Raw genomic sequence first — 144,179 nt, forward strand, 5'->3', positions numbered from 1 at the left:
GACTGGTGAGAAGCACGGGACAGCAACATCATTGTTTTTAAAAAGCAATTAGAATAGTAGTTTTAGAAGAGAGGCAAAAAATAATAATCACCTAGATAATTATTTTCCATTCACCTGTTAAAATTGGCTTCACTGCCTAATAAAATCACAGAACAAATATTAAAAGAAAAAAAATATCAATAAGCACACAGAGGGGAACAAAATATTGACTCAAAGGCAGGTGTTGAACAGAAAAGAAAAGGAATGTGATGGCTCCAGTGAATCATGAACTCTGTGGAGATTTTATATAATAGGGCCCCAGGGATTATTAATATTAATGTAGAGTGGCTTTGGTGTGAGCTGAAAACAAGAGGCTCCATATACATGGCCAGATATCACCATGCAACTTCCAGTGGTGTTTGGCCATGTAAAGACACCCTTAACGATGGAGGGAATATCATGGATAATATGTTCGCAGAGGCACACATAGGTAGCTTCGTAAGTAGAATGTCTGGTGGATTTAACACTTAGTGACCCCTATGTAGAGCACTTTGGCTGCAAGAACAGATGGAATGGAGGATTTCCAATATTACGATTGCTTGGCAGTTTATACCCTAAAAACCCTGCGTTAGCTGTTCATAGATGCCTTTCTTGCTGAAGGATATTTACTCGTCAGTTGAAGCAAAACCAATAAAGGGCTGTTTTTGATCATTAAGAAAACAAAGAAGGCTTTTGTCTCATTTAAAAACCCAGTTATTGCTTTTGAACAAGACAGCAGGAGATGCATAGATATAGTCTGACAAGAAAATAGCCCAAGTGAAATAAAAGCAGCTATGATTATTTTGTGAAATGAGGTTATTTGCTTGACCTAGTTAAACCAATACACACATGCGCACCCAAGGACTCCAAATACATATGCGTAGTTCTTTTTAAAAGAAGCATGGAGAGGTTTCCACAAAAACTTCTGGTCATGTTCTGGAAGACACACCTTGTTGACTCTCTTTCTGGTTGCTTTCCCACCCAGACTTTAACTGTAGCTTCAGCATCTCCTTATTACTGCAACTGGTGGCTTAGAGCAGGGATGGGCAGAAAGTCGATCTCCAGATGTTTAGGACCTCAACTCCCAGCATTCCTGACCATTGGCCATGCTGGCAGGGGCTTCTGGGAGCTAACATCCAAACTATGTGGAGATCAACCTTCTGCCCACCCATGGCTTAGAGGCCTAAGAACTGAACAGCATAACCAAGCCCACAACTGCACTGCAGGAATTCCTGAGAAAACACAGAGCCCCGATTCAGACCATCAGCAGGGGAAACAATGCAGAGTTGGTTGTTTCCACGCCCCTCTGCATGCTGGTCATGTGACCAGGATTACCAAGTGAACCCTCCCTTGGTACTCATTCTTCATTCTGCCCATGGGGTTGTAGGGTGGGTGAAAATTCACTATGCCCACACCGTGTGCTGGCTTCAGATGACGTGGCAACTCACAACACAGAGTGGGTAATTAGGGGTAATCCTGGTTGCATGACCAGCACACGCGGGGCTGAGGGAAACAACTGACGGTGCATTGTTTCCCCTGCTAATCTGATGAACAACCTCAGTGAGAAAGGAGACAATGTACTACTGGTGACACTCCTGCAACATGTGATACAAGACTCTCCCTGTTCCATTTTGTGAGTTGTAAATGCCCTTTCATTTTTCTTCTCCTTCAGGGGTTGTGCTCTCCCCTTTTCCAGTGCAGTGGTGTATACCCCACCTGTAAAACAACCTGTCCATTCTCCCATCCCAAAACAAGGCTATCCAAGGCGGAAGATTATTTATTTTATTATTATTTATTATTAAATTTATTAATCGCCCATCTGGCTGGTCACCCAGCCACTTTGGGCGATGTACAGCGTACAATAAAACAGTTTTAAACAATAAAATTCTACAGTAAAAACATTTTCTAAAATACCCTAACCCACCCCAAATGCCTGCCTGAACAATCACGTTTTTAATGCACGACGGAAGCTCATTAAAGAGGGGGCATGGCGGAGTTCCCTAGGGAGGGAGTTCCACAGAGTGGGGGCCACCACAGAAAAGGCCCTCTCCCTCGTCCCCACCAGTCTAGCTGTCCTGGCTGATGGGACAGAGAGAAGGCCATCCGAGGCTGATCTTGTTAAGCAGCCTGTCTGGTGTTGCTGGAGGCGCTCCTTAAGATAGGCTGGGCCAGAACCATATAGGGTTTTAAAGGTCAAAACCAACACCTTGAATTTGGCCCGGAAAACAACTGGAAAATTATCCCCACTCCTTCCATTAAATGGGCAGCGGAGGTATCAGGCTCCTTCACACTGAGTTTTATCCTGCGATTGAGATTGCTCCTTCACGGATGTTTGATGCCTTTACATGATGCTGTGACTCTGAGGGTCACTCCAGGATGTCTCCTGCACTAACTGACCTTTGTTCTGTTTTTAAATAGATCGCAGATAATGAGCTATCAAATTTCCCCCTTGTGTTCTGCTTCAGTTTCCTCCTTGAAAAGAGTTGAAGTGGCAAGAAGAGGAGCGAGATCAATGAAAGGTAATGGAAGACTCAGATATGGGGAGAAGGAGGGGGGAAGGGGAGGGGGGAAAGGAAGAGCATGTAAAGGGAGTCAGTTGTGATCCTGCATTTAAAATGGAAGCAGAAAGCCCCATTTTAAATGCAGGATTTTTGGCAGGGGTAGAGATGCCCATAGTACACATGGCTGGAGAATGAGAGAGATAAATTTTAGGGGGGTTCCAGATTATACTTTTAGAAGTGCTTGGGACTAAGGGAGATTGACAGGATTTGTGATGGGGCAGAATGAAGAATGAGTACTGAGGGAGGGTTCACAGGTAGCAAACAGTGGGGGAAAAGACAAGGATCTGGTAGGAAAATAACACATATTACGTATTCCATGGATAAGCAAGCACACTTGTGAACAAGGGCAGTATATTTATCTGGAAAGGCCATTAACATTTATCTGAACTGCTTTTAGAACAATTCTTTCTTTTACATCACTTTCTGAACCACTGCAGCCATGCTATTGCTGCACTCTTCATATGATTGTCATGTGCATCGATTATAACTGTAGCACTTTTATCTCGTGAAATAACAGACACTTCACCTCCTGAAGACATTTTCTGCCACTTGCTGGCGTCAGCTACTTTTCCTCTAAGCAACAGAAGCTGGGCCAGGCCTGGCCATATGACGGTGGTTTGGCCCTCTACTTAACAGGCCTCTCAAAGCAAGTACTGTTTGAAAGTTACACTTCCTGAAAAAAGAGTGCAGAAAGAAGTAGACAGAAAGGAAGAAAGGAAGGCCAACCAAGCTATTGAAATGATGTGTGGCTCAATATTGCCCACCTGCTACCTGGTTCATTCTCCAATTACAGATACTGGCCGGGTTCACTCGTTACATTAAGCTGCCCTGCGAATAAGTCATGGTGGGTTGCTTGTTCACTGAACAACTCACAGCATGCCTGACAGACGATCCAGCTTGCTGTGGCTTCTTCTCCCCCTTCTTCCTCCTCCGTCCTCCAGCCAGCTCTTCAGCTGGAGTTCCTCCTGTTGCCCAGTACTGTTTTCCCCACAGTCCTTGTCAACTGTGTGCCAGTTAACCTATCTGCACTGAAATTGGAGCCACCAGCCTCCACCGCTTGTTTCCCCAAAGAATCGTGGGCGGGACCATGATTCTGTGGAGAAACAGGGCATACAATTGTCACGCGTCTTGTTTTCTGGCAGAATCATGGGAATCCAGTGGCGGTGGTGGGAGCTGTGCTACAGAGGCAGGGAACCCAGTGGGGGCTGCGAAACCTTCCCTGGGAGCCACCTGTGGCCCAGCCCTGCAGTAGAGGAAGACGCTGGTGAAGGTAAACGGGGGGAAATATCTGGTCAGTTCAGTTACATGCAATTACAAAGGTTCGGTAAGGGATGTGGACTGAGGGATTGTGCGAAAGGCTTCACAGAAAAGGTGGGTTTTGAGGATGAAGGAAGAGGAAGTGGCAGCATCACATTGATTTCCTGGAAGAGAGTCCCAGACATAAGGGGCAGAAAGGGAGACAGGGCAGAATCACTTGAGGGAGCAGAAAACCTTTGCAGCTGAAGGAGCAAAAGTCATGTGAAGAAATATATTAGAATATGAAAGCAGAGAGATGGAGGGGACAAAGCCATGGAGAGCTTTCAAAGTAAGGATGAGGAATTTGTGTGGGGTCTGGAAGCAGGCAGGATGCCGGGAGGTAAGTATTTAAGGAGAGGCATTGCATGGTCAAAGTGATGGGTGGTTTTGGTGGCCGAATTCTAGATAGATGTAAGGCAGGGGTGGGCAGAAGGTAAGTTGGCATCTCCTGGTAGATCTCTGTGATTTCTAGTAGACTGCCAAGGGTTACTGACTTCCAACTGTTTAACAACCGTAGCAACAAAATGACTTTATCAATCTGAATAGGGCAGCTGAACTGAAGAAAGTGTATGTGGGGGGGGGGGGGCACCAGGCGGGGATTTTTATGTGAAAGGACTGCAAGGTCACTTTTAATATTTAAAACAAATTCTTGGTCTAAGCCAGGCTCTCAGAGGCACCACCGAGAAGACAATCTCCCTTGTTGCCATCCTCCAAACCTCCCTTGGGATGGGTGATGTTGATTGTAATGTACGGGTAGGTTCACATTGGGAGAGGTATTGTGACCCAAAGCTGTGTAAGGCTTTCTAGGTCAAAACCAGAACCTGGAATTGGGCTCAGAAACATACAGGTAGCCCCTGCAAAGGAGGCAGAATCAGTATTATCTCTTCAGAGCTTGTGCTCCCTGCTACCAATCAGGCTGCTGCGTTTTATACAAGCTGCAGTTTCCAAGGCCTCTTCAAAGATGGCCTCATGTAGAGCACATTGCAGTAATCTAACCTGGTGTTTATCAGAACATAGACTATTGAAACCAGGTTATCCATGTCCACATATGGGTGTAGCTGGGCCACCAGTTGAAACTGGTAGAAGGCACACCATCCATTGCAATCAATATCATGCATCCTTCATCAACCCCATGAAAAGCTACTGGACACACTGTTTGTTCAGCGCCTTCGTTATTGGCTGAGAGGTTCACATAACGTAGACATGACGAACGGTTGGTGGCAGCCTGAGCTATCTGTGGAGGCCTTTGTGGTGATGAAATGGACCATCTTCCTCTGACATTTGTCCAACTAATAAGCCAGGAAGGACCATTATCCCATGCCCAGAAGTACTTGGGAGGCATGGCTGGCACCTGCCAAAGGCCAATGTGAGCCCTTGCACCCTTGGACAACTGCTGGGCCCCCAGCACCTTGGCAGAACCCACCACTAACATCTACCTTAGGACCCCCTTTGCATTCCCCCACCCTTGAGCCCAGGTCTCTAAGATGCTGCGACTAGCTGCCATTGACATTTACTCCACCACCACCTGCCCCCCAGTGCACACATCGGTATTTCCATGTTATCAGTGGATGACCTACCAACCTCAGTCATAGACTTCTCTAACCATGGATCTAGGGTTAACACAGAAGCGAGGCTGCCTCATTTCTCAGATTGTACACAAGATGATCTACTATCAAACAGCCAGTCTTCCCTAAAAGTGTTTTTATATTTAACAAGGCCACAGGAAGTTTGACTCTGAACTCTGAGATTCTCAGTGATGTAACTTGAAAAGAAATCCCAATAAAGAAGACAGTTGCTCTCCAAGACTGTGGCGAATCACATGTGCAGAGCAGGAAGCATGACCTACAACCACAGTATACAGTTATGCTTACAGTATTTCAGCAATTCAAGGACTTGTAGTTCTTGAATTGCTGATGTCCACTATACATTGTCTTCTATTATCACCATAGTACAGGGGTAAGCAACCTGGTACCCTCCAGATGTTTTCGAATATAACTCCCATCAGCCCCAGACACCATGGCCTATAGTCAGGGAGTATAGGAGTTGTATTCCAAACCATCTGGAGGGCTATAGTCAGGGTTTCATTAAAAGCACAACATTTCTGGGTTGTATCCAGTGATGTCCTTCTACCAGTGAAATGGAATTCCCCCTCCCTTCTGCAGCCCCCTGTGCCCCCAAATCTGTTCCAGAGGGTTGGGGGACCCTCTGAAGCAGGTTTGGGGGATGTGCAGGGGAGCTGCAGGGGAGAGGAGGGGAAGGGAAACTCCCATTGCACGAGCAGAAGTCGCTTAACATTGGATTTAGCCCTGTACTTCCAGAGTTGTGAGTTTTGAAGCTGACTTAACTGTTGTTCTGAATTGAAATAAGTGTTTCTGATTTAACAACTGACATCCAAGAAGAGTTCATTTTGTGGAGTTCACATAGAAGATCAAAGGAATTATGTTCAGTGTCTTCATGCAATATTAACATATGGGAAAATGTAATGGGTCTGAGAGAAGACGTTTTTGCTATATAAAAATGAGTGTTGGGGATAACTGAACTTGAAGATGACCATAGGTTTGTTCCATAGACCTTCAAATCCTGTTATGTGTCCAAGTTTAGATTAAGTAAAAACCCATGTTCAGCAATAGATGGGGTACAGAGGGGATGAAAATAAGAAATAAAAAAAATGAAACAGAAATGGTGCGATGTAGAAGTAATTGTGTGTATCGTTTCTTAGATTCTCCTCCCAGTCCTGTTTAGCCTGTCTCAGTGCTACTAATCTTCTAATTTAATGTCTTCTGTCTCCTCCACCAATATATTTTAAAGGCTGGTTGTCTTAGTCTTTCCCCTTTTCACCCTAAAAATGACATATAGCTGACATATTCTGTTAAATGGCTTGACCTAATTCTAGCAGATTACGATTAAGTAAGTTAATGGTAATAATTGATTGCTTGCAATAGTCACCAATGAGAGTGGGATATTAATTGGCATCTGCATTAGTAGAGTGGCAGCTTTTGTCCCTGGATTTTCAGTATTTCCATTTGCAAAACTGTCTCTTTAAAACTCAGGGTGAGAGATCCCAGTTAAGCTGGGGAATTAGCCTAAGATGCTTTCTGAGCTATGGTGTTTTCCTCCATCAAAACTGATCTGAAGTTCTTCTCCTTCTGTTGGTATACAATCCAAACCACGGTGAGAGTAATTTTATGTATTTAATGAGAGGTGCACTTAGTTTTAATTTAAAGCTGAACCGAATAAGCTGCAACATTAAATATTAAAAATGATGGCAATTGAGACAGAAGAACACACCAGGCGATAGTGACCTCCAGCTCAGTTCCCATTCTCTTAATCCTCAGGGGCTCATACAGCTCACAGGAGAGAAAGAAAACACTAGTAGGGGCACATCCAAAGTTGAACAGCAGAGTAAAGGAAAAAGAAAATGGACACCAGTGTCGGTGCACTCTGTATGATTGTAGACAATCTTCCCCACTGATACCAGCTAGGGAACAAGAATGGAGCCCACCTGGCTCTGCTGAACCTGGGCTCTGTGGGGAACTTTCATGCCATGAGGGCAGGGTTGCATTCAGGGTAAACACCTGCCCAGGTAGCTTCCCCCCCCAAGCGGGGGCTGGCTACATGATGTCACCCCCTCCCACTGAATTACAGCTGGGCTACATCTGTCCCTTTTCAGCAAGACTACACAAATACAATTCTCCCCATGTCAGAAATGCATGAACTCATCATGGATTGCTAATGAATGGCTAATGGTGCCAGAACTTAATTCTAAATTGTAAAGTTCAAGTTGTCTTGTGTATGTATAATCCATAAATATGTATGTATAATCCATACATACTTAGCCAGAATACCAGAATACCATAGAACAGGGGTGGTCAACTTGTGGCCCTCCCTATGTTTTGGCCTACAGCTCCCATCAGCCTTAGCCAGAATACCTAATGGTGGGGGATGATGGGTGCTGTAGTCCAAAACATCTGAAGGGCCCCAAGTTGCCCAGCTTTGCCCTAGAATGACAGTTTCTTATAGGAGTGCACATGCACAATTTTACTCTTGAAGGACCTTACAATCATTCAGACTTCTTAAACAATTGAACAAGCACACTATTCCAAGGCTTTTTCTCTCTTTTTCCTCACAGATCTTCAATAGAAGTCACAGGTTTATCAAGCACATGGCTATAATATATGGCACTGCCAGCTGTATGTGGTTGGAGCTGTATGTTATGCTCTAGTCAATAGTCAGGTTCAAATGTAACAGGAAACTTTGGTTTGTCATTACATGGATGAGCTGCACTCAGCCGCAGATGCTTCTCTGTCCTTTCTCCTCTTTTGTGTGTCAAAGGAGACTGGAAGCTTTTGCTTCTGATTTTAACCAAACCTGTTTCCAAGAGTTGTTTAAACATGTAAGCAAGAACAAACCAGGATCAATTTGTGGTTTCAGATCCTGGTTTCTTTGATACCTAGAGTTTAAACAAACCATAGTTCCCTGAGTTTGGATGTAATTGGCAACTGTGGTTTAAAATCAGAAGCAAAAACCTCTCTAGTATCTTCCTCTGGCATGTGAAAAGGGGGGGGGGGAGCATGCAAGCTCAAGTCTCACTGCAGCTAGTTCATTTAAACAAGGCCATTACTTGACATTTTTCTTTTCCAATAATATCTCCCTACCCCCAACCTTATGTGTTCACACATTCTCCAATGCCTGTATATGTGTACGATAATAGTTTTGCCATACCCATACATTTAATGAACAGTATCAGAATAAAAATCTTTGTATACCAGATCCTCAAAGATATTGACCTGGTTTGCACATAACACTAACCCATAATGCATTACCCAGGGTTTGGTTCTTTGTCTTCAGTTTATTTTCTTAATCCCTAGGTTTGTTTCTCTCCTTCTTCGTCCACTCCCTCCCTGTCTTTGCAGTGCTGTAGTAGTGGCATGTACAGAGACTGATTTGTTTAATCACTCTTGCCTGCCGACTCTAGCCTGGTGAAACAACACATGAGCAGCCCACAGTTCTGGGTTCACGTGTAACAACAACCCATAATTTAAACAACCTAGAGTTCACAGCCTACCAACAAACCATGGGTTCTCTTTCTGGGTTGTTCATGGTTTGTTTACACAGCTGTGTTCACACATCATGACAACCCTGAATTCTACAACCCATGGGTTAAATAAACCATGCATGGGTTAGTGTTATGTGTGAACCAAGTCAATGAGTCCCACCAACATGAAACCCGCCCACTGTTAACCAAAAAATTGCTTTATAATTTCACTTTCTGCTGTCCCATTCAGCCTTTGAATTAGTAATGTTTTCATTTAACCAGACTATGGGCATGATCTGGACAAAGTTAAGCACAATTAGAACCCATGATTTACAATGTGACAGTTACGCATGTATTGACATTTATCCTATTGGAATTAATGGGACTTCAAAGGGTTTAACTTGGGTGAGATTGTGCAAGATCTTTAAGGAGCTGGAAGACTAGGTTTAAGAGTCATGTGTTTATCTCTGTGAAGGGAAAAGGCAGAAGACATCTGTGGTCCAAGATACATCAGGTGGTGGCTGTGATTAAGCAACTGACTTTCATACAACTGACATTTAACATGGCAATCCTATTTATGTTGGGACAGGGTGCTCTACAAAAATGGTTAAGTCACAAGGAGCTCTCTGTTCAAAGTTGATGTTATCTGAGTGATGGAGGGCATGTTGCTTATGATGTTGTCCTACCACACCAACTGAGTGCTGTTCCCAGGGAATATATGACTTAAGACTTTGATTTTATCAAATATGCTCCTAGTAAAGTACATCATAGCAAGATCTACAAATTAATTAATGTATATTATTTACACTTTTATTTAAACTCTTCAACAATACATCTTTCAAACATTCACATATTTATACATACAGTCGCTGTGCATATATATATATATATGTATATATTTATATAAAAATATTTTTAAGACTCAAGAACCTAAAGGATTTGAGAAGACATTATTGCTACATTTCAGCATTTACATGAAACAATTTGAATAAAACAAAGCTGCTGCATAACTATGTTCTCAACAAAAACAAAATTATAAAAATATAACTTTTGAGAATATTAAAGGAAAAAAAATCTTCCATCCAAGTGCCAATGAAGTACCGCAGTCTCTACAATTATTATGAGTTTGCCTACAGCAGCTATGGAAGCCAAAAAGTTTTTTGAAATTATCAGACTTGTAGCCAAACTACACATCGTGCTAATTGTGTAAAATGTAACTGAGTCTTGCATTACTTTTTACTCTTGTGTAGGTATGCATGGCTCTGATTCAGATTTGGACCACGCCACTCTGTGAGGGAAGGGTTACCCCTCCCATTTTCCCATGGAAAATGGGGGGGAGGAGATTCAGGGAAAAACTGGGGGGAAGGTTTAAACCCACCCCCCAGGAGCGTCATGGTCCTGATCTGAATTGAAGCTGTGCGCACTTACACAAGAATAAAAAGTAAGAAAAGTCTCAGCTATGTGATTAGTGTAATGTGTCATTTGGCCCTAAGAAGTGGAGGGAGAGGGTAATGTATGATACAAGCCCTCACCTTCAGTGCATGCATATACTGAATGTGTGGAGTGGGTAGAGGGATTGGTCCCCCCTCCATCTCCTGCTCCATACTGTGAATTCAGTGGAAGGTGTGAAGTGGCTCAGTGTGTATACAGCTGCATGCACATAAGCTCTTCTACACAACTGGGAACCCTAACTGTTCAGGGTTCTCAACTGCATGTGTACAGTCTGCACAAGAAGAGCTGTATATACATAGAGCCCCTTTCACACCTTCTGCTGAATGCATGGAGGTCCAGGACCACACAATCTTATTCCCCCCTCTATGTTTTTGTTATATGCTACATACTGGATAAACTGAAGGTGAAAACAGGGCCATCGAGTGACCACTGTCCAGTGGCTCTAGCTCACATGCAGGATTTTGATGTATATACAATGCTCTGGGTATGCAGAGGCTTCCCCATTCTCAGAAGAGGGAGATCACCTGCATGTGCAATGAGAAAATCTGGAGCACGTATGGAGCATTTCCCTTCACAGAAGAGAATGGGAAGCCACTGCATATGTGGAGCTTGGATCAAGCCATTCTCCCCACAAACCCTGGCAAACTTTGGAAAGGTGCAACAACGTAAATAACTCCAGTGCAAGTGTCTATTTTTTAAAGACCAGCTAACAAATTATTGTAACTATAAGCCCACGTAACATGGAAGAAAACATAACTATAGATCAGATATACAGCAAAAGCTAGTGGTATTCAGTGTAACTTGAGGAGGACTCCAACAGTGCATTTTTAATTAATTTGCATGTGGGCAAATAGTTACTTAATAATAATGCATCTGAGCAACTCGTTACTTTGAACAAGAACAAAACAAGAAAATGTAAACCCAACAAGAAAGGCTGGTATATTAAGGGTGTATAACAAGGTGCTGAAAGGCTGATGTACTGTAATTAAGTAGGTACTTCAGAACTGGTCTAACACCTAAATGCTTTTTTCCTAGATTTTTGTGGATTTGTGGAAAACAGGACTTTTTAGAAAACCAAAGGGTCTTTACACTTTTAAGCATTTTTTGGTGGTCAGAACCAGTAAGGATGTCTTTTGCAACCAATGGAAATATAGATAGATCATTCCTAAATCCACCTGCCTACTATACTCCATTTCACTCTAACATGAAAATTCACAAATCTCAAGTAAGTTACTTTTCTTATAAATGTTGCCATCCCACACACAACATTACAGAGGAATAAGCCCTTCCCAGGATGTGATTATGCAGGCTATTTCTGTAGTAAACATTAACAGGTGTAGGAAAATACACCCAAGTGATGCTTTGGGGAGAATAAGAAAACTATTTAACTGTTTTACATACACAAAGAATGTGTGAAAAATTAATCTCTCTCCTTTAGGAGGTACATGTCTACTCTTTGATCAAACTACAAGAGCTATATAAAGAACACACGATTGTCTGTTTTGAAATACAAATAGACATATATATTTCACCAAACCTGGAAGCTAATTAGATGTTGTATTTTCTTATACTCAGGGATGCAACCATTTTGTTAATTTGTAAATGGCCATCCAGAAGTGTACGTTTTCTTCCCAATACATGCTGTGGGAAATGGATGCACAGATTTGTCTTCCAATGTGGGTAATGGGAGAAGTTCTTTTTAAAACACTGGGCAGCCGTTGCCACAATACAAAATACTGCTGTGTGTGTACGAATACAAATCTATGCCTACAAAAAAGGAAGCATGGAAATTGTCTTTTGTTTACCCACACCCCACCCCTTTAGATATGTTCAGACTAGAATGGAAGATGCAGGAACAAGAACTAAGAGGTTGGCAAGATGGGAACTGCCACCATCTCCAATCCCCTAGAGCAGGGGTGGGGAACCTGTGGCCCTCCAGATGTTGCCAGACTACAAATTCCATCATCTTTGGCCATGCTGTCTAGCGCTGATGGGAGCTGGCCCCAAAACATCTGGAGGGTCACAGTTTCCCTATCCTTGTCCTAGAAGATGGCCTATAACTTCTGTTGCTCATGCTGAGCTACTATTCAGTGTCCTTCTGTATCCTTCCAGCAAAGTGTACCTTCTGTGCTTGGATTTGGAATGTCACTTTTTGTTTGCATTTCTAACATTTCAAAGTTTGGGAAGTAATTGAAATTGGCTTAGATATTTGCATTTATTAGTTTCCAAACATGAACATCAACTTTCTAGAGACAGAGCTCTCAATATTTGGTGGGTTTTTTAAAAGGATTCCATACGCAATTTTTTAAATGTTCTTTCCCACTCCCAAATCTTCTTCTACACTACCAAATGCATATAACACAGCAACTATACACAGATTCTAGCAAAGAGTGTAACAATGTTGTAACTGTGATGGGCAATCTACTTTTGCTTCTAACAGTACGTGATTTTTTTAAGAGCGAGAAAACTACTGCAGTATTCCTACTATCCTTGGTGTAGTACTGAATAAAATGAAAATAACCAGTAGTCAAAACAACAGTAGATTCTCCATCAAGGCTGGCCGAGTCTGTTGTTAAGCATCTTCATGTGTGAGTAGGGGCTGGGTAGATGAAGCACTGCTGCCCACGGAGTTAATTCTCACAGAGTGATCTGTAGCATTTCCTTGACTGCAAATGCCACTTTGAGTAACATTTGAGTAAATCTGGAAAAGATGTAAGAAGTACTGAATGACTGAACGTGCTGCCAAACCACCTATCAATTCCTTTCTATTTATCCCAGGGAAGTTAATACACTAGTTTGTGCTTCAACCATTTGATCAAGTAGGCTCTTGATTACAAAAGCTCATGCCACAATTAATTCTTAACAAGCTCTCTCCCCCCCCCCCCCGTGTGTGTGTGTTTGTGCATGCTTAGATGTGTTAATCTGTTGCAGCAAAAACAACCAACAGTCTTGTGGCAGCTTAAAGACCATGGGTTGGATCCAGATTAATGCTGGATCAATTGTACTGGCGGAAGTGGACTTCCTCCCTCCCTCCTTCCCATAGCAGCCCTGCCAGTACCCTGAAAATGCTACACAGAGTCAGGAAACCCTGCTGAATGGGATGAGTTGTGATGTGTGGGGAAGGGGGGATCCCCAAAAATCAGGTGGAGGGACCTTCCAGGACAAGAGCCCTTCCTCTTGATGAAAGTACCTTCTTTTTGAGGGAGGCAGATCCTGGATCCAACCCTAATAAATTGATTATAGCATAAACTTTTATGGACTGGAAAAGAATAAAAAATGAACAAGTCTGAGTTCTGTCCACAGCTTTCAACTCTAGTTAACACATCCTTTGGTTGGTAAGACTGAAGTTTACCATGTCCTGGAGAATGTTTGGACAGCACAATCCTATGTCTACTCAGAAGTCCCTTTGAGTTCAGAAAGGCTTAATCCCATGTAAATTGGCATAGGATCGACTTGGTGGATGCCTACATGTAAAAAAAAGTGCAGTAAAGAGTAAAGGCCCCCCTCCAGTACCCAGGGCTGTATGCTCAGTGATTTCTGCTGGATCAGGTCCACCTGTATCAGATGGCTAGCATGCTGATCACCAGCTTACAGGAGTGCAAGGACTGAATACAAGCCCCCTTTCTGTCTTTGCTCCCAAAAAGTGATTGGAGATATCAAAGCTGATAACACCAACCTTTTGGTGAGTGTATGTACAGAGATCCTTTCACACTGTAGCGCACACAAAGAGGTCTAATATTTTGTTGGATGTTGAAAATTACCATGTTGGAACACTTCTATAAAATCATTCGCAATACAAACATAGAAGGCAAATGTCACCTTTGGTGACTTCTGTACCTCAAAAATGATTCTGTGAATCAATGCTAAAACAGGAGATTTTGTCTTTTAAATTTGTATGGAGCTTATACTTAATAATAGACTTAGAAACTAACACTGATCCCCAAACACTGTTTACATTTTTAGTAACCTTTGAACTTTGCCAAAATGCATACGAAAAGTCACTGGACACCAGCAATTTGCTTTTTGCTTCTCAGATCACCATTTCAGTCCAGAATTTTTATTTGATTTCTACCCTGCCTTTTGATTAATAAGGATTCCCAATGTAACTTCCATAAAATTAAAAAAATACTGTTATGTTGGGAGTGCTTCCATGCCATCTAACACATAGGATCACTCTGGGATGGTCACCTCTAATCTCATTAAGCCACTTTGGCTGTTCTCATCCCCTTTCATCCCTTCCCTGATTTCCTAGCAAATGGATGATCAGCTGCGTACTATTATGATTGCTTACACTGTTTTCAGAAAAGCTGCCAATTTGGGGCCACAATTCACTAAGTGTTGACTGCAGCAAGATCTACGGAAATGGGTTGAAGGTATGCAGGAACAGTGTTTACAGATTACTTCCTTCATTAAAAACCTTCACAGAGCCAAGAAAGGTGTGTAAAGATGAAATTAGAAAGGAAACATTTACAGTGCTTAGCTACATTAAACAGGACACTCAGCAGTTGTCTCCATCAGGAAGCCAAGCTGAAAGGTTCAATGCTTACATGGTTTGTGGTATCTGAAATCTGCTGTTCAATCAGTTGTACAATTTGCTTAAAGGTTGGCCTCTTTACAGGATCAGCATCCCAGCAGCTCCTCATTATCTCATACCTGCAGATACGGTTAGAATTTATCAATTGAGATTTTGGCAGCAGATAAAATATTAATCATAAACATTTGAAAAATCAATTGCATGCTATTTTACTGCATTCTGTTTGTTTTTTAAAAGAAACCACTAGTTTGCTGGTTAATAAAAAGAAAAGCTGAGGCAGTGGAGTGGCTAACGTCCCCTATTCAAATCTTGCTTTTGCCATGAACTCACTACATGATGGTTAATTCTCAGCAGCAGCTCCACATCTGCAATATGGGGATAATACAGACTGTTATCGAGAACATGCATCTGGAATCCCCCAAAGTGCTCTATGAATGCTGCATATTATGATTGTTTTAAGGGTGTCTGTACTCACACGGGAGAGCCGTAAATACAGCCAGAGGTTTCTTTTAAGTTTCTACTATAGCTGCTGACATGGCTGAACAGGCAAACAATTTTAAACCAAGGCACAGTTTGCTTGTTCAGTCAAAGACACCTTCAACTGGGCCCACAATTCTTAACGGAGTGCACACGAAGTTTTGCTAGATAGCAGCCACTGCAATCAATTCTCACAATCAATTCTCCAGGTGTTATGAGCTAGTCTGTCTTTGTCATAAAGGGAAATTCCATTTCTGGAACATTTTTTTTACCCTCTATATAACTCTTGAAGAATGTCATTGCTCAATTTTTCTGCTCTCAGTCTGCCTGCTATTGCTTTATTCCAATCCTCATTGCTTTATCTGGCACACTAGATGGGCAGAGACTGTGCCCATCTGTTTATACAGAGCCTAGTACACTGTTGGTGGAAAATAAAAAATAGGACCTATGAGAACATCTTGGAGACCCAATTATCAAGATCAGTTGAGTGTCATGGCCTACTACAACATCCCCCAAACCTCGTGCCTTCCAGGTATTTTGGACTACAACTCCCATCATCCCAAACTCCCCTCACCATAGACCATTAGCCACACCTGGCTAGGGCTGATGGGGGTTGTAGTCCAAAACAACTGGAGGGTACATGTTGAGGAAGGCTGGCCTGCTAGTTATCTACATCAATCAATCAAGGATTAAACTGGAACAGGCTAGCTTTGAAATCTAAAATTGCCCTTTATTCATTATTATAATTCATTTAATGCAAGAACAGGTGTGCATATTCCATACTTCTGTGATCACACTGCACCAGCTCCAACTCTGGCGCTAGATACAAGTTTCAAGACAGGCTTGAAAGTTTGTGGGCAGTGCCTGCTGAAATTTCAAAAGTTGATCAGGAGCCTACTGGCTGTCTACTGGCTGGAATGGAGTGAAGGTGAGGCTTAAGTGCCACGCCCAAGTAATTCCACCTCTCCAATATCAGCCAAAGCTGATTTGTGCAGAATAAGCAAATACATGTAGATGTGGGAAGGGGCCACATCTCAGTGCTAGAGCATGTAAAATATCCAAGACATCTTCAGTTAAAAGGATCTCATGAAGAAGGCTAGGAAAGACCTCCACCCCAGACCTTGGGGAGCCACTGCCAGTCAATTCTGGGCTAGCAGGACCATTGTGCATATGTTATGTGTTTAATTTACATGATTCACTTGGATTGCCAAAGGCAGACTTTCTTGTTTCAGGGTTTGGTTCACCTTGTTGGTTGATTTTGTTTGTCAGGGGTTTCTTGCTTTAAAAAAAAAACAACAGAGTGCACACAACTGTGAGTACAAATTATTAAAGAAAATAACACCGGAATCTTACATGTATGTACTTGGGACATCAACCTCACAGATTTCACTGGGGCTTACTTGCAGGCAAATTACCTTAGGACCAGCTGTAAGGCAGTGTTAGGGGATCAAGTGAATATTCAGTAAACAATTAAGGCTTATGCCACTATTACAACTTTGGAAAGGAAAAAACACACACACTGCAAAACCAAAACGTTATTTAGATCAAAATCTTGACATTTGTTATTTTTCATTTCAAAACTGTTCTAAGTTTGTTCTCTCACATTTCAGCAGGTGCAAATTCTGGGCTAAACATTCTGTATCCTTCCTTAATCCTTTTATAGAACTTGGAATCCACAGGCATTCCAGGATAAGGACTGCTTCCTGTTAACACAGAAGTGGCCTTTTAATATATCATATCACGTTTTTAAAATGAGAGAAAGATAAGATCCAAGTAATAATCTTGCTGATTTGTACAAAGTGCAGACTTGATAGTTAAATGCAATTTACCTAGAGAAAAGAGTTCCCAAAGCAAAATTCCATATGACCAGACATCGCTCTCAAATGTGTACACACATTCAAAAATACTTTCAGGTGCCATCCACTTCACAGGAAGTCGCGCCTTTGCAGACAAAAGAAGGGAAGATGAAAAATTAGCAGGAAATAAAATGTGAAATGTGCCAATTATTTGTAGAGCTATCAACAGATTAAATAATTTTAGATTAACCATCTGCCTTTGATTTATTAAATCATTAGTTAATGGATGATATTTGAATTAATTTGTAGATTACCAACATGAAGAAACTGAAAGGTCACTTACAATGGAATAAACAAGAGCTACCATCCCTTGTTAGAAGGAATGACCATAATTAATACTTCCTTTTCCACTCTGTATTACAGTAACACACAAGAACCAAAATTGCTCTCTGGCTCTATCCATTGAGCAAGGGACCGAGGAACACTGGGAGGTGGTACCCCATGCCTCCCAGGAAGAACACCAAGGAGAAGACCAACCTAGCCCCATCCACTGGTTGAAGGAAGAGCAGGGGGCTTTGCTACCCGCTGCTCCCCCCGGCCAGGAATAACACTCTGCTGCTGGGACTGCACAGTAGAAGCGGAGCACTGTTTGGCCCCATCAAATGAGCAGGGGAGTAAGAGCTGTAGTGCTGGGAGTGTGTCTGTGTATTGTTGCAATCTACTGTACGCCGCCTTGAGGACGGTTCAATGAAAAGGCGGGGTATAAAACTTCTAAATAAATAAATAATACTCACTGTGGGCTCTTAACTTGATGCCCCACCAATTAAAATTGGTCTTCACTGATTTATCAACTGAAGCTTTTGTTGGTGAATCTACCAATTAAGTCTCACAGCTCTAATTATTATACAGCCCACTGAGAAAGTGATTTCTATCCGAGTGCCAGGAGGTATAGAGATTGGTATTCATTTCCATATGATACCACACTAAGGCACTGGAAGGGGTGTTATTTCAAAGCCCTTTATGAACTTTATCTGGGTATCTTAGCGTGCTTCTAGGCAAGACTTTTATTGTGCAAGAAGTACCTTGCCTTGTTCATGGAATTTGGGAGTGGGGGTGAAATCCAAATGATGTTGCTGGCCATTTGTTGCCATCCCATGCTTTCCCACCTCTTCTTCCATCTTTTCCCTTACCCTGCCCCCCCACCTCCCAAATAATTGAGGAAAAGATGGAATAGCTGTACAATACCTTTTGATTGGTAGCTCAAGGAGCCCTCTGTCTGGAAACACCCTTAGATGGAAGTGAATGAAAATTTTCCACACTATTTACTGTTCTGCCCTTATTTTAGAAACTTTTAGAGCCTATTTGGGGAAGAAATTCCTCTCTGGCCTGTTCCTGCAAAAATGGTTCATCTGATGTCTGGTAAAAATTCTCGAATTACTAAGGTAATGACATCTTTTGCATTTAGCTGCAGAGCAACTAAACTCGGTTAAAACATCTGGCAACCCTGATAGCCAAAATAATTTAGTAATATCTATAGAAAGTTAGTCATACTATGAAGTTAGTCATACTATGCTGTGACAAACCACAAAAAATCAAAGCAAACTGACACCAGTTTCCAAAGAACTGTGCAGCAAGTTTTATATGTTTGGGGGTTGGGTTTGTCTTTCTTGAACAGCAGTGCCCAGTGCCATATGGCAACCCATTTTTAAAACTGAAGAGACTTGTCAAAAACAGTCTGTGATATAGCATGGAGTTTCCTGTTCAAAGAAAGTAAGTCAAATGTCCCAGTAGGTTCTCCTTTGGGCTTCCCTAACGTAGCTCCATGGAGCTTCCTCTGGCTTCAGTCTCTGTGCTGCTAATGATACTGTGGCCTGTATAGTTACTAAATGACCAGTTTTAAGTTTCTAGTTCTCATATCACTACTATACTGTTCATTTTCTGTAACTACGTGGTGACCCTTTTAGTTGGTTTTGGGTGTCTATAGTACAATCTTACTTCAAAGGATCACATAATCCATTTTATCAAACAGCTACCACTGTACCGTACAACAAGAACTCACTGTTTCAGTTAAGGAAAACAACCTGCATTTCTGCCTCATCTAATTACAAGAAGCAAAAGCCTTGAATCAGAATGATACATTTTAAAGCCATTGTATCTTTGATCACCCAAGGATGATCAAATCATTCTTGCTACAGACTGAGGGAGTTGCTGGCTGCTGTTGCTTTCCAGAGCAATCAGGGTTCTCTTAGCATCTGCTCTGAGATTATGCCAGACACAAGTAAGGGACATCTTCTGTTCCCAGTTCATAGCAGCTGTAGCTGGCCCCTCGCTTCTAACTCTTTCACACCATGAAACATTAGGCAACTGAGGACACTGAAACTCCCTAATCTAGACAAATGGAATGCAATTACTTACTGCCCACCTGCAAGCTGTTGTCCCACACTTTAAAAAAAGGAAAAAAAGAAGCCTTGCTGCAGATAATTAGCCTGAGGATAGAAATTAAATCTGGTCTCTCACTTTAGTTTTTCTGTTATTAAGGGGTTTTCAGTCGCTAGTTTGCTTGCATGCGCTGCTCATATTCCTTCATTCCTCTCAACTGCCTGCATCCCACACTGAATTTTGCAGGGACATGCAGTGGCGGTAAAAACTGACAGAAGAGGAAGGGAGGCAGTCTTCTTTGCGGTAAAAACTGACAGAAGAGGAAGGGAGGCAGTCTTCTTTGCTCGAGCCTTGGATGAGCCAGATCCTCATTATCCCAGGAGATCATTCTGACTGCACCCCAGGTACAGAGGAAGAGATTACAGGCTTAACAAAGAGATTTGGCCGAGAGGAAGTTTGTTTGAGGGGAGGTCATTTGCAGTGAACTAACTGATGGCAGAAAGGAGCTTCTTCTTACTTTCTGATTGGAGCCCAATCTCTTCTCACTGCCCACCTCCATTCCTGTTCGAAGTTGTGACTTCTAGGCAGAAATTATTTGGTGCCTAGAAGGTTACTAGTGTGACCTCCAGCATTACGAATCCAGTGGAGTTCTACGATACACTTCATAGAGTTGTAGCTTGCATCCAAAGCATACTCACATTTCCCTTCACCACATAATTTGAATCATTCCGGATATCTCTCGCAAGGCCAAAGTCACAGATTTTTGTTATCCGACCATGAGTTAGTAAGATGTTCCTTGCTGCCAGGTCTCTATGAATGCACTGAAAGGGTTGAATGAAAATAAAACATATATGCAACATAAGTAAACAAAAATGATGGCTTAGCTACACTACTACTGTGCAGAACTGCTGATCTATCACCTAAGGGTAACCTAGTCTTAATATACTTGTCCAAGTCCAATCGATATAGCAGAATGACTTTTTGAGGATTACAGAACCAGGATCCTAATGCATACAGAGTGGATTGTGCCAGGATAGCTAAAAGAAGGGTCCTATGGTTAGTAAGCTCACTTTGCTTTACCTTGTGTCAGTCTCTATTCTGAGTCAGTTCTACTAAGATGGCAGCAGGGCTGCTTCCCCCACCCTGGTGCTCTCCAGATGTTTTGGATTACAACTCCCAGGATTCCTGACTATTCATCATGCTGGCTGGGGCTGATGGTAGTTGAAGTTCGAAACATGTGGCGGACAGCAGGTTGGGGGAGGCTGTAGAAGGGCGTTGTTTTCCTTCCCTGTCCATCTACCAGCTCAGAATGCGATTCATGGCATGTTCACTTGGAAGAGAGTTCCACAGAACCAATGGAATATGCTTCCAAGTAATGTCTTCAGGACTTGAATGTTTTTATTGAAATTTTTGGCACTTAATTATCTTGCCCCTCATGACCAAACAACCCAGAGAAGGGTCTCCCCCACCCAAAGTCGTGGGTGGTTCTACTGCATAGTTGAGTCCAAACGTTCTATATGAAGTGGATAAAGTTAGGCAAAGGAAATATTTTTTTAAGTTGTATAAAAATGCTGACTGTACATATCAGTGTCTACAGGTGCCAACAGTATCAACTCAATTTAAAATGGTTGCTTCATAATAACGATGGCCAATTTTGTTAGCTTGCAGGACTAGACTCTCCCTGACCAAGCTGTTGGGGGCCAGAGGACCCTCCCAAGCCATGATGACGTCAGAACTTCCTTTCTCCTCGAGCAGCCTGGATGGGGAAGAATCTGACTCTTTGCCTTGGCTGGTTCCCTGCCCATCTGTTACCACCTCTTATTTCCCAATGGGAAGTGCACCTAATGGTTAAGAATTGGTGCCATAAACTCCTAATCTGACATAGGCAGGTGTGTTAAGAAATAAGAGCAGAAGGCTGAATGCAGCCCACAGGACAGCAGTAGGCATTCCCTCCTCTAAAAGACTCAACAGTGAAAATATGCCCCATTTAATGTCACTCTACGATGAGTCTACATAAAGGAATCATTATTTCCCCGAGTTTCCGACATACGTTTTTAGAGGAAAGGAAGCTCATCCCTTTTGCCACTTGATAAGAAAAACTTAATAGGTCTTCAATATCCAGAGCCAGTTCATCATCTTCTAAGATGGCAACGGTGACATCCTGATTAGCAAATGATCCTAAGCAACACATGGGGGAACAATACATAAATGGATTAATTATGGCCGCTTGGAAAGATCGCAGGCTTTCTATTAACAGAGCATAGCACTGAATTAACACAGAAATGCTACTCAAACACATAATTTGCTATCAAGACATGAAGTAATTCTCAACATCCTATCTAAACGTGCCCACCCAATGGAAAATTGCAAAATCATTTTCAGCTTCAATGTAGATTGTTAACATTCTATTAATGCTGAATTAGTTTTTTTAATTGGACATGTTTTGATAGGTATGGATAATTTCAAAGCAGAAATCTTTCCTTCCTGCCAACTTACCTGATCTCCCTGGACTTCTGCTAGTGGCTTTGGCATGGATGACCTGAGAAACCCCTGGTTTCATGTCCATATATTCATTGGTGGCATCACTGCATAGAAAGCAGAGGAAATATGAGGTTACCTAATGTATAGGTCACCTTTGCAACACAAACGAAAACTGACTGTTGCAAAGGAGGCTCCTGGAAAGAAAGGAAGTCTCCAATAGTGGTGATTTTGAAGTCCAGGTGCTGATCATGACAGTCCCCATAACTATACCTCAAAAGAGAGTCCAAAAATGCAGGCAGTTGCGTGGATCCATATAAAAAGAACAATTCTCACAGTTTTCATCTCCACCAGGAGCAGGTCTTTCAAAAAGCTAATGGGTCTTAATTGTCCACTCAAGACCAAGCCACCCCAAAATACTTTGCACTGCAACAGTTATTGCTCACAGCAAGAGATTGTTGTTGGGGAGATTGCAGCTAAGCTCAGTGGGCCATCTGAGGGGGTGGCAGATGACTCCATCATCCCTGTTAATCAAAAAGTTCTGCCGCTTTGACCCTGAGAGCCCTGTTTCCACTATATCACTGGTCTCCGAATACTAAATAATTTTAATTTTTTAAAAAAACGAAACAGATGTCTCTACAGAATGTGAAGAAATTCATTTAATGAACACTAAGATTGTTGCAGAGGGTAGATAGCTCAGTGATTGCGAGTGCCTAGGTTTGATTTCTGGAAGTTCTAATGACGGGACCTTAGGTGACATCTATTGGAATTACTCCTGAGCTAACGCCAGTTTTATATTCCAGTTACCACACCTGTCTTTTCATTTGTGTTCACGGTACACCTGCCATCAATCAGGATTTACAGTTCTTCAGACCTGTAGCCTGGCTCAATTTAAGTGGTGTTTTCATACAAAGACCTAATCTAAGACTAAAGTCCTATACACAGTTACCTGGGAGTAGGTTCCATTAAATTTCATGGGACTTGCTTCCCAGTAGATGTGCTGTTAACTCTTAACAGAGTAGTGTTAACAGAGTAGTGCTAATTAAATTAGCCTGAGGATAGAAATTAAATCTTAACAGCAATGTTAAAGACCCAGTCAAAGGCCAGTATGGAATAACTTGAGCTCTCTCTTAAAAGAAAGTCAGAGCAGCGTGGTAGATAGGTGTGCTAGACTTCAACCATGAAGTAGAGGATTTATATCCCTGCACAGAATAGTGCTTAACTGGGTGGCCTTGGGCAACAGCCCACCTTTCAGCTCAGCATACCTCACAAGATAGCTGTGAAGGTAAAACAGAATAGTTGTTATGTACACCACCCTAAACTCCTCAGAGGAATAGTGAAATAAGAATGTGATGGAGAAAAAGTTCCCCACCCCCGCCTCACAAAATGGGTACAAAACTGTAAAAAGCAACCCCCCCCCCCCCACAAAAGATGCCCTGTGATTTCCTGGCAATGACTGCAAATATTGGCACCACGTCCTTACTACATGTGTTGCTTTTGATGGAGAAGATTCTTGTAAACAGCGGTTTCTTCATGCTTTGGGCAAATAAAGGAATCACGTTTCCTCCTCAGAAAATTCAAAAGGTCCCCATAGCAGCAATACTCCGTGATGACCAGAGTAGGACCTGCAGATGCAGAGGAAGTACGAAGCAGTGGGTGAGTCTCGCGTTCTGGCTCACACATAAAAAAATGATTATTTGGCTACATGTACAAAAATGAGCCATTTCAAATCACACTACAGGGTAGTGTTTCAGCTTGAAAAGTCAGGGTGAAATTACATCAGCCGTGTTTCTATTCAGAAGCTGGGCCTCATTTCCAATTAAAATGATGTCATTCCCAATTAATTATTTCCACACATCAATAGTACTGCAGTGTTAAACACACACACACACACACACACACACACACGAATTAAATAAGTCTTGTGATAATGGTGCAAACCAGACACATCTGTTTCATTTTGGAGCCCTTCCTGGAGGAAGTTATCTGTTCCAAATGTAAGCTTCCAACATTAATCCCTTTGATTCACTCCTGTTTACAGTAGGACTTCTCGGCCTTACAGTAATGTTTTGGAAATGATATAAAATATTATAGTCTTCAGCATAATAGAAAAAAACTATTCAAACAGAACAGCCTACTGATAGAAAGCTGGATGTTCCAGACTTTTTAAACTATTAAAATTGAAATTTGGAGGGAGAATCAAAGTTCCTGATGGTATGAATGTTTTTATATCAAAGATGTGTTTTCTGAATGCCTGGCTGCCTCTGAGTCTTCTGAATAACTAATAACACCATCTAGGATTTCAGTTATCGGATTCTGCAGTAGTACTTAATCTGGATAGTCCCCCCCAACATACACACAGTTCAGTAAGTAGAGTTTTTATGATAGCAAAATATATACTTGTTTTTTATGTCAAGGAGGAGGTTTTATAACAAGAGCTTCAGACCATCTGGGGCAAGGAGGCATGGACTGCTTAATCAGTATTACAATTGGGATATGTAACAAAATATTGCAGCGTGGAATGCACCTGTGCAGTTTTCCAGGTAGGCAGCCATGCCTTCTTGGGGGATACTCCATTCTTTTGACTTTCCTCTCACATTTTCCATCTCCTCACAAATGCCACTGTTTTGGTTGCTCTCTCCCCCTGCTCCAGTAGGTTTTTTTTTTTAACTGAACTGTTTTGGTACTTCTGTAAACCTTGAGTTTCCTGGAGCCAGATGATACCTCCCTCTTGTGTATGGATGGTGCCCTTTTGGCTACGCAAGAATCCAGTCAGATAATTAGTTCACTATTAGTATATAATTTATCAGGTTCAAAATGAGAGGATTATTCCTTTACTTTGGGGCCCACAAATCCTCCCAATTCCCTGCCCTTTTCAAAGTGTCCTCTGGGAAATAGGCCCTGCCTTTTCCGTGTACACTTGAAACCAAATGCATGGCCATGCCCTTATTCCTAGAGACTCTTGTGAGTGAAAATCACTAGCTTTCTTCTGAAGCTATTCAAACTGAGGGATTTTTGAAACCCATACCTCCAACAGTGCAGGCCCCAAGTAGATTCACAATGTTTATGTGGTTGCCAAGGTAACTCAGCACTTTCAGTTCCGACATCAGGGCTTCCTTCTCGGTGAAATGGGCACTGGCTAGAGAGAGACACGTGAGGCTCAGCAAATGAAGGAGGGAGTGGAAAGGAGTTGCAAATGAGCATAGAGAAAGGAACTTTCAGATTGCTTCCGCCCATATATATATCCTTCAATGGGAAGTCCTGCTCAAACTAGGCTTGTGGCCTTTTCCTCATTTCAATCAATAGTTCCTTATTTAGGTGCACCACAACTGCAAAAAGCAACTTTTATCAAATTAAAATGGCAGCCTTTCCCAAACTGGTATCCTCCAGATGTGCACCTACAACTTCTAGAATCATACAATAATAGGGTTGGAAGGGGCCTTTAAGACCATCGAGTCCAACCCCCTGCTCAATGCAGGAATCTAAGCCAAAGCATCCCTGACAGATGGCTGTCAGTTTCATCTTGAATGCCTCCAGTGCGGGAGAGCCCACCACCTCCCTAGGGAATTGGTTCCATTATTGCATTGCTGTAACAGTCAGGAAGTTTTTCCTGATGTTCAGCCAGAATCTGGCTTCCTGTAACTTGAGCCCATTATTCCATGATGGGATGATTGAGAAGAGATTCTGGCCTTCTTCTCTGTGACAACCTTTCAAGTACTTGAGCGCTATCATCTCTCCCCTCAGTCTTCTCTTCTCAAGGCTAAACATGCCCAGTTCTTTCAGTCTCTCTTCCTAGGGTTTTGTTTCTAGTCCCCTGATCATCTTCACTGCTCTCCTGTGAACCCTCTCCAGTTTGTCTGCATTCTTCTTAAAGTGTGGTTCTAGTCTAACACATCTGGAAAGCACCAGAGTGAGGACGGCTGGCAGCATTATGGCATAATCTAATGAAGTGCTGTAAATGTTCTGACACACATAATATCATTTTATAATAGTCTCGCAAAGTGCTCCTTACTTTGGAGCCCTTTGGGTGGCGAACCTAGCTTAAACTGCCCCCTAAAATTAGACAAATGGCTCTGAGAAAAAAGGCCTTCCTGGTGGTTGTAACTTGAGTGTGCAATGCACTCCTCAAGGAGGCCCTCCAGGCCTACTCTTTGCTGCCTTGCAAAAAACTAGTCAAGACCTGGCTGTTCAGACAGGGATTTCCACTCACGCTGAGCTGCACAGAAGAGGTTCTCATTAATCTGTGTTTTAGATGGTTGAGACAGCAGCTTGCCCTTTATCATATTTATTGTTGTTTTAAGGCGTGATTTCATATTTTGGTCCATATGGACACTTTGGGAGCCCTCTGAGTGGCAAAGCAACAGAGACATTTTAAAATAAATAAAACGAAATGAAATGAAATGAAATGAAGATCAGGAACTTACGCTTGAGCATTTTTACAGCTACTCTCATTGCCCCGTCAGGTTTGAATAGACCATAGGCAGTCGCTTCAACGACTTTCCCAAAAGCTCCAGCTCCTAGAATTTTGCCTAAAGGATTTCCAGAGAGTGTGAAAATTAAGCGCAAAGGTTCTGACAAGCAAATTAGTAATGCAGCTTACTACATAACATATAGAATTACCTGATCCATTTTGACTATTTTTGATCTAAAGGAGGGATAGGCAAATAGAAGTTCCACAGATAAGATCCCAGTCAGCTACAAGGGCCATCCCTTAATTATTCCATGAAGGAGGGGAGAAGGTAGCAAATTTGAGTCAATTTGTGAGGAGCAATCACCAGCATGATCATTGTTATTATTTGGGCCAAAAATAACATTTATTTATTTTTTGTCTACTCCTTTTCTTTTCATGTGGCCGCTAGTTTGACTTAGGGCACAAGCCTACGGTGATAGTCGGCTGCCTCTGAACTCGGAGGCAGCTGACTATCCAGTGCAGGGTGGGCGGAGTGCGGAGGGGACCTTTTCCTCTGCAGTCCAGCTGCCCTGCATTTGTGGCTAGACAGCCGATTTCAGCTGTCTAACTGGGGTACCTTGGAGCAGGGGGGGGAGCCTGAACAGCACATAGGAAGCATTGTACTGGTGCTTCCGTGGTCCCCTCCCTTCCCCCAGGAACGCCCCCTTTTTGGCTGCTCCACACTGCTCTTACAAGTGCGCCACCAGAGATGAACCAAGCCTCCTATGAGGCAGTGGGGGAGGGGGCAGGGAGTCGGATTTCTGGGAAACAAGCTTGGTTCCCATAAACCGAAAAATCCTGTGGCTGTCTAGATGCTGTCTATCAGTCACAGGATTGCACCCTTAAATATCTGCCTGTTCTACTCCATGTTTCCTCTCCCCATATGGCTACATCGGCCCCCTCTCTGTTGTCTTTCCACTGGCAGGCAAAGATGTTTTTATTCAGGCAGGCCTTTGGCATATAAGCTGGACTGTTCCTGAGGGGTTTTTTTAGTTGGTTGGTGCTGTTTATTTCTTTTGTGTGTGTGCATGCTTGCGTGTTTTTAATTGTGTTTTTACTTTATTTGTGTTTATGTTATGTGTTCATTAAGATTTTGTTTTTAATCTGGGTTTTATTGTTAGCCACCTTGAGCACCACTTTTTGGTGGAAAGGAGGACTATAAAATAAATAAATGTCTTGGTTACTTGACATCTGTTGTACTTAATAAACAGAGTTATGCATTACAGGCATTTAAAATGGTTGGTGAGGTGTCATAACTAGCATATGGGACTTTTTTTTAGTGGGGCTGTAACTAGAATAACAAATTAAGCAAAAAGGGTTAGGGCTTTTAAAACATGGCTTTGTTTATGGGCAATCTGCAAGGCATTTTCCCCAGGAATGTTTTTCCACCTTTTGCCTCAGACTGACCAACCTCTAGCAGGAATTAATACATTGGGCTGAAGATCACATGGAGAACCAGCCTGTGGACACCCTGTACATCCAAGGTGTGCGGGGCTTGTGGAATTGAGAGAACCTTTAGTTGGCCTTACACTGCCTAACCATATTTATTTATTTGTTTGTTACATTTCTATGCTGCCCAACAGCCGATGCTCCCCAGGCAGTTCACAATTAAAACCATAAAATACAATTAAAACAATAAAAAAGAGGAAACAAGCTCCTCAGAGTACGTGCACAAATATTAATATTTTGACATTTTTTGATGGACAACACAATTTTGCTGGCCCAGTCAGAGTTCTACAGGTCTGATGACTCCTAATCACCAGCAAAACCGAACACATGCAAACTAACCAAAACTTAGCCGATTTCTCGGAAACTCCCATTTGTCATCATAAGGAAGCTGTGTTGGGTCTATGTAAACATAGTTGTTTCCATTTATTTCATCAACCACTTTCCACTGAACCTCGTACTTGGGTTTCTGGAAGACAGATACCATCATTTTAAGTGCTGAAATTGTGAATGTGGGGGAAGGAAAACAGGTACAGGGTGCTCCAGCTAAACACATGATTCTTACCTGGAGATATTTGTACACAAGAACTATAACTGTAATGCACATCAGTCCTGCAGCTACTCCAAAGCCGATTAACAATGGAGTGAAAAGGGTGTGGGTACTGATTTGTTCTAGAAAGAAACACATAAAAAAGAACCTCATTTTAAATCTTGCACAGAAATTCCTAATATCACCCTGGCCCTTGACTCCCTTTCATTTGGTTCAAGCACTGAATAGAGGGTGGGAGACATTCAAGTGTAGATGCCTCAACAACCTTTGACAGGTCAAAATGTTTTTTTACAAAAGCTATCCAGCTTATTAAAATAAATTCTGGCAGGAGAAAAAAAAAACTGTACTGCTTACAAATGGATTTTAATGTGCCTTTATTGAATGCTGCTTTTCAGGTCACATTGTAGAAAAGCAGCTGAGACATGTTTACACAGTGTATCATAGGATATTTAATATAAAAGGCATCATGATGAAGAGAAGTATTTATTTATTATTACAGCACCATCAAGGAACATGGTGCTTTGTGGCATACGCCAAAAAGGACATTCCCTGTCCTTAAGAGCTTACAGTATAAATACAAGCTGCCATTTCGAAAGATCACTCTGGCTCTTACCTTTAATTGCAAAGTTGAAAAAGGCTGAGCGCTTGTCAATGGCATTGGAAGCCTCACAAGTGATTGTGCCATTGTTCTTGAACACGCTGGCATCAATGGTGCTTTCAACAACTATCTTTCCAAAAGAAGGAAAGGGTGGATCTTGATATTTGGTCTTCACATCCACTGGCAAAATATTTGATGAATCCGAACACCTGGAAGAAACAATTCACCTAGATGAAGTAACTTGGTGGACACCTGACTAGCTATAAATTATGTGTATGGTTTCTACGGTTATTTTTCTCAGTCTAACACACTGGCCTCATTCACACACAAGAAAAAGCCATAATTCCAGACTATCCTGGTTTATCGTTCATGAGCAGGAGTAGCTAAAGTAACCAGGATCAGACTCCTGGTTTGTCGCTCCCAGTTAACCCAGGAATCTTAAGCCAATTCCAAAAACTGGCTTCAGAAGTTGGCTTCTTAGGAGAGACAAACTTGGTTCAGACATAATGCTCAGCTTTTTCTTCCTTCTTCTTCAATTCTAAGTTACTGAAGAATGTGGGAGGGGCCAAGCGGGAGTGATCAGGCAGTGTGCTCCAGCATGCTCGCTCATGAACAATGAGCCAGGGTTTTCCAGAGTTCTGGCTTATAATTTTGGACAAATGTAATTACTGGGTAGGATCCAGATGTAGTATAGTCTCCCTAAAAATGAAATCAACTGATTTCAATGGGTCTACTTGAAGTATGACTAAATCTGGATCTAATCCAATATGCCCACAATTAAATAAATCTGCTACTTTTCATTTTGTATCTTGTGGAAAGTATGACTTCAGATTTCATGGACTAAAAATAGGCTTGCGAAACAGGCTATTTCTCCTTTCATTAATTTCCAAAATATGTGACAAAAACTTGTCATCGTCTGATATAACAAGTTATCAAAAACATTAAAATAATCCAAAGGTTAGTATGCTTGAGGCCAGAATCTAACATCACATAAATGATGGGTTATATTAGTTAATTGTCCTTTGTGCCATGTTATATTTTCAGCCAGGATGGCAGTAGGCACAATTTACCAGGAAATCGTCTTTTTAAGCAAGTTCCATTGACAGAGGTCAGGCAAGAGTCTGTTGAACAACTTGGATACATTTCAATGGATATTGAGCAGGACAAGATACTAATGAGTTAGAATCATAGAATAACAGAACTGGAGAGGGTCTTATAAGCCATCTAATCCAACCCCCTGCTTAATGCAGGAAATCCCAGGGCTAGAGCATCCCCAGCAGATGGCTGTCCAGCCGATCTACAGATATATCTTCTAAGTATCTCTGTGTATCCGGGAAGTACTAACTGAACTGAGGTAGAGCTGAAGCGGGGTAATGATAGTACAAGCACAATATTTCAAATGTAATATTAATGTTCATTCCTTACAAAGGAAGTTTGAAACAGTTCACCTATTTTAAAAGGGCTGCAAAGTAGCAGAACTCAATGACGCTTACTTTTGAGTTGACATGTATACCAACAGTTGTGCATCCGATATAACCACAAATAGGATTGGGCTTCCCTTAGCAACTGCTGTTCATGGTGTAGACAAAACTTTGGCCAATCTAGAAATAGTTTTTAAAAGTCTGTATGCTCTTTCTCATTATGTAATGCAATTTAAAATCCCTTTAGGACAAAGCATATATATTGATTCAAGAAATTTTGCCCTTGCTGTTGTTGATAACAAATGCATATTTCAGAAGAAAACTTAGGAAAAAATAACTTTTGAAAAATGATTCGGATAGGAAATGTATTATGTGCTAGCAATAATGTCTGGAATGCTGTCAAAATAAGCAAGTATTTTATAATCATATTTACAAATCCTCTACCTGTACTGAAAATACATACAATCTTCTTAGAAACTTGGTAATTGCCTTTGTAGTTAATTCTTTTCTTTTCCTCAAGCTTACAAGACACATTTACCACATAATCTACTGTGTGTAAATGGAAATCTAATTACCCTGTGTCCTGGAAATTGTGTTATTACATGATAAATCCAAAAAATAATAGCCATACACAGGAGCTATTCTGTAATTGTCATTCTACAGGGTTAAATAATTAGGGCCAAGAACAGCCTAGTTATAAGAGGGTGTAAGCCCTCTGAAGTCTCTGAAGTCTGATTTGGCCCTTAATGCCTAGTCATAAATTATAGTGACTCCTTTAAGAAGCAAACCACAGAAAGACCTACTACAAGTAAGGCTATTTGTAGAGTGGGAATCAGCAAGTTAGATAGGAACACAGGAAGCTGCCTTATACGGAGTCAGACCATGGACCAACGTAACCCAGTATAGTTGACACTGATTGTCTGCGGTTCTCCCGGATTTCAGGCAGAATTCTTTCTTAGCCCTACCTGGAGAATCCAGGGATTGAACCTGGGACCTTCCACATGCAAAGCCACTATGTAGCTCTACCACTGAGCTACATACAGCTCAGCTGAGCTACCACTGAGCTACATACAGCTATGTAACTCTACCTACTGAGCCCTTCTGGTCGAATTCAGCCCCATGAGGGATATTGATGGGTCCAATCTAGGGCAAAAGAGACCCGAGGGCTGTGCAAATAAGTTCTCTCCCCCAACACACATGTTCAATGAACTCATGTGGGTACCTGCTAGTTCCTGACCCATCTGCTGGTCATGCCATGTTAGCAGCCCTATATTAGCTTGAAAAGGCCCTATGTGCATAAAGTACACACATAATGGCTCTCCTTTGCAATTGGGTGTGGCTAGCAGATGTGTGAGGTTAGCAAGCATGGGCCCATTTCCCCCTCATGTGTTCACCAAATGCCTGTTTTCCTCCACCACCACCATCCCCTCAACAGCTCTAGGGAGAAAGTGATTACTGTGGCAATATAACTTGCTGGCAGGCTACTTTGGGGTGTGGTGTGGGGGAAATGTTAAGGCACTAACCCCTCACCCCTTGCTTACTTCTTAAGTGAACCTCCAAGGAAACTAGCTGCTGAGAAGAGCTATAGAGCACAAAAAGTACATAGGTTTAAATTATATTTAAAGGGATGATTTTATTAATGTATTACACCTTACATCTACCCTACAGTCAAAATAACATGTTGAAAATTATTCACCTACTCACCTTTGCTCAGTTCCTGGGCAAATATACCAGTTTATTGTAGGGGCAGGGTATCCAGCTGCCACACAATGAAGCATGCCGTTGCTAAGTCGTTCTGAAGTGACAATCTCTGGTTTGGCTGGAAAGAAATGGACAGGTGTACAGTCATTCCTTGGGTCTGTACATTACTGTACATCTCTCCATCGCTCACACGTCAACCCCAATACTAGAAGCATGTTGGAAATGTGGGCAGTAACTAGAGATGTTGGAGAAATCTGCAACAGATTCAAAGGAGTTTGGATTTCTCTGAATCTGACCGCAGATGCTGCAAGGGACCAGCTTTGTCTTGAGTCACACGGATTCTGCTAACTTATGGACCAGTTTTTCACTTTTGGGGAGGATTTGCACTAATGCGTACTAGCGTAAGCATGCACTGGTGCTAAAGTGAATCAGTGCAAGTACAATGAAATTCTAGTTTAAAAAATCAAATTCCATCAATAAGTGGAGGAGGGAATGAAAGACTCCGGATAACCTGTAAAACACAGATGGAAGAGATTTAACAAAATCTGTACATCCCTAGCCATAACTGAGGTGCCTACCTAAGTTGCAATTCTGTGTACACTTACCTACAGGTAAACCCCACTGAACACAGTGGAACTTATTCCTGCATAAACATAGGCAGAAATCTAATTTTCATCTTAACAGTGCTTAGCATTTTTCCTAATTGCTGAAAGCATTTCACACACTTTACCCCAGGAAGTCTCATTAACAGCACTTGAAAGACAGGACTTCCTGTTCCATGGGCACCTTGTCTACTAAAATCCTGGGTGCTGCTTCTCTCCAAAATGGTGTTTGGAAGGACTGAAGAGAAGCAGCAGGCAGCGGAAGAGGCTACTTAACCCTTTTCTGACCCACTGACTGCATCCCCCACGCAATAGCTGCTTTACTCCACCTAGGCTTCAAAGCATCCAGAGCCCTTGCTAGGGGAAAAGTAGCGTGCCAGAGGGAAGAGTTCTTCTCCTAACAAGCCTGAGTCATATTCCAGGGTTTGTTTTTGGCTGATGACTCTGGCTTGGGAGAGCAACAAGCCAGAGATACGGATTTTGACATCATGCCAAGCAACTTGCCAAACAAACCAAAGACAGAGTCCTTGGCTTGTTTAGTTGCTCCTGCTGGCAGGGGGAGCCAAGCAGATGCAACTGACCAGCACACTTGATCATTTGTGGTAAGCTAGAATTTTAATTTTAATTCTGGCTTACTGTGATGTGCAAACTGGGCCAGCGAGTCAATGCTCATAGTAAGATTTGAACCAGGGTTCTTGCTAACCACTGCATTAAGTTGGCTTCTTGTCTTCAGTTTCAAGACAGAAGTATTTGGGGCCAGGCTGAAGCAAAGGGCTGCTAGCTCTGCTTGCCTTAACTTTTAGCATGAGTGGAGGCAACTTAAAATAGATTTGAGGGCAGTCGTTCAACCCTCTTTTTAAAAGACATTTTCCACTAAGTGAAATGAAGATTAATGGCTTGTTATGCCATTACATAGCTAAAATATGCATCTCCACTGATTAAGGATTGTGGTATTCGGCTTCCTTTTCCAAGGCATTACACTTTCTTTTATTACATTGAAGAAATCACAGTGCTGCTGTGTTTAAAAGATTATCTGAGCCCAGGGGAAGAGAGCAGCAATAAATACGACTTACAGACATTCATGCTAGCTGTTTTTGAAAAGGCTTTTGGAAGAACAGGTATACCAAGAACAGACTTTTGATGGACTTTTCCATAACATCCTGTAAGGATTTATTTAATGGACGAGCTGGACAGCTTGAATAGGAACTGAGGCCAATATAGTCATGTATATGAATTGACATTCACAGTCATTCTAAGTCCTCATATGCTCAAGAGAACCTGGAGAGAGCTAGTGTGGAGAAGAGGGATGTGCTACCTACCTCAAAAGGGGCTGAACCTTTGTGAGCACTCAGATCGAACACTTGCGAAGGTTCAAGCTTTTTGCAAGCATTCAGTTGAACACTCCACGAGTGCTTGGGCACGGCCCTTTGCTGCCTCCTCCCTCTCAAGGCTTCAGAAACTTACCCTGGGGGAGGGCAGGGCAAAGTGGCAGTGGATGCTTCCTGAGCTCCACTAGGGTGTCCAGTTATGAATCACCAGGAAAGAAGACAAAAGAGGATGGCAATTTGCATAAAAACTGCCTGTGTTAATTTACATTTGTAAATGCACATCTGAAATAATGATTATGATGTACATAGAAATACAATACATCTCACCATAGTGTGGAAGACTGTGTCCAGGTGACCAGTGTGCCTGCCTGTTCAGTCTGCGGTTTAGGTGCTAATGGTGACTGGCAAACATTATTATAGTTGTTTGTCTCTAAACTGGAATTGGACAGGACAGCCCTTCAGATAAAGGGCACCTTCAAATGGAGGGCTGTCTTCTGTAAAAGAGGACACATAGCCACCCCAGGCCCCAGTGATGTGTTTTTTCCTGCCAGGTATGAATATGAACTTGAGCACACTCCGGGAGAGAGCGCAGGACAGGAAGGCCTGGCGTGCTATGGTCCGTAGGGTCACGAAGAGTCGGGACACAACTGAACGACCGAACAACAACAACGAGAATGACAAGTCCAAGAATCCACAGTGGGAAACACAATTTCTACCATTTCTACCACAGAGGTAATCCCAATCCCATCTCCAGTGAGAAAAGACACTCAGGCCTGGACGGTGCCCTCTGCTTTCCCCTACTCTAAGTAAGTTACTAGGCCCTTAGGGACAGGGAAAGAGGGAAGCAGTAGTAGTGCTTGCCAGCTTGAGGAAAGCAGGGCACCCCTGTTCAATTGCTTGTGCCATCTCTAGTGGAGTAATGGAAAGACAAGAGCATGAGCTACAGGCAGGAAATCTTCAGTTCTTAGTTCAGCGATGGATTCACCAGGTGGTTTTCCACAAGCCACCATGTATGTGAATCTTTTCAGCACTCAAGGGACATGTTGTTCTTGTTGTTATTCTCATCATTGTTGTTGTTGTCCCTGTGGACATTAATAATAGCTTACAAATTGATAATCGTATTTTAAACATTATTTAAATGTTTTCTGCTCTTTTCTGGATAGAGACTCCAATGATCTTTTCTGGACAGAGACTCCAAGATCTATCCTCAGATGATCTATGCTTCTTGAGATTATGGACAGAGGACACTAGATTCTGTGCGTATTCTCTTTTATCATCCACAACTGAATTATGTTACAGGAACTGAAAATGCTCTTTTCTTTCCCTTTGCATGTATATAGTGCTTCTGTCAAATATCAAGCCAACCAACCCTTTTGCAAAATTGCCAGGGCTGATTTGCAACATGACTCAATGGAGTGTTGAATGATTGTGCACATCCTGGTTGAAGAGAGTGTTAGGGAAAACAGCTTCAGGCAAGTTAAAAACTCTGTATTTATTTAACTCCCAAACAATCAGTCAGGAACTAGCCTTCCTACCCCCACCCCATAATATAATTTGACTGTCAACTGACTCTTGCTGCCTGGTCTTACGGTACTGTGGAAACAGAAGCTTATACAGGCCACAGAAAGATATGCCAGAATTCTGGAGAATTCTGACTTATTGTGAATGAGCCATGTGCTCATGCATGCAGCCTGCTTACTCCCACCTTCCTCCTTCCCATTAGCATCATCACTAGTTGCTAAACAAACCAGGAGGGGTTTTCTCAGCATCCTATCCAAACCTTGGCTCCTAGCTTGTTGCTCCAAAACAAGCCAATAACTGTTAAACCAAGAACAAACCCTGGTTTGTGATTCTGCCTTGTGAAGGGAGCAACAAGCCAGAATCCCTAGTTTGGATGACATGCTGAGAAAGCCTCCCTGATTTGTTTAGTGGTCACACTAGCAAAGTTGGAGTGAACAGGCTGCATGCACCAGCATTCAGCTCATTCACAATAAGCTAGAACTTTCCAGAATTCTAGCTTATCATCGCATGCAAAAGTGGCTGCAGTAAGCAGCTAAAATAGGCTGCTCTTGACAATGGCTCGGAAACTTCAGTTGGTGCAAAATGCTACACCGTTTGTTCTACTAACCCTTTTTCTGGTACTACAAGCATCTTAGGCAAGTTTTACCTTGTCCCCCAGTCCTGTTCCTTGTGCACACACTCTTCTGTACACAAGGATGGCCAACTGGTGGTCCATGAGCAATATATCCAGTTGACAAAGCAAGTTTGCCTGGCCCTTCATGGCTTTACCAAAGGCCCACAGTTTCACTCACAAGAAATTTGTTCACAAAGTTATGAGAGAGAGCTATCCCACACCTAAGTATTACCGCTCTTTGGTTTTTATATATAACACCCTTAGCTGTGCAACAGCACATAGTGCTTTCCACATTTACAATTTTTAAAAATATGATCAAATACCAACTTTTATCATACAGCCTGTCTTATTTATTTATTACTAATATTGGTATACTGCTTAATGCAGTAAAATCTCTCAGCAGTTTACATACAAAGGTATTTAAAATCACAGTTAAAATACATATTATTTATTTATTAATTATACCACATTAAAACATTTCAATTTTCAACAACAAGATAAACAACAAAAAGAGACAGTAAAATGGAATAGAATCATGAGGATCAATTATAAGCCAGGGAAAGCTTGCTTGAACAAGTATGTCTTCAGGAAGCATTTAAAACATACGTTTTCTGCCTCCTGAACGGCACAGTGGAGGGTGTTCCAGAGGGTGGGTGCCACTACTCAGAAGGCCCACTTTTAAGATGTCATGTGGTGACATGTGGTGACAGTGATTCATGGATCACTGCCTTGTTGTGGCGAAGGGGCTTGCGTAACTCGGGGAAGCCATAAGCTCTGCCGTGCAGGGCCACCCAAGACGGACAGGTCATGGCAGAGAGTTCTGACAAAATGTGGTCCACTGGAGAAGGAAATGGCAACCCACTCCAGTATCCTTGCCAAGAAAACCCCATGGAACGTAACACAAGGCTAAAAGAGATGACACCGGAAGATGAGCCCCTCAGCTCGGAAGGTGTCCAATATACTACTGGGGAAGAGCAGAGGGTATTTCCAAGTAGCGCCAGAAAGAGTGAAGCGGCTGGGCCAAACCCGAAAGGACACTCAGCTGTGGATGTGTCTGGTGGTGAAAAGAAAATCCGATGCTGTAAAGAACAATATTGTTTAGGAACCTGGAATGTCAGATCAATGGATCAAGGTAAGTTGGAGGTGGTCAAACATGAGATGGCAAGATCGAATATTGACATCTTGGGAATCAGCGAACTAAAATGGACAGGCATGGGCAAATTTAATTCAGGTGACCATCGTATCTACTATTGTGGGCAAGAATCCCTTAGAAGAAATGGAGTAGCACTCATAGTCAGCAAAAGGGTGGGAAAAGCAGTACTGGGGTACAATCTTAAAAACGATAAAATGATCTCAGTACGAATCCAAGGAAAACCATTCAACATCACAGTAATTAAAGTCCCCAACCACTGAGGCCGAAGAAGCTGAGGTTGATCGGTTCTATGAAGACCTACAACACCTTCTAGAACTAACACCAAAAAAAGATGTCCTCTTCATCATAGGGGATTGGAATGCTAAAGTAGGAAGTCAAGAAATCACCGTGATAACAGGCAGGCATGGCCTTGGGGTACAAAATGAAGCAGGACAAAGGCTAATAGAGTTTTGCCAAGAGAACACGCTGATCATAGCAAACACTCTTTTCGAACAGCACAAGAGACGACTCTATACATGGACATCACCAGATGGTCAATATCGAAATCAGATTATGTCCTTTGCAGCCAAAGATGGAGAAGCTCTATACAGTCAGTAAAAACAAGACCTGGAGCTGACTGTGGCTCAGATCATGAGCTTCTTGATGCAAAATTTCGGCTTAAATTGAAGAACGTCGGGAAAACCACTAAACCATTCAGGTATGACCTAAATCATATCCCTTATGAATACACAGTGGAGGTGAGGAATAGATTTCAGGGATTAGACCTGATAGACAGAGTGCCTGAGGAACTATGGACGGAGGTCCGTAACACTGTTCAGGAGGCAGCAACTCAATCCATCCCAAAGAAAAAGAAATACAAGAAAGCAAAGTGGCTGTCTGAGGAGGCTTTACAAGTAGCTGAGGAAAGAAGGGAAGTGAAAAGCAAGGGAGAAAGGGGAAGATATATCCAACTGAATGCAGAGTTCCAGAGAATAGCAAGGAGAGACAAGAAGGCCTTCTTAAAAGAACAATGCAAAGAAATCAAGGAAAACAAGAGAATGGGAAAGACTAGAGATCTCTTCAAAAAAATCGGGGATCTCAAGGGAACGTTTTGTGCAAAGACTGGCATGATAAAGGACAAAGAAGGCAGGGACCTAACAGAAGCAGATGAGATTAAGAAGAGGTGGAAAGAATACACAGAAGAACTATACAGGAAAGATCTGAATGTCCCTGATAGCCATGACAGTGCGGTCACTGAACTTGAGCCGGACATCCTAGAAAGTGAAGTCAAGTGGGCCTTAGGAAGCATTAGTAACAACAAAGCTAGTGGATATGACAGTATTCCAGCCGAGCTATTTAAAATCCTAAAAGATGATGCTGTTAAAGTGCTGCATTCAATATGCCAACAAATTTCGAACACTCAACAATGGCCGCAAGACTGGAAAAGGTCAGTTTACATTCCAATTCCAAAGAAGGGCAACGCCAAAGAGTGTTCAAACTACCGCACAATTGCTCTCATTTCACATGCCAGCACGGTGATGCTCAAAATCCTACAAGCTAGGCTTCAGCAGTATGCGAACCGAGAACTACCAGAAGTACAAGCTGGGTTTCGAAGAGGCAGAGGAACTAGAGATCAAATCGCCAACATTCGCTGCATCATGGAGAAAGCAAGAGAATTCCAGAAAAATGTCTATTTCTGCTTCATTGACTATGCTAAAGCCTTTGATTGTGCGGATCACAACAAACTGTGGCAAATTCTTAAAGTGATGGGAGTACCAGACCACCTTACCTGTCTCCTGAGAACCCTGTACGAGGGTCAAGAAGCAACAGTAAGAACCAGATATGGAACAACCGATTGGTTCAAAATTGGGAAAGGAGTACGACAAGGCTGCATATTGTCACCCTGCTTATTTAACGTATATGCAGAGTACATCATGAGAAATGCCGGGTTGGATGAATCAGAGGTCGGAATTAAGATTGCTGGGAGAATTATCAACAACCTCCGATATGCAGACGATACCACCCTCATGGCAGAAAGTGAAGAGGATCTCAAGAGCCTCTTGTTGAGGGTGAAAGAGGAGAGTGCAAAAGCTGGTTTGAAACTCAACATTAAAAAAACGAAGATCATGGCATCTGGCCCCATCACTTCCTGGCATATAGAAGGGGAAAAATTGGAAGCAGTGACAGATTTTATTTTCTTGGGCTCCAAGATCACCGCAGACGGTGACTGTAGCCATGAAATTAAAAGACGCTCCTTGGGAGGAAAGCTATGGCAAACCTAGACAGCATAGTAAGAAGCAGAGACATCACCTTGCCGACAAAGGTCCGTCTAATCAAAGCGATGGTTTTCCCAGTAGTAATGTATGGCTGTGAGAGCTGGACTATAAGGAAGGCTGAGCGCCAAAGAATTGATGCTTTCCAACTGTGGTGCTGGAGAAGACTCTTACGAGTCCCCTGGACTGCAAGGAGGTCAAATCAGTCCATCCTAAAGGAAATCAACCCTGAGTGCTCATTGGAAGGACAGATCCTGAAGCTCAAATATTTTGGCCACCTAATGCGAAGAGAAAACTCTCTGGAAAAGACCCTGATGCTGGGAAAGACTGAAGGCAAAAGGAGAAGGGGACGGCAGAGGTTGAGATGGCTAGATAGCATCACTGATGCAATGAATATGAACTTGAGCACACTCCGGGAGACAGCGCAGGACAGGAAGGCCTGGCGTGCTATGGTCCATGGGGTCACGAAGAGTCGGACACGACTGAACGACTGAACAAGTGGTGACATTCTGCTGGGTGTGGAGCGGCAAACAAGGCCTCCTCTGAAGATCTTAGAAGTTGACTGGGTGTATAAAGGAGAACACAGTCGCTAGGTTAGTGGGGGATGGGCTGTACAACAAAACAAAACTACATTCCCAGCCTCCAGATCACTGTCTGTAGAACAGAGTGGCCCTGAGATGACAGAGGTGGGCTGTCTCTGACTAATCTGCCAGATTTCTGATGTATTGCAAATGCTGCATCAATATAAATGTCTTTAGCATATACAGTGAGATCCCTACAGTGCTGAATTCTTATTTTCTTCTAGGATCTCCTTACATCTCAGAGAATAAACTATTGTAAGCCACAAGCAGAGTGAAAGGAAATAAAAAGAAATTTCACTTGTGTATTTCAGGTTGAACTGCAAGGAGCTTGCAGCTGCTGTATGATGTTATTTGACTTGGAAAGTCTTCCTGAATGAGTTGGTGGGGACATCACCACATGGAAGCTGAAGCACTGAAACAAGGTATGGCAGGAACAGCTTCTGGGGAAAAGGGCCTGACCAAGGGGTTGCATGAGGTCTGGGGAAATATTTCTCCATATGAACTGTACAATTTTAGTTTGCCATGTGGATGAGTAGAGAGCCATTTGGAAGGTATCCCAAAGAAGACACACTTGTCCCCCTATGTTCCTTGTGGAGCATTGCTCTGAAAATGACAGACAGCCTAGAGCTGTCCTTAAGTAAGAAACTTGCAAAGTTTCAGAATGATAGGTGCAGTGGTTAATGTGGAAGGGGAGTCCAAAACCCATTCCCTCCCCTGCTAGTTTTTTGGGCAATTTATATGAAAATGGCACACATCATAGAGATATCTACAGGCAAGAATCTTGAAAAGTCTCAGATGGATAGGTGCAAGGGTGAGGAGTTGATTGAAAACTAGTTTTAGGCTTTTTTCATAGTGAAGCTTGGTAGCATTGAGGGAACGGCCATCTCACAGTCTTGCCCTCCCGCAAAGCACAGTGACTGCAGCCCCTGGTAAACCATGCCCTAGGATTAGGAGGTGGATCTGTCAGTCACTCAAGTGCTCTCCCTCCCTCTTTCCACTCATCAGCACATTAGAGAAACAAAATGAAAAGATGCTATTGAGAGAGGATTCAGAATGTTTGCATCTCTGAGCACAAATCAGTAATGAAGCCTTGTTCTGGCCCAGCTTTAGTTCTGGTTGCTTTGGAAGGAAGCCTGCTTGGACTTGGGAAGCATCAGAAGTGGTCCAAAGGGGTCCAGTTCTGCTTTGTCCGAATCTGATGCATATCCCTTACCTGCAGTGGTTGCCTGACTGACTTCCTAGTTGATCAGTGCCCATCTGCACTAGCTGCCAAAACTCTAACCCAGGTAAGCAGTACATAATAGATGAAAACCCAATCCCTTTGTGCCAAAATGTTTGGCAGCCAAAAATTCTTACATGACCTTTGGGTTCCTACATGCAACCCAAAGGAGGCAGGTGCGGAGTACAGAAAAAAAAGGGCCAGTGTAGATTGGACACAATCAAGTGTCAATTCCCACCCCCCCCCCACCCCCCATGCAAATAACAGCTGCAGTGCACCTGATCTGGAGAGGGACCATGGGGGTGGGGGAAAGCTTAAAGCCCCTCTATCTCTCATGCCAGGGTCCCAATTTGGATTGGGGGGGGAACACACACTTGCTATATGTGAAAGAAAAATTCTGTACCCAAGAGCAAATCATGATACTAATGTAACGTGTCATTTGGTGCTTGAATGCTTAGCCTGCCAGCACAGCACTACAAAAGATTGGGCCGTGGGCAACAAATACCTCTCTGGCAGATGACTGCGATTACATACATACTACCACCATATTTATTTGCCTCTACTAATTAGGAGGAAAAAGAAACTGGCAATAAAAGCAATGCAAATTGATTCAATGGCTCTGAAGTGATGACTATTGAGATGCAAAAGTGGGAAAGTAACTTCTTTAAGCTATCTTTAACTGTGCTTGGAATCTGTCTTGATGGTAGCTCAATAGCACTTAATAAACTAATGAAATTAGAGATTTAAAGCACATAATGGCTGATTATTGACAAGAGGATGGAGCTATGCAAAACAGCTTAATGAAACATTCAATAATTAATTCATTGTAGCTGAAGTAGTGAGCAATATATAGGCATTAGCATCTTTTTTTCCTGATATTTGGGATAATTAAAAACAGTGGAGTGCATCAAGCCAGCCCCTGTAAAAGTTCTGGATGGGAAACACTGCCCACACCTGCTAGCACTGGTACATATTTAGATCCATTTTTATTACATCCTTTGATAAAGATGTCACCAAGAGAGGAAGAATGTCAGTATGTCTTAGCCCAGGCTTCCCCTGAGCTAGTATCCTCCATATTTTTTGGACTTCATCTCCCATCAGCATGGCCAATGGTCAGGAATGCTGAGAGTTGTAGTCTGAAACATTTAAACTGCGCTAGGTTGGGGAAAGCTGTCCTAGCCTAATCTAATCCTTGGAAGAAGCCTGGAATAGAAACCTGATAATAAATAACAAATGTGTGAAGGTGGGGTGTGTGCACTCTGAAGTTGGCTTACATATGGGGTAAGCAAACCTTCCACTTGCTATAAGTGCATTAAGTAATCCTTCTTTCATTTAAAAATTTCTTTTAAAACCCTGTTAGTAAGAGGAAACCCGACAGCTATATACTGAGCACTCAGCAGCTATGTACATACAATAGAAGTCATAGACTAAGAGTATGGTAGATATGTTTGATGGCTAAGAGCACAATCCTAACCTCCCCACCCCAGCCCCATCGTTAATGGTTGGAGTAGGTTAGGATGGTACATTGTTGCCTCTTCCCCTGCCTTCACCAGCAGAGAGAAGCACTGACAATGGGGGGTGAGGGAGGAAGCAGGTGGAAAGCCCCAGAATGGATGGAGCAGGGAGGATCCAGCTTTGGATTCACTGGGTCCAAGGCTGCTCTGTTCCCTGAGTTGGGTCTGATCTGGGCCAGTAAGCTACACCAGCCCTGGAGCTACTGTACAGCTGTAAATGGCGCAGGGAGGGGGATTTAAATACATGAATCCCACCTTCTGCCCTTGTCTGCACAACCCCAAAAGGCTAGGGGTGAGGCAGTAGACCCACTTCATCCCCACGGCCCCTACTGCTCTGCAAGTCATTTATTCTGGTAACAAAAATGGGTTAGATGATTATGCTTAACAAGATAACCTTATTAGCCCTAGTACTAGTCCACAATAAGTTTAGGGAGGGGGGACATCTGAATTTTGAAGACTATCGCCTATAGTATTAAATTTAAGGTATTGCACACAGAAAGGTATAGGGTGTCTCTACACAAGCAAGACTCTTACGAGTCCCCTGGACTGCAAGGAGGTCAAATCAGTCAATCCTAAAGGAAATCAACCCTGAGTGCTCACTGGAAGGACAGATACTGAAGCTGAAGCTCAAATATTGTGGCCACCTAATGCGAAGAGAAAACTCTCTGGAAAAGACCCTGATGCTGGGAAAGACTGAAGGCAAAAGGAGAAGGGGACGGCAGAGGATGAGATGGCTAGATAGCATCACTGATGCAATGAATATGGATTTGAGCACGCTCTGGGAGAGAGCGCAGGACAGGAAGGACTGGCGTGCTATGGTCCATGGGGTCACGAAGAGTCGGACTCGACTGAACGACTGAACAACGACAATAACATGATTGGTCATTCATAGAATTTTGCATGGCATAGTCAAGCTCCAGGACGCTTTGCGCACATTTCCCCCTTTATCATGCTTTCAAAAAGATCAGAGATAAACTAGTAATAAAAGTTAATGGCGCCATATCAGCAGTGTGTAATGCTGGCTTAATACCATGAACTTGCCACCAATCGCAGGGCTTACTCTCTAGTAAGTGTGCCTAGGGCTGTGAGGAAACAGTGCAGCACAAGCTAAGCGAAGAAAGCAAGACTCCCTCCCCCCCACTCTTTTGCACACATGCCAGGGAGGGAGGGAGGCGCTTCCTCTAAGCAAACCACGTGTCTGCTGTGCAAAGAAACCCATCCTAATCCCACAAAGAAAGAGAAAGCAGAAAGCTCTGGAAAGGATGCGGGGTTTTTTGCTTAATGTAGAGATACCCATATTTGTTCATATATGTCAAACTTGATCTTTTTACATTTATAGGGCCAGTGCAACTAAGACAGAACTCCCGGTCTGCCAACAGAAGCTGCAGCCTAAGGAGCAATGTGTGCTCTTTCTGGCTTCCCTATGATACTGTTGGAACTACAATTTCAAACCATAGTTTTGAAAGAACAGAATGTCAAACTGGACCATTGTTAATGCTGGGAAGAAAGGGGAGAACTGGCAATCATAGCTTTGAGAAAACATGGGTAATGCTAGCATACAACATGGTGAATGCCAAGAAGGGAAGGAAGAAGTGAGAAACCATCATTTTGAGAGAGCATAGTTAGCATATATAACACTAAACTATGGTTAATGCCAAGAGTAGAAGGGAGGAATTAGAAACCATTGTTCTGAGAGAATGTGGTTAGCATGTAATATGAGAAGGGAAACATGTTCACACCAAGAACGGAAGGGATATGGGGCAATGCTTGGAAGAGGGGAGAAGGAAAAGAGTGCACACACCTGGAGACAGCTCCCATTCATAGGATGCTTTTGGTTTCAGCCATTAAGTACTATGACCAGAGCTAGTGCAAGAAATCGCACTGCTTGAGGTAGGATACCACCTCTTCCCCCACCCCCGCCTTTTCTATTTCTTTTTTGCTGCTGGATTAGTGGTGGCAGCTTGGGCAATCTCACTGATTAATGCCTTGCTCTGAGGAAAGGGTCTTGCCTCAGAGTGAGGCACTGTAGGTGAGGGGGCCCTGGAAACTGCCTGCACTGGCACTGCTTTCCTGTTGAAGCAGGTGCTGCAGCAGTGAGAAGGCAGCAGTAGCAGGCCAGCGAGGAAACATGGGAGGCGGTGGGCAGCACTGTGGATGTGTGCTGAGTGAAGGCACAGGGCGGCTGCTGTAGTGGGCAGGGGCCATTCCCCCCATCAGCTACCTCAGGTGAGGGCTCACCCTGCCTCATGAGACAGTGAACCCTGACAGTGAACCCTGTTCACATGATCACTGCAGCCCATCATGGCTTATTTAAGCCACAGTGGGTTGCAGCGTGTGCCAGTGGCTACTTTGAATATTCCGCCTCTGGTGGGCGATTGCCATGGTTTGTTGTGTTGTCCAAACCCAGGTGGCAGGGGTTGTCTTAGGGTTAAACAATCCTCAAGTAACGCAACAACAGACCATGGGTTATTTGAGGATTATTTAACCCTTGGACAACCCCTGCCACCTGGGTTTGGACAACACAACAAACCATGGATTCAAAATGGCTGCCGACACGTACTGCAAGCCATTGTGGCTTAAATAAGTCATGGTGGTCTGTGGTGATCGGGAGAATCCAGTCTGTGACATCTTGCATGCTCATTTTGTTTTGTTAGGTGCAAGGATCTGTAACAAAGAAATATTGTAGACTGCTCTTTTCTACTTACTGTTCACATAGACATTAAATGATATAGAGGAGTTGGCATCTGAATTGGACACAAAAAATGTGTAAATGCCTCCTTCTGTTCCCTTCAGTCGAGTAAGGTGAAGCTCACTGGAATATCTACTGGTGGAAGAAATCCAGCTTTATTACTCATATTACTCATAGCACAAACAGAAAGGCCAGTTGCTCTCACGGGGCATCAGAGAAATTAAGCAGGCTGTTTACATATGGATCCTTAAATTTTGTTTCAGAATGTTATTCTAGTCTCTTTGTTCCTTTTGGACAACCACATTTGCAACACTGCAGCTACTACATGGAAGGCTGCTTAAAGGCTCCTGAATTAAAATATTGTTCCTCCTACAGGCTAATGCAACATTATGGTAGCACAGAGAAAATCTCAGTACCAGTCAGTTTAATGCAATGACCAGAGCACTGGGCTTGTCTGTGTGAAATTCAAACCCAACTTAGTATAGAGTTCACTGGGAGGCCTTTGAGAAGTCACTATCTCTCAGCCTAACATATCTCACCGTTGTTCGGAGGCTAAAACAACACTACAGCTGCAGTTCTAAACTCACTTACATGGGAATAAGCCATAATGAACCCAGTGACACTGACTTACATCTTGAGAGCACTCACAGAGAAAGGGTTGTGTTGCGCCCTGCTTGGATGCAGGGTAAGGCAGAAACAAATCTAGTAACCCCAACTTGCTACAAAGCAAAACTCAGTACTGCTGCGCTGGATTAATTTGCTATTTGTTGTTATTTGCTTTCAAAAGGCCCCCAACTTTAATATTGTTATCGTTTAATATCATTATCATGTTTTTCCTGATGTAAATGTAGGTTCACAACTACTGACTTGGCTAGGACAAACTATGAGGCTTCTTAATTTCTATCTCAGCTGTGGCTCACCTTATGGCTAATGGGAATTGGCAGACTGTGTCCTTTAAGTTAGACATGCCCCTTCCCCAGGAAGAGAGCGGAGGCCTGGAATTTTCAGACAAAGGTGGCAGTATCACAGCTCACTTTAGTCAGGCCTGGGCAGTTTCTGATGGACCAAGCCCTAAGGAGGGCCCACTGCCAACCCAAAATAATGGCTACAGACAGCCAGACGCAATGGTCCTCTCAGTGCTGGGCAAAGGTAAACCAGCAGCCACTCACAATACCGCCTGGGCAGCTGTGGCAGGTGCCCATTATTTTAATTCCTCCATAATGCCTCTGGGGCTCTGGTGTAGCATTGCTCCAGAGCTACGTTTTGTCAGGATGGATGGTGGGAACCGTGTGGGAAATACAATGGTGGGTACCAGCTACACTCCTCACTGTTATCTCGTCTGATCTCAGAAGCTAAGCAGGGTCAGCCCTGGTTAGTACTTGCATGGGAGACTGCCAGGGAATCAGGCTTCCTGCATGAGCAAGGGGCTGGACTCAATGGTCTTATAGGCCCCTTCCAACTCTATGATATGATATGATTCTAAGGTAAGAGGAGGAAAACGGGCCAACATTCCAGGGGAGGAAGTGAGTCCACTAGGAGGTGCGGGTGCCAAGGGCCCTGCCAAAACTGGCGGCGGCCAGGACATTAGTTATCAGGTTTGGCAATTATCTGGCGCTGGAGAAGTAGAAACCCTGGACACACCTCTGCCTTCTCCGCTCCTGCACATCATACCTAAAGGCTCCTGTGAATTTTCATGATGACTCTATGGTGCTTCCCCCCACTCTGTCCAGAAAAGGGATCCCAGTTGCCATCTCAAAGCATGTTTGGTGATACCACATTACATTACCTGTTTTTGTCTATATTCGTGACTCTCACATAATGATCTGATGAATTTTGCAATGTTTCATTCATATACATCCATACTTCTTCTTCTGGCTTGGGATATGCTTCATATGCCACTATTAAATCCAGATTTTCTCCATCGTTAACATTTACTGTTGTGTTGGTTGAAGCTGATAAATTGATATATCCTTTACCTGGTAGTAAGGGTAAAATGGAAAGTTTTTTTTTTTTTTTAAAGAACCTTCTCTGGAACCTTTCTGTATTTTTAAACACACATAATTAAATCAAGGTCAATGGAATAAGGAAACCTTACTGACAAAATACGTTATAAATTGCAACCTGTGGAAAAGCAACCCTTATCAGTTAAACATAAGACTGAGTGCCAATGACAGTTTACTGAGTGAGGTGAGCAATAACTCTTCACACTGCACAAAGAGATCTTGCTCTTCTGTATACCCAATTATTTTATAGGCCCAGATCCAGCCACTGATTTCACTGGGACATTTAAATCAATGTGACTAACAGTTGGATTTGTTTACTTATGTACCATTTAACTTGTATCCTACATAGCCTGTATCAGGGCCTAAAAGTGACTCACAACACAAACCTATCCATAAAAATACAACAAAGATAAACATAAACCAGTAAACAATCAAAACATTAAAACCATGGATAATGATACTGTCAAAGAGCTAGCAATAAAATAAGCCCTGCAATAGCACAAATTAACCAAAACCTTCTGGATTTTTTTTTTAAATTAACAGATATCTAAAACCAAATGAGTCTGATGAATCTTCATAAGGAAGGCATTCCATAGGATGGGAACCTCCACTTTGAAAGGCCCTGCCCTTTGCAGCCACCAACCTAGACTTCGAAGGTTGTGGTGCTCAGAGTAGGGTCTTCATGGAGGATATGGCTATTCATGGAGGATAAGGCTATCAACAGCTACTAGTCCTGATGGCTATATGCTACCTCCAGTATAAGAAGCAGTATGCCTACATACACCAGTAGCAGGGGAACATGGACACGAGGGTGCTGTTGCACTCATGTCCTGCTTGTGGGTTTCCCGTGGGCAGCTGGTTGGCCAATGTGTGAACAAAATGCTGGAACAGACAGAGCCTTGGTCTGGTCCAGCATGGCTCTTCTTATATTCCTATGTCTCACAGCCTGACTGAAGTATGAGGGGAGATATATGGCAGAAGATGATGGTTATCTTGATCTCAGTCAATTTAGGGTGTAATCCTATGCATGTTTACACAGAGAAAAGGCCTACAACTCCCAGGAGGCTGGCTGGGGCATGCTAGGAGCTGTAGACCTTTTCTCTGTCTAAACATGCATAGGATTCCACCCTTAGGGCTTTCAAGTTAAGAACCAGCACCCTGAGTTGCAGCCAGCAACTAGCAACCGATCAAGCTCTTTTAACACAGGTGTGATACATTCCCATTATTATTTCTGGGACTGTGATCCAATATTATTTTTGGGACTGTATTTATAGCTGAGAATGAATTTGGTCCACGGGAATATCCACATAATCAAGAAATGCTGCAATATAACAGCTAGATTTTATTCATTTTCCTATGTGAAATAATATCGTCTAAGAAGCAGAGCAACTGAGAGAAAAAAGAACCTTTTGCCAATTACGGGTAAAGACATGTTCAGAATACTCCTGCTAATTACACTACATGAATATGCTCCTAATCAGTTTAGCACTTATGGTAATTTTAATATTTAAAAAGTACTACATGTCACAGTAATCCCGCACTCTGGGGAGGCTTTTCAGGAAAGCATGTTAATAAACAGCACAATGTAAGCACCTTTGAAGGCTCTTGAGGAAGTGATCTAGAGTGCGTGTGAGAGACAATGGCTCGGGCTTTTTAGAGGAAATCCAACCTTTCACACAAAAATGTGCTCTTTGGGCTCAATCCAGCCTACCTTAGGGAACAGCTTCTTCCATATGTTCCACTGCATTCAATTACTAGGTGAGGCCTTATTTCACAAGCTTTACATTCAGAAAGTAAAAACATATTAAAATATAGAGCAGACTCTTCTCAGTTGCAGCAGCTGGTTGACAAGTCAGGCTTTCCAAAGATGCCCACTAAATCCTGTCATTGTATACAACTCTCCGTAAGGCTTTCTTTTTCTCTAAGGCTTTTCAGACTAATTGTACAATCATTGCATTTAGTGGGACATACTCCCAGATAAGTGTATACAGGATTGCAGCCTTAATATATATTTTTATATACAAGAAATAGTGCACATAGCTTAGGCCAGAGTTACCCAAGCTGGTGAACTCTAGATGTTTTGGACTTCAACTGATGTTTTGGACCATCAGCCCCAACCAGCATGGTAAAGAATGTCAAGAGTTGAAGTCCAGAACATCTAGAGAGTTCCAGCTTGGAGAAGTCTACGTTAAGCAAATATAATCAATCCATCGATCTAGCCACCCATCAATCAAGTAGTACGTTCATACTATTCTTGTTTTGGTATAATGTCTTTGCTGTGGTTGCTTTTATCACATTCTATCTATTGTTTTAAAGTTTTTACGAATTATTTTCATTTTAAACATGGTTTGTGTGTCACCAAACATTTGTTTTGTTTTGCTTTGGACAGCCCTCATTTATTTCAATGTGGGTTTGTGTTGGAGAACATCTTGATAGGTTGCACCCCATGATTACATAAGTAAAAAACTTTTAGAATTCCACAGAAAACACAGTAATTTTCAAACCTGTGTTGCTTTGTACAATATAATTAGCATGCCAATGGCTGGAACAGCAAATAAACTTCACAGTAACTCTGTGTATGTACTAATAATCATAACAAGTTTATGTATATAGTGCCCCATTCTGTATTGCCGCTCAGGGCACTTTACATAAAAATAAAATATACTTAGCAATTTAGGTACTTATACAGTCTAATGCAACAATGCACATCATATGGAATTCGAATACCAGCTTTATGGATTGCAGTGACTTAAGGACACAGCTAGGGACATCATCTACTGGCTCTTGACACTGAGCTGTCTCCAACAATATCATTCTGCAAACTCAAATAGCGCTAGTGGAACACCGCCAAATCTTCTTATCGCACAAGCAGCTGCCTATTATGCTTGTGCAACCAAATACACAAGTGGCTGCACAACAGGTTGCACTAGAGTTATGCACAACCTGTTGCACAATGGGTTGCACAAGCATAACACACAACTGCTTGCAATAACTGTGCCTGCACAAACGTAACTTTAGTTGGATTCTCCTCTTGCGCAAAGTTTGGAACCTGGTTTCCACTAACACAATGTCATTTGCACTAACAGAATGGCACAGTTGGCTACTGCCCTTAGGAGAAAACAAGACTACACAGTGACTGAGGACATCCCATTCCTACAGTACATATGCATAAAAAGTTTAGTCCTGGCCCAGCTCCCCATCAGGGGACCCACCTTTGCTCTTCCCTGCATGTGTGCATCAGGGCACCAGTATGAGCATAACAGTCTGCATAGCTGGCTTCTCCCTTGAGTGCAGGAACACCCTTGCTAAAGGGCAGAAAGATTTCCTGCACTTTCCGTCATGTCTTAGGCCCAATTCATACCTCACGTCCTGCAAATCAGGTGCCACCCAAAACACTCACACAAGGTCAGGACCTACATTGCAATGGCAATATAAATGAATGCTGTCAGCGCAGGCCTCCTCTGGGGCAACGCGCTGACCTACCTTCAGTCATCCCAGTGTGTGCACCATCCACAAGTGATAATATTCCAAATGTTGAAGAATCTGTTTTGTCTTCTTTGTGATATTGATGGGGCGCAGTCACATGCTGACATGGTTATCCCACACCAAACTGGTCATTTTATTCACCCATGTGGTCATTTTATTCACATATTGTCAACTGGGTGTGCATGTAAAGAGCATCCTAGTGGCTTCATGAAATGGGTACAGTATAAGAGGAATAGGTACTGCATTTACATTACTGGTGCCATAGAAATACTACTACTACTACTACCACCACCACCACCACCACCACGAATTCTAATACTAATAAGCCAGCCCTTGTTCAGGATCTTGTTTTTACAGTTTAATATAGGCACGTTGGCAAAACTGGTATTACATTTTTTTTAGCATAACATTAAAAATACATTATATATATTTCCTACATTCTCTCCCTCTTCTGCACTGGGGAGAGGGGGTTGAAGAATATGCATATATTATTTGCTCTCCCCATGGCATAGAACTGTTATACATCTGTTCTATTACTATTTACCTAGTACTTTCAAGGTTATCGTGTCACTGGATGTTCCAAAAGGGTTGCTTGCTTGGCATGTGAACGCTCCAGAATCGTTAACTCCCACTGAACGGATGCTCAATGTTAATTTTGTTTCAAATCCATAATCACCCACATTCCTTCTTTGGGTTGTATGAGTCTGTCGGCAAGGGGGAGGAAAAATTAACATCTAAGATACAGTGTACACAGCATCTTTCCCAGATAAATTAAAAATAGATGTAATTATAACTTCACCATATTAATATTCATAACTTAAAACCAGAATAATAAGCCATCATGGCAAACCTGTCACTGGAACCTCTCCATACAAAATAACGACGTTCTCAAAGCTCGGGGGAGGGGGGAGAGAAAAGTCCTTCCGAGAGCTGTTCTCACTCCCCCCTCTTTTTTCTTCTTATTTCCTTTCTTCAGATCCACTCCTACATTTTTGGTATTCTGCCTCCTTTTCTAGCAATAATGACAAAATTAGGAGATTTGTCCTTATTAAGACATGATTAGTCTCAGGACCCCTTCCAATAATATCTCAGCAGCGTGGAGGCCATTACAACTTGTCTGTTTGTTGTGCCACTTTGGTATGTTCCAAGACGAAGGTCAAGTGGGAGGGCAGAGGCTACAATGCAGCCCCTTCCCGGCACAAGGATGACGCTGCCCCAGTTCTCGGGAGAAATGCTGGCTTGGTAAGTAGCTGTGTCACTGCTTCATCCCATGTTACCTCAGAAAAGGAGAGACAGTGCAACAGCTTCTACACCACTGAGGTAACACTGGAAGGGAATCTAATCTTAGGGCCAAACAAAACATTTTTGTAATCACGTATAGCATAGCTGAGCTATGTGTGATTGGCTTATTTACTCCACAGTAAGCACATGCTGCCCCAGTTTGGATTGGGACCCCCTCTGGGAGGCAGGCAGATTAAGCTTCCCCATTCACCTATTTTTGTCCCAAAGTTCTACCCACCCCTCTGTAGGGGGGGGTTACAAAAAGAAAAAACACTGGAGTCAATGGAGACTTTTTTTTCTATTTTTAACCCCCACCCCTTGCAAGGGCGTGTGTGTGGAATTTGGGGACAAAACAGGTGGGTAAGCTTAAACCCTCCTTTCCCAGAGCATACCTACTCTGGAGTAAACAAACCAATCACGCATAACTGAACTTTGTGTGATAACAAGAATGTTTAGTTTGGCTCTTAGATTGGTGGAATTCCATGACAAGAAAATGCAGCCGACAAACCAAGGTCATTTTTAAAAAATATAATTTTCTCTAGTAGTCCCTGGTGAGGCTTAACCATGGCTAGATAGATAGATAGATAAAACTTTATTTTGGTCAAAGACCAGCCCAAGAACCATGGCTAAAATGTGTGCCGGATGAACGGCTTAATCAACATAACTGTTAAGGGATGGGGTGAAGGGGAAAATCCTATTCTGGGAAGGGGAAGGGCTGTGAGGAGGGAGCATCCATTTCTGAATCCAGCTCCTGATTTCCGAACCACATTTGGCAGGAAATCAGTATTACTATCCCAGTGCTAGACACGTAGCCTAACCATTTCAAGACCCATTTTTATATCTCATTACCAATTTAGCAGACTCCCGTTGAATGTTCTTTCGAAAAATAAAAATACAGGTAGAAGTGTCAGCCCCTCCCAAATCTTTTGGTAGCTTTTTAGTCATACCAACGAGCAAAAGTAGAATGCACAAACAAAACTAAAAAGGGCATTAAAAATATTGAGTTAGAAGAAGGCCACGAGTGAAAACCAGTTTTTGAATAAAAAATTCATAATGATCTTGGAACTGTCCCAGAACTCCCATCTGGAGGTCCCACCTCATGCTACCAAGGCCTGCTTCACCCTTGGAGTGGGTGAGTTGCGATTTGCCAGCAGATAAGCACTTAAGAGGCAGAACCTGTGCCAGAGCCAGTGGATTAGTAGAGAATGGCATGTAGGACCCCAGGGAGAGATTACTCAGGAATACTTTTCCAAGGCTGTGCCATTTATCTAGCCTTACAGTGCAACACAAGTCCTTTTTATATGCACAGATGAGTTGCTGATTATATATCCTAATCACTGCCATTAACAGTTGTCAATTAACAGTGGAATTGTACTCAGCAAGGTTAGAAGCACTCTTCTTGGGAGTTTGTCCTAGGCAGTTAAATTACAAGACGTGCCTGCAAATTTGCAAACTACCAGTGATTCAGAGTCAGTTCAACTGTTACCTCAGCGGAGTGGCTGCTATTAAAAAATATTTCCACATGGCTAGGACTCCCTGAAGCTGCAGTGTTGGGACCAAATCTCGTTCTATCCATCGTTCCTCTGACCCAGTTGTTGTTCACTGACAATAAATGATGGGTGAACCCCTCACCCCACCCCTGGGCTCAATTTGGAACTGGGTTTGGCTAACCAAACCATTTCCTTTAAAAATCAATTAAAAAAACAAACATAGGAATATAGGAAGCTCCCCAATACGGACTCAGACCATTGCTCCATCTAGCCCAGTATTGTCAACACTGACTGGCAGCGGCTCTCCAGAATTTCAAGCAGGATTCTTTCTTAGCCCAGCCTTGAGATGCCAGGGATTGAAGATGGGACCTTCTGCATGCAAAGCAGGTGCTCTGCCACTGAGCTACATAAGGCCCTTCCCCACAGCTGGGTTGTTTGTCAGCCCAACTACATGCCTTTTTTAGAAAGCCATCATTCTCCCAATGACCACATCAGGAGCATGACAAGGGCTGGGTTCACACAACACGCTAACCTACACTCAGACTGGGTTTGCATGACGCACTAACCAATCACGGATGACTGCCCATGATGGGTTAGCATGTCATGTGAACTGGGACCGTTCTTATCAGCGTGGGCTGTTTTTCTTCCCAAACAACCCACCCCGATAACCAACGATCTGCAATAGGGACTGTTTTACCCCTGATGTGCTGGCATGTCGTGTGACTCCAGACATGCCAACCCATCACGGATAAAGGGCATCAGGCAGTGAGCTGCTCGGCAAGACTAGCAGAAACCCATGCCGCTCCTGCCGAGCGAGCTGTGATTGCTATTTGCCATCATGGCCAAGCCACGTGCCCTTTCCCCCTTGTCAGCGACAGCCCCTCCAATGGTGCCCAAATGGCACCGTGGGGGGGTTATCACCCCCACCAATCCCCCCTTCTCGGCTCTTGATCGCAGTAGGAGCCCTTAAAAAAAAAAATGTTTCCAGCCCATCTGTGCGCAAAAATGGGCCCGGGAATTTTTTTTCACACTTCCCTGTGCCCGGGGAATGTGCCCAATTAAAATAAAAATAAAAATAAAAAATGGGCACATTGTGAACATTTTTCCCCAGTCCCGTTTCTGCACACAGATTCCAACAGAATTCCATGGAGCCAATACTCCATCATAAGTATTGTATAGGGTTGCATTGGAATTTGAAAGTGCCCCTTGCCGAAAATCGGCTGGGGGGGTGGGGGTGGAAATCCAACCCCCTACCATGGACCCTGTTGCTGCAAGGGTCCATGGCAGGAGTTAAGTTTCCACCCCCACCCAGCAGAGTTTTGGCAAGGAGTGCTTTCAAATTCCAATACAACACTATGGAGTATCGGCTCCATATGGTTGTACTGGGATCTGCGCACAAAAAAAGGACTGGGGAAAAAACTGCACTTCCCTGTGTGTGGGGAATGTGCACTATTTTTTATTATTATTATTTAAAAAAAAATTGCACCCATTCCCTGGGCACGGGGAAGGGCGAAATTTCTTTCCCAGTCCTGTTTTTGTGCACAAATGGGGCAGGGAAAATAATCTTAAAAAGGGCTCCGACTGCGATCAAGATCTCAATTTGAGCCAGGAACAGGGACTTGGTGGAAGACAAGATGGGTCAGCCACCATATCCCATGGGATGGTGGGTGGAGGACTGAGGGGAAGGGAGGGGGATGAGGGGGCAAACAAGCCACACACTGTGGGTTATTGGCCTGATAGTCTGGCGGGTGTGCTAACCACGCACTGCAGGTTATTCACAAAACAACCCACAGTGCGTGGTTAGTCACCCATCATGGGCTAGCATTTCCTGTGAACGTACTCTCAGTGGTTGAGTGTGGGTTGTTGTTGAACCATGGGTTGATTGTTGAACTGTGGGTTAGCGTGTTCTCTGAACCCCAGACATGTTCCACAGGGTGGTTTGTTAACCATGCAGTGTGGCTTCTTAACCACCCTGAACAACTCAACAACAAACTATGGATTCTCAAGGTGGCTTGTTCGAGAAAATAAACCACACTGCATGGTTAACAAGCCACCCTGGGTGAGTTCAGGCAACATGTTACCCCAATGAACTCACAGTTCAAAACAACCCACACTCAACCACTGAGTGTGCGTTAGCATGTCATATGAACAACCCTTGGGTGTTGGTTAGCTAGTTGTGTGAACCCAGCCAAGGTCTGAATCTCCCCTACCTACCCCCCATTAGCTCTAATCTCCCATACCTTCTCAGATTTGAGGCAAGCGTTATGAATGGCCGAGACATGTGTTCCAAGCCAAAGAATTATAAACCCTGACAACTTGCAGCTGGATTGGCTGTTGGGACTATTTAGCAAGCAGCCTGGGAAAATCTAGGTAATCCTTTCAGGTGGTGGAACTGCCGCTTTAGGATCCTTCTCTTGAGTGTCAGGCTTTCTAACCCTGACTTCTCCCTGGAAACTCACATTTTTGCCCGACTTACTTCTCTGCCTTGCTACTACTTTGCAACACCAGAATCACACACATCAAACAGGCAGTTGCCTGGAGTTCCAGTCTTGGTTTGCCTGTCCACAGAGTTCTTGCTAAAAAGATAGTTGGATTTGCTTGGGAGCTCCAGGGTATTCGGATTTGCCCTGGATTCCATTCCTGGGACTAGCCCCCCAAAATGTGTTTACACATGCTAATGCAAAGGTACGCAACTTGGTGCTCTCCTCACATTTTGGACTACAGCTCCTATCAGCACAGACAGCATGACCAATGGTCAGGGATTTGGGAAGTTGTAGTCCAAAACATCAGGAAGACACTATGTTGGCTACCCCTGTGCATTTAACGGATTCCCAATGCAATATTTTTAAAAAGTAAAGCAGCTTCAAGAGAGAGATGTTTAGTGAGGAGAAGTGGAGGGGAGGTGAAGGGGATACATAGTCCTTTCCCTGTGCACTCATTCTCTGCTCTGAATTGTCCCAGTTATTTCTTGCTATTAATTGTTCCTGAAACTCAAAATGAACGTTGGGAAAAGAAAAAGGTCTTCACCTGGCGCTGAAAGGAGTACAATGTAGGTGCCTGGCAAACATTGGGGGTCCTTCTCCAGGAGCCCCTGCCAAAAGAAGTGAGGTGGGTGACTACCAGGCAGAGGGCCTTTTCTGTTGTGGCACCCCGGCTGTGGAACGAGCTCCACAGAGAGGTTCGCCTGGTACCTACACTGTACCCCTTTTGGCACCAGGTGAAGACCTTTTTCTTTTCCCAGCATTTTAGCACTCCAGTCTTTTAGATCTGCTGTTTTCAAACTGTATTTTAAATCTCTGCATTGCTGCTAGGTTTTATTCTGGCTGTATTTCTATATTGTAGTTTTAAGCTTTCGTATTTTACATTGTTGTATGTTGTACTTTATGGTTTTAATTTTTGTGAACTGCCCAGACAGCTTTGGCTACTGGGCAGTATAGAAATGAATAAATAAATGTTTACCTTCCCCAACCTGATGCCATCCAGGTGTTTTAGACCACATCAGCTCCAGTCATCATGGCCAATGGCCAAGGATGATGGGAGTTGTAGTCCTAAACAACTGGAGGGAACCAGGTTGGGGAAGGTGAGGACTAACAGTTCTTTAGCAGTTCTCACTTGTGACCACAAACACAAAGGAAGACATAGTGTCAGCACAGGGTTTTTGTCAAGATTCCCCCCCCCCCCAAAAGTGTGAATGAAGGCAGGAACATAAACAAGGGCAAGCATGCTTCGAAGGATCAAGACAAAGCAAAGAGAATCAAAGCCAGGAACAGCAAAGATAAGGCAAGGAACACAACACAGAATCTAAAGCTGCAGCAAGGTAGGTGTCTGCTTAGTTACTCTGGACCAGAATGATGATTTCTAGTTGAAATGAATCACAGAAAGTAAAAAGGAAGTCATGTGGGTGGAATCCAGCAGCTGCTGTCAATCAGAGGGGAAAAGATGGTTGATGCAAATCCCAGTAGGTTGTTGCCAAGGGGTGAATGGCAGAAAGGCTAGAAATCCACTGAAAGACTGGGGCATCCATCTGAGATCCGTCAAGGCTACTGCTCTTGTTAATGACTCTTCTCAGGAATACTGTTTTGTCACAACTAATGAAGTATACACCCCCCATATGATCCTGTGATGTGTTGTTTTTTTTTAGATTGTTCTTTCGAGTACATTAGTTAAGACTGATGGGGTATAATGAACTCACCGCATTGCCTTGAAAAATCCAATTAGCTTTCAGAGTGCTATCCAGATCTGTGATTGTGCACGTAACTTCAAATTTTTCACCTTCTTTGAGAAGCTGGTTGGGTTTGGATAAGGTGATGGCTGGAAGGGATTTGTGAACTGGAAAACAATTTAGAGGTGCATTATTTTTCATTACATGCAGAGCCTCCAAGAAGTGGTGTGTGTAGGGGAGAATCAACAGTTATTAACCTCCCAAGAAAATATCAGACCTCCTAGAGGTATTTTAAATCTCTCCAATGTATTAGATTTGTGCTTTCATACCAAGTACATCTCTTAGTTAAAAGTATGAAAACATTTACCAGAACTACAGAACATGTCTAGATAAGCCTACACAGTATTTAATCCTGCAAAGATCAATGCCCGATCAGGAAACTTATTCTATGGCCATTTCTATAAGGTTACGACTTGCCATCCACTGATGGAAGCTGAGTGTACCATTAGCATGAAATAATTATCAAATTATGTTACTCTTGTTAACATAAAATCTTATATAAACCAGCTATACTGGTTGCCCAAGCCACAGGAGGAAGTTAGTATGCAAAAATGGAAGTCTTTCATATGACTTTAGTGTAACCTTCCCCAACATGGTACCCTCTAGATGTATTGAACTACAATCCCCATCATCCCCAGCCAGCATGATCATAGACATGTTGGGCAAGGCTGCTTTACTAGATATTCCAGTCCAGATGAAGTTGTGCATTACCTGGCCTTACATCAAGATAAATGTTGTCCGATTCTTTCTCCACTCCGTTTTGTCGTGCTACACACCGGTAACAACCTAGAAATGATCTCTGTACATTTTTGATGGTAATTCCTTTCTGCGGATCGGGAACTAACACCATATTCTCAGGCAGAGGTTTGGCCTGACACCTTTTCAAAGTGAAACCTGAAATATCTGGATCTGTCACTGGACACTGAATAAGAGCGTCGCTCTCTTCTGTGGCATATATGAGAGACTCATGAAAGAACAAGACCTTTGGATCTGTAATGGAAGAAATAAAAATCATTTTCCAGATGTTTATATATTAAGACATGATTGTTCACGTAATTATGTAATGGGTCACAGGCAGAACATGGCATCATGCATTGTAAAAGCTCATCTTTGTTCTGTCCAGCATATTAAATTGTATTCTACACTACAATGCCAGCATATATACATGTTAAGCAATTTGTATGTCTTTAATATATATATTCAACATTTTACCCAAGTGGAGGATCAGTGAAACCATGTGAGGATATCCCAAAATTTTCTGCTGGGTTTTCTTTTAATTCCCTGAAAGCCTTCACTGATTCTACCCTCTTACAGTAACTAAGAAAAACTGCCTTATGGAGTTGGTTCCAAGGAAGGCGTTAATAAACATCTCTTTGGTAGACAAAGGGAAACTGGGGGGTCTCTACACCAACGTTTTATTACATGCTCATGATTGGTCACTCACGGAATTTTGCGTGTCCTTTACATGACATCATCAAACCTCCAGGATGCCTCGTGCACATATTCCCCTTTATCGCACTTTCAAAAAGATCAGAGATAAATGAATAATAGAAGTTAATGGCGCCATATCAGCAGTGTGTAATGCTGGCTTAGCTCCATTAACCTGCAGGGAGAGGACTTCCCTTGATTCAAACCATGTGTCTTTTGATCATCAACTGGAGAGAGAAGAGACTAAAATGCCTCCTGCCAACGAAGGAAGACAGAACTGATCCCCCACCCCATCAAGTTCAGAAACAATATCCTCTGTTGATTCAGAGCACCCCATTAAGTTCAGTGGGGCTTACTCCCAAGTAAGTGTACTCAGGGTTGCAAACTTACAGCGTGATCTTATGTCTACTGAGAGTACATCCCATTGACTTCAATGGGGCTTACTCCCAATTAAGTGTGCCTGCAGGAAAACAGTACAGCACAAGTTAAGTGAAGAAAGCAGGACTCCCCCCCCCCCCGCTTTGCACACATGCCAGGGAGGAAGGCACTTCCTCTATGCAAATCACATGTCTGCTGTTTAAAAAAGCCCATCCTAATTCCACAAAGAAAGCAAAAGCAGATATCCCCAGAAAAGATGCAGGGTTTTTTGCTTAATGTAGAGACACCCTGGGAAAGGCTGCACACCTTGGCAAAGATGACCATTACTAACATAACAGCTTCCCACAAACAAACATCTCAGGAAGACGAATATACCAGTGAAGCACTTGGACCATTTGTCATTGATGAAGAGAAGGGAGAAGAAGGCAATCCATGCATGCTTTGTTGTTTGGTGGAATTTTGGTGCTTTTATTGCTGCCATCATGTTTTTATGATGAATTTTAATATACGAATGTTATAGTTGTACACCGCCATAGGACGGCTCCTGCCCTGAAAGGCGGCCACTAAGTATTTTAAATAAAAATGAAATAAATGCGTCATCCGTTCATCCCTTCCATCCAGCAGGTCTTGCCTTCTTGGAGATGGCTCTTACAATGACCCACCAGCACTGCTATCACCACAGCAGGCCTGTCCAACTCCACCCTGAAGGCACTTCCTTTCTTCAGCCACTGGCAGAAAACAACAAAAGGGCCAGATAGGTGCAGGGAGAGGGACTGGTGGGTGTGCTGGTTAAGAGGGGGGAAAGAAAAGGAAGTAGAAAAAGTGAAAGGAGATGAAAATGGAGGATGGTGACAGGGAAAAAGGGACTAGGAAGAGGGTGAAAAGGACAGCAACATGCAGGAAAATGAGAGAGACTAGAATGGAGAAGGATGGCAGGGGAGGACAATAACGGGGGGAATGATCATTGGGACTTGCAGTCCAAAACATCTGAGGGCACCAAGATGCAGATGGCTTCCCCAGACTACAACCCCCATCACCCCCGGTCAGCACAGCCAATGGTCAGGGATGATGATGAGTTGGACCCTAAAACACCTGGAAGGCACCAGGTTGGGGAAGGCTGCTCTAGGGCATGAAACACTAAAGATGAATTAAAGCGGTCCAATTAAAGTTACTAACCAGAGTAACCTTCCCCTCTGTAACCTTCCCCTTGAAGTTTTGAACGATTTGGAACTATCTTTCCAGCAGTGCACCTTCTCTGCTTGTGGGACACCCTGATTCACACTAAGAACATGAAGGCTGATCTCACCCAATACTGCATTTCAAATGAGCCATGGCCTGCCAGGTGCATGTGGGATGTTCAAAAGCAGAGCAGGGAAGAAACATCCATCCATGGCTGTTTGTTGCCAGCATCTGATACTCAGAAGTATATTCCCTCAGAACAGGGACCATTACTATATACGTTAAGGGCTGGTGAGTGAATAGTGCTATTTGGGGGTTGGGTTTGATTATTTATCGCCTGGTCCCTTATGATCCCACGATTCTATGAATTGTGTGTGAAAACATAGTAGAGCTAATAGAATACATACTTGCCGAGTTTGAATTTTACTGCACTATGGAAATTGTCTTGTTTTTAAAAAATCAGCAATTAAGAGCACTGCAGAAAAGAATCCTACCCATTTTTAATCATCATTGCAATCCTTTTTTGTCTAATTGAAAAACTCTGCTTGAACACATTTTGCTGTGACTGTCACCAAAATATTATGAATTCCCCTCCAAGTATACTGCAGACATTTTATGGCTTTGACAAAAGAACTGGAAGAAATGTATGGGCATACTAGCTAATGGGTCACCATTTGTAGGAATCGTTCTTCTGAGTGTCATTAAACCTTCCCCTTAATCTGTCGTATAGTCTTCTCCTCATCAGCCTTCTCCAACCTGGTGCCATCCAGATGTTTCGTACAATTCCCAGGGTTCCTAACCACTGGCCATGCTGGTTGGGGCTGATGGGTGTTTAAGTCCACAAGATCTGAAGAGCACCAGGTTGGGGAAGGCTTCTCTAACTCTTTCGTCTTGTAATGTTCTCATGAACGATGTCCCAATTATGTTTCTACAGGCTAGATGCCCATCTGTCAGGGATGCTGGAGTTGTATTTGTGCACTGAGTAGGACTAGATGATCTCCAAGGTTCCTTCCAGCTCTATGATCTCTATGTCACTGGCTGACCAGCTCTCATGTTACAGTGGCCCTCTCAAAAGTGTGTCAGGAAGTCCTAGGACCAGAAGTTCCTGATGCAAGCCTTCTGGCTCAATTTACTCAATTGTGCCCAGAGAGCTAACTCGAGGACCAGAGCACTGACTGCTTTGGGGAAATGCCACAATCTTATTTCCAAGGTCCATGAAGAACATCCACTAAATCAGCAGCCTTAACTACTATGTTTATGGCATGGGCTTTTGACTGTGAGTAGTGACTGAGTTTTTATCCAGGAACAGACTGGATGAATAGTTGCTCACTGTAACACAGAGGCCAAAGGACATACTAAAATTGTATTTTCCTCTCCTGGAAATCAGTGAGGTATTTTTAGGTTACCAGGAGAACATAACAGATTAAATGTTGTTGTTTTTTTTAGATAGAAACAGAAATGAATTAATTACTTTGCTTACACTTACCAGTTCATCGTATTATGTGTTAGCGAACTCTAACGAGGGGGGAAGAATGAGATCACGTAATGTCAGAATTCCCACCACAGTTCAATTTCCTTTTGCTTGTTTAGATCTTGTATGAAATGTAGCCTGCACTGTAAAACTCACACTCTATTTCATTACTATGAATAGCTTTTCCCATCTCATTCACAAAGGGGAATTTCTTGCAAAGTGTTATGAGATCAGATGTTTAATCCCTCTGTAACAGAACAGAACCTTAACAGAAATTCTTAATTGGTATCAAGGGCTTATTCTGTTGCTGCAACCCTCGAAATACCTTAACACCCCAAAAACACAGTCCTGCACTTACTCTGATTAGCATAAAGAGCTTGCGTGAGTGTGATTCTCCATTCCTCCCAATGACTGCATGACATATCCATTTGCATGCATAGAGCTGTGCCCCCCATAAATGAGAAAGCCATCTAACGCAGGAGGTACGTTATGCCCACACTGGAGCTCCCATAGCTTCAAGGAATCTCTGGAGCAGGAGATATCTCTGGAATAGTCTTTGCAAAATAAAGCGGACTGAGAAAAGCCTGATTCATGCACTACTCATGTGGTGTGGTTGCTGTCTCTTTGTGCATGGATGGATCATGCACCATGCTGGTCAAGTCTGGCTGACAGAATCACATGGGACAGGCAGGTCATGCGAGATGTTCCCACATCAGTGCTGCTGGTCCTCAAGGAGATGTAGCAGTGATTTAGGAACTTCCTATATTATCTAACCAGGGAAGCAGCAACCAACCTGCACTAGGAGCACAGGAAGCAGTCCTTACTCACTCCACTTGATCTCCCTGGCAACTACTCCAGGGAATCCATTTAATTCTTTGCTACACAGAAATATAGTAATCCCACCTCACCCTATAGGACGGGTGGGGAATGAATAGTCCTCCAGATGTTTCTCTACAGGGGCTTTCACCAAGCAGAGGAAATCAAAAGATTAAAGTTCAAAATTAATTCCAAGATATCACCCAATAGATGGAGCACAATGGAAGGGTACCTTCTCAGCTTCTTAATAGTCCAACTGAACACACACACCCAAGCACCACAGAAAGGGCAATCTCTGGACAGTGGTGGAAGGGGGCAGGAATGCAGTGCCAGAAAACACTGGAGTTCAAACAAAAATACCAGCTGGTTCGCACATGCATGCTCATCGCTTGATGATTTACATGTGTGAATGAAGCACCACAGATCTAAGATCATTAACAGATGTTCCCGATCCCATCTCACATCATGAAAGCAACTTTTCCCCATGCAACCAGTTGACACATTCAACTGCCAATCACCGATTGTTGAGGAATCAAGTCATGAGCATTCAAGTGATCTGCGTGCACGTATGAAACAGCCCTTAAGTGTTAGCAGCAACAGATTATGGACATTCTGGTAAAACATGTAAATTTACTTTTGGAGGTGCTTCCAAAAATCGCTTTAGTGCCGTAACGGCCCACAGAACAGCTGCCGACAGAGTCAGAGAACTCATTAGAAGCCCATACTTCACATCCTTAGCTCCCTTAATTTCATGTTTGTCTCGAGAGACTTGGGCTTCACATGGGCATCTTTCCAGTCTGCTCAGGGAGACGGCCACAGCACAAACATCAGCAACAGGAACTATTATGTCCCAGAGGGATATTTTTGGAGCCACATTGCCCAACGCAAATCCCATAGCTAATGTTTTAGAACAGAGCTGCAGGAACTCAAGTCTTGCTAGTCCTGCTTCCAATTTCAGAAACGTGGTGACAGACTGGAACTACCTAGTGACAAAAGGCAAGCATATAACTCAGATGCACTTCTGTCTAGTATTTCTTCATATATCCCTGTCTGAAACCCGTCACTCAAAGCAAGTTTCACAGTTGATCCCTGGATCAAATTAATTTTCAGAGGTATCGGGTACAGCTTATTAATTCAGTAGTTTTCAGCTGAATCTCAGTGCTTGTTTACACACGCATCTGTATCGCTTGATGGATGCAACCTTGCTTGATTACTTATATGGGTGACCCGGCCATCACCAATCTAACACTACAGTATGAACTCAGGGATCACTCAGTGTCATGTCACCTCAAATGCAATGCTTTTCAGTGGAGTCAGCACCCCGACATCTAGCTGCCAGTCAACAAGTGTAGAGAAATCAAGTGGTTCTGTGTGTGTGACACATCCTTGAAGTAGCCCCCTTAGGGAAAACCACAGAGCAAATCTTTCTTCACAGACACTATGGGATTTCTCATCAAAAGATAATGAGAAGAAACTGTGCCTGATGATCCTGAAAGAGAGGAGAGACAGCAGATGTAGCATGCTATGTAGTCACTAGATCAGGGATGAATAATGAAGACAAGTGCAAAGGACTCTTATCTTGCCCCAGCTGCAGGATCGGAGAATCTCCTTGCAGTAGACCGATACCACAAGGAAGGTCTCTGATCCCAAAGTGGGAGAGAGAGAGCTTCACTGTCCATTCCTGATCCAGGTGGTTACATGGCTAAGCTATATCTCCCCCCTTTGCCACAACTATAGAGCAGAATGGAACTGAAACTGATCCAGCAGCACCAACCCAGTGTCCAAGCCAGAGCCAGCCCTACAATGATGTAGTCTGATGAGGGCACATCAGATGGTGCAGAATGGGAACATAAGAACATAAGAAGAGCCATGCTGGATCAGACCAAGGGTCCATCTAGTCCAGAATTCTGTTCACACAGTGGCCAACCAGCTGTCAACCAGGAAGAGCAGTGAACTCCATCAGTCTCCCCACCCAAAGGGCCTGCTGCCTGCTTAGCTGGCTAGCCAACCATTCCCACCACCTCGCAGCCTCCCTCCCTCCCTGCTTGGCTGGCTGGGTGACTGGCCAGCCAGTCAACCAACAGTTTATGCTCAGGTGGTGGCTCCCTGCCCCGCTCACTGACCACTCCCACTTTCTGCTCCAGCCGCAGAGCTCCTAAGAGACTCACCAGAAATATCAAGGAGGTTCTAAGCTTTTGAGGGAGCAGCCATGACCACTCGAAGTATTTCAGACAAGTCTCCCAGGAGCCTAGTGGCTGGGGAGTACGGTGGGAGTGGCTGGCAAGCAGGGGGGAACTGCTGCTGTCACCTGGGCACATTTCTTCACACATCCCACTGTTCAATGGGGTTTACTTCTTAGTAAACAGGTTTAGGACTGTGGTCTAAAAGTCTCCTTTGGATATCCCTTTGAACTCAGAGGACATGTTCTGAGGATGTTGGCTGGCCATCCTAAGGTGCTCGCTTTCCCTGCAATTGTGTTTCCTAAAATGCAAGAGATTACCACAGAATAAATTAACAGTTGGCTCACTGATAGCTGAAGAAAGTGTTTTGTGTTCTTCCTAGGGGGTGTCACTACCAGTGATTTATTCTGAGCCGGCTGCGTGTTGAGGTTGTTAGGGATACATGACATCGGGCCATCCAGCAGCCACCCCGGAGATTATCAGGGAAAAACCAGATTTCTTGAGACCACTTAAAGTCTGATTCTTTTCCTTAAGTCAGGTTCTCCACAGTATAGCTGTTGCGTGCCCCAACCCCCGCATTTACCTCGGGTATGCTAGCCCTGCCCAGGAGTAGGCCTTGACCCCAGTCAAGGGGTGTTTCCAGTCCCATGTTTCCAAGCACAAACCAATTAGTGTCTACTCAGATGTAACTCCCATTGTGCTCAATGAGGCTTGCGCACATCAGAATTTACAGAGATCCCCCTGAATTGAACTACAGATTTTAAAGCACTGATTCCCTGAAGCCTGTAACGTTTTTGAAGCTTTACCGTATCTGCGAATTTCCGTGGCTTGGTTTATTGCCTTCAGAAGTAACTAATTCACCTCTGTTAGAGTGATCCTGCATAACATTGGGTTACAATGGGGGCTGGTTTCCCCATCCCTGTGTTTACTGTTCCCTCTCCCAGAATTAACCCATTAGTGTCTCCTCAGAAGTAACTCCCATTGTACTGAATGAGGCTTGCCCTCTGAATGCCCTCATAAGTATTTACACAGATTCCCCCTGAACTGAATACAGAACTTAAAAGCACTGATTCCCTGAAGCCTGTAAAGCACTTTACCGAACCTGGATTCTCCCTGGCTTGGTTTATTGCCTTAGGAAGTAACTACTTCACACCTTCCTTATAGAGATCCTGAGGTTAGAAAGGGGGCTCGTTTCCCATCCCTGTGTTCCCCCCGCTTTCCCAGGACAAGCATGTGTGTGTCTACTCAGAAGTAACTCTCATTGTGCTCAATGAGGTTGCTCCTGAAATGCAGGTGCATCTGGACTTTCAGGGGAAAAGAAATTGGGGAGAAGGGGGGGAAGCATCTCTTATTGGTTCAGCAGCCCCTGCCAGTCAGATGACATTCACTCCAACCACCACCCCCACCCCCACCAGGAAGTATGTTCTGCGAAGCAATTTTTACTGGTGTGGTGCACTCGTTCGTGAAGCCCTGCATGGACTAAAGTGCAGCAAAGCTGATTCCTTTTAAAAAATACAGTACTCCTCCATTTGTTTCCCCTTCTGTTGTCATGGAAACATAGTTCCAGTAAATCTGAATGTATCAGTCCTCTTCTATACTTGAAATGATGTTTCTGGGTTATCACCTGAATCTAGTATGTGAATCTCATTAAGGCAATAACATGTTTCCCTGGGAATCTCACTGTAAAGTATCTTTCAAAAGTAAAAACAAGGCTAGCCCCGATTCCTATTTGCCATCTTTTAAATCATTCTTCCACAATGATATGTTAAGCACATCATTTGATAATATGTGCCAATGGCAGTTTCTCTCCTGTGCCAAAAAGCAGCTCAGGGCACAAAGTCCTACAACTCCCAGTCTTTCCCTGCCAGTCATGCTGGCTTGGGAATGCTGGAAGTTGTAGGACTTTTTTCTATCTAAATATGCATAGGATTTCACCTTTAGTGGAGTATTTTGGGGGGACTGTGGAATCTTTCCGGGATCCTGATTGGAGGGCGGCATGAATGCTATCTAACATTTTAAAACAAGCATTCATTGCCAAACTACACATTTAACGTACCATGTAGTTTGTTCCCATATTCCCAGTAAAGGAGTTATGTCATCCTGCTTCTTGGAGCAGTTGCTTGGGAATGGTGCCATCTTAGAGCAAAATTTCACCAATCTTGAGCACTTGCTCAAGAAAGTATATACCACATTTTGGGAACCTCCTCCAGATTTTTAGTGATGAAAGGGTGTGCGCCTAAGCATTTATGCAGATATCACATCTACCTTACAGTGAACAGCAACATGGAGTGCAGTCAAGATCTGAAGGGGCATTTTGATCTGACGTGCTGGTGTCTTATGATGTGAAAAAATCATATCATAAATATAAATGTGAGAACTGTAAAATATAAGCATGAGCCAATCTCCTATTTCCAGTACATTTCAGAGAATGCCCTCTTGGGATAAGAAAGGGAGAGAAAATAATGGCAACAGTTTACCTTTGACAAAAACATAAATGGAGTTGTTCAAGCTTTCTCTGTTTTTGCACGTGTACGTTCCTGTGTCCCTGGGTCCTGCTTTATCTATGTGAAACTCCTTATGTTTTAAATTCTTTGGTCTTGCTGATGGGTCCGCGTTCTGAATAACCCAGGTCACAGGGCCATCATCACTACACAGCAGCCTTAATTGTTGCCCACTATTCACAACCAAAGGAGATTCTTCTGGAGTAATAGAAGGTCTTGTACCACCTGCCAAAAATAAAATTTAGTAATTAGTGTTTGTTCGTCACCTTTCTTTTATTCCTTTATTTATTTTAGTAAAAATATGCGGTACAGACCTATGTAAATTTAAGTTGCAATTTTCATTTGCTTTTTAAAAAGTATTACAGTTCTAGGAATTCCATGCATGCCTGCTGAATTTTCTTGGCTGCTTCAATATTTTTATCCTTCCTTTTGGGCCAAGTTTATAGAAATCCAGAAACAGAGTCACAAAATGGAGACCTAGAATACAGAGGTCTTCGATGGGAATCAGGTTTAGTCATACTTCGAGGAACCCACTGAAATCAATGGGACTAAAGATAGTCATGATTTCAATAAGTCTACTCGAAGTATGACTAAATCTGAACCTAACCCCTTATCTATACAGACACCAATCTGAGCTTTGATTATATGCCTTTATTGATAGATTCTAGTTCTACAATCACCATCCTATATGACATGGAAATTGTAGTCTCTTCATCCACAGTTTGTCTTGACGTGAATATGGAAAAGCACTACATTTACCACAAGGGTTTTCCTTCACATGATGCACAGTAACAAAAGTGGAAGGAACCTAGCTTTCCAGCCTCCTCTTCTGGCACCTGACTAGTAATTTTTGTGAATCGCCCAGACAGCTTCGACTATTGGGCAGTATAGAAATGAAATAAATAAATAATAGTATTAGAAGAAAAATTATAAGTGCGCTCTCTTGGCTGTGTGAGAACATCTTTGAGGTCTACAAGCATGTACGCTCTCACAAGGCATTCCCTTGTTTCCCTGATGGCAAATCTGCCTAACTCTACATATTTCTGTAATTAAAAGCTCATGCAGTGGCCCTGATCCAGAAAAGTCAGTCATCATAGTACACTACCATGCACCAAATAAGACCGTTGATCCATCTAGCCCAGTATTTTCAGCACTGACAGCAGCTCTCCAGGGTTTAAGGCAGGATTCCTTCCTAGCTCTCTCTACCTGGAGATGCCTTGAATTGAACCTTGCACCTTTGGCATGCAAAGTACTGTGCTCTACCTCTGACCTACAGCCATTCCCCTTTGACATCAAATGGGCTTAAAATTAATTCTGACTACCTTGAGTTCAAGTAACTGGCTTCATCTATTATGTATTTGTGTTAAGCCACGAACTGTATGTTCATTGGAAGTACCCAGCTACTGAGTGTAATGGTTTAAATCTAGCTGTTTTATGTATTATGGTTGCTTTGCATAGATGCCCAAAAGCTAGGTATTTCTCACAAGTTATGTCCATTTATCATCACAGCCTTAGTCATGTGAATCACGATCTGGTTATTTCATGCTATCTTTGTTTATAACAATTGCCACTCCAACAGAATTAGGAAAAAAGTGCAAGTACATCTCCATTTGGCTTAACAATGCGCTCACTTGATGCAGACGGTAAGAACACTTCAAGTAATCATTTCTTTAGAAGTTGGCTTTTCTCGCTATTAGGGCCAATGTCACCAGCTAAGCCTACAAATGAAGTCTGCATAGATTATTGTGCAGTCTCAAATGTATTTATCTCGCAACCTTAACAGCTCTTAGAGGCACAATGGATTTAAGAGGATGTCAGGTAAACACTCTCCAGCTAGTGTGAGAAATCCAAAGAAAGTGAAACACAATAAGGCAAAGAGGGAAGGGTCCGATTCTCTAGAGAATCTAATCAATAGAGCGTCTTTCAAATCAACAAAGACCCGGTATGGTTCATCTGAAAGCATGCCATGGGGCCCATTAATATATTCAACCCATGTGGATGTGGCCCCAACACTACAGCTGCCTGGGAGAAGGAACATATGACCTGGGTGTGCAACAGTAATGCTAGATCAGAGGGAGGGCCTGGTGTTGAAATGTCTCCCTATTATTCTAAGGGCTAAACTACACTCTATGTTAAACACGTAGCATGTAGCTGATCCTCACTATTTTATTTACCTTAATGTAAATCAGGACCACCACATGTGGGTTGGGGAGTTTTAAGCCAGCCACTTTTTCTCCAAAGTTCTCACCACCACTCCATCGTGGAGACAACGGCACCAACAGAGTCTCCCCCCACCCCCTTTTTATCACCCCCTGTGATAGTGGTGGCAAGGAGAATTGGGGGGAGTGGCTGGGTAGGAAGGTTTAACCCCCCACCCACCCACACACTGTGGCCCTGATCCAGATGGCCCCATGCACTTACACTAAGCTAAACAAAATGGTGAGGACTAGCTACATACTATGTATTTAACATGTAGTTTAGCCTTGAGAAGTGCTCAGCCTTTTCTGTATGTTATCACACAACTTCAGCAGCAGGACTGCTCTACATCAAGGCACCTTTAATGTATGAATCGGAATTAGCTACCCTTCCACTCATTTTTCAGCCTAATCCACCAATGATTTTTAAAAATGTGATTACTTAGCAGATAGATAGATATAATATCAAACCAGTGGCATCAAAGTATTTATCACTCCTGTAATTCTATTGTTCATCTGCAACTCTTCTGTTCTTCAGAGAAAGTTTAACAGAAACAAATATGCATGCAGTTTAACAGAAACAAAAGTTTAACAGAAACAAACATGCATCCATATGGATGGCCTTGCATTTGCTGCTTTGGCCATCCATATGGAACAATAGCCTTCTTTCACTCTCTAATTCCTAAGTCATACATTCAAAGGCTACTGTTCTGCTTACAATGAATCTTCTCTTCTAAGCCAGCATATGCACCTCTAACAAGGTACTTGATATACAAGTATGCCTGTCTAACAATCATGAATACCCAAGTCACAGGACCGGGCTCAGCATTTGCAACTAATCATGTGTCCATTTATGCTTTCCAAGAATGAAAAGCCAACAAAAAGACCTGATAAAGTGACATATACCACATATCAAAATGGCATAGGCCACACTTGTGCTCATAACAATGGATTTAGGCAAGATGTGGACCCACCACGCTGAACTTGATCCACCAGCAATGTACATAACCTGTTTTTGCTGTCTCAGGCAAGTACCAAAAATTAGGAAGATTACCGAGGACTTGATTGGTAATATGGACTTTTATGAATATGTTGTACATACGCTGCCCAAAATTAGCAGCACCAGCAGTCAATAGGAAGGACAGACAAGACAGCAGATAGTTTTTCTGCCGTTAACTATGTTATATTTTAAGTCAGATTTTGTTTTTAATCTGCATATTATAGTTAACCACCTTGAGTGCCTTTTTTGGGGGAAAGGCAGGATATGAAAGAAAGAAAGAAAGAAAGAAAGAGCGAGCGAGCACAGAGTGGCTATACTCCCCACACCCTCCCCCAAAGATCTTCATACAGATTGCTCTTTCCCCACCACAGATAGAAGAGAGGAAAAAGTGCTCTGTATCAGGATTGCTGGTGTGTGTGTGTGTCTATCTGTGTGCTCACATGCATGCGGCCTCCAGGCCCCAGGCCAGCATTACACAAAGCCCTTGGGGCTGAAAAGCTTGGGTGCTCCTGCCGAAGAGCAAACTGGTCCTCCATGACTCAAAAGAAGCAAACAAGGAAGACTCACATTACCATGAAGTCTAGAAAAAAGCAATACACATGAAAGCACTGATTATACTATGCATCTGTTATAGATACAATATACAGCTTTGATACATTATATTTTTGTTTTAATTTTTAAAAAATCAATATAATAATTGCATTCTAGAAATGTAATGTGATGAAAGATAAATGATAGGGCTGCGCCTCTGCATGGGGCTTAAATTCTTCCAAAGTCAACAGATCTTGAGTGCAAATAAATGCATGCAGCCTTGCAGCCTTAACAATTAATCAAAGCACGTTTAGGAGTCTTCCACTTATGAAACCCCAATATCAAAAAGAAAGAGAATGCTATGTGATTGCGTGAGAAAAGGAACCATCATCACCTACCACACTGCTACATTGGAAATTTGGTGATGGTTGTATCCCATAATTCTATGTTCGCAGGAGCCATTTACTGCCACAAACGTAATTGATGACATCTTTTCCTTTCCCTCCCAGATATCTGCATCCTTAGCCAAGAAGGAGTTAACAATACTAATGAACTATTGGCGATACTAACTCCTGCTGTATGATTCTAGCTATGACCACTGGAATAGTAACAGTGCTAACTGTGATCGTAGTGTATAGTTTATATATAAATGACTAAAAAGCACTGTCACTGTTCATCTGCAGTGGTGACTTTTGGTTGTGTTTATATGAGTCCTCACAACTTGGCAGTGTCACCTTTTGCTTTGAAATAGCAATCCACCTGTGCTGCATTTTGCACTACTAACCAAGGACAATGTTATCAGAGGTGATTATCACCTGTATTTCTCATCTGAGCCAAAGAGGAGCTTTTGAAAGATCAAGTCCTTGATATTCCTTCTTACATTCTCAGTGCCTGTTGGAAAACAACAACAAAGACCACAATACCCATTCACTGTTTACAGTGGCATATCCCTTGCAAGGTCTTCCTTCTGAACAAAGCACTCTTGTTGCCACAGTTTGACATTACAGGCTAGCAAGGCTTCGAAAAACAGGTCAATTATTCTTCACAATTACAGCTCCTGAGCTAACTATCCTAACGTTTTATAGATCAATAGTGGTTTCTTTGGGAACTTTTAAGCAGGGGGAAGATAAAGAGACAGGATTAACAAGAGCTCTGTTGTTTACCAAACGGGATGTTTGCACCATCTGCGAAGTTAAAGTGATAAGGATAATCTCTCTCCCCCTCTTTTAACATTAATCCCTTTCTTTAAAGCCCTGAAGAACAACAAGCCAAAATGCCTAGGACTGAAAATGGAGGACCGCCTGGAGGGGTCCAATTTTGAAAAATAAAACAAATAAAAACAATGGCAGCAGGAGTTAAACACATTTTGCTTGGTCATGGTTGATTAGATGTGGCAGCTTCCAAGACCAAGAGGTGGAAGTCGGCGGCAGGCAGGAAGACACTGAGTGGAGAAGTGGGACATTTTGGCTGGTGGCCAAAATGACATGAAACAGCTGTGGAAGGGTCAAGAATGGGCAGGCATGAAAGCAGTACAGAAGGCAGAGACCTGAGCTGGCAAGTGAATAGGAGAACTGACTGCTGCATTGCAGTTGAGGTAATGTGAGGTGCAGGACTGGCGTCAAAGGTAGGCATGGTTGGGCACCTGCTGAAGGCCCACACCTCAGCCCACTGACAAGTGCCCCCTGGAGTTACTCCTCATCATTGCAGCCTGCTTGTTCACCTGCCTCATGCTCTGTCCCAGACAACAGAGGTGCAGACAAGGTGGAACAATGGACGCCACTGGCTCCTTTCTCATTGGCTCTGTGCCTGACAGGCAAGCAAGTGGTAGCAATGCTAAGAAAGAAGATGAGCAGCAATAGCAGCTGATGGCAATGGCAGTGAGAAGGTAGACTCACTGAGGGAGGGGATCCATTGAGAGTGTCTTGCCCAAGGGCCCTCCAAAACCTGGAGCTGGAACTGGTGAGGTAGGTGTCTGTGGTGTTAGATCTGAAGCAGCTTGTTGGAACCTAGGTAGAATGATTTTTCAGCCACACTAGAAGGACCTGCAGCTGCAGACAGAAACAGATCCACATTGACAGCTGTGCTAGATTTAAATTTAGTGTGTACAGAAGTGGCCACAAGGCACATGAAGTTCTCAGATGTGGCTGTTTGAATTCTCACTTACTGTGTGCTTAGAATACATGTAACCCTCACACGCAAAACTGGAGGGCTAGACCAGAAGAATCTGTAGAATTCTTCAGCCAAGGCATATCATAAAAATAGAAATGAATGCAATGCAACTCTGGTTTAACAACCTCCTCCCACACTGCATGACGTAATAGATGGCTGCAGTCGAGCCATTATATTTGGCTGGAGATTCTTCTACCTGCCCCACTGAGACGTACTTCTGTGGAGGTGGGAACTGCCACACACTTATTATGGACAAGCTGCTTCTACTGCACACAACCACTTAAATATCATATAGTGTTTGTGTGTCCTGTTCTCCTGTGCTTTTTTTAATGGCATTGGTTTTTAGCTGTTTTTATCTGAATTGAAGCAAGGATACCATTTTGTTAGTGGTAGTCATGATGGCTCTGTATTGCTTCCAGTATCGGAGACAGGATGCCTTTCAATACCAATTGCTGGAGAACATGAGCAGGGGAGTGCAGCTGTACTCATGTCCTGTTTGTGGGCTTCCTATGGGTTGGCCCCTGGACTAGACAGGCCTTTGGTTTGATCTTCTTGAGTTCTTATGTCACACTAATGAATTGGTCAATACAAACTGGGCCTGCAACAAATTGTTGCCATGTATCCTTGAGTTCTCCTGCTCAGGGTTCCTGCCTGCCAGCCAGCCAGGTGATGTAAGAAGATCAAGGAGGCCATTCCACCAACCCCAGCCTGGTTTGCTTTTCCAAGTGTCTCTCAATATTCCTTGGCTACTGAGCATGCTCATTCCTAATGAGGATATTTGGGGGGGGAGGTTGACCCCTTTAGGTTGTTTTTTTTAAAGCAGGGGTGGCAAACCTCTTTCAGCTCAAGGCCCAAATTCAAATATGCTCTCAGGGCAGCAATTCCAGCAGTGGGTGGTGCCAAAGGCAAAAGGGGCAGGGCCAAAAATATAAGCATATCGTAGAATCATAGAATAGTAGGGTTGGAAGGGGCCTGTAAGACCATCGAGTCCAACCCCCATATGGTCGCTTACAGCTATTATTGCCAGTAACTAGGCCCTAGGAGAGGAATTTCAACCTCTTAGAATGGGGAAAAAACTGCAGAAAAGCCACAAAACCACCAAGCAAAGGACAGGTGGCCATCTGGGGAACCTTGGAAGGCTGGTTTGGGACCCCAGGAAGGTCAGATTTGGCCCTCAAGCCTAAGGTTCTGCACCCCTGTTTTAAAGGTTGTTTTGTACTTCTGCAAACCTCCGCATTCCCCCAAACATAGTAATACCTCCCTCTTGTTTCTCAGTGCCCCCTTTTTGGCCTGTCAGCACTCAATACCCGAGTTTGCTTTTAGGAAAAGGAAAGGAAAGGTTCCTCCTGTGCAAGCACCGAGTCATTGCTGACTCCTAGAGGGATGCCGCTTTCGCTGGCATTTTCATGGCAGACTATAGCGGGGTGGTTTGCCATTGCCTTCCCCAGTCGTGACTACCTTTCCCCCAGCAAGCTGGGTACTCATTTTACCAACCTCAGAAGGACGGAGGTCTGAGTCGACCTGAGCCAGCTACCCAAGACCCAGCTTCCGCTGGGATCGAACTCAGGTCATGGGGAGAGTTTCGGTTGCAATACTGCCACCTACCACTCTGTGCCACACGAGGTTCATAGTATATTGGTATACTATACTATGCGCCTGGTATATTACTCCTGCTTTTAGAGGGAGTAATATACCAGGCGTATTGTGATGAGCTTTTGAACAATTGCACCCCATGAATTTTGCTCAAGAAACATATTGCCTACTCGGAACACATGTCATGTTTGACTTCATATAGATCTACAAAATTAATGTTGCTTTCTAAAATGTACTCATTTTTCTTTCAGATTAATAAACTGCTCATCAACTAATTGTTCTCACTTATTTTTTTCAACCATTATAGATTTAAATATACAAAATATGAAATAATTAAGTTGGAACAAATAAAATGGATCAAAACACACACTAATGGAAAATTCATTATAAAAATGTGTTGCGTTTTTACTTTTTTCATTCATCGTAACTTTTACCGGACATTTTACTTAATGGCTTAGGATTCCCAACCAAACCCCTATTTGGAAGCACTTTTAAAAGTACATTATCTTTTTACTCTGCTTTTATTTTTGAGAAATATTTATTAGAACGTGCCATGAGGTTGTGAGATTATGTTTTCTAGATTCCTATAAGAAAGGCAAACAAGAAAGCTGGAATGCACAATGCATTCTTCTCCAATACCACAGTTTGAATCACCAGCCATTTAGAAAACACCGAATTGAATTGAAGTGCAGCTTTCTTGGTAATATGAATGCTAATTATTTCAAGGGCTGGCAGCAATTTAATCAAGATATTGAAGTTTCATTAAAGATATTCTGATAGTCTCCTAGATAAAGCCGTTAGAAGAAAAAAATGGCAATAACTACATAATTATTCTACTATTGCTATTTTGTTATCTCTTGATTTTTTCCGCCTGCAATATCTCATTTCAAGAAAAATGCAACAATGAATAAAACATGCAGATTAAAATAATCTACACAACTAAATTGAGGACAAAAGAATACTAATATTGTATCTCAACTAAAGTTGACAATGGTTAGCCTCAAAAGGCACACCCATGTCTTTAATACCTGCATGGCAGCAGGAAGTTCAGAACTGGGTAGTCATTCTATGTTTGAAAGGACATTGTATCCCAGGAACCTTTCAATCTGCAACCCGTTTGGGTCACCAAAATGGGTAGCAGAGCACAGACCTGAAGGTTCCTGGACTGAGGCACAGTGGCTTCTGACAAACAGATTAAAAGTGTGGTTCTACACATATCTACTCGGAAGTAGAGTTCAGTGGAATTTGCTCCAGGGTAAGTGGGTATAGGATTGCAGCCTAAAACTAGCTATATTACTGAAGTTCAGTTTCACCTTGGAATACAGAATTGTCCAGCTTCCAATGCTAGGCTGAATTCTGAACAGAGTGCCATGTTCCTAGATTTCCTCTACAGCTTATATTCTAACTTCTGAGCAGTCTCTTATCTTCCTATTGCCTTACATGCTACAATGGCAATGTTCCAGGGGTTGTGGGAATATACTTTTCCCAGGGCGCCTGAATCCTTAATATGGATATCAGGCACACTGGAAACTACATCTCCCAGGATTCCTTGAATTAGGATGCTGCTGCATAACATGCATTATTATGATTTATAATGATAATGTATAATAAGGAGCCATGGGACATGTAGATTCTGGGACATCAGACATCCATACTAAAGAGTCAGGCAATCTGGGCATGCTGCATTTTTCAGGATCCCTGGATCTTGGGTTGCTGTGCTTACACAGTTCAAGATGCTAAGGATTGAGGACTAACTCATAGAGAAATCTTGCCACTGCTACTAGGTAAGTGGGAAGGGAATGGGGGCAGCAGGGCAGGGTCCAGGGGCTTTGGGAAAGGTTTGTAAGCAGGGATTTGAATCCTATTAAGCTCCTGAGTATGGATCTAAAGTTTTGGAACTGGGCTCCAAAAAACCCTAGCTACTTCCCAAACTTTGGGGGTGGATAGCTCACTTTGCCAAGCCCAATTCTAAATTGACCCAAAGAGAGTTCCCCCATCACTAGTTGTTCTCTGAAAAAAAAATATCACTAGTGATAATGCTGATTTAATCACTGACTATCAAATCACAGAAGCATTGAACCAGTTTGCATATAACAACAGCCCATGGGTTAAACAAATCATGGTCTGTCAGAGACGAGAGAGGGAGAGGGGGAGAAAGAGAGAGGGCACACTTTTAATCACAACCGGCTTCTTTGTAGGTTGTTGAGCATGAGACCTAACCCAGACCAATAGGTTGTTTAGGGGCTAAACAACCCAGCGTTTAACCCAACAACAAATCATGGGTTAACCACTGGGTTGCTTAGCCCCTATACAACCCATTGGTCGGGGTCCGGATGTCACACTCAACAACCTATGAAAGAGGCTATTGTGGGTTGTTGACTAAAAGCAATCCTGTGTGGAGGATGCACAGGAGGCAGTGCACTCACTCTCTCCCACTTGTGCACAACATGTATGGGTTGTTTAAACCCATGGTTGTCACTACGTGCGAACCAGGTCATAAGAGGGTTTAAGGTAATGCTATGACTGTAGTGACACCTGAGAAAGGACACTCACTATTGCACATGCCCACTGAATTTCTACTGTAGCCTGAACTTGGGATGCAGCCGTCATAACAAAACTTAAATGACAAACAACCTTAAGACCAATTTATAGAGAACTCATTGCTTATAGCTGGTCCATATAACTTGTGACCCACCAAGCTGAACACAGCTCTCCTGCCCCAGATGTGCATGGCAGCCCACCACTGACTCGGTAAGCCTCCTGTTCTTGCTGCCTTTGACTGTGGGAAGAGGGGGGAGGTAAAGCCCCCCGATAAGCCAAACACACAGCTGGTAGGCTGTATTAGGCTTAGTTGATTAAAAATTCTGAAGGCCTGTTTGGTAGGTTTCTGGAATGAGCAAGATAATTTTGACCCTTATGTACCATTCTCTTCAATCTGATACTGTATGTACAGTTTCAATTTCTAAAATAATTTAAAGCTTTTTTTAAAAAAGAAACAGAACACTCCAGCCTAGTCTATCAAAATAACGTACTATATTCAATATATTTACCATTGCATTCACGTATCAAGTCACTTGTGGGGGAAATAACCTGTCTGTAAATGGTTCTCTCTCTCTTACATAACTAACGAAGCAGCGGGCTGAATGCCAATCAATCCACATGCCATTAGCACAATACACAGGAACCATTTTCGTTTCAATGCTACTGCTGTAAATTGTCACTGGAATAGCAAAGATCAGAATCCGCCTTTGTCTGTGAAGCCCAACTGATGAAAATGTGATTAATTCAAATACTAGTGGAGCCAACCATTAAAACCATCTCTTTGTGAAGATGCTCTCCGCTTGATTTGCTGGTGTCACGTAGTCAAAGGCGCCACTCTTTTAGTTTGGAAAACTGGCAAGTCTTTATTTTTGGAAACAGACAAGGCAGCTCATGGCTCATTCCCAATCTCACCACACATCTGCAAGTTTCAAGTCAATACTTTAAACAATATATACGTTGTGAACTGTTTGCTAGGCATAACCTAAAGTAAATCTGGAACACCACGTTGAGGGTCTCTAGACATCACTTGTCCACTTGCAGCACTGATGAACAACCAAACTTTCTGACAGAGTGGTGGTAGAGGCAAAAAGCACTTTCCAAGCTTGCACATTTTATACAAGCTCCAAATAACCCTCTCTGGCTTCTGGCATGGAGCCCTCGCACTGATGCAGCAATCTCAGTTAAGGATAAGTGGAATGACTCTTGTGCCTCTCAAAAGGTTTTGTTGGAAAGTGGAATTATTCCATTCTGTTATGCCTAAAGTCTGAAATGAATTGTGGAATCCGGAGCAGCATGGCTGGGCCTCCTTTTGCATGCCTCAAGGCCTCTGGTGAGGTGAAAGTTTAGTGAAATCACTGTCCCTCATCATGCTGGACAGCCCCGTCGCACATGCTCAGAGAGATCTCGAATGTGGCATGGGTCTGTCACCACCACCACCCTGCCTCACAGCATGCACAGTGGAGACCTACCACAGCCCTGGGGTAGCATCAGTCCATGGCAGGCCCTCACCTTGCATGCTATTTATGAAGCAGGCCCTCAAACCCCTGATGGTCCTTCTGGCTCCATCCCAGAAAGGCTTCTGGTCCCAGTCAGAACCCAGAAAAATAAAATTAACCTGAATGCTAAGTAATATTACTACTTCCTGCAACATTATCTGAACCAAACAAAACAGAGTATTAGGTGCATAGTGTAGAGCACATACACTGTGAGGACACTGGGTTGTATCCAATACTAGCTCTAAGAGTAGACCTATTGGAATTAATGGAACTTAAGTTAATCAAAACTAACGCAAGTCCCATTTATTTCAATGAGTCTACTTGAAGTAAAGCTAATATTGGATACAACCCAACATATTTAATTTCAGCAGTAATGAATCCTCTTTCTTTCATTCCCAAACTGTTTCTAAGAAAAGCTAAGATCAGCTATTAGCTGATCAGAATCCCTTGCTGTGGAAGTCACATTTTCTTAACTTCTTGTGCTATGTTGTTAACGACGACACACAACCTGTAGCCTGACAAACTCACCAACAAAACTGCTGTGATTAATCCATGGATTCTGATTCACCATTTGGAAATGATTGCCTTTATTTAATTATTCTTTAGTTTTAAAAAAAACTGCAAGTCCCAAAGTGACAGGCATCATTCAAGATTGTTATAGGTTCACTTATTCCCCATGAAAATCCTTTTATCATTTTTTTACTAGCAGCATAATTTATTCTAAAATGTCACCTCATAATGTCAGTTTAGGAAGGTGGCGTATGGGTGACTTTCTGAGGAGAAAGCATACTTCATTTCGTTTTTAATAACTGCCTGGGTGGATTGATAGCCTCATTCCCCACATGTGGGTTGTGAAGTTAAAAGCAAGGCAGCATCCCCTACTCTTTATAATATGTGGAAGTGTTGCAGATCGGGAAACCTTAAGAGACTGAGCTATATAAAGACCCTGGAGGAAACATTCATTTGACAGAAGGATGTGTGTAATACATGTTAACAGTACATTATATGAACTTTCACCTGTTCCCTATGAGTGTGATACCCTTCGATCAAATTCCTACACCCTAGGAATTTCTCAATTCCATTTTTAATAGTCATACTTCCATTGTGCAGACAATCAAATGAACATTGTTCAGTTTCTGCTGAACTTTTATTTCCTTCAAAAACCATGCAAGTGTTCTTTAGATATGATAACCAACACGTTTTTGTTCCTTCAGCTCTGTATTTCCATCAGGTCTTTTGTTTGTAATAGCCCACTTGATGCCATGAGGGACATCCGTTCTCAGTAGTATACTGAGAGTTGCCAAGCAAAGACTACTACTCACAGGAAAGAAAAAGCACAGCACATCCGAATACCTTTGTTATCTCTGCTTCCAAATAGCGTAACTCATCTGTCAGGTTTCCAAAGAGAAACATCCCACTTACACAGCTAATCTGTCTAAACAGAACAGATTTGGAGCTATTAGATTCAGAGCTAAATTCTTCAATTTCTGTCACAGAGAGCTGCCAATCAAACCAGAATTATTTTCTTTCTTTCTTTCTTTCTTTCTTTCTTTCTTTCTTTCAAGAAATACACTAATAATGCCTTCTCCACAGTTCATTCTTCCAAACTCAACAGCAGGTGTTGCTATGAGATTTGCCTAATGAGGTATTCCTGGTTCTCAGGAGTTCTAACAATGACTGGAATTAAAAAAAACAGGAAAACAGAGATAAACATTTGTCCAGCCACCACTCTGCACAATGCTGGCCTCCAATGTTTACTAGTCACACTGATGTAATTAAGTAAAATTTAAAGTTGAAAATGTGCTTCTGATTAAGCTATAATTGCACATAATCAGGTATGTTCATAATCAGATTGTTAGTAAAATTGTTTTAGTCAAATTGCCATGAAATTAAGCATAGGACTGCATATTCTTTCTACCTGCATCTGAAGAAAAACAACATTTTTAAAGTATTTTTTCTTTTTTCTTTGCAAGATTCACCACAACTGGATTTTTCTAATGGAATAATTTACTTGGGCCTTCTGTACAACCTGCTTTTGTACAAACCCAAAGAATAAACATAATCATTATTAAGACTTGCTTTCTGATCTACTTGGAAATAGTCCCACAGATTGTAATGAAGCTTTCATCCAAGTTTAATATGTCTAAAATTAGGATGCCAGAGATGATTTTAAGAACAGTGTCCTTCTCCTATGTTGTTAGCCTATTGCAATCCTTCCCACGTTTCCAGACATCATGGGATTGACCTGCAAGAGTTCTCTTCCCCTGTTGTCCAAAACCTCTAAGACAGCCTCACATATTCTGGCGGCCTTTCCCCTCTGCAAGGGTGGGGGACCTATTAAAATGGTCCGCCCCCGGAGTTTAATGGATTCCGATGGATTCCAGAGGGCTCTGGGCGATTTTCCTGCTGGTATGGCTGGTGCTCCTGTCGAAGCCCAGGTCGCTCTGTGGAATGCAGAGATGACTCGGGCGGTTGACACGATCGCGCCCAAGCGCCCTCTCCCTCTGAGCAGAGCCCGGCCAGCTCCTTGGTATACACCTGAGCTGAGGGCAATGAAGCAAGTGGGGAGACGGCTAGAACGCAGGTGGAGGAAAACTTGTGCTGAGTCTGACTGAACACAGGTAAGAGCCCACTATTGAGCCTACTCTGTGGCGGTGAGGGTGGCAAAGAGGCAGTTCTTTTCAACATGCATTGCATCTTCTCAGTGTCATCCAGCGGAGCTTTTCCGAGTGGTTCGCGGCCTGTTACATTCTGGGCCAGGGAGAGAGACGGTGGAACCCTCGGTAGCACGCTGTGACAAGTTTGCGCGGCACTTTGAGGATAAAGTCGCTCAGATTCGTCATGAATTGAACACCACCATTAATGCAGTTCCATTGGTAGAGGCGTTCAGAGCACCGTCTGGTCGTTTTATTGGATGAATTTCGGTTACTGAGGCCTGAGGATGCGGACAAGGTGCTTGGCCAAGTCCGATCGACCACTTGTGTGCTTGACCCTTGCCCTTCATGGCTTATTAAATCAAACAAGGAGGGGTTGTCCGGCTGGGTCCAGGAGGTTGTAAATTCCTCGATAGAGGGAGTGGTGCCTGCCGCTTTAAAAGAGGCAGTAATTAGACCGCTCCTGAAAAAGCCTAACCTGGACCCAGAGGATGTTAACAATTATAGGCCAGTGGCCAACATCCCCTTCCTGGGCAAGGTGCTTGAGCAGGTGGTTGTAGGACAGCTCCAGGCACTCTTGAATGAAACGGATTATCTAGATCCATTTCAATCAGGCTTCAGGCCTGGTTTTGGAACGGAAACTGCCTTGGTCGCCCTGTGGGATGACCTCTGCCGGGAGAGGGACAGGGGGAGTGCGACCCTGTTGATTCTCCTGGACTTTTCAGTGGCTTTCGATACCATCGACCATGGTATCCTTCTGGATAGGTTGTCTGGCTTGGGAGTTGGAGGCACTGCACTACAGTGGTTCCGCTCCTACTTGGATGGCCGATTCCAGAAGGTGGTGCTGGGGGATTATTGCTCTGTGCCATGGCAATTGTGCCATGGGGTTCCACAGGGCTCTATTTTATCCCCCATGCTGTTTAACATCTACATGAAACCGCTGGGGGAGGTTATCCGGAGGTGTGGGCTGAGGTGCCATCAATATGCGGATGACACCCAGCTCTACCTCTCTTTCTCATCAAACCCAGGTGAGGCAGTGGCTGTTCTGAACCAGTGCCTGGGCACGGTAATGGACTGGATGAGGGCTAATAAACTGAAACTCAATCCAGACAAGACAGAGGTACTGTTAGTGGGTGGTTCGTCTGCCCGGCTAGGTGATATTCAACCTGTTTTGGAGGGGGTTGCACTCTCCCTAAAGGATCAGGTTTGTAGTTTGGGGGTGCTCTTGGATCCAGAACTGTCACTTGAGGCACAGGTGAACTCAGTGGCACGGAGCACTTTTTATCAGCTTAGGCTGGTATACCAACTACGCCCTTATCTGGACAGAGATAGCCTAGCTACAGTTATCCACGCTCTGGTAACTTCTCGTCTGGATTACTGCAATGCGTTATACGTGGGGCTGCCTTTGAAAACGGTCCGGAAACTTCAGCTGGTCCAAAATAGGGCAGCAAGATTGTTAACAGGGACTGGCCTGCGAGCTTATATTACGCCAGTACTTTTCCAGCTGTACTGGCTGCCAGTCCATTTCCGGGCCCGATTCAAAGTGCTGGTGTTAACATTTAAAGCCCTTAATGGCCTGGGGCCAGGTTACCTGAAGGATCGCCTCCTCCCATATGTGCCTGCCCGGACCTTAAGATCATCGTCAGCGGCCCTTCTCCGTGAGCCCCTGCCAAAGGAAGTGAGGCGGGTGGCTACTAGGAGGAGGGCTTTTTCTGCTGTGGCACCCCGGCTCTGGAATGAGCTCCCTAGTGAGGTTCGCCTGGCGCCTACATTGTACTCCTTTCGGCGCCAGGTGAAGACCTTTTTATTTTCCCAGGCATTTTAGCTTTCTAAATTTTTATCTTTGCTGTTTTAAATCTGTATTTTGAACTCCTGTACTGCTGCTAGGTTTTATTGCGGTTGTATTGTTATATTGTGGTTTTAATGTTCTATATATTTTAAATTGTTTTATTGTGTGTTGTTTGGTTTTAATTTTTGTGAACCGCCCAGAGAGCTTCGGCTATTGGGCGGTATAGAAATGAAATGAAATAAATAAATAAATAATAAAATAGCCAAATGACTCGTGTGTTTTCTGGGAAGACTTGCACAGTAGACACATACCACTGTTCACCTCATGTTTAAAGTGAAAGGCAAGCATACATGTCTTTGCAGGGAGACCACAATAACAGTGCTGTTGGTAGAATTAGTAGGGGTGCCCGAAGCTCCCATGCTGGTCCAGATGACATCAAGGGTAGCTGTGTTCTTGTAATTCTGGCTGACAAGAAGGGGGTGATTGTACAATCCTGGAAGAGCCTTTTCTATGCCAGGCCAACAGGATCTGAGGTGTAAAGCAACTTCCTGACAGCCGAGCAAGAGTAGGAATAGTGTCAAGTTGAGAAGGGCTACAGTGTAGTGGTAGCATGCCTAAGGTTCCGGGTTCAATCCCTGTCTGAGATTCTGGAGAGCTGCTGGCAGTCATTGTAGAGGGTACAGAGTTAGATGGACCAAAGTTGTAACTCAATATAAGGCAGCTTCCTATAAAGCTAGTAAGGTAAACATCTCTAACCAGAAACCCACAGGAGGCAAGGAGGATGACCCCATGGAGGGCTGGGGAACTGAAAGGCACAGCCAGTTCTCAACAGTTCACCCATGGAATAGCTATGGTGGCAGGCATTAACAGACACCCGCTTTGAAGGGGCAGAATGGTGTGGCTTGATCCAAACATGTTAACAGGTAACTCACCACTGGCACAATAGGCCAAGTACTGGGGGTTTTCTTTAGATACTACTCCAGGTTAGAGAACCCCAGCCTGGAGAACCCCAGATATGGGCCTGCTAACATACAAGTTCACTTGGGGGAGTGGCTACCTTGGTCTAATATTTAAGTACAAAGGCCAAGCATAGATGCAGACCTACTAGAATCTAACACAGTCCTTTAAAGAAAATGGTCTGGCTATTATGCCTTGGATCCAGAACTGTCACTTGAGGCACAGGTGAACTCAGTGGCACGGAGCACTTTTTATCAGCTTAGGCTGGTATACCAACTACGCCCTTATCTGGACAGAGATAGCCTAGCTACAGTTATCCATGCTCTGAGAACTTCTCTTCTGGATTACTGCAATGCGTTATACGTGGGGCTGCCTTTGAAAACAGTACGGAAACTTCACCTGGTCCAAAATAGGGCAGCAAGACTGTTAACAGGGACTGTCCAATGAGCTCATATTACGCCAGTACTTTTCCAGCTGCACTGGCTGCCAGTCCCATTTCCAGGCCCAATTCAAAGTGCTGGTATTAACATTCAAAGCCCTAAACAGCTTGGGGCCAGGTTATCTGAAGGATCGCCTCCTCCCATATGTGCCTGCCTGGACCTTAAGATCAAACTCAGTGGCCCTTCTCCGTGGGCCCCTGCCAAAGGAAGTGAGGCGGGTGGCTACTAGGAGGAGGGCTTTTTCTGCTGTGGCACCCCGGCTCTGGAATGAGCTCCCTAGTGAGGTTCGCCTGGCACCTACATTGTATTCCTTCTGGCGCCAGGTGAAGACCTTTTTATTTTCCTAGGCATTTAGGCATTTTAGCTCTTTAGACTTTTAGCTTTGCTGTTTTAAATCTGTATTTTAAATCCCTGCACTGCTGCTAGGTTTTCTTCTGGTTGTATTGTTTACTGTGGTTTTAATGTTTTATATATTCTGTATTGTTTTATTGTGTGCTCTTTGGTTTTAATTTTTGTGAACTGCCCAGAGACCTTTGGCTATTGGGTGGTATAGAAATGAAATGAATAAATAAATAAATAAATTTGAAAATATATCCATTCTGCCCTCTAGAATCCTCAAAAACCAATTTAAATCACACAAGTATATGAATTATCTGCAATTCATTTGTGACCCAACAATCCAGTTCAATATTTTGTCCAGGGATGGGGAATCTGTGGCCCTCCAGATGTTGTTGGACTCCAACTCCTTCAGCCCAGCCAATGGTCAGGGATGCTGGGAGGTTTGGTCCAAAAACATCTGGAGGGCCATAGATTCCTCACCCCTGATTTTGTCAAAGTGAAATCTTCAGGAAGTTGTGTATGACTGAACATCCAGGTTTGTCACCTTCAACTACAACTGTCCTTAAGCCCAATCCAAACCCAAACTTTATGACCAGGTCATACTGGGCTGAAGTAGAACTGCGTACTCTGAACAGGCTTTTGTCCAGTAAGAGTAAAACTGGGAAACAAAATAAATGTGTAGTAGTGCATCTTTCTCTTGGCAGGAAGAAAAAGAATAAGAACTAGTGGGAAAAAGGCTGTAAATAAACTGTATTTCACTTAACTGAGTACTACATACACTTAAAAAAAGGAAAAAAAAGAAGTCACATTCAGGATATTCGAGCTAATTTCCTTTTGTCCTTTTAAAACAGCTAAAAGAGACTTGAGGAAGTGAGTCAAAATCCTGGAAGATGTTTGTACAACAATACTACAAAGAAAAACAACATCTGTAAAACCATGTGCAAATGCAAAGAATAAGACTGTGTGGAATGGCACTTCTGTAGAAGAGTGAAAATGACAGAAAGACAAGAAAAGGACCTGCCTCAAGTGATTTAGAATAGCATTCTATACTGAACTCAGTGGGGTTTATTCTGAGTAGACATATATAGGTCGCACTGTTAGGCTGCAAACCTATATACACTTACCTGGGAATAAGTCCCATTGAACTCAATGTGGCTTTCTTCTGAGTGATGTATAGGATTGGACTCGATAGTCTTATAGGCCCCTTCCAACCCTACTATTTTATTATTTATCTGTTAATCTTGCATTATTCACATCTCTACTTATAAAATGTTTCTCATAAATTAATAAAAAGGTAAATCCTAAACAAGACAAGGGCCTGCAGGAGAAGCCACCACCACCACCGGGGAAGAGGTGTGCTTGCCGCCGCTGGGCCTGCTGCCGCCGCCGCTGGGCCTGCTGCCGCCGCCGCTGCCACCACCACCGGGCCTTCCTTGTGGACTTCTGCCTGGCGGACCGCCAGTCCCTGCAGGAGCAGGCCCCCAGGTACCGAGCCAGCTGTGCTACTCCACCTGCCCCTCCCTGGAGGGGCTACATAAGCTGGCTGGCTGAGGTGGCCTGGGAGAGCCAGGGCCTGCAGGAGAAGCCACCACCGCCACCACTGGGGAAGAGGCGTGCTTGCAGCCGCTGGGCCTGCTGCCGCCGTCGCCGCTACCACCGCCACCAGGCCTTCCCTGTGGACTCCTGCCTGGCATTTTTAAGGGGATTTTAATTGTTTTGTTTGTTTGTTTTTATTTTGTTGGGGGGGATTTTGTTGTGTTTTTAGGGGTGGGTAGCCTGCCTGATAGGCGGGAGCGAGGGGGCATGTGTCCACCTGATGGAGGCAGTGGGGGGAGTGTTGGGGGCCAGAACATACTGAGGCTGGGCGGCAGGCGCTGGCGGAGCGCTAGGGGCAAGCCATGCCAGCTAAGGGGAACAAGGGAGAGATGTGTAGTATCTGTCCCCTGCTCCGGGCCTGTCCAGAGCCAAAGGATGGCTGGGGGAGGCGTGACCCCATCTTCTGGCCTTCGTTTGCTGCTCTGCAATGCCAGGTCTGTTACCCAGAAAACCTCCCTCATCCATGACATGATCCTGGATGAGGGTGCAGACCTGGCATGTATTACGGAGACCTGGCTGGCCGAGGCTGCTGCTCCAACCCTTGCAGCCATGTGTCCAGCTGAATTTTCGTATGCACAGCAGCCGAGGGCTGGGGATCGGGGAGGGGGAGTGGCTGTTATCTACCGAGAGTCCTTGGTCTTCACCAGACCCCCTCTCCGGGAGACCAAGGTTGTTGAGTGCATGTACTGGAGGTTGGGCCCGAAGGGCAGTCTGGGGATTCTGCTCGTGTACCGTCCACCCCGCTGCACGACTGACTCCCTGGCCGAGGTGCTTGAGGTGGTCTCTGATGTGCGTGTACAGTCCCCTAACTTACTGGTGTTGGGGGACTTCAACGTACATTCGGAGGCCATCCTCACAGGAGCACCTCGGGACTTCATGGAGACCATGGCCTCCTGGGAGCTGCACCATATTCTAACTGGGCCCACCCATGTAGCCGGTCATGCACTAGACCTTGTGTTTGTTTCTGGAGAAGCGGGGAGTGATCTGGAAGTCGGGGGTATATCCACCACCCCCTTGTCATGGTCAGATCACTATCTGGTGATGTTGGACTTCTCGGTTCCACAACCCCTCCGCAGGGGTGGAGGACCCATTAAAATGGTCCGCCCCAGGCGTCTTATGGATCCAAATGGATTCCTGAACGCGCTTGGGGATTCTCTGGGGCATGCCAACGGCCACTCAGTCGAGACCCTGGTGGGTGGCTGGAATGCCGCAATCACTGGGGCATTAGATCGGGTGGCTCCGAAACGCCCTCTCCCCCTGAACAGGGCTCGGACTGCACCATGGTTCAATCCGCGGTTACGAGCTCTGAAACAGGAGGTGAGACGGCTAGAGCGCCGGTGGCGGAAGTCTCGCTCCAAAGACGATCAGACACGGGCTAGAGCTATATCTTCAGCCTATCACGTGGCGGTGAAGGCAGCAAAAAAGGAATATTATGCTGCCTCCATCGCGTCTGCAGAGTGCTGCCCCAGGAGGCTGTTCCAAGTGGTCCGGAGCCTGGTCGGTCCTGTGGCTCCGGAACCACTGGAGCATTCTAAGGCCTCCTGTGAGGCTTTGGCAAGGCACTTTGCAGATAAAATTGATCAGATTAGGTGTGTTACTCTGCACACTGTGGATACAGTTAGTGAGCAAGAGGCGGCCTGTGGCAAACCGGTTTTGTGGGATCGCTTCCAGCTTCTTCCTCCTGATGAAGTGGACAAGGTGCTTTCATCTGTAAGGCCAACCACCTGCTTACTTGATCCTTGCCCATCTTGGCTCATTATGAGCTGCAGAGAGAGACTGGGTGAGGGGATCAAGGCGGTGGTGAACGCCTCCCTTGAGGAGGGAGTGATGCCATCAGCCCTCAAGGAGGCAGTGATAAGACCGCTCTTAAAGAAGCCCTCCTTGGATCCTCAAGTTCTGAACAACTTTCGCCCAGTCTCAAATCTGCCATTTTTGGGCAAGGTGATTGAGCAGGTGGTGGCGGTGCAGTTGAAGGCACACTTGGAAGAAACTGATTATCTAGACCCATTTCAGTCGGGCTTCAGGCCTGGGCATGGGACAGAAATGGCCTTGGTGGATGATATGAGGAGGGCTCTGGATAGGGGTGAATGCTCCTTCCTTGTTCTCCTCGACCTCTCAGCGGCTTTTGATACCGTTGACCACGGTATCCTCCTGGACCGCCTGGAGGGGTTGGGCATTGGAAACACTGTATTGCGGTGGTTCCAGTCCTTCCTCTCTGGCAGGTACCAGAGGGTAGCACTGGGAGAGGAGGTTTCGGACCCGTGGCCACTTACTTGTGGGGTGCCACAGGGTTCCATCCTCTCCCCGATGCTATTTAACATCTATGTGAAGCCACTGGGGGCTATCATCAGGAGGTTTGGGGTGCAGTGTCATCAATATGCGGATGACACGCAGCTCTACCTCTCATTCAAATCTTCACCAAGGTTGGCCGTAGAATCCCTGTCCAAATGTCTGGAGACGGTGAGTGGCTGGATGGGGAGGAATAAGCTGAAGCTCAACCCTGACAAAACCGAGGTACTTTTGGTGGGAGACAAGAGGAGGCTGGGGGATGTTGACCTGGTGTTGAATGGGGTACAGCTACCCTTGAAAGACCAGGTCCGCAGCCTGGGGGTCATTTTTGACTCCCAGCTATCCATGGAGGCTCAGGTGTCAGCTGTGAGCCGGACAGCGCTGTATCAACTCCATCTGATACGGCGGCTGCGCCCCTACCTTCCCGACCATCTGCTCCCATCGGTAGTACATGCCCTGGTCTCCTCTCGTTTAGACTACTGTAATGCGCTCTACGTGGGGTTACCCTTGAAGACGGTTCAGAAGCTGCAGCTAGTACAGAACGCGGCAGCTCGGCTGATTAAAGGCAGCCGCCGGCGAGATCACATCACTCCAGTGCTGAAGGAGTTGCACTGGTTACCAGTTGTTTTCCGGGCCAAATTCAAGGTGTTGGTTTTGACCTTTAAAACCCTATATGGTTCCGGCCCAGCCTATCTTAAGGAGCGCCTCCAGCAACACCAGACAGGCCGCTTAACAAGATCAGCCTCGGATGGCCTTCTCTCTGTCCCATCAGCCAGGACAGCTAGACTGGTGGGGACGAGGGAGAGGGCCTTCTCTGTGGTGGCCCCCACTCTGTGGAACTCCCTCCCTAGGGAACTCCGTCATGCCCCCTCTTTAATGAGCTTCCGTCGTGCATTAAAAACGTGGTTGTTCAGGCAGGCATTTGGGGTGGGTTAGGGTATTTTTTTAAAAAAAAATTATGGTAAAATTTTATTGTTTTAAATTGTTTATGGTGGGTTGTACATCGCCCAGAGTGGCTGGGTGACCAGTCAGATGGGCGATTAATAAATTTAATAAATAAATAAAGACTGCCTGGAATTAAGAGCTACTGATCTTAATGGTCGCACTCTCAAAGAAATGGGCATAAGATTAGACTCCGAGACCACAACCCAAATACATGTCATGCACTAGGGAGTAAGCCTCACCGAACACAGTGGGGCTTACGTCTGAGTAAACATGCACTGAATTTCACTGTAATTTTCATACACTGTTTGTGTTTGTGCATATATCCTGATGATGACCTTTCAGTACATCTGTGGCTCTTTTTTCCAGCTTTGTCCTTTCTTCATATTCTACCATCTTATTTTAGTCTGATAAAATGCTAGATCTGTTTCAAAACGTTTTAAATACCTACCATCTTAAAAGATGGTAGGTATTTTACCTTAAATTATAACATCACTAAGCTATGATTACTATATTTATATGTATTTTTAATTCTGATAATATGGCTGCAATTCTATACGTATTAATCTGGGAGTAAGTCACACTAAACTCAATAGAGCTCATTACTGGGTAGACATGTATAGGATTATATAATAACAGTTTCCATAACCCTTGAAGGACTCACAATAAAAGTAGTCCCAATAAATCAATGGTGGCCAACCTCTTCAGCAACTGTACTGCACATTAAGTCCAAAGTATGTGATGGGGCCACCCTAGCATAGATTACCAGTTATACAGTTCCTGCAGTAAAGCTTGTAACCAAACCTAAGCACATGTAATGGAAACAAATTCTCTTTCCCTGTTAACCCATGCCCCCATTATTCTCCCTTTCCTCTGTTGTTTCCCCTGTGTCAAATTTTAAATTGTACATTCCTCAGGGCAGGGACCTGTTCTCTTGTACATACTGATCACACTACATAAATACATTAAATAACAACCATTATTAAAATGTGCAACCACAGGCACACACTCACAGTGCCTTGCTATGCGGTTTGTTTCTTTTGCACTACTTTCCTAATGGCATTGGTAAAGGATTTCAGTCAGAGTGGACAACTTCAGGGGTGTGTGTGTGTGTGTGTGTGTGTGTACCTGAACGCATTGCCCACCCAGATCTTACCAGGGACCACACCCTGCTGGTGAATTTGCCATCCAAATTCGGTGGCATGGCAGCAAAAAAGCAGCAATTTTCCTTTAAAATCAAGGCTGGTGGGGAGCACGTTTAGAAGAAAAAGTGCTGCTTTTTTGCTGGCACAGCAAATGCAGCAGCACCGGCTTTGGGGTGGAAGTAAGGGCTGCAAAAAAGGCTAGGGGGTTTGTATGTTGGTGTTGCCCACCCCGATTTAAATACTGCAGGGTCTACATTGCATTTTACTCCTGCCAGTGGAAGTAAACAGGGCAACATTTTGATCTTACCTGTTCTCTAAATGCTGAATGGAAGAGAGGAAGACATAAACAAAACAGCTCAAAACAAACAAACAGAGGGGAAGGCAGGCATTCAGGTTAAGTAGTAGGGCTGAACTGACTATGTAGTTGAAGCATATCTAAGCTGCCTTTCTGTGTGGACTGACAGGTGCTGGGTGCACTGTGGAGACAGCTTTCTTCCCCTTGGGCAGAAAGAATATGCCTTCTGTGATTGTACCATTGATTGAAGGACACAGAGTGGATGAATTCTGAACAGAGCCATGTCCATTCAACCTTGGCTCCAGGTTGAATGGGATAAGGAGCATTTTAAAAGCATGGAGGAGACTATTAAGTCTGTCCCCACAGTGGTCAGACAGTGTGTCTCTCTGGTTTGCAATGTTGATAGGAATTTGCCTCCTGTTCTGCTTGCTCTTTCTCATTCTCTTCTATTGAATTCTCTTTGTTTTGTCTTCACTAGGGATGTACGAAAGTCACTTACCTTGTTGATGGTGGGGGGGAGGTGTTCCGTCCCTCCCCCCGGAATCCTCAACGGGGGGGGGGAGGCGATCCGTTCCTCCCCCCTGGAATCCTCCACGGCCGGCTGTGCTCTGAGGCAGCTCCGCGGAGCAGCCAGCCAGGCCCAGCCAAGCCAGAGCCGTCCGCAGCCGGATTTCCAGCCGCGGAGGGCTCTGGGGAAAAACAAAACAAAACCCCACGTACGCAAATGGCGGCGGCTTTGGCCGCCGCCATTCGTGTTCTTTATTTTTGGCCGTCTTAATCTATGTAAACATTTACGTAGACTAAGACGGCCAAAAATAAGGAACGCAAATGGTGGCAGCCGTAGCCGCTGCCATTTGCGTACGCGGGTTGTTTTGTTTTTTTAAACCCAGCCATGATAGGCTACATAAATCTTTACGTAGCCTATCACGTGGTTTGTTTTTTTTTTAAACCCAGCCATGCTAGGCTACGGAAATCTTTACGTAGCCTATCACGTCTTTTTTTCTTTTTTTTTTACACAAGACTGCAAATGGCGGCGGTGGCAGCCGGTCGGAAGACCAGCCACCGGAGCCGCCGCCACCCAGAAGATCCGCCCAGGTAAGTCTCGTCCTGGGGGGGATCCGCAGGGGGGCGGCAGGCCGTTCCGCCACGGAGTTCGGGGAGCCGAATGCACTGGCATTCAGCCTCACCGAGATCCGTGGCGGGATTCTCTGACATCCCTAGTCTTCACACATCATTCTGGGTAAACTGCTACTGATTCTGTGTCTGCATGAGTTTCTTTTCCTCCTCACAGATTTCAAATCCTGTGAGAATCCCACAATCGTACTACAGGGACAGGCTTCAAAAGCTTAGCTGAGCATCTTGCCTCCAAAATCTATGCAAATATGCAGGGACTAAATAAACCAACATTCAAATCAGGTGGAAACCAGACTGATGTAGATATATGGTTTTCAGTTTGAAACAAGGTGAGAAATGGGCTAGAGCAGGCATCCACAAATCAGGTCACCAGCTCCCCAGAGGCAAGTATCTCTGGCCCTCAGACAGGAAGGATGCCCAGCAGCAAACATAGCCCATCCCGCAGACTCCCACTCGCGCAGTGGCTGGAAGACTGTAAGAAACAACAGGGATCTTCCCCACTGAATCTTACCTTCTCTATATCCCAGACCAGGGATAGGCAACCTTTTTGGGCCATGGACACATTTGTCAGTTTGAGAAACTATCTTCAGCTCCACCACAAAATGGCTGCCATGGGAGGTGTAGCAAATGACAGTTAACCTGCACAAAAGACTGAGTACAAGGCAGAGGTGGGATCTGAGCCCCAACACACTAAACAACTCCTTTGAACCTACAGTTTTCAGCACCAACAGAAACCTATTCCACAGCAAATCCAGCTGCCACAGAAATCCCAGCTGCCAATGTGTTAATTAGTGTTTTTTTTTTAAGTGGGACAGGTAGGGCACCTTAGCAAATGCAAAGGAAGGTGTTGGGGGGGTGCATTGGTGCCCATCGGCACCACGTTGCCTACCCCTACCCCAGACAAATCAAATAAAGCCCTGCCTCTTACCCAGGCATGCCAAAGGGCTTAAGGGAGAGGGTTGGTAGTAGTGAGCACAGCCAGAAAGAGAAGCTGGCTAGTAACCCAAGTCAATATTTGTGGACAGAAATTGGGGGAAGGGGAAGAGGGAAGGAAGGTAATGCACTGGAAAATTCCCAGATGGGTGGCTGTCTGGATGCCTAGAAATTTGATGAAGCTGCCTACAGACCTGAAATATTTATTTAGTTTTCTTCTTTGGCATCTAAAACCCCCAATACCAGTTTCTAGATATGTGAAATGTTTTCTAGCCTTGGACAGGTAAGGGGGCAAGCGCATTAGGATGCCAGTACCTTCATCAACCCGTGTGACATGCTGCCAGTCTCTGAGATTATTACTGCAAGATTTCTGCCTAAACATATTCTGTAATGTTGCAACTGGAAACAGTATACTGTATGCTGTTTCGTATAGGACAGTATGTCTGGGTGTTTCCCCCTAGAACCCTCCTATGCTTCATGTGTAGGTACCCAAGGATAAATCAGAAGCAAAGCAAGGGAGAAGAAAAATGGAGTACCGCTGCATGGTATTTTGCCATTCTTTTCACCGTGTGGATTCCACCATCCACTCCATGATCTTTCTTTCCCAGAGTTCTTTGTGGACTACCAGGGGATCAGTAAGACTCAGCATTGGCAAAAGATATGGAGAAAACAAAACCCTAAATAGACATTACTTTAGAAGATAAAGCAGTCTGCAATTTAAACGATGACGAATCCTACAACTAGCAAATGGCCTGTGGCATAACCCTTCAAAAGGCAGAACCTATCATATCAGATTGCCATGAAATAGCCTAGAAAGTTTGTTAGGCTGCAATCCTATGCACACTTTCCTGGAAGAAAGCCCCAATGAACACAATGGGACTTACTTCTGAGTGGACATGCACAGGATGGCACTATTAATTAACTAAGGGCTAGACAGCAGCTAGACGGCCATAGGATTGGTTGGTTTCTCCCCGTCCCTCTCCCGGCAGAGGTCATCCCACAGGGCGACCAAGGCAGTTTCCATTCCAAAACCAGGCCTGAAGCCTGACTGAAATGGATCTAGATAATCCATTTCATTCAAGAGTGCCTGGAGCTGTCCTGCAACCACCCTTTCCAGCACCTTGCCCAAGAAGGGGATGTTGGCCACTGGATGGTAATTGTTAACATCCTCTGGGTCCAGGTTAGGCTTTTTCAGGAGTGGCCTGATTACCGCCTCTTTTAAAGAGGCCAGCACAACTCCCTCTCTCAAGGAGGAATTTACAACCTCCTGGACCCAGCCAGACATCCCCTCCTTATTTGATTTAATAAGCCATGAAGGGAAAGGGTCAAGCACACAAGTGGTCAATCGGACTTGGCCAAGTGCCTTGTCCGCATCCTCAGGCCTCAATAACTGAAACTCTTCCATAGAACTGGACCAGATGGTGCTGTGAACGCCTCTACCAATGGAACTGCATTAATCGTGGTGTCCAATTCATGGTGAATCTGGGCGACTTTATCTTCAAAGTGCTGCGTGAACTTGTCACAGCATGCAACCGAGGGTTCCACAGTCTCTCTCCCTGGCCCAGAATGTAACAAGCCACGAACCACTCGGAAAAGCTCCTCTGGATGACAATGAGAAGATGCAATACTGGTGGAAAAGAAATCTCTCTTTGCCACCCTCAGAGTAGGCTCGATAGTGAGCTCTTACCTGTGTTCGGTCAGACTCAGCACGAGTTTTCCTCCACCTGTGTTCTAGCCGTCTCCCCTCTTGCTTCATTGCCCTCAGCTCCGGTGTATACCAAGGAGCTGGCCAGGCTCTGCTCAGAGCGAAAAGGCGCTTCGGCGCAATTGTGTCAACCGCCCGAGTCATCTCTGCATTCCACAGAGCGACCTGGGCTTCAACAGGAGCACCAGCCATACCAGCAGGAAAATCCCCCAGAGCCCTCTGAAATCCATTAGCCTCCAGGGGCAGACCATTTTAATAGGTCCCCCACCCTTGCAGAAGCAAACAGATCTTTTAGGGCTGCATTATATGGTCCTAGCAGGCTGTGTAAGTTAACATTTTCACCTCTGCATTTTTGTACCAGTTAAACGTTCTGAACTGTCTACAAAGGCAGCCCCATGTAAATGCATTACAGCAGTCCATGCAGAGGTTCCCAGGACATCCATTGTGGAGCCTAGGAAACTGGTACATTTATATATGTTTGTATGCTATTTTACAACTTTCCAGGATACATCATACATCTTCAGAAGTGGGCTCATGAAAGCTCAGGCTGCAATAAAGTTAGCTTTTAAGGTGCCGCAGAATTCTCTGCCTTTGCAGCAACAGAGTAGCACAAATCCATGTCTGCAATTCTCAGCAATGTCTCCAGCAGCACAGCAGGTAAGATGAAACCAGATGACATGGAAACAAGCATGTAGTAATGTGGCAGAGGCACATGGTAGTGGCTCTTATGGAGTTTTCCAATTTCATCAGCACAACAACCCTGTCCAGGAACATTAGGGAGATGGATGTTGACTTGGTGACTTCAAGGGCACCGCACGAAATTCATGGCCAAGTGGGGATATCCATGATTTGAGTCCAACACTTCTTCTAAAACAAAACTAGGACACAATATGGGTTGGTATGTTCAGAGAAACTGTAAAAGGAAGGTCACTGTAGGTAACGTTCCAGTAAAGTGTAAAAGGAAGGAAATGTATAGGAAGGCTGGAAGTCCACTCACTAAGACAAGGCCACAAAGAATGTTAAGTGAAAAAAAGTTGGAAAGTCGAAGGCTTTAACAGCTCAATTTCATAGGAAGGTTACATTTAAAGTTAGATATGGTGCCAGTTCCTCTCTACTGGAAAGAGTGAAGCAGAACATCAAACAAAGAAACTAAACCTAATGTAAATGTCTGCCCCATGTTTACCTAGGTAGAGATCCATTAAGGCAGTGTGTCTCCTTCTGTACTTCATGCTTCTCCTCAATATTAATAAATTAATCCAATGTGTCACTCAGAGCAAAAACAAACAAACATTCTCCTCTGTGAGCCTCCAGAGAACAAGTCCAATGTCCGAATATAGTTAAACAAAGAAACAGGAGGCAGAAATAATCACTCCAGCAACCTCTAGTCCTGGGTACATCAATGCCTGAGAAGGTATGATGACCTTCCAAAGAAACTGTAAAAATTGGTCCCGTTTTTCCTGAGGAAAAAGTAATTCTACTGGGATCTGACAGAAAATATGAGGCACCTATCACTTGTGCGGGAAATAAACCAGGAAAAGATTTTTTTTTTCCAGTGCCTCTGACCTATTCCAGTATGATTTAATCTTGGCAATAAGTAAGCCATTATCAGTGTCAATAATAGAGACAGTGTTTTGAGGGAGAATGTTCAGCAATACATTAAAAATAGATTTCACAAGAGCGGCCACTGTGGTTTTCACCATGAATATGAAGGTCAACAGGTGGAAAGACCAAATTGCAGGAACCAGTGATGACTAATTCCTTGCTTGAAATAGTGTTTACAGCAGGCTTGCAAATATTTATTTAGAAGATGGTCTACCATGGCCTGCTCCATTTGCCTGCACTGTTTCTTACACCTCTCCCTCCTCCCTACCATGATACTGAGGTGGCTCTTAATACTTCCACCTATCTAGTATTGAAGGTCTAGTAGACTCTGGAGGTTAAAAAGCGGAGGGAAAAAGGGATGGAGAACTGCAGCTCAGTACTTCTGTGTGTTCAATGCAGGGGACTACTGAGGTGATTGCACAAGTGGATCGGTTTCTCCTCCATTTTGCCTTAAAAGCCCTACTGGCTAAGCTCTTACAGACAAGCACAACACGTACAGTTGCCATAGGGCTGGTTTTCATACTGACAAGTCCATGCAACAATCTGCATGGTGGAGGCACAGATGTGGCCCCTTCTTGAGTGTGATTACACACACACCCTGTAAGACGGCCTTCCCTTACCTGGTGCTCTTCCGTTGTGTTGGTCGGCAACTCCTATAATTCCCAGCTAGCATGGCCAACGCATCAGAAAGCACCAGGTCGGGGAAAGCTGCAATTAGTTATAAGTGTGGTGGATGGGTGGGGAGACACCCACTCCTCCACCAAGGAAGGTGCAGTACTAGTCTGCAAGCATGTGAATGCTTTGCACAACATGCTGCTGCATTCTAGAGCCTCTGTGTGTGGCTGGAGAGAGGGAAAAGGAGAGAGAGGGAAGAAGAGACTGCCCTGTAATGTGCAGAAGCAGCTTCCCACTTGTATTCTTATCAAGGGGCAACTGCTACCTGCCCCAAGAAAGCACCACATTACAAGGCAGGCTTACAGTTACTGCCGCTCAGAGGCATAGTGATGCCTTCTCGAGCAACATCCAGTTGCTAACTGAGGTTCTAATGTTTCAGGCAAGGAATCAGGCCTGGTGAGGATGCCAACGGTGAAGGGGCTTTACACACAAAATGTAATTCCATAGATCACGCTGTCATTCTGATTCCTTCAACTTTACTCCCACCAAGTATCACCTTCTTTTTGTCCTTTGAAAAATAGTAAAATTCCTTTTTTAGATTTCTTTATTATTACATATCCCCCCTTTTTCCTCCAAGAAACCCAAGGAGGCTTACATGATCCTCCTGCTTCATTTCATCTTCTTTTATTTAAGAAAAGTGGAGCAAAGCTGCTGCAAATATACCCTGAGCAATTTCAGTCACAGACACACACAACCCTGGGAATTAGTGTGGAACCTTATTAAGGCCTTTTCTGTGTACACACAGCACTGCTGACATCATCTAACAGCAAAACATCCACCCCAACATTTTAAAAGGTTGTTTCCAACTGTTTTTGCTCTATCACATTTTTCTAAAAGCCTTCGATGCAATCCAAAGGGCACTGCAATCCTATACGTATTTATCCAGGAGCAAGTCCACAGGATTGCACTGTAAGTGTGCTAAGCCCAATCAAAATCAATTGGATGTAGATGCTCAACTGTGTGTTTATGGACCACTGATTTCAATTGGACTTAAGTATGTTTTAACTCCCTTTGGATTGCACCCCTGGTTTTAACTTGGATACTACAGCAGCATCCTTTGAAAGATATTGGGGGAGAGGGCAGAATCTGTCCTCCTACACCACCTGCCAATTGCAATTGCTCCAGCAGACACTATACCAGAATGCAGCGCCCAAAGACCTTCAGGATACCACATCTCTATTCCTACCACTGGACACCATGGCCATCACCACATCCCATCTCTGCGCCACACGCTTGTCGCCACTCTGCTGTTCAAGAAAAACACAAGAACTGACTTCCTGGACCAGATCAAGATTTATCTAATCCAGCATCTTGTTTCTAGCCAGTCAGATACTTCAGGAAACTCAAAAGCAGAGCATGATGGAGACTGTCTCCAGTGTCTGATACTCAGAGACAGACTGCCTTGAAATATGAGCCTACTTCAGTCATTCTGTACCCAAAGGTATGGAACATGTGAAGGGCTCTGGAGAATGCACTGGCTAGTGTCATCCTCAAGACACCGATGTGCAACTGGCATCAGTCTGAAGGGCCCCCGTGTGTATATGGATGTACGTGTGTAGCCATGGAGAAAGGACTTTGCTGTCCCATGGAGGGACACCTATGCATGTACATCCATGTGTGTGAGTCTCCCTTCTGACTGTTGCTGAACATGCATCTGCCAGAGGATGTGGCCAATGCATGCTGGCATCTATGGGCAAGGCTAGTCGGCATGTTCTCAAAAGCCCCTTCATACATTTATTAGTGAATGTCTATGTGGTTTCACTGTAATAGTTAATAGCCAGTGATAGATCCAAGTTCCAAGAATCTTGGAGGATAATTACAGCTGCTGCCAATGTACAATTACCAGAACTTTTGCTATGCTGATACCTCTTGCCTCTGCTTTTACTGATGGTGCAACACTATGAACTGTGTCGTTGTGCTGGTGCAGCTATCTATATAACCAGAGCTGTGCATATTTACTCTCAGGATCAAGCTGTTAGCCTGAGGTTCTAGTCACGCTTTAGAACTGCTTCATAAATCCATGTTTGTGTTCAGAACCAATTCCAAAGTAGACAATGACACACGAGTTTATGGGATTTGGCTAGAAAAGTACAGGTGAGTGACAGGCTGGGCAGGTTTATTTTTCTGCCAAAAGCTGCAACTCATAATCATGTCTGCCAATCAACGGAACAGTTTGTGTTTCTTTTCAACCCACATATGGATTTCTGGATACAAAAAGCACCATATGAAGTGGCTCCTAGACCCCTGAGTTAATGCTTTTAGAATTCAGGTGTAAATCAGTATTTCCCAAGATGGCTTAATATAGGTATATATCACCAAGCTGCCAGAAGTGGGGATTAAGCACAATGAGGCACAAGGAACTCAGAGGAGAGGGATTCGTGACAAGATCAGCATGGAACCCACAACTGTGACCAAAACTTACAGGTGGCCAAAATTAAATTGCTGGGTTCCTTAATAAGCCATCAAAGAAAGACTGAAGTAGAAATGCTGTGTTATGCCACATAACCATTAACATCTCTATATAGAATGAACAAATCCCATATACGGTACGAAAGAATAAATACACAGCTCTGGTTTCATCTCTGCTGGAAAGTACTAGACAGCCTCAATCTTGTGTGTATTTTCATTGCTCCTATATTTTTTCAACGATCACTTGAACCACAAAGACATGTTGTACTGATCAAGAGATAAATTAGCCTCCAAAACAGCGCTGTGCAGAAAGATTTATACTCCCTCCCTATGACAGACAGATATCTTAAACCCGTTTGAAAAAAAAAGAAAAAAAAGGTTTAAGAAGTCTTATTAGCATAGACAGCTTTGCAAGTGTTCAGAAGCAATAATAACTGTGCATGGTTGCTAAAGTCTCCTCTCAGTGGCAAATTCTGATATTGCACTTACACAGCACACAGCCCGGACTCCTCCATAAAACAGTATATAAAAAGGTGTTACCACATGTTAAGGGACTTTAAAAGCCACATTAGAGCACCATAACCAGCATATTGGAAGTGCCAAGCCCCAGTCAAAGCAGATTGATTTTAGAACATTTAACAAGTTACTCCTCTGCAACAAGCGTTGTGTATCTATGAACTCTTTTACCGTACAACTGTTATTTTATCCAGAGAAAACAGCAACTTCTCCAGAATGTTCTTATCTAGATCCGTGTTAATCCTGGTCAAACTTCCTATCTGCCAGCACTCTATAGCAAAATGTAGAGTCGTAGCTCAGTGGGAGAGCCCATGTTTTGTACTCAAAAGGTCCTAGGATCAATTCTTGGTGTCTCCAGGTAGGGGTAGAAAAACTCCTGCCTGAAACCCTGGAGTGCCGCTGCTACTCAGCAGCCCTGTTCAGATATAACAGCAATATCCAGTGGCAATTCTTGGGTTTATTAATGGTTTCTTCTTGGGTTAACGGGGTTATTTTTGTGGCGTTTCAGACATCATGAAAACAACCTATGAAGGTGGCATTTGTAGGTTGTTCCTGGAAATGGCTCACACGTGGACACACGGTGCATGTACCTACAATTTGTGGATTAATTAATTAACCCACGAATTGCCGTCAGATGCTGCCATTAAGTCCAAACGGGGTTAGTGTCAACAATACTGGGCTAAATACTGTGCTCCTAAAATATATTTTTCGTACCCCTTTTGTCAGGACGCTAAACGTATTTCTTTGGAAGAAAGGGTGATTAGGTGTTGTTGTTTTTGCATGCACAATGTTTCCTATTTCGAGTCAGTGACAAAGAAGTGCAGTGGCAGGTCCAAGGTGATGGCAGGATTGCTTCTTGATGCATGCTACAGAAATAGCTACTCTGAATGTTAGCTTGTTTGCATTGTGGCAGGGAACACCATGCATATGGCAATCCTTGGATCTTTGCTATGGTCCTACGCCATCCCAACATCCCACTGATTACATTCAGATTTCGGGTGTAGTGAAATCCATGTGGAAATTAGTTCAATGACACATTTCCACAGAAATTTCACTGCAGCATGAATGAAATTATGGTACTCTGAGCGGCTTCAGAGACATGTGATTACACAGGAAAAAGCTACACAGATCGCAGCCTAAAAACTGTAGGCTTGCTCCTTAATTAGTAACCATGACAGATCCTTCCCATATCCCATGTGGATCTCATTGTCAGGTGACTAGAAAAACACACACCTTATGGTGACGGAGAAAGTGATGATCTACTAGACCAGGTGGCAACAACAGCCACTCCAAAATCCTGTGTGCCAGCTCACTGCAGTGGCCAGCCAGTTGTGTGCATCCACTGCCATACGCAGGTTCCGCTTTCAGCATCTGTTGGCAGACGCTCAAAAACCAGCACCTGCCATAGAGTGCCAAAAGGTGGATCTTGCTTGTGATAGTGGATGCACATGACTGGCTGCGCATGGATCAGGAGTTCGCATGAGCAAGATTCTTAAGTGGTGACCACACACCCAGTGGTTGTGTGAATCAACACACAAACTGTCATGTGAATTCACTATAGGTAGTGTTGGTGGGAGGGGTTACACTGCAAACCTGACATGACAAAGAAGTATTTATACAAAAATTGGCAAAAAGACTTGCATTAATTACATCATGCCTTTTCTCTCTTTCCTTAAACTGACTTTTCAAAGCAAAGGATTTCTATAGCAAGTTTTTTTTTTAAAAGAAAGCAATATAATTCATTTAACATCCAAATAAACTTGCAAACCAACACCTGGAAGATGTTGTCTGTTTGAGTTTTCTCCAACTAGTTTTGCCAAATCACTTTAATCTGAGAGCTCTTACCCTTATTTCAAGTCACTATGACACCATTTGATTCTAACCATGCAGCACACTCCTATACATGTCCACATGTAAAAGTCTAATTGAGTTCAATGGAACTTACTCCCAGGTAAGTGTGTATAGGGTTGCAACTTATATACATAATTACCTGGGAGCAGGGCCCATTCAACTTAATGGGATGTACATTTGAATGGACACGCACAGGACTGCAGTATTGAACACTTTTACTACAGGTGCAATCCTATACATGTTTACTAGTAAGTACCACTGAATTCAGCAGAACTTAGGCTGCAACTTACTTGGGAGTAAGTTCCACTGAACTCAATGGGGCTTCATTCTGAGTAGACATGGATAGGATTGCTTTGTTACTTCTGCACAGGAAACATGCACAGGTTCGGTTGCATAGTCCTGTTGATTTCAACTGAACGATGATGCCTTCAAGGTATTTAGAATGGGAACGTTTCCTGCACAAGACCTCCTTGTTTCAAGAACACTGGGACACAGCCTACTGATGCGACTCCCTGGGGCGGCCGTTTGACTCCTACTAAAACAAGTTACTTGGAAAAGTTCCGTCGAAATCAGAAAGACGTAACTTTAAAGGGCCGTGTTGAGGGGCCTGGGGGCAAAACGGATTCAAAATCCCAGCGCCCTTCTTGCTGCCGCTTAACGGGATTTGTGGAGCGAAGCGTATCCCAGAACTGGCACGGTGGTTCGGGAGGAAGGTTTACTTGGGAACTTGACTCCCAGCCACAGGTGAAATCCTTCTCATGGGAAGGGAGGCGGTGAAGTAAAACCACCCCAAGCCCGAATCGCCCTGTCTCTGAGCAAAGGTGCCAAACCGTTTCCACTTCAACTTGCGGCAACTCCACTGAAATCCTCTGCTGCCACCCAAGCCGGCTGCAAAGCAAACGCGTTTCTTTCAGCAGCCCGCCGCGCCGCTTCCCCTCCCTCGCCTCCACTCTCTGCCTAAACTCAGGTGCGCGGCGGGGGTATATTCTACGCCCGCGGAGCCCCAGGTCCACAATCCCCGGGCCCGATCTCGAGGGAGAGACGCGAAACCGAAGGACGCGCCGCCCCTCCCCCCTTGTGCGGCAGCGGAGCGGAATCGCCTGGGCTTATCCGCACAGGTAGCGCCGCGCTGGGTTCCCACTTCGGCAAGACCACGAAGGAGAATCCGAGCCGCTCGGTTCCCACCTGTTGGTTTGCACAGAAGCGTCAGCGAAGCGACGAGCCCCAACGCCCAGCAGCCTTTCATGGTGCCGCCACTCGGCGTCCGATCCTCCGAGTAGAGCGTCCCTCCAGACCGACCTTTCAGGCGAAGTGTCTCCAGCGCGCATATAGATGTGTGTGTGTGTGTGTATATATATATCTATATCTATATCTATATATATATATATATAGAGAGAGAGAGAGAGACGCGCGCGCACAACACGCACTCCCGAGCATAGACTCCGCGCGGGGCGTCCAACTCGCCTTGCCTGCCCCTCCTGCGGCCACGCCTCTGTCTCTCCCTCTCCAGCAACCCACTGGCTCAGACAGACAAGATTCGTGCTTCAAACTCCAGGGGCTTCGGGGAGGGGGGCGGCGGTGGCCGTGGTGGAGAGACGGGAGCCTATCAAACGTGGCCTCTCTCTCTCTCTTTCACTCTCTCTCTCTGGAACGTTTTAATGCACAGTTTAGAGAAATCATTTCCCTTTTATAGGAGTACATTAAAAAACAAGAAGACAAGAAAATGAAACCTCGTTGTGCCAAGTCTCCCAGAGACTCGAGAGACAGATTTTAATTAAGAAGTTTTAAAGGTTCTTTTTTAATGGGAAGGGTAAGACATCATGCAAAAGTGCCTCTTCGTACAATGAAAACCACCACCATTACTTCCCTCAAAACTCTATTTAAAAAAACATTTACTATCATTGTTGCTCAGGGTTTCGCCGTTTTTTATAACCTCAGCTGTAAGTCATGTGGGTCTATATCGCAAGCGATGTGCATCTAGCGGGAAATTGGGGATTCTCTGCATAATCCAACAAAAGCCGAAATCCCATTGATTGCAATGGAAGAGCTAAGTGTGGGCTGACTGATCTACCACACTGAAATCAACGGGATATAGAATGCGGATTGTGCCCATTATTTACATTTTTGCTGAAGACCAGCTAATTCGCAAGACTATCAAATGGGCAACTTGAGCATGTGAGTTGAGTTCATGCATGCAGAGTTTAGCACGATACGGAAAACTGGCTGCGTGTGTGGTAACTTCACATTCAGTGCTGCAGCTTGCCACTTGCATGGCTTGTCCAAGATATTTCACTGCCTGATGCAGAGCAGCAAAAGACATACACACCCAGTCAAGGTAGAGTACCCAAGGCCAACCAATTTATTTTGGTACCTGAGGCAGAAAATCCCACAAGCACCTCTCCTTCCGCATAGCAGTAAAAATACAACAACAAATAAATAGCTAACAATTTGTTGCTTTTCCATGACACCAAAAAATCTGCTGCCTGAGGGGGCCACCTCACTCTACCTAATGGTACGGCCTGCCCTGGCTGCTTGATGCACATTTTCTGCACAAATGCAGAGCTTAGGAAATTCAGTGTAACTCACAGGGCCAGCTCAAGTTATTTTGCTGCTTGAGGCAAGATGGCACCCCACCCCCATTGCATGTACAAATACAGCCCGGACTGGCAGTTGAATTGACCTTCAACACACTGGCAATGGGGCAATGTCCTCCACCACACTTGAAGGTCGCAGGCTAGCTTTAGAAGCAAAGAGGAGGCTACATGTCACACCAAGCTCTGCCCTCCAATACCTCACTGCCGTCCCCCATTGCACCCCCAGCATCCACTGCCTGAGGCAGTCACCTCACTCTGCCTAATGGTAGGGCTGGTCCTAGAGACAAGTTATGAATCTAGACCATGGCCAACCATTCTTACAAGCACTGCACCACATGCCAATTCAGCTTGGATTGAATTCCAAATTTTTGCTGTTTGCATTTTGTTGGTTCTTAAAGCTGCTTTGATCATTTCCAAAGAAGCAGCAAGCAGGTAAGAACGAGTGTCCTCTCTTCCCACCCCCTGAGCCCCAAACCTTGGGTGCAGAAACATGACGTGAAGAAGTGGGAGCTTACTTTTCTTGCCACTTCTTTGGAAGGTCTGAAGTACTCTCAGCAGAGACACCGTTTTGTCAAGCAAAGTCATTTCACCAAGAGGTTGGTAAGAGTTACATCAAGATTTAAAGACTTGGTCATGGAAATTTCAAGGTTAAATTGCAAACCCAAACCAAAATCCCCCCACAAACTCATATATCTTAAGAGCATTTGTCATGATTCTTTCACCACAGTGGTGCTTTCCAGTTGTTTTGGTTTATAACTCACATAATCCATGACGATTGGCCATGCTGGGGCTGATGAGAGTTGTAATCCAAAATATCTGGAGGGCACCAGGTGGTGGAAATAGTAGCAATAGCAAGATTAAACCTTTTTGTTGTTGCTACTTTTTTAAAAAAGCTATAGGTTTGTGCCTTTGGCGTGCTTACAATAAGTCCCTCTACATGAGTTCAATGGGGTTTACTCTCAGGTATAAGATTGTATAGGATTGTAGGCTTAATTGGTTATAAGAGGGTTTTCAAATTGTGTTCCTAGGAACCCTGGAGTAAGGGTTGTATGATCATACATACAGAGATGTATGATCATTTATTCAATGAGAAAAGTAGTAATGGAGGATAAGTTGCTTGAAAAGCATTTTTTTCTACCATTATTACTGATCTTCCTCTGTAACACGTGTGGCTATAACAGAGTAGTGAACTCGTTCTAGGGCACACTCATAGTGCAAGGAGACAGGCGTAACACCATCATATCAAACTGGTACCCCATGTGAGCTGAAGCTGGGGTGGCTAACCGGCAGTCCTCAACCTAATTTTAAAAGGTTTCTGCAAGTGATCAGTTCAGACCTCTGGCAAGAGCGATCTCCACTTTCTGTGGCAGTCTGTTGGGCAGGGAGGAAGGAGAATGAGATGGAGAGAGAGAGAGAGAAGGGGGTGCCAGAGAGATGGAGAGAGAGAGAGACAGAAAGAGAAAGGGTGTCATGTACCGTACTGTTTCTCCACAAGGATAGTATAATGTTTTTCGAAGTCAGGCAAGGATGCACCAGGCTTTTTCTTAGTTCTACCTTTTAGAAAGGTAACAGCCAGTCTCTTCATGTTAGGAATCAGAACTGGAGGTCCCAGGGACCAAGAACCAGCTAACCAGCTTAGAGAAACTGGTAAACTGTGTCTGTGGCATGCAAAGCGGGGTATACACCACCTAAAAACTTGCTTTCTGAATTACTTACTGAGTTATTAAGACAATTAATGTTATTAAAGCCCTGCATGGAGGGAAAGAGCTGGCTGGTTGCTTCCCTCTGCTAGCACTCAGCGGGCAGCTGCTGCTGCTGCATCTGCTGGCCATTTCCTCTCCTCCCCCTTGGTGCATTCTTTAGTTCTCATTGTATTGCATTATCGATACAGCAAAATACCGCAGCTGCAGGCTCCTGCTTCTGGCTACCTCCTCTCTTCCCCCTCTCAGCATCAGTATAGCTGGCCGCCTCCTCTCCTCCCCCTCATGCATTTTTTAGTTTTCACTATGTCACAGTATCGATACAGCAAAATAGTGCACCTGCAGGCTCCCACTCCTGGCCACCTCCTCTAATTCCCCTCTGTGTATTCTTTACTGTGCACTACATACTCCAGTATTGTGAATGAAACTGCTATTGTGAATAGGAAAAAGAGGTTAGTGTCAGGAATGGATCATCTTTCCCCTTCACAATCAACACAACAATAGACAAAGCTTCAGGCTAATACGACTTTATTTGCTAGAGACTAACCTCTCTACAAATGCAGATTCAAGGAAACTCTCAGACTGCCCCAGGCCCTAAACAGCTAATCAACAATCTCTAAGAAGAGGAGACAAACCCAGGCGGTAGAGAAGTTGCCGGCAGTTTAGGTATGAACCTCACAGCCAAGCTTGCTTTGCAGTGATGCCCCTCCCTTAGGGTGGCTCCCTCCTACGTTGGCTTCCAAGAGTGGCTATCCTGGCGGAGCATTTGAGCCCTGCCCCTAACTTTTCCTAATTTGTTTTGTGATGCTACATGCCCTAGCATCTCTGAAGTCGTGCCCTTCCTCCTCCTCGTCCTCCTCAGAAACTTGAGTTCCCACAGTGAAGGGAGGGGGCAGGGACCCAGCCTGGGCCATCTGTTTGTCAAGGTCTTTGGAGGAATCTCTCCCAGGGCCTAGGAACTCTAGGAAGGTCACAGCCAGGTCACAGAATGAGGCATGCCCAGGATTTAATGTGCGGGATGGAGCACATGTCAGCAGAACCACTCCAGAGCCATGTTTAAGAAAAAACACACTAAAACAACTTTCCGAAAATGCGCCTTTGTCAGAGGGAAGCTGCGGGGTGACTGCAGATTGGCGACAGCATCATCTGTGATGAACAACCCCGATGTGCTCACCCTCTGCATTAATTTGGCCGTGTAGATTGGCTCCAAGACTCTGTAGGTTTGCTATGTGTCCTGATTTACAGAGTACAGTCCTCTGTCTGAAGTGCTGCTCTCTCGGGATCTGGTATAAATATAAAGAGCCATTAAAAGGAAGAGCAGGGGCCTCGAAGTTGCCTACCAACAGTTAGCACCTCAACAGCAGATGAGAAGGTTCACATGGTCATAGTTCTCCCTCCCCTATGCTGTGATGCATTGCATTTCTTTTTAAATTATAGTAATTATTTCTAAATTTGCATCTGCACATATAAATCAGCATATGCAAATTGTAAAAAAAAAATGGGGTCTTCTTTTGTACTCTGTTTGGGTGATGAATTTCCTCTTTTTTGATAACGTGAAAGTGACCAACCTAATAGGCAACAAACAAACAAAAAATATGTGAAGCAAATCAGAGAGCCCTATTTTACCCTCATTAACAAATAGGTTTGGACTAGAGGTATGTGCCCCATTTACTTTAATGTATTATTCTAATTTAATGGGTTGTGACTGAGCTGTGGTCTAGATTTGGAGTGGGGTGGCATTGGTATGTTGACGACACCGAGCTCTACTCCTGTGTTTCACATAATTCCTCTGTGGTAGTGGAAATATTGAATCAGTGTCTGGGTTCAGTAATAGACTGGATGGTAACCAATAAACCAAAGCTCAGTCCTAAGTGGTGGGTGTTTTGTTTGCCTTGGGAGGTCATGTTCAATTTGTTCTGGATGGGGCTGCACTTCCCTAAAGCAGGGGTGAGGAACCTGTGGCCCAGGGGCCGTATATGGCCTTCAAGCTAATTTCATGCAGCCCGCAGAGATAGGGTGGCATCAAGGATGTTGCAAACCCCACCTACTTTTGCATCTGGCAGTACCCACCCCTGGGTTTGGCCCCACCCCACCATGTGGCCCCAAACAAATTACCCCAAGGGAATGCAGCCTTCAACAGAAAAATCCATATAGGACAGGTTTCCTGAGGGTAGGAAGTCTGAAAACCATTTATTTATAACAGTAGTCATTCATCTGTAGCTGACCAGAGATATAGGTGGTCCTGATAGGTCTAAAAGAATGGGGAGGCAGGAATGCACATACACAGACGGCCCTCATTAAATAACACCCATGACTCTCGGTCAGTGTTCTGAATAGTTAAGAGTAGATGCATCTAATAAGCCTGTGTCAATTGTCAGGGCAGAGACATACATGGAAGTCCTATTTGCATTCACTTAATGAATATTCCAAAGGTGGCACAATGCTTTCTCACTGAAGAATTTAACACAGTCTGCCAAAAGGAAATCCATGCAAAGATTTGGGGTGTTTCCAGATGGCCGGCTCCTACAGCTACTAGTAGAAAGGCATTGTGCAACTATTCCACCTTTTCTCCATTGATGTAATTTTAATGGAAAGAAAAAAGATGCGAGAAATGGCGGGAAAACATGGGAGGGTTACAAGTGGAAGACAATGATATCTAGTATAATTTATTTCCGAAAGGTTAACAGCCTTATCCCATATGGTCTGGCAATATCAGATAAAAGCTTTGCCTGTATGCTTAAAATGTCTTGTCTCACCATTTCTTTGCTTGCTTTCATCTTTCACAGGGAACCTCGTTTGCCAGATGGATCCATCTTTTTCCTACAAAGTGGAATACAGTTACTGGTACACATTTTATAGCATATAGTTTATGTTAAAAGCCCATTTCACATTAGGGTCAATTTCATAATGCTTCTTCTTTTCTTTTTTTTAGAGGAAGGAGGAAACCTTAGGGGGGGAAGTCATGGCATTTTTTAAAATGTCCATATGTTGTGGAATGTTGTCCTTGGTTCTGCATCACTATGACTTAATCTATCCAAGAAAAAGGAAATTATTTGAAGTAATTTCTGGAGTCCCATCTCTTGTGGTGCACATGTCACAGTTTTTATTATTTATTATTACAGTACTTGCTGGGACCTGGGACCCATCTACACAAGACTTTTACTCTGGGGCGACTGCGAGTTGAGGTCCTTCAGGACAGACGACATAGTCGCCACTTCACAGCCATCCGTGGTTTTCTCCTGGAAAATGCTGATTTCAAAGTAGGGATGTACGAAACACTTACCTTTTCACAGCTTTGATTCGCGGTGGGGGGGAGGCGCTCCGTCCCTCTCCCCGGAATCCTCCCTGGGCTGGCTCTGCTCCGCGGCGGCTCTGCGGAGCCGCTGTCCAGGGCCACCCACAGCCGGAGTTCCAGCCATGGCTGGCTGCTGCGGCCGCCAGGCTGCCGTGATAGGCTACCTAAGTATTTACGTATCCTATCACGGCAAAGAGCAGGGGCGCAAACAGCAGCCGCTACACTGTTTGCGCCACTGCTCTTTCCGTGATAGGCTACGTAAATACTTACGTAGCCTATCATGGCAAAGAGCAGCGGCGCAAACGTAAATATGTAAGTATTTACATAGCCTATCACAGTAAAGGCAGCTACGCAAATAGTGGTGGCTGCCTTTACCATGATAGGTTTCATAAGTATTTACGTAGCCTATCACGGAAAGAGCAGCAGTGCAAACAGCATAGCGGCCGCCGTTTGCGCCCCTGTTCTTTGCCGTGATAGGCTACATAAATACTTACGTAGCCTATCACGGCAGCCTGGCAGGATGCAAATGGCGGCCACTACAGTGGCCGAGAGACCAGCTGCTGCCGCCGCCCCAAGTAAGCTTCGTCCCGGGGGGGATTTTGCGGGGTGGCGGGGGGTGGGAGGCCGTTCCGCCACAGGATTCGGGGGGCCGAATGCCAGTGCATTCGGCCTCACGGAAATCCGTGGCGGAATTCTCCGCCATGCCTATTTCAAAGGAGGCATTTTGCTGTGAAGTTTTTTGTTTGCTGCAGGTTTCCCCTGGTTGCAAGCTGTCTGTCCCTTCTCCAAACCGACTTCACATTTTGCAGTGGGCATGTTGTAGGCGTGCGTAGTGCTTGCGTCACTCTGTGACACCCCTTTACTCCTCCTGTCCCTTCGCAGCTGTGCAGTTACAGAGGCACAGAGAGGCGTTTTCATTTATTTAATCACACTTACACACATTTTTGCAGCTTTGTATCTTCACAGTGGTTGTGTTTGGACTCAGTGCCCAAGGGCCAGGGGGGTCTTCAGGGAGGATCAACTTAGCTCCAGCCACCATTTTGGAGTGATGGGTTTTCATAAACTGCTCACACCTTGTGAGCGTGAACCATTGCAAGAGTCTCAGGCTGGGGAACTGACAAACAGATGGCATGGAAATGAAGGAGCACAGAACACCCACTTTTTGGGTGAGGGACAGACAGACACAACAGAACCCCTAAAATACAAAACAGTCACTGAAGTGTTGCAATCCCACGCTCATGGGACTGCACAGCTGTGCATTAAAATATAATGGCAACAAAGGACATGGCAGAGTCTGTTAGGGAAGCCCACGGTAAATCATGAATGTATCCCAACAGAAGCTAATTTGAAGCTGAAATGCTGCGCAGTTGCAACGGAGTGAAGGGTGAAAGCAGTGCCATGTAGATGGGGCCCTGGTATGGAGAGAGAAGGGGGGCACAGTGGAAAAAGGTGAACTGCAGTTATAAATAGGAATGAAGCTGACAATAATTAGGGAAGTGTTCTTTGAAAATACTGGCATTTCTTTCTTACGGAGGAAGGGGCAGGTTAGTGCCAACCATCTAGAAATCCCATATGTTGCAAAGACCCGAGCGTCTCCTCTCAGTGGAGAGACAAAGTCATGCAGTATCAAATACAAAGAGCAAGTTTCATTCCCACGATGTTGGTGTCCCCGAGTGCAGTGCTTTAATTTTCCCTACAGGAGAAAATGGAATCATTTAATGATTTAATATTACATTTAAATCCCACCTTTTTCCTCTTGCAAGGAACCCAAGATGGCTTATATGGTCCTCCTCCGCTCTATTTTATCCTTACAACAACCCTGTGAGATTCGTTAGTCCATGACTGCCCAAAGTCACCCAGTGAGCTTCATGGCCAAGTGGGGACTACAATCCAGATCTCTGTAGTCCCAGTCCAACACTCTAACCACTACACTGCACAGGTATCTCCATCTCACAGATAACTCCATTCGTTATTCAAAAGTATAAGCCACACATGCCTTGAGTGCCATTTTTGGCAGACAGCTGGCAAAAAAATATATAAATGTATAAATAATTATATTTTATAAATTTACGTTATTTAAATAACGTAAATTTTACAAAAAATATAACAACACAAAGCATTGTGAGTGTCAGGGCCAGCCCAAGACATTTTGCTGCCTGAGGCAGAAACGGAAATGGCACTACCGCCCTGTCCTCCCTGCACAGTCAAAGTGCATAGTATTGGAGGCTGGTCAAGTTATTTTGGCACCCAAGGCAAAAAATCTCACAGTGCGTTTTGCCCTGGCAGTAAAAATACAACAACCATAAATTAAACAATGAACTATTTGCTGCACTTTCATGACACCCCAAATCAACTGCCTGAGACAGCTGCCTCAATTCTGCTTAATGGTAGAGCCAGTCCTGGTGGGTGGGAAGCACCACCCCTCAGCACTTGAATGTTTGCTCCTTTTAGAGAAGGCCTGCACAACTTGTGACCAACCAAGCCAAGAGTAAGCCAGCCTGCCAGCCATGTATGGTGGCCCACCAGAGGGCCAATAAGCTTCCTGGGGGTTTCACTGCCTGGCTGGGACAGTGGAAGGTGGGGCGAGGTTTTCAACTACCTTATAGGTCTCAATATTTGGCTGGTGGGACGCATTCAGCTTGGTGGGTCAAGCTACGAGTTGTGGAGGCCTGCTTTAAAGCCGTGCAGACTGGGGATAGACCTCTCCAGTGAGATGTGTAGGCTAAGTTGCTCGTTCATGTGGAAAGCATAACCTGAAACAGACCTATATATCAGGCTGCAAGATCTCTTTCCTTAGGTATTTTTCCATTCCTAACAATGTGTACAGGGAAAACATCAAAATAGAGTAAACATAACCAGAAGGAAAAACACACACACAAACAAGTCAAGCTTGCTTAGGTGCAGCTTCAGGCCTGTGCTGGGCTGGGCGTGACTCTCAGTCTTTTCAAATGGAGTTCCTCCTACGAATATCCCTCTCGAGATTCCTAAAATCTCAGTATCTACTTACTCACATATTTGTTTGCTTATTTAAAATATGTATTCTCCACCTTTCCATCTCATTTCTGCGATGCCCAAGGTGGCTTTATAATTAAAAAAAAAAATGTAAAACATCAAGACATATTTAAAAGAGCACAGAGCACATCAGATTAAAAAACAACAACAATAACAGACAAACAGGGAATAATAAACAGAATCAAGAACCAGTCAGTCAACAGGTCTGACAGAAAAATACTTTTCACCTTATGTCTAAGCATTATAAAGGATGGGACAGCTGGATCTCACAAAGCATGAAGTTCCATAGCCTGGGTGCTATGATGGAAAAGGCCCTTTCCTGTTTTCCCACCAACCATGCCTATGATTTGTTCTTGGGTTACTTCTGGGTTGTTAACCCTGAACAACCCAGAGTGACCAGGTTCGAAGTCACATTAACAACCTACAAATGAGGTGATTGTAGGTTGTTTACAGAAAGCAGAAGTTAGGAGCATGCCAGAGGCAGTGCATTCATTCACTCCCACTTGTGTCCAGGAAATAATGGGTTAGTTAGCCCAAAATTCAGTGTTATGTGCAAACCAGGGCACAGAATAGGGCTTCAGCTTATGAACATAGTGGCTGTACAGGATCATATGGGAGAAGATGGTCCTTCTATCCTGGTCCCAAGCTGTTATGTCCAGAACCTTGGACTGGGCCCAGAAAAAGACCATACAACAGTACCTACAAGACCTATCCCAGCCAGGAGATCCAGATGAATATCATGGTCAATTGTATTGAGAGCTACTGAGAGATCTAGCAGAAGCAAAAGAGATGCACTCCCCCGCATCTAGTTCCCAGCATAGATCATCCTCCGGAGCCCACTCAGTCCTCAAACCAGGCCAGAAAAAGTATTTAAATGGATAATGTGTATCATGCAGAAATACTTGGAGAAATACAAGCTCAAGCACCTTGCCCCCAAATGGGAGAGGGACAGGGGGAGTGCGACCCTGTTGATTCTCCTGGCCTTCTCAGAGGCTTTCGATCCCATCGACCATGGTATCCTTCTGGATAGGTTGTCTGGTTTGGGAGTTGGAGGCACCGCACTGCAGTGGTTCCGCTCCTGCTTGGCTGGCTGGCTCCAGAAGGTGGTGCTGGGGGATTATTGCTCTGTGCCATGGCAAATATGCCACGGGGTTCCACAGGGCTCTATTTTATTCCCCATGCTATTTAATACCTACATGAAACCGCTGGGGGAAGTTATCCGGAGGTGTGGGCTGAAGTGCCATCAATATGCGGATGACACCCAGCTCTACCTCTCTTTTTCATCAAACCCAGGTGAGGCAGTGGCTGTTCTGAATCAGGGCCTGGACACAGTAATGGACTGGATGAGGGCTAATAAACTGAAACTCAATCCAGACAAGACGGAGGTACTGTTAGTGGGTGGTTCGTCTGCCCGGCTAGGTGATATTCAACCTGTTCTGGAGGGGGTTGCACTCCCCCTAAAGGATCACATTGTTAGCTTGGGGGTGTTCTTGGATCTAGAACTGTCACTTGAGGCACAGGTGAACTCAGTGGCACGGAGAACCTTTTATCAGCTTAGGCTGGTATACCAACTACGCCCTTATCTGGACAGAGATAGCCTAGCTACAGTTATCCATGCTCTGATAACTTCTCGTCTGAATTGCTGCAATGCGTTATATGTGGGGCTGCCTTTGAAAACAGTCCGGAAACTTCAGCTGGTCCAAAATAGGGCAGCAAGATTGTTAACAGGGACTGGCCAGTGAGTTCATATTACGCCAGTACTTTTCCAGCTGCACTGGCTGCCAGTCCCATTTCCAGGCCCAATTCAAAGTGCTGGTATTAACATTCAAAGCCCTAAACAGCTTGGGGCCAGGTTATCTGAAGGATCGCCTCCTCCCATATGTGCCTGCCTGGACCTTAAGATCAAACTCAGTGGCCCTTCTCCGTGGGCCCCTGCCAAAGGAAGTGAGGCGGGTGGCTACTAGGAGGAGGGCTTTTTCTGCTGTGGCACCCCGGCTGTGGAATGAGCTCCCTAGTGAGGTTCGCCTGGCACCTACACGGTATTCTTTCTGGCTCTAGGTGAAGACCTTTTTATTTTCTCAGGCATTTAGGCATTTTAGCTTTCTAGACTTTTAGCTTTGCTGTTTTAAATCTGTATTTTAAATCCCTGCGTTGCTGCTAGGTTTTATTCTGGTTGTATTGTTATACTGTGGTTTTAATGTTTTATATATTTTATATTGTTTTATTGTGTGCTGTTTGGTTTTAATTTTTGTGAACCACCCAGAGAGCTTCAGCTATTGGGCAGTATAGAAATGAAATGAATAAATAAATGAATAAATAAATAAATAAATTCAAAACTGTCCAGTAGTTGTCCAGCATGGTGGAATCTAGAGAGGGCTTCTTTCATTAAGGCTTTACCACATCCTCCTTCAAAGTCTTTGGTTCAAAACCCTACCCTTTCAGTCTAGTTGGCCAGATCACCTTTGGGTGATTTAATTAGCCCAGTTAGGGTAGATTTTTTTCCATTAGTGAAAATCTAGAACAAATCTGGAGGGACCACAAGTGGCAGTCACAACACATTCAATTAGAATAACACATTAAAATAAAAGGGGCTCTATGCTATAGATTCCATAGTATACAAACAAGAGCATACCCCTGGCCCAAACCTGTTTGTTCATGAAAGTATAATAGGGCTCTCTACTTTGCTTTCTTGTTTGTTTGTTTGCTACAGAATCTTGGTCAACAACTAGCTTCGACCAACATATCCTTGCCATAGTTCCCCAGTTTCTCTGAGCTGGCCAGCTGGTACTTTTCTCCTGGGAAATCCAGTTTGGATTCCTGACTGCTTCCTCCCTGCAAAGTAGAACTAACCCAAACTCTGGCATATCCCCACCTGACTTCAAAAAACATTATACTATATCTGTAGGGAAATAGTAGGGTATATATGCCTGCAAGCACAAAACTGCCCTGAACTGTCAGCAAAGCAGGTTTTTGACATCCAACAGCCATAATTAAAAGTTCTGGATCGTACCATTAAGGCTACCACCTCTCGTTTGGAAACCATTTTGTTATGTTCCAAAGAAAACATAAAATCACTGCGACAACTCTGTCACATTTGCATAGATGAAAGTGGCTTTGTCTGATAATCCTGGAAGGGATTCTTTGAGCTGATTCACACATGTATGTATCTTGCTCACACTTGGAACACACTGTGATTGGTTCACTCATGTTCAGAAAGAGGGCTCCACCATTACATGACCAAAACAAGAAAAAAAGGTGATGGGAAGTACTTTTCCACCACTTTTTTTGCCTGACTAATTCACACATGCGTGCTTGATAACTGCAACATCAAGTATGTGACACTACAGATGATTCAAAATCACTGCCTTGTTGTGGCGAAGGGGCTTGCGTAACTCGGGGAAGCCATAAGCTATGCCGTGCAGGGCCACCCAAGACGGACAGGTCATGGCAGAGAGTTCTGACAAAATGTGGTCCACTGGAGAAGGAAATGGCAACCCACTCCAGTATTCTTGCCAAGAAAACCCCATGGAACGGATCACAAGGCTAAAAGATATGACGCCGGCAGATGAGCCCCTCAGGTCGGAAGGTGTCCAATATGCTACTGGGGAAGAGCAGAGGGAATTTCCAAGTAGCGCCAGAAAGAGTGAAGCGGCTGGGCCAAACCCGAAAGGACACTCAGCTGTGGATGTGTCTGGTGGTGAAAAGAAAGTCCGATGCTGTAAAGAACAATATTGTTTAGGAACCTGGAATGTAAGATCAATGAATCAAGGTAAGCTGGAGGTGGTCAAACATGAGATGGCAAGATTGAACATCGACATCTTGGGAATCAGCGAACTAAAATGGACAAGCATGGGCAAATTTAATTCAGGTGACCGTTATATCTACTACTGTGGGCAAGAATCCCTCAGAAGAAATGGAGTAGCACTCATAGTCAACAAAAGGGTGGGAAAAGCAGTACTGGGGTACAATCTCAAAAATGGTAGAATGATCTCAGTACGAATCCAAGGAAAACCATTCAACATAACAGTAATTCAAGTCTATGCCCCAACCACTGAGGCTGAAGAAGCTGAGGTCGATCGGTTCTATGAAGACCTACAACACCTTCTAGAACTACCACCAAAAAAAGATGTCCTCTTCATCATAGGGGATTGGAATGCTAAAGTAGGAAGTCAAAAGAAATCACCGGGATAACAGGCAAGCATGGCCTTGGTGTACAAAATGAAGCAGGACAAAGGCTAATAGAGTTTTGCCAAGAGAACACGCTGATCATAGCAAACACTCTTTTCCAACAGCACAAGAGGTGACTCTACACATGGACATCACCAGACAGTCAATATCGAAATCAGATTGATTATGTACTTTGCAGCCAAAGATGGAGAAGCTCTCTACAGTCAGTAAAAACAAAACCTGGAGCTGACTGTGGCTCAGATCATGAGCTGCTTCTTGCAAAATTTCGGCTTAAATTGAAGAACGTAGGGAAAACCACTAAACCGTTCAGGTATGACCTAAATCATATCCCTTATGAATATACAGTGGAGGTGAGGAATAGATTTAAGGGATTCGGCCTGATAGACAGAGTGCCTGAGGAACTATGGACGGAGGTCCGTAACACTGTTCAGGAGGCAGCAACTAAATCCATCCCAAAGAAAAAGAAATGCAGGAAAGCCAAGTGGCTGTCTGATGAGGCTTTACAAGTAGCTGAAGAAAGAAGGGAAGCAAAAAGCAAGGGAGAAAGGGGAAGATATACCCAACTGAATGCAGAGTTCCAGAGAATAGCAAGGAGAGACAAGAAGGCCTTCTTAAATTAACAATGCAAAGAAATCGAGGAAAACAACAGAATGGGAAAGACTAGAAATCTTTTCAAGAAAATTGGAGATCTCAAGGGAACGTTTTGTGCAAAGACTGGCATGATAATGGACAAAGAAGGCAGGGACCTAACAGAAGCAGATGAGATTAAGAAGAGATGGAAAGAATACACAGAAGAACTATACAGGATTGATCTGAATGTCCCTGATAGCCATGATAGTGCGGTCACTGAACGTGAGCTGGACATCCTAGAGAGTGAAGTCAAGTGGGCCTTAGGAAGCATTAGTAACAACAAAGCTAGCTGAGAAGACAGTATTCCAGCTGAGCTATTTAAGATCCTAAAGGACGATGCTGTTAAAGTGCTGCACTCAATATGCCAACCAATTTGGAACACTCAACAGTGGCCACAAGACTGGAAAAGGTCAGTTTACATTCCAATTCCAAAGAAGGGCAATGCCAAAGAGTGTTCAAACTACTGTACAATTGCGCTCATTTCACATGCCAGCAAGGTTATGCTCAAAATCCTACAAGTTAGGCTTCAGCAGCATGTGAAACGAGAACTACCAGAAGTACAAGCAGGGTTTCGAAGAGGCAGAGGAACTAGAGATCAAATCGCCAACATTCACTGGATCATGGAGAAAGCAAGAGAATTCCAGAAAAACGTCTATTTCTGCTTCATTGACTACGCTAAAGCCTTTGATTGTGTGGATCGCAACAAACTCTGGCAAATTCTTAAAGAGATGGGAGTACCAGACCACCTTACCTGTCTCCTGAGAAACCTGTACGAGGGTCAAGAAGCAACAGTAAGAACCAGACATGGAACAACCGATTGGTTCAAAATTGGGAAAGGAGTACGACAAGGCTGTATATTGTCACCCTGCTTATTCAATTTATATGCAGAGTACATCATGAGAAACGCCGGGTAGGATGAAGGTCAGAATTAAGATTGCCGGGAGAATTATCAACAACCTCAAATACACAGACGATACCACCCTAATGGCAGAAAGCGAAGAGGCTCTAAAGAGCCTCTTGTTGAGGGTGAAAGTGGAGAGTGCAAAAGCTGGTTTGAAACTCAACATTAAACAAACGAAGATCATGGCATCTGGCCCCATCACTTCCTGGCATATAGAAGGGGAAGAAATGGAAGCAGTGACAGATTTTACTTTCTTGGGCTCCAAGATCACCACAGATGGTGACTTTAGCCATGAAATTAAAAGACGCTTGCCGTCCCCTTCTCCTTTTTCCTTCAATCTTTCCCAGCATCGGGGTCTTTTCCAGTGACTTTTCTCTTTGCATTTGGTGGCCAAAATATTTGAGCTTCAGCTTCAGTATCTGTCCTTCCAATGAGCAGTCAGGGTTGATTTCCTTTAGGACTGACTGATTTGACCTCCTTGCAGTCCAGGGGACTCGTAACAGTCTTCTCCAGCACCACAGTTCAAAAGCATCAATTCTTTGGCGCTCAGCCTTCCTTATAGTCCAGCTCTCACAGCCATACGTTACTACTGGGAAAACCATAGCTTTGATTATGCGGACCTTTGTCGGCAAGGTGATATTTCTGCTTCTTACTATGCTGTCTAGGTGTGCCATAACTTTCCTCCCAAGGAGTAGCGTTTTTTAATTTCATGGCTACAGTCACTGTCTGTGGTGATCTTGGAGCACAAGAAAATATGACCTGAAAACAAAAAAGGACATGTATAGGAAATGGAAGGAAGGCCAAATGCCAAAGGAAGAGTACAGGGGTAGCACAGAATTGCAGGGATGGCGTCAGGAAGGCTAAAGCTGAGAATGAGCTGAGATTAGCAAGGGATGCTAAAGCAACAAAAAAGCTTTCTTTGGATACGTGCATAGTAAAAGACAGCGGAAAGAAATGGTGGTTTAACTATTCAGTAAGAATGGTAAAATGATAACAGATGACAAAGAAAAGGCAGAAGTGCTCAGTTCCTACTTTGGCTCAGTCTTTTCCCAAAAGAGGGTCTAAGATCATCCTCAGCAGACCTTCTCCATGAGCCCCTGCCAAAGGAAGTGAGGCAGGTGGCTACTAGGAGGAGGGCTTTTTCTGCTGTGGCACCCTGGCTGTGGAATGAGCTCCCTAGTGAGGTTTGCCTGGCACCTACATTGTGTTCCTTCTGGCACCAGGTGAAGACCTTTTTATTTTCTCAGGCATTTAGGCATTTTAGCATTTTAGCTTTCTAGACTTTTAGCTTTGCTGTTTTAAATCTGTATTTTAAATCTCTGCATTGCTGCTAGGTTTTATTCTGGGTGTATTGTTATACTGTGGTTTTATATTGTATTTTATATTGTTTTATTGTGTGCTTTTTGTTTTTAATTTTTGTGAACCATGCAGAGAGCTTCAGCTATTGGGCAGTATAAAAATGAAATGAAATATAAATAAATACATGCATAGTTTAAAGATGCTAGCAGCCAGTTGCAATTTTGGAGATATCAAAGATTCCTGATACTATTCATGATATTACAGGGTTGGCCAGAAACAAAAGATCATGTACCACGAGATATAACACCATTCTTCAAGATACAAAATGGACTTTGTGTCAGAATGGCATCATCTTCTGAGGAGAAGGAGCAGTTATACCAGAAGCCTTTGGACTGAAATCATATACAAAGTACATTCATCACATCTGGGAATTGAAATATATCTACGACAAGCCAGGGAAGCAATCTACTGGCTAGGAAGGAATAAGCAAACAAAGACATTCATGAGAAATGTGAAGTGTGCAGATCCTGGGAAGACCACCAACCCTAAGGAACACTATTGCTGCATGACATTTCAGAGAGCCCTTGGGCAAAAAGTAGGTGTAGATTTGTTTAGCTGGGCAGAAAAGGAACACATGACCATTGTAGATGACTTTTCAAATTTTGCGGAGATAGACTACTACTCAGATATCTCTGCCAGAACAGTCATGTGTAAGATGACACCAAATTATTTAGGGTGGTTAAAATAAAAAGGGATTGTGAAGAACTCCAAAAGGATTGTGAAGAACCAGGAGAATGTGCATCTAAATGGAAAATGCAGTTCAGTGTAAGCAAATGTGAAGTAATGCATGTTGGGGCAAGAAATCCCAACTTCAAGTATAGCCTAATGGGATCTGAACTAGCAGTGACCGATGAGGAAAGAGATCTTGGGGTTGTGGTGGACAGCTCAATGAAGATTGTGGACAGCTCAATGAAGCTCAACCCAGTGTGTGGCCGCTGTAAAAAAAGGCAAACTCCATGTTAGGCATAATTAGAAAAGGAATTGAGAATAAAGCTGCCAATATCAGACTGCTCCTGTACAAATCTGTGGTGCGGCCACACTTGGAATACTGTGTCCAGTTCTGGTCACCACACCTAAAAAAAGTTATTGTAGAGCTGGAAAAAAAAAAGTGCAAAAAAGGGCAACCAAAATTATCAAGGGGCTGGAGCATCTTCCCTATGAGAGAAGGTTACAACAGCTGGGATTGTTTAGCTTGGAAAGAAGGAGGGTAAGGTCTACAAAATTATGCCTGGTCTGGAGAATGTGGATAGGGAGACATTTTTCTCTCTCTCTCAAAATACTAGAACCCAGGGTCATCCTATGAAGCTGATTGGTGGGAGATTCAGGACAGAAAAAAAGAAATACTTCTTCACACAGCGTATAGCTAAACTATGGAATTTGCTACCACAGGATGTAGTGATGGCCACCAATTTGGATGGCTTTAAAAGGGGGTTGGACAACTTTCTGGAGGAAAAGGCTATGAATGGCTACTGGACCTGATGGCTATGTGATCAGTACCAGAGGCAATGAGCCTATGTAAACCAGTTGCTGGGGAACATGGGTGGGAGGGCGCTGTTGCGCTCATGCCCTGCTTTAGCGTTCTCAGCTGACAGCTGGTTGGCCACTGTGTGAACAGAATGCTGTACTAGATGGACCCTTGGTCTGATCCAGCATGCCTCTTATGTTCTTAAGATAAAAGCACACTTTGCACAATATGGGATACCAGGCACTGTATGTTCAGATAACAAGCCCCAGTTTGTTGCAGCAGAATTCCAGAAATTCAGCAAGGGCTGGTGTAAAGGAAGGAGGATCCCGCTGCCAGGACTGACCCCAACCTCCCTGCAAGGTAGGACTGCTCAGAACCCAATCTCAGGATCCCCTTCCCAAAGTAGGACTGGCCAAACCTGGCCTTCCAGTCCCCCAAAATACCCAGTAACCACCCTCCTAAGCCAAGAGGCACTGAAATTAGCACTGAGGTTATGCAGAAAAATCACACCAACTAAAGGTTGGACAAAAAATTATTAAGATCAAAATAAAGGGGTAGAGGGAAAGGGAAGAATGGAAGTAGCAAGTTACACAAAAGGGTACAAAACCAAATTACTTAACTATATACAGAGAGCTTCATGAATGCACACCCAAGCCAAAATAATAAAGCTACCTGACCTATCCTTACATACCTAAGTATGGACTCCCCAGATAGCAACTGGCTGTCTGCAGGTCCAGAACCACCAGGACAAAGGGAGACACCACACCTTTACCTCAGCCTGCTTTTAAAGCCCATCCCTGGCAACCCAGGGCAGATTTTCCTTCAGCCAATTATAGGCTCACCCCCTGGGTGGACTGCCCTTGCCTCCAAGAGGCTGAAACTCCCCACTAACTCCAGTTGTTAGCACTTCCCAATTAGCAGGGACTGTGCCTGGCCTTGAGCGAAGGGCCGAGAAGCCTCTAGATAACACACAATCCCAGCTGGTTACATCCAACAGCCTGACCTAACCTTATGGTAGAAAACAGGTCATCATTCTTGACGACTGGGATTTTGAACACACCACTTCATCACCTGGGTATTCTCAAATAAATGGTAAAGTAGAATCTTCAGTAAAAACAACTAAGGGCACAATTCTATGAGCAGTAGACAGTGTCTAGAGGGCCATAGGATATTTTGGTTTCTGGGATCTGAGGATGGAACCAGGGTGCCGACTTCAGAGCCCAGAAATCACACTCCCCTCCCCTCTGTCCTCTTAGCCAGAATGGTTCTCTCCTCGCTGGCTTCATCTCCATGCTTGGAAACGGAGTGAAGAGACAGGGAAAAGGAGGCAGTTCCAGGGATGGGGAGGAGACTATAGAAGCTGCTTTACACAGCTTTGTATGCATGGCCTGGCCTCCTTCCCTCCCCAAAACTGCAGCTAGACAGGCAAAATCACCCATCTAGCCCAAAATGCAGGGTGGCCAGAGCACAGAGGTGATTATTGCTTCCATACTCCAGCCACCCTGCATTAGATATTCTCTGACTTTGAAGGCTGCCAACTATCTCAACAGGATTGCATCCAAAGAAACTCTTGAGAAAAGCAAAAGTGGCAGGGGCAGATCAATATTTATTTATTTAACAATGTATTTATTTAATAGATTTATATACTGCTGAACATATTTAAAAATATTTCTAAGTGGTTAACTTCTCTAAGCTAATATTCAGCACTTCTAGATCATCAGAACGCTCCATCTCAAGGCCTAACAAAGGTTAATGAGTTGAAGAACAAAGACACTTTTACCAACGAGTGGGGGGCTATTAGAGCCTGGGGTTACAGGAGCATCCCGATCAGCCAGAGATCTTCCAGGCCTAGAGCCAGGGGACACATTGAGAGACCAACCCTTAACAAAACAGGACACTGAGATGTAACAGAATACTGAGATGTAATAGAAGACATCTAAGGAAAACAAAAGCAGAATCAGGTGATGGCATGAATTTGAATGAGGGGCAAGCATGTGACCAGCAGAAGATCCTGCAGGATGAGTCAAGCAGGGAATCTTTGCCATGTGCTGACCAGTGTAGAGACACACCTGAGGAAAATCCAGGGGAGATGACTGCAGAAGAAGAGACTGCAGCAAGGATACAACCTGAGTCTACAGGAGAGCAGGATAAAGGATGGCTGCTGAAGGATGCCATCACTGAACCCAGAAAACTTGGAAGTGGTGAGTTAAGAGACCTGCACACCTGAGAGACTATGTGTAAAGTTCCAGTTTATTTTCCAATTTTATTTATTTATTCTTTCTCAAAAGAGAAGGGATGTAACAATATGAGAGAAGTACTGGATTCAGCCTGAGCAGGTTGTGCTTCCTGGGAGGAACCAGGAAGGGCTTGAGAGCAACACCCAGTGCTTCTGGCCTGAGGAGAGAGAGGCCTCTGCCTGACAGAGCTCAGCGGAAAGGCTTTCTTTAAATAAAACTTAGGTGTGTTTGGAAGACAGAGTCTGTATGAGTCTGTGAGGTGCAATACACCAACTTTTAAACAGAAGACTCCAGAAAGTTATGGGATGCCTTAATAATCAGTTCAGATACTTGCATCACTTATATCAAACTGGCTCACGTATTTAATGGTATTTGGTTTTGCTAATTAACTATAATAATTTGTAGTTTAAGCAAAAGATTTCAAGGTTCAGAATACACAACTATTTATGTAGCATGACATCCATGTCCCACAGCATTTTGAACTATTTCCAGCAACAATAGAGAGCTATCAGCATAAAACACTTTTTTTAAAAGTATCTCTAATTCCTGTGTCCAATCAAATCAGGCAGCAGTAGAGGTTTTCCTGCTTTAAAGTAAAATAACATTTTGTGTGGTTATGGCACAGGAATGCAATGCAGAATTATAAGGTATGTTCTGAAAAAACAAATGACTGTAAATGATGGCTGAGACTATGGGCATTTTTACACCAGCCTAAAATCCTGCATTCAAAACGGGGCTTTCTGCTTCCGTTTTAAATGCAGGATCACAACGACTCCCTTTTTCATGTGCTTCCTTCCCCCCCACTCCTTCCCCCCTTCCCCCCTTCCCCCCTTCCCCCCTTCCCCCCCTTTCCCCCCTTTCCCCCCACCCCCTTCCCCCCTTCTCCCCCCTTCTCCCCATATCTGAGTCTTCCATTATCTTTCATTGATCTTGCTCCTCTTCTTGCCACTTTTCCTCCTTTCCCGGAGGGAACTCAAGCGGAACACAATGGGGTAATTTGATAGCTCATTATCGGCGATCTATTTAAAAACGGAACAAGGGGCATTTAGTGCAGGAGATGCCCTGGAGGGTCACGGCGGGGTCACGGCATCATGTAAAGAGCCCGCAAACTTCCATGAAGGAGCAATCTCAATCACAGGATAAAAGCTCTGTGTGATGAAGCCTTATAAACGCACAACACTCAGGAAATTTAGAAGTGCACTTCCTTCAGCAACTGAGAAGTCTATTTTCATATTTTATGTCCTTGTAGAGATCAGGTGTGCTCACATATTAGCCAGCAAGACTGGTGGTGGAAACCATTACTTTTTTAATTTCCTGACTTCAGTATTATTAAATGTTCAGCTTGTGTATATCATATATACTATATTCTTCATTGGAATTTAAAAACAGCATACGGACAGGCATATCAACAATCTTTATATTTTATGAAGACTCATTCTAGGAGTTTGTTGAAAGGCTCAGCTGAAGTTACTTTATCCAGATGTAACTGGTAATGCCAGGAGATATGATGAAGAGGGAAGAAGCAAGACGTTTTTGTTGATTTGCACAAACTGATACTGTTGTCTCTCCTGTCCCGTGTCTCCCTCTGTTCTTTCTTTCTTCCTTCCTTCCTTCCTTTCTTTTCTTTCAGAAGTTTCTTACCCACTTTTCAATATACAATAATCCCAAAGTGGAGTACAAGAAATAAAACAACAGTAAAATAATGGGAAATTAACAGCAAGAACAAAAAACCATAATCAAAATCAAACAGGGGAAAACAGTAATAGGTAAATTATAGTTAACACAATGTAGCAAAAGAAAATACAAGAAAATAGAATCAAAAGCCTAAACATTTAGGTCTTTAACTGACGCCAAAAGTTTGTGAGCCTTGGCACCACTTCTGTATGAGGGGGTGAGGGAGTTCCACAGTCTGGGTGCCTGTTGAGAACTCCCTCTCTTGGGTCTCCAATATAGAATACCTGGCAAATGCATCACCATCAAGAAGTCATCCCCACTCAATCTTAATATCCAGCCAGGTACATAAGGAAGAAGGCACACCATCAGGTAACCCAGTTCTAAGCCATGCAGGGCTTTATATGTAGTTCTGCCCACTGGCCCAGTAGCTCTACCCACTGATAATCATTAGATTAGAAGTAGGGACTGCCTTCCCTCCCTCCCTCCCTCCCTCTTTCTTTCTTTCTTTCTTTCTTCCTTCCTTCCTTTCTTTTCTTTCAGAAGTTTCTTACCCACTTTTCAATATACAATAATCCCAAAGTGGAGTACAAGAAATAAAACAACAGTAAAATAATGGGAAATTAACAGCAAGAACAAAAAACCATAATCAAAATCAAACAGGGGAAAACAGTAATAGGTAAATTATAGTTAACACAATGTAGCAAAAGAAAATACAAGAAAATAGAATCAAAAGCCTAAACATTTAGGTCTTTAACTGACGCCAAAAGTTTGTGAGCCTTGGCACCACTTCTGTATGAGGGGGTGAGGGAGTTCCACAGTCTGGGTGCCTGTTGAGAACTCCCTCTCTTGGGTCTCCAATATAGAATCCCTGGCAAATGCATCACCATCAAGAAGTCATCCCCACTCAATCTTAATATCCAGCCAGGTACATAAGGAAGAAGGCACACCATCAGGTAACCCAGTTCTAAGCCATGCAGGGCTTTATATGTAGTTCTGCCCACTGGCCCAGTAGCTCTACCCACTGATAATCATTAGATTAGAAGTAGGGACTGCCTTCCCTCCCTCCCTCCCTCCCTCCCTCCCTCCCTCTTTCTTTCTTTCTTTCTTTCTTTCTTTCATGTACAGTAGGGATGGGAAGAAGGCAGACTGGGATCCTCCTGACCCAACTTCTGGTGGGCAGCCAATCTGGTGGACCACATCCCACCTCCTCTCAACTCTGTCTGCTTAACTCTGCACCGAACTTGGGCGTCTGTCAGTTCCGGTGCTCCCTCCCCCTCTGACAAAGGGTAAGTTCCCATACGGAGCGGGGATGATGGTCTGTGAACCTGGGCCTCCTGTTTGAAAAGCCCCTGGGAAGATTCATCCCTGACTCCTAGATAGTCTTGAGGAATTTTTCCCTGCTGCTCCCTGTCTTGGCTGGGCTTCTTCTAGCTCTGCCCCCGAATCTGAATCAGAGTCTAAAACCAAACCAGGGAGGTTGGGCCCAATCCTGATGATGGCTCCAATTGGTGGATCTTTGGGTTCTAGTAAACAACAAAGTCAATCTTGTTAGCCTGAAGTCTGCCCAGCCCACCCCTGATATACAATGATGGTGCTTTAACAACAAGCACCAGCAATCACAGCATAATTTAGAGTGAAGATCTGACACCAGAGAGAGAGCTTCCACTTTTCTTGCATTCTGAATAATTTAGAAGGACAACAAGACTTTTTAGCCAGCCTAGCAATAAGAGTTTGATCTTACAAAATCAACTCCAAAAGACATTCTGCACCATGCAAATGGGGACGCTAGGGTCACTGACTCTTATTATGTCAGAGTATGCATTTTACATAATGTTCTATGGTCTTTATTCTGACTTGTGATCTCTGGAAAGAGATAAGATGGTCTGACTCCTTTGGACCTACCAGCTGCTCCTTGATACCATCAACCCTGAGGTGTTGTTGACAATTGCTACTAATGGTAAGCAGAGAGCAGTCATGTTGTTCTTTCAGCTGTAGTGCTTTTGTTTAGTGTTTGAAACTTCTGCTTAAGGTCTTCTCAGCACCCCAAGCTTTAACAAGAAAGCTACACTGAGATGATGTCTTTATCTCTTCCATCCGAAGGAATTTCTTCCATCTGAAGAAACCAGTCCTCTCTTCCTAGTGTTATATGTTAACCTGACTTATTACTATGCCCATTTTCTTTTGTTATAATGGGCACATGTGTTTATCTGATCTGGACTTACTTTAAAAAGGTAAAGGTGTCCCCAACCAGTCGTGTCCGACTCTAGGGTGCGGTGCTCATCCCCGTTTCTAAGCCAAAGAGCCAGCGCTGTCCGAAGACGCTTCCGTGGTCATGCGGCCGGCATGACTGAACACCGAGGTGCACGGAACGCTGTTACCTTTCCCGCCGAGGCGGTACCTATTTATCTACTTGCAATTTCTTGCTTTCGAACTGCTAGGTTGGCAGAAGCTGGGACTGAAGATGGGAGCTCACTCCGTCACGCAGCACTCGGGTCTTGAACTGCTGACCTGCCGACCTTCCAGTCTGCAGTTCAGCGTCTTAACCACTAAGCCACCGTGGCCCCCTGGACTTACTTTGGGCAATACCAAATTTAGTAGTCATGGGATAAAGGGCCAGATCCTCTCATGGATTACTAACTAATGCTAAGTTCTTCCTCTAAGGCCCTTCTCAGGATCCTCCCATCTTCTGAGATCAGGCAGATAGTTACCAGAGTGAGGGTGTTCTCAGTTGTGATGCCCCTTCTGTGAAATATTCTATCCAGAAACACTGTTCTGATTATGTCTAAAGTGCTAAAAATTATGTCTTTTTAGCCCCAGGCAAACGCCTTTTGTTAAAATTTGTCCATGCCTTTCAGCATATCATCTGAGCTGCTTTCATTGTGATTCACAAATTTACAGTTTTACTGTTATTCATTTTGTTTATTGTCCTGATGTTTTGGATGCTATTTTGTGTTGTTGATTTGACACTATTTTAATGTTATTGTAAGCTGCCCTCAAAGTTTCAAAGTTGAAGAGTGGGATATAAATGTTTTAAATAAAACAAACAACAAACAATTGGTAAGAGAACAGGAAGCAGAGGGTGGGAATAAACTGACAATTCTGACAGTGGTGGGAAGTAAACAATGAGAGTCACCCATGAACTTTATTGGGACTGGTGCTATTTTACTACTTCATAAATGATGTGGAGTCAGGGATGTATCAGTGAGTTGGACATGTTTGTGGTAAGAGGAAGTTATTCAGGATGGTGAAATCCCAGGTGGACTGCAAAGGGCTCCAAAAGGATCTCTCCTAAGTGGATAAACACACAACACAGTGGCAAACATAAGTAAATGTAAAGGTCTACATTTAATATTTAAGTAAATGTCAAATGATGAACACTGGGAAAAAAAGATCTTAAGTTCACAGAATCATTGATGGAGTCTGAACTGACGGAGTCTAATCAAGAAAGAGATCTTGAGGTCATCATGATTAGGTCAATGAACATATTAACAACACGTGGTAGCAGTGACTAAGGCTAACTCCATGCTAGCGATAGTTATGAAAGAAATTAAAAATAAAATGAGTAATCTAGAATGCCTTTATACACCTATAGTTACAGACTTGGAATAATGTGTAATGTTCTGGTCCCCCCATCTCCAAAGCAATATTCTAGGCCTAGAAAAGGTCGAGAAAATGGCAACCAAAATGGTGAAGGGGTTGCTGGACTATCTTCCCGACAAGAATGGGCCAAAGCGTTTGGAGCTTTGGAATCTAGAAAGATGAGTAAAGGGGCATATGATGGAGGTTTATAAAATTGTGTGTGGTGCAGAGAAAGTGGAGAGATACCCCCACCCCCACCCCCACCACCGCTTTGGCAGTAGATCCAGGACAGACAAAAATCAGTACTTCACGCTATGCTTCATCACTTCATTAAGATGTGGTGATGGCCATTAGTTCTTAGCTCCTTTAGAAGGAGACTAGACAAAATCATGACGGACAGGTCTGTCATATCAACAGGTCCTAGCGATTATAGCTAAATAGAGCCACCATGTTCAGAGACAGTAACTCCGAATAGCAGTGGCAAAGGAAGTCAAGAATGCAAGGGGGCTATTGCCTTCACATACTGTTTGGGGACTTCCTACGGGCATCTGATTGGCCACTATGGGTAACTGGATGCTGGTCTAAACAGACCTTTGATCTGATGCAGCAGAACTCTTCTTATGATCTTATCCAAGAATTTAACTAGAGGAAGATGGGTAAGAATGTGTTATTCAGATCTTTCACTACCTAGAGAAGAGACATGCAACTATAACTTCAGTGCCCAGTCAAGCCCCACTGGCCTTTCCATCTGGCCCCTCAGTGACTGATCCCAATGACTCCCCCACCTTTATTATGCCTTCAGCTGTTTTCTCCCATGCAAGTGGAGACACAAGGCCAAAACAAACATTACTGTAAATCTGTATGTAGTAGCTATGACCTTTTTTTACTCTAGAGTAGGTTCAGGGGGCCTGATCACACCCCTAGCAGGGGTGGCACAGGGGATCAGGCACCCTGCACTACTCTATAGTCTGGATCAGGCACCCTGTATGCTAGATACAGATTTAGGGCCAGTTTGCACACCACAGCACAAGCTGCTTCCACTTTGTATAAAAAACCTATGAACACCTCATTTGTAGGTTGTTGCGTGATGTGTGAACATAGACACTCTGGGTTCTTTATGGGTTAAACAACCCAGAGTTAACCTATGATTTGTTTTTAGGTTAACTCTGGATTGAACCTATAAAGAACCCAGAGCGTCCAGGTTCACACGTCATGCAATAACCTATGAACAGGGCATTTGTAGGTTGGTTTTCAAACCAGAAATGACTCGACACTCTGCATGTCTCTGGCAAATCATGGGTAAGTTAACCCACAATTTGCTGCCATAATGTGTCTTAAAATACAGCTAGTTTTGGCATATAGGCAAGAGGCAAAGGGCTTGTTAGTTCCCTGAAACCCCCAACCCTTATTATGTGCCTCACTCTGACTCGGAGATGCAGGCCAAAGGCTCTTCAACCTTCTCCCTGTTACGGCTTAATATTTTTAGCTGTCTGGCACAGGCCAGTTATTCTGGACCAAAAGATCAGGCATCATGACCAGCACAGTGTTTATTTGAAAGCAAAAGCAGTATTCATATATTTTTATGTTAATTCTAAGTAAACACTGAACATTTGGGAGACACAGAAGAATGATCTTTTTTTCCTATGATGAGTGGTAATTGACATTTCTGTAGACACTCAGTAAATGTTATTTTACTTTAAAAAAAACGCATTCTGTAGTGTCTTTCCTGTTTTTCCCCCCTTGGTATACTTCTGTAAGCCATTATAAATAATCATGATTATATAATAATCTCCAATCCAGTTCTTTCAAGGTTTTCATGTGATTCTGACTACTAAGGAAATTTAAAAGACTAAAAAGCTTGTCAACAGATTGGGCTACTCCTTTCACCACCAGCCTGAGGAAATCTAGATTTCTTATGAAGATTTCAGTCATATTGACACATATAGAGAGAGCTCTTCAATAGTGAAGAGTCTGTTTTGATCTAACTCCACAAGCCCAAATGTTGTGAAAGAATAATAAGTTGTTAAAGTTAGACTCACATCAGAAGATGCATCTGTATTTGCAATACAAAAGAGCCAATGTGGTGCAGTGGCTAGAGTGTTGGACTGGGACTCAGGAGATCCGGATTTGAATCTCTACTCTGCCATGAAGTTCACTGTGCGATTTTGGGCCAGTCACTGACTCTCATCCTAACTTACCTCACAGGGTCATTTTGAAGGTGAAATGGAGAGGAGGACCATATAAGCTTCCTTGGGTTCCTTGCAAGAGGAAAAAAGGTGGGATATAAATGTAATAATAAATAAATACATGCAGTGGGCAGAAAGTACATCTCCAGATGTTTTGGACTTCAACTTCTAGGATTCCTGACCATTGGGCATGCTGGCAAGGGCTTCTGGGAGTTGAAATCCAAAACATCTGGAGATCAACCTTCAGCACACCCTGGAAGTAGGCCACCTACATGTGGGAGGTGCAGTTCTCTCTTACTGGATTGCAATGTTAATTGATTGAGAACTGAGGTGGCATAGTGGTTAAGAGACTGAGCTACAAATCAGGAAGTCCTGGTTGGAATCTCGCCTCTGCCATGAACTCCTTAGGTAGATTTAGGCAAGCCACTCTCTCTCAGCCTCAGTCCCCCCACCCCATCAGCAATATGGCACATAATACCACTGACATGCCATGCAGCTTTGTTGTAAGGATTGCAAACGTTAATGTACGTGAAGTGCTTTACAAACTTGGAAGTGCTGTAGGAATGTTAAGTATTATTGAATAAACAACTGCAAGATAATTTAAAAGCTCTAGATACGTTATTTCCCTGTACTACCAAATATATAAATTCTCGGAAGAAATACACACAGATATGGCAACACGTGCAAATACATAGCAAATTGCTGGAGGGCGATTTTAACTTATCAGCATAAGAAAGCAGGGAAGTAAATATAAATGTCACTGTAACAATAACCCAAATTAAAGGAGCACACATTGGGTTTTAAATCTTACAAAAATGTGCTAAAGATCAAGTTGCATACTAATAAATAAGACACCACATATCTGAACTTGGAGATGTATAAATCATGCCCCAGGAAAGAAAAATGGCATGAAGCAGTTTTAGATACATTTCTAACTAGCAGATTCTTCTGCTGATCCATGTTAGAACGCCGCCAGTAACCCAAGCAGGGTATCAACTAAGGAGTATAGTTTTGTCATTTCTGTTAAAAAAAAATCTGGTCTTGGAGCCTGATTCTTCAAGTGAACCTACATAGTAGGATCCAAGCTTAGTTCTAAAGGCATCAATTAGTTATGATCCTTGAATAGATTTGCAGAAATGATATTTTACCCTTCTGTTTTCAACATAGTTGCCGTTGGCTGCCGTTTTTCATTACTTCATCCCTTGAATCATTTCTTATATCTGCCTGTGAAAACCTTGCTTTTTATCTCAAGAGCAGCAAATATTGTACAGAATCATTCATCTGCTATGATGACCTTTATAAAAGATGCTGTATCTGCAACTTCTACTCAGTTATTGTTTTAATTTTAAGATGACTTTGTCCATTTCATTGAAATAGGTGTTAACTCTGCAGGCACCCCCCTTCAGGGCCAGTGTCAAGGGTGGGCATGCTTGGGTATCTGTTGAGGGCCTACTGACAAGAACTTGCCCCTCCTCTTCGTCACTGCCACCTGCTTGTTCACCTGCCTCTCACTTTGGCCCAGACAACAGTGGTGGTGAGAAGTAGATGCCTCTGCTTACTTGCTCCCTGGCTCTCTGCCTGCCAAGCAAGCAAATGATAGCAATGATGAGGAAGAGGAGCAACAGCAGCTGGTGACAGTGGCAGTGAGAAGGTAAACTCACTGAGGGAGGGGGCCCCTTGAGCACCCTTGTCTTGCCCAAGGGTGCTCAAAAACCTGGGGGGTGTCTCCACCAGTGATTTACTCTGAGCTGGATGCGTTTGGAGGTCATTAGGGATACATGAAGTTGTGGCCATCCAGCAGCCACCCTGGAGCTTATCCTGGAAAACCCACTTTTCCTGAGACTGCTTATAGTCCGATTCTTTTCCTTAAGTCGGATTCTCTGCAGTATAGTTGCTGTCTGCCCCAACCCCCGCATTTACCTCGGGTATGCTAGCCCTGCACAGGGGTGTGCCTTTCACCATGACCCCAGTCAAGGGTGTTTCCTGTCTCCCACCCCTGTGTTTCCCAGCACAAACCAAATAGTGTCTACTCAGAAGTAACTCCCATTGTGCTCAATGAGGCTTGTCCCCTGAAAGTGCACTTCAGAGTTACAGAGCTCCCCCTCTATCGAAATAGCACATTTTAAAGCACTAATTCCCTAAAGGCTGTAAAGCGCTTTACCAAGCTGTGATCCTCCATTGTTTGGTTTATTGCCTTCGGAAGTAACTAATTCACAGTAATTTGTTACAGTGATCCTGCGCACCATTGGGTTAGAAAGGGGGCTGGTTTCCCCTGCATGTCTTTCCCAGCACAAACATAAGTGTGTCTCCTCAGAAGTAACTCCCCTTCTGGTCAATGATGCATGTCCCCTGAATGCGCACACCAGAAGTAACTAATTCACACCTTCATTCCTGGCAGTATCAGGTTAGAAAGGGACTGGTTTCCCATCCCTGTTTCCCTTGCATGTGTTTCCCAGCACAAATCACTTAGTGTCTACTCAGAAGTAACTCCCATTGTGCTCAATGAGGCTTGTGATTAAGAAAAAGAAGGGGGAGCCTGGAGGGGGGAGCCTCTCTTACTGGTTGAGCAGCCCCTGCCAGTCAGATGACATTCACTCCACCCCCCCTCCCCACCTGGAAGTATGTTCTATGAAGCAACTTAGAATGGTGAGATGCACTTCCTCATGGAGCTCTGCCTGGACCAAAACCAGATCCTTGAAAAATGCAGGTAGACCTGCATTCTCCTCCCGTTGTCATGGAGACACCCTCCTGGATCCTGCAAATCAGAGTTAACAATGATCATGATTAATCTTAGATTATCTTTGCCGGTTTTAAAGCAGTAAGTGAGGAAAAACCAAACCTGTCTCACTTAACTTCTATGTAGGTGAGAAAGGTTTACTTACCTTTAATGGAAAGTATTTAATGGAAAGCTCCCAGTCTGTTTCTGGGCCCAATTCAAAGAGCTGTTATTAACTTTCAAAGTCCTACATGGGTTAGGGCCAGGTTACCTGAAGGATTATCTCCTCCCATATATACTGCCCAGACCCTAAGATTGTCTTCAGAGGACCTCCTTTGGTGCCCTTGTCAAATGAAGGGAGGCAGGTGGCTACTAAAGAGAGGACTTTTTCAGTAGTGGCATCCTGGTTGGGGAGTGCCCTCCCCAGAGGGGCTCGTCTGGCACCTATGTGGTTCAGTGCCAGGTAAGACCTTTTTATTCTCCCAGTCATTTTAGTCCTTCAGTTTTTGTTTTAAAATCTATTATATTTTTTTATATCTTTATACTGCTGCTGGCTTTTACTTTGGTTTTATATTGTAGTTTTAAACTTTTAAAAGTTTAATATTATGTTTGATCGTGTTGTTCTATTTTATCATTCTAACTGCTGTGAACCACCCAGAGAGGGAGAGCTTCAGCTACTGGGTGGTAGAGAAATGAAATGAATGAATGAATGAATGAATGAATACCTTTTCACACATGAGGCTTAAGCGGATTTGTGCCTAAAAGGTATCTAGGCCCAGGTCATACTTATGAAGCATCCCGTCCCTCCAGATCCACTAGCTATGTAGCTTTCGCACGAGATTCTGACCAAATTCCAAGCATGGCAGTCCTGTGTGCTGTCAAGACATTCAGATGATGGACAATGATAAGTGAGGGCCTCCTGGCACCAACATTGTCATCTTTTTGACACCAGGTTAAGACATTCCTCTACCCCAAGGCATTTGAAGGCATATGATGGACTTTTTATGCATCAATGGTTTTGGTTATGGTCTGTACAGATGTTGTAATTGTTTTATTTTTTGCTATTTTAGTGGAAATTGTTTTTAGCTATTTTGTAACTTTAGTAATTTTGTTGTAAGGCACGTTGGATCTTTTTAAAAAGATGGCCAAAAAATTAAGGAAGTAGTAGTGGTAGTAGTAGTAATAATACAACACAACAGGTATGAACTAGTGCAGACTACAGACAAGCAGAGAGCAAGGATGGTTTTTAGCCGGAGTTAGCTGAACTGGAAGCAACCTGGGGCTATGGGGAATCCATACTGTTGTTTTGAGAATGTGATGCAGGGTCAGTGCTTTTGTTGCCTGTTTATGGGACTCTGTTTGCTTCCACTATGCTCTGCTTATTAATTTGTAAATGGAATAGTTATTACAAAGACATTATACATCTCTGGGGCTCCGTCATCCAAAGGAAATTACACCCTGTGGCTCTACCCTTGGGGTTGGATACAGAATCTGCCTTCTGTTGGTAGAAAGGTTCTGCTCATGAAGGTGCATCTGCCCTATTTTTAGGAATCCATCCTACCCCCAGCACAACAGCTCACCCCATTTAGCAGGGTCCCTTGACCCTCTATATAGGATTTTCAGGGGCCTGGAAGAGCTGCTGTAGGTAGGAGGAGGCAGGGAACTCCACTTCCACTAGCCCAATTGCACACGTCTAAATCTGGATCCAACCCTTGGTTTTCTCAGGACTGGGAAAGGGTTGAGGGCTTCACTGTATTTTCTTTATCCTCCTATTTTCTCTAAAAACATTGCCTAGAGTAGTCTAGGATATGACTACTCTGGAATAGATACTTTAAAGGCTGATGTCTTGGATGTCAGGAGGATTTTGGAATGGGATAGCAGAAAGAAGCATAAGGTAAATTGCTCTAGAATTCACATTGACAATTTCAGCCATTAATAGCATTTTCCCTGGGCAGGCACTGTGTTTTGTAACCTGATGTAAATAATTGTTCTGTTTGCTGTTATATCTTTAATCAATTCCTGAGTGATTGCAATACATATTTCTCTATCTTTGTTTGTGAATGTGGCATCCTGCCTAATATAGCAGTAGAATATGCCAAGCGTGAAGCATGGCAAAAACACAATTACTACAGTGATCACAAACCCATGCTGGGTCCTCAAAACTCTCTTTGCTTCTAAGAAACACATCAACCAAGGAGACATAGCCTAATTTTTATTATCTTTGGATGCTCAGCAGTGGGCCATATGAATGAATCTTATACATGCCTATTCCATTTAAAGCAGCAGTTCCTTACTAGATACAGTCCATATTTATTTCTCTTTTATTTTCTTGCCTTTGGTAAAATGGAAAGGATTACAATATTAGCAAGAAGCAATAGAACACTGTTATCTATAATATATGTTTAACATAGTGCCTCGCAATGTATTACCGTATTTTCCGGCATATAAGACGACTGGGCGTATAAGACGACCCCCAACTTTTCCAGTTAAAATATCACGGCAAGCGATGTACCTTACTGGCGATTGGCTGGTTGTTGTATACAAAGCCTGCTTGGATTGGTCAGCTCTCCCTGCCTGCCCAGCCCTCCCTGTCTCCAAGACTATCAGAGCGGTAGTGCAAACACGCCTCTTTTTTCCATACCCCGGGCGTCTCGGACGCCTGCAGCTTGCTCCGCCCTTCACTTACACCTTCCCGGTGAGGCGCCCCCTCACCTCATCATCGGGACCACATTAAGTCACTTCTTTCCACGAATCCTGGTGAGTGGATTTTCTTCTACCATACTTGTACAGCGCCGCCCTTGCTGCTTTCATACGGTCGCCACATATGGCGGGGATGCGGCCACAGCCGTTTTTGAGCTCCCCCCACCATATGCGGCGACCGCAGATTCTCCAGTCCGGCTCAGAAGTTTCAGCACCCGCCCTATAAGACGACACCCGGCGTATAAGACGACCCCCGACTTTTGAGAAGATTTTCCTGGGTTAAAAAGTCGTCTTATATGCCGGAAAATACGGTACTTTCAAACTGTACTTGATAATTGAAATTGTCCTACAAACTAAAGACTGACCAAAGCGACTATGCCAGGGGTGGACAATTTGTGGCCCTCCAGATGTTTTGGCCTACAACTCCCATCATCTCTCACCATTGGCTATGCTGGCTAGGGCTGATGGGAGTTGTAGGCAAAAACATATGGAGGATGACAAGTTGCCCACCCCTGCACTAAATAAACCAAGCCTACTACCTTAACAGCATTTGTGCTTCCCCCAAGAAAAAATCTTTCCGTTTTCTTAGGAAGAATATTCTAGAAGACAGAGCACCTATTTTAGAGCGGGATGTGACCAGCCTTGAATATCTGCAGTGTCTGATCTGTAATGGCCGTTTCACACACATGTTAAGTCGGGGTGGGCAGGTGGTAGATCGGGATATACTGGTAGACCTCTGGGTGATACTGATAGATCTCCAGGTAGATCTTAGCAAAGGTTTCTGGCTCCCAATTGCCTAATAATAGCAACAGCTAAAAAGCTTCCCCCACCAATAACTTAGGTTGCTAAAATGGGGGGGGGGACAGGACGACAGGAGTGCATTTGTGTGTGAAAGGACTTGTGAGCTTAGTTCTGGTAGTGATCACAAATTTCTAAGCAGAGGTACCCTGATCCTTCATTCTTAGCATATGCCCACTTATCTGAGCTACTACTTTGCACCTGGCTTTGGTGGGTGGACCTCAAGGTCCTAGTAAAATAACAAAGTTGATCACCGAAGCCTGAAGCCTGCCTACCTGTTATTGCTTTGTTGTACAATCACTGCATATGTATGTGTGAATTCCACCTGTATTATGGGGATTATTGTCAGAATGCGCATATCACAAGTAAAACAGTTTTATTCTTCATTTCTGCCAGTATTGCTATTCAAGAATGGAGGAAAAGACATTTTGCCTTTTTGTTTACCATGGTTGGTTGCCTTACTCGAAGCTGACCAGCTGGCCATGACAAGCACACAAGCCCTCATTTGTGGGAGAGCTACCCAAGTTCACAGGAACACCTAGTCCTACCACCCACCACTAAGAAATGGACCTCTCTGTGAGCCTGCTTGCACATAATGATGGTATTAGGTAGCAAATCATGAGTTAATTAACCCTTCCAGTTTCCAGCAACAACCTACAAATGCCACATTCATGGGTTGTTGCCATGATGTCTGAAACTAGATATTTCAGGTTGTTCATGGGTTAAACAATGCAAAATTAACCCATGGTTTGTTCTCATGTTAACTTTGTGTCACTTAACCCACAAATAACGCAAAGTGTCTGGATTCGGATGTTACGGTAACAAACTACAAATCCTACATTCGTAGGTTGTTGCTGGAAGCGGCTCATGTGCAGTGAGCATCCCTGCAATTCATGGGTTAATTAACCAAAATGCTGCCATTACATGTGAACAATACACTGTGTGTATATTTCTTTGGGGGCCATTATCTGAGTGTGGCTGTGGCTGTTTCTTTTGGAGGTGGGAATGTTGAACTTGCACCGAAGCTGAGCCCACTTGGTTTGTTCTAGAAGCCAGGTCTGATATCTGACATGACTGGAGTGGGGGTAGGAATTTTTTATTTTTAAGAGAGGGTGTTTTTTTTAACCCAAACTTATTTTTCAGCAAACCTCCATTATGTGAGGTTTGGAATCCATCCAGGATCACCTGTCTTGAACCTTGAGCCATACCTGCTTTGCTAGCCTACAGTGTCATGGCAAGTTTTTCCAACAGTTTGCTTGATCATCAGCACTTAAGGAAACAAAGAACGCTCTTGGAGATTACTCCCATGTCACTGAGCAGAATTAACAAATAGGTTGCAGGATTCTCAGTTTTGATCATGTATTATGATTCTAAATAATTCTGAAGCCCTGAAGCAATAATAAAAAAATCAAACAAACCAAGCTAATGGGTGAAAATCTCATGAATTTAAAGCCAGCCTCATGATATAGGAGGGTATCTCATTACATTTCTGCCTTTAGGGTAGCTTCTGCAATCTTGTATTACTGCAAAATGGGAATATAAGCATATGGGTGAAGAAAAATTGTATTTCAACAATGCATGTTATCCTGAAACCTGACAAATTATTTGTGTCCTTAGGGATCTATTTATATATAATTACAAAATTGGGGAATTGTGTCCATTTGCATATGAACCAAAAGTTCATCAAAGGCTTTGAAGAAACAGATGGCTGTGCTGGATCTCAGTGGCATAATCAACTCAAGTCAAATGTGGATATAACCTATAATGGAGAAAAGCATACCTTTGCCCTTTCTTTCCTTGTGCTTTAAATAATTTCTTCAATGGGCTGCAAGTGTGATGTCTTTCTTATATAACTGTTCAAATCAATATAGGAGGCTGTATCCTACTGCTAGGATGTTCATGTTACATTTCCATGTTCCCCAGTTCAATCCCAGAAGCTTCAGTTGGCATAAAAGTAGTTCATCTGGGTCCCTCCAGATGTTTTGCACTATACCTCCTATAATCCTTTACCAGTGGCCATGCTGGCTAAGGCTGATGGGGGTGTGGTCCAGAACATCTGGGCGGCACCAGTTTGCCTACCCCTCAGGGACCTTGCAGCTGAAAAAGATCTCTCCCTGTAAGGTTAGGTGTTTAGCATCTACTGCTAACTGTGACGATCAAGACTGAACAAGATAGATCATTTAACCTGATCTGGTATTAGGTATTTTGTGTCAAGGAACACTCATGCCACCAACAGTAGATTTCTTTATTATCATCACTATTATTAGAACCCAAATGTAGCAATCACACCATCATGTTGTTGGAATAGTGATGGCAGGAGATCACACTAACAGACAGTTTCACCAAAGGGTTAATCTGCTCTTAGAGTGTTGTTAGAGATGTAAGAGGAGGGTCACCCAGGGTGCAGAGCTAATCAGCTCCCATGGATATATATGTAGAGAACTCTGCCTAGACTAGCAAGGCAGAGCCAAAGAAGGTTTTGCTACATTAACCAGGGCTTCTTTTTGTACAGAAAGAAGTAGAGTTCTTGTGTGCCTTTTCTTGTGTGCAACCAAGAACCAAGTAAAGTTTGTTTTGTCAAGCCTTTACTTTGTGGACTCAGTTATTCAGCCACTCTAGCTAACACACCCAGAGCCAGTTGTCATCCAATTAGCTGAGTTTGCATCTAGGAGGTCTGGTTTCATGTCCCATTTTAGCCATAGGGTCATTGGCTAACCATGAGTGGGAAGGCCATCTCAGCCTTTCTTCTCCATCTATTAAATACACAAAGCTGTGCCTATTTTGCATATTATACTGATAGTATTGTATCATGAACTTATTATAATTGTAACCCAATCCCGCTCCTTTTGGCCTTGAGATTTCAATATCATACTTCCCATACACCAAGACATTGTTGGTCAAATTTAGGGTGACATCAAATGTTCCTCCAGAATGATCTTAGCCAATTAGGGATCATGCATTGAATATGATTGCATGTCGGGACCTACCAGGACTCAGAGCTCAGCCTCAATGAGACCTCTTCTGAAAAGGAAGAAAATTATCCTGTGGTGGCCCCTAGCAAAAGTGGAGACCCTGGGAACTCAATACCTCCTGAGGCACAGACTCACTTTCCCAGAAGACACCATGCCCAAGGATGTTCCAGTACTGGGCATCCCACTGCCTCTAGTTGGTACACCCATCCCAGCTCTTGACTACCCCCATCTCAACACCTCTAGGACAAGAGTGGCAGCAGTAAAAGCTCTGGGCTAAAGCTCAGGTCTGCCAACACAGTGCACAACTATCAGCTTGAGGCATCCCATCCATTGGGCCTCCTTAGGAGGAGAAGACAGGCCTCATTGTTCTCTGGGTCCTGGGCCTGAGCAGCCCCAGGAAGAGGAGGCAGGTCTATCATCAATCCCTCTATAAAAGCCATAAGACCTTGGTTGCTCAGTGCTGATGCAACAGCTCCATAGTGCCTCAGCCTTGTAGCTCCAGCTCTTTGCTCCTTGCCTGGTTCGAATGTGACAGAATGTCATAATGCTGTGTAACCAATCTGATTTACCTATGTGTTGATGTCACTGAGAGCAAATAAAGCCTATTTAGAGTGAGGGCAATGCTTTCTGAATAGGCCAACATTTTTGTTCCCTTTGCACCAAATCCCCCAAAACTGCTGAAAGGGAAGGTACCTTTCAACAGTGACAAAAATGTTCACAACCCTACTCCCCCCTTTCAAATCAGCCCTTCTTATACTATAAACACATCTATAGAGCGGTATTTAGAATAATCTGGAGAGGAGAAAAATGTCAGTCAAACTGTGTGCTATTTAATGCATTGTTTTAAGCCACGAGAGACAGCAATAGTGCCGCATTAGCAAGGCTGTCTTGAGATCAGTTTGTATGAAAGAATATTTGCATAAGTCAGGTAGGGCTTAATGACAGCAGGATACTGCTTGATACTGGTAGTTGGTAATACCGGCTATGCAAATATAGTCAGATCCTGTCAACAGATGAATAAAGGCCAGTAACAGGTAATCTTTGTTTAATCTTTTCTTTCTCACACAGTTTCTATTAAGATGTCAGCCTGTGGCATTCTGCTCCAAAATAAATAGGTCGTGTTTGTCTGTTACATTTCAGCAATATGTACCAGCTATTTGAAGAGTGTACATTAAAATTGCTATTCACGCAGAGCCTTGTTATTGAATAGGATGAAAACTGTGTATTCCAGATGGGAAAATGAACGAATGGCTTGTCCTACTGCCCTGCCATGGATACACTGTTCTCCAAAGCATATAGAGGGAAAGTCTGGCATTGTGATTGGCCTAAAATGTGAACCATTAACACAAAGTGAAGCCACACTGTGGAAAAATTCAAAGATGAAAACTGGAAGGACAAAAACCCTCCTACAGGAGAATAACAGGCTGAAGATCTATTGGACCTGTCAATAAAAGAAAAAGAAAAAAGATCGGGACCAGATCTACATGGAAACAGGATGACAATCACTTTTCTATTACATCCGGATTTTCATGAAATGGCTTTAGTCCATCAGGGGCACACGAAGCAAGAAAAGTGGAGTATACACTCCTATAACCTGCTTTCACGGGTCACACAGCACTTGAAACCCCCATACTTTGTGGTTGGGTAGCCAGAGTAGAACTGAACGTCATCAACCCAGTAGGTGCTGCTCAGTGGATGTGAGAGGCATGCTTTCTGCCCCTGTCTATACTCCCCTACTCAGGGGAGGTTTACTGGAGGCGCTGAATTAAGCCCCCATAATTTACCCCACACCTCTCCACTCTCATCCACCATTGGGATATTGTGAAAGATAAGATTAAAGATTAAAACTGGGCTTATATGAATGGGAAAAACAGGCTGCATTCTGTGAATGAGTAAAGCCACTGCTGTGGTATTCTGACCGATTGGAACAACGAAACTGTGGTTTTCGCAATGTGATCTCAATGGGTAAAGCTGCTTGTGAATGGAAAGGAGTGCTAAGTGGGAAGAAGCCTGTGCCCAAAAGTGCTACTGTGAATGTGAAGAAGGTACTTCCCTATTCTGAATGATTGAAACCATGCCACTGCATTTTTATCAATGGGAAAGACAAGCTGCTTACTGTGAATGTAAACAAGCTACTTTGCTATTCTGACTGACTGCAACAGCACTACTCCAATACTGTGAATGGGAAAAAGGCTATTCTGAGTGACTGAAACTGCCAAGAGGCATTACTGTTCTTCATAGCTTCATAAGAGCAGAGCTTTGAAGCAACTGGCCTGCCCACTCCCTTCATGCTTTTGAGGATCTCCCAACAATGAAGGGAGGAAACTGTCAAGAGGCAGGGAGGTGAGAGGAGAGGGAAAGAGGAGAGTGTGTGGCACCCCCCCCCCCACCGCCCAGCTGACTCCAGGGAATTATTAGCTGCCTGTTGGGGATGAGAGTGGGCAGGGGGGAGAAGACAAGACTTCCAATCCCTGCCCTCTGGTTGGTGGTCTAAATGCTGGAAAGACAGAAGGTCAGAATGCTCCTAAGGGAGCCCTGGGTGTGCTCCTCCAAAGCCGCTGCCACCACCGTGATAAAACAGGCAGCTGAGGAGAGGTGGAGGCGGCGGGGGACTTCTGCACACATTTGCTGATCCGGAAATTTTAATTTTCCTGACCTGTCTGCTCCCATACTCAGCAAAGTGCAATTGAAGGCAATGAGTTAGTTCAGAGTAGCCATAGCCTCATGTCCACCCTTTCAAGATGCGAATGGGGAAAATAGCGCTGTGCCGAAAATGTTTTTCGACCATTCTCATTCAATTTTATAGAAGAGAAATAGCTTTCAAAGAAAAATTCAATGGTGAAGAAATTTCGGAGAGATTCTCATGGGCTGGGTTTGGGTTTCTTGGGCTTACCGTACTTAGGAGGTGGCTGAGGAGTGAGCACAAGTGTCCTGTCTTTCATTGTACCATCATCTCTCTGGCCACCTGTAGCCTCCTCAGCTTCCTACACTTCAATTAAAGCCCAGTTGAAGGCACCATGAGGTAATTCCTCCCATAGGGCTTTTTAAGGTCAGGATGTGCAAGAAGCCTGGGAGGCTAGCTGTGACTGGGTAAGCTCAAAAACACCACAAAAATAAATTACAGAACGTCCTGAATGAGGCAGAACAATGCAAGCCTCTTTCATGGGGGAGAAAACTTTCAGGAAATTGGAGGACAGATTTTGGCAGAACACTAACTCCACCTCATCACTGGAGCTGGGCACAACAGTGCCCCCATCTGCACTGCGGTGGATGCAAAC

At 43.9% G+C, this 144,179-nt stretch overlaps 1 protein-coding gene across 2 annotated transcripts; it reads right to left on the minus strand.

The window, feature by feature from the left end:
• Positions 1 to 9,700: 9,700 nt before the first annotated feature.
• On the minus strand, positions 9,701 to 104,414 carry KIT (KIT proto-oncogene, receptor tyrosine kinase). Of its 2 annotated transcripts, none has more exons than XM_084856749.1 (21): positions 104,081 to 104,414; positions 68,076 to 68,324; positions 58,858 to 59,136; positions 58,117 to 58,253; positions 51,698 to 51,857; positions 47,451 to 47,640; positions 45,681 to 45,796; positions 32,196 to 32,310; positions 29,086 to 29,279; positions 28,488 to 28,594; positions 28,265 to 28,391; positions 26,451 to 26,555; positions 25,055 to 25,165; positions 23,510 to 23,651; positions 22,045 to 22,133; positions 21,599 to 21,726; positions 20,247 to 20,369; positions 17,203 to 17,314; positions 16,977 to 17,076; positions 14,910 to 15,015; positions 9,701 to 13,063 (listed from the first exon to the last, which is right to left on the minus strand). In XM_084856749.1, the coding sequence occupies exons 1-21, from the start codon at positions 104,139 to 104,141 to the stop codon at positions 12,935 to 12,937; spliced, it is 2,880 nt and encodes a 959-aa protein (XP_084712875.1). In that variant the 5' UTR covers positions 104,142 to 104,414; the 3' UTR covers positions 9,701 to 12,934. The 2 variants fall into 2 exon arrangements, with proteins under 2 accessions (XP_084712875.1, XP_084712874.1); XM_084856748.1 differs by having other exon boundaries at positions 45,681 to 45,799; positions 104,081 to 104,389.
• Positions 104,415 to 144,179: the final 39,765 nt, after the last annotated feature.

This window comes from Heloderma suspectum, chromosome 5, assembly GCF_057233095.1.
Source record: "Heloderma suspectum isolate Gila_16-S chromosome 5, 16-S_ref, whole genome shotgun sequence".
NCBI lineage: Eukaryota > Metazoa > Chordata > Lepidosauria > Squamata > Helodermatidae > Heloderma > Heloderma suspectum.

What these genes read in the sequence shown, in the direction of transcription:
- KIT (XM_084856748.1), bottom strand. Translation starts at nt 104,141, where the DNA reads ATGAAAGGCTGCTGGGCGTTGGGGCTCGTCGCTTCGCTGACGCTTCTG. An exon ending in CAGAAGTCCAGGGAGATCAG is followed by an intron (nt 21,727 to 22,044) that starts GTAAGTTGGCAG and finishes TGTGTTGCTTAG; the next exon opens with GATCATTTGCTAATCAGGAT. An exon ending in TTTCAGATACCACAAACCAT is followed by an intron (nt 13,064 to 14,909) that starts GTAAGCATTGAA and finishes CATCTTTTCCAG; the next exon opens with ATTTACTCAAATGTTACTCA.